Source organism: Capra hircus, chromosome 25 (assembly GCF_001704415.2).
Source record: "Capra hircus breed San Clemente chromosome 25, ASM170441v1, whole genome shotgun sequence".
In the NCBI taxonomy this organism is placed as follows: Eukaryota; Metazoa; Chordata; class Mammalia; order Artiodactyla; family Bovidae; genus Capra; species Capra hircus.
In genome coordinates this window covers 26,809,263-26,923,295 of record NC_030832.1, presented here as the reverse complement: position 1 = coordinate 26,923,295, position 114,033 = coordinate 26,809,263, and the positions used below count along the sequence as shown (strand labels likewise).

At 49.6% G+C, this 114,033-nt stretch overlaps 6 protein-coding genes and 1 long non-coding RNA gene across 9 annotated transcripts; 4 read left to right on the top strand and 3 right to left on the bottom strand.

The window, feature by feature from the left end:
* LOC108633858 (cardiotrophin-2-like) lies at nt 6,753-12,757 on the top strand. The gene is made up of 3 exons (XM_018039989.1): nt 6,753-6,771; nt 9,666-9,802; nt 12,299-12,757. The coding sequence occupies exons 1-3, from the start codon at nt 6,753-6,755 to the stop codon at nt 12,755-12,757; spliced, it is 615 nt and encodes a 204-aa protein (XP_017895478.1).
* Nucleotides 12,840-17,071, bottom strand: LOC108633857 (collagen alpha-2(I) chain-like). Its single transcript, XM_018039988.1, has 5 exons — nt 17,009-17,071; nt 16,255-16,794; nt 15,974-16,107; nt 15,318-15,412; nt 12,840-14,964 (listed from the first exon to the last, which is right to left on the bottom strand). The coding sequence occupies exons 1-5, from the start codon at nt 17,069-17,071 to the stop codon at nt 14,825-14,827; spliced, it is 972 nt and encodes a 323-aa protein (XP_017895477.1). The 3' UTR covers nt 12,840-14,824.
* Nucleotides 18,840-20,018, bottom strand: LOC108633866. Its single transcript, XR_001917211.1, has 2 exons — nt 19,500-20,018; nt 18,840-19,235 (listed from the first exon to the last, which is right to left on the bottom strand). It is a non-coding gene; the product is annotated as an uncharacterized LOC108633866 (long non-coding RNA).
* Nucleotides 28,052-34,223, top strand: LOC102169932 (cardiotrophin-2). The gene is made up of 3 exons (XM_005698017.3): nt 28,052-28,070; nt 30,893-31,029; nt 33,765-34,223. Exons 1-3 carry the CDS (start codon nt 28,052-28,054, stop codon nt 34,221-34,223), a joined length of 615 nt encoding a protein of 204 aa, XP_005698074.2.
* CTF1 (cardiotrophin 1) lies at nt 35,107-39,067 on the bottom strand. 2 transcript variants are annotated; one of them, XM_018041012.1, is made up of 3 exons: nt 38,960-39,067; nt 37,671-37,789; nt 35,107-36,196 (listed from the first exon to the last, which is right to left on the bottom strand). In XM_018041012.1, exons 1-3 carry the CDS (start codon nt 38,982-38,984, stop codon nt 35,732-35,734), a joined length of 609 nt encoding a protein of 202 aa, XP_017896501.1. In that variant the 5' UTR covers nt 38,985-39,067; the 3' UTR covers nt 35,107-35,731. The 2 variants fall into 2 exon arrangements, 1 of the variants encoding a protein (XP_017896501.1); XR_001917277.1 differs by lacking the exon at nt 38,960-39,067 and adding an exon at nt 38,809-38,953 and having other exon boundaries at nt 35,713-36,196.
* On the top strand, nt 41,200-77,105 carry BCL7C (BCL tumor suppressor 7C). Of its 2 annotated transcripts, none has more exons than XM_018040874.1 (6): nt 41,200-41,649; nt 42,192-42,270; nt 42,629-42,737; nt 42,834-42,995; nt 45,092-45,177; nt 72,068-77,105. In XM_018040874.1, exons 1-6 carry the CDS (start codon nt 41,558-41,560, stop codon nt 72,272-72,274), a joined length of 735 nt encoding a protein of 244 aa, XP_017896363.1. In that variant the 5' UTR covers nt 41,200-41,557; the 3' UTR covers nt 72,275-77,105. The 2 variants fall into 2 exon arrangements, with proteins under 2 accessions (XP_017896363.1, XP_017896364.1); XM_018040875.1 differs by lacking the exon at nt 72,068-77,105 and adding an exon at nt 45,930-46,125.
* Nucleotides 103,376-112,264, top strand: ZNF629 (zinc finger protein 629). Its single transcript, XM_018040902.1, has 3 exons — nt 103,376-103,775; nt 106,184-106,291; nt 106,447-112,264. The coding sequence occupies exons 2-3, from the start codon at nt 106,219-106,221 to the stop codon at nt 108,978-108,980; spliced, it is 2,607 nt and encodes an 868-aa protein (XP_017896391.1). The 5' UTR covers nt 103,376-103,775; nt 106,184-106,218; the 3' UTR covers nt 108,981-112,264.

Here is a 114,033-nt window from a genome sequence, read left to right as displayed (position 1 = left end):
CTTTAGGTCAACTTTTTCGCTCTCCTCTTTCACTTTCATCAAGAGGCTTTTTAGCTCCTCTTAATTTTCTGCCATAAGGGTGGTGTCTTCTGCATATCTGAGGTTATTGATATTTCTCCCAGCAATCCTGATTCCAGCTTGTGTTTCCTCCAGTCCAGCATTTCTCATGAGGTACTCTGCATATAAGTTAAATAATCAGGGTGACAATATACAGCCTTGACGTATTCCTTTTTCTATTTGGAACCAGTCTGTTGTTCCATGTCCAGTTCTAACTGTTGCTTCCTGACCTGCATACATTTCTTAAGAGGCAGGTCAGGTGGTCTGATATTCCCATCTCTTTCAGAATTTTCCACAGTTTATTGTGATCCATACAGTCAAAGGCTTTGGCATAGTCAAAATAGCAGAAATAGATATTTTTCTGGAACTCTCTTGCTTTCTCCATGATCCAGCAGATGTTGGCAATTTGATCTCTGGTTCCTCTGCCTTTTCTAAAACCAGCTTGAACGTCAGGGAGTTCACGGTTCACGTATTGCTGAAGCCTGGCTTGGAGAATTTTGAGCATTACTTTACTAGCATCAAGGTATATCGGTGATAAAAAGCTGAGCAAGAATGTGGTCTCAACTGACTACATTTGATCTAGAGAAAGTTTTGGAGCCAAAAGTGTATCACGAAGTTAATTTCACCACTGGCCAAATTCTTCCAGGAGGAGAGGTGCTGGGCAGTTCTCCAGAGGAGGGGGACACAGGGGATGGGTGTGCTGTTGGCAAAAGCATCTGGGTGGGGCACCAACAATGTCCTACAGTCCGCTTTGGCACTGTTCAGATCTACTTTCTTCTACTAAGTTCTCTTCATCCCAGTACAACTTCCGCAGGATTCTGCTTGATCATAATTTCTGGGTAAACTTAGGAAAGGAGGATTAGTTCTAGATACACAACTGATATCTCTCAGCTCTCTCCTCTACATCCACTCATTCTAGCCCAGCCCTTCCCTCCTGCTCCTGGCTTTAGCTAGTGTTTCTGCTGGTCTCTGTACTTTGTCTGGGGGATTGAGCCTGGCCCTCCCTCCTGAAGGGTCTGAGTCCCTAGTTAGCATGCTTTATGAGCCCGTGACAATGGTATGTGCCCACTTACAAATAAAACAGCATAGGGGCTTCCTTGGTGGTCTAGTGGTTAAGAATCTACCTGGCAATGCAGGGGACACCAGTTTGGTTCCTGGTGCAGGAAGATCCCACACGCCTTGGAGCACCTGAGTCCAAGAGCCGCAGCTACGGAGTCCACGTGCAGCCACCACTGAAGCCTGCACACCTAGAGCCTGTGTTCTGCAACAAGAGAAGCCACCGCGGTGAGAAGCCCACAGGCCTCAACAGGAAAACAGCCGCCGCTCTCTGAAACTAGAGAAAGCCTGCACACAGCAGTGAAGACCTAGCACAGCCCAAAATAACAAATAATAATAAATAAATACAATTGTGAAAAAAAAAAATACACCTCAGCATGGGTAGCTGGAGATATTCCTAGGGATCACCTGAATGGTAAGCATATTCCCTCTGTCTCTCATTACATAGCTCTGGTCCTACTTTCTGTTCTGACCATAGTCTGTTACCCTCTGTCCATCCATACTGTTTAGGGGAAGCACACTGATCGAAATCGCCTACCCTAGCCAGACACCATAGTAACCATCTGCGTGAGTTATTTTACAATAAGAAGTCCTAGAATGGAAGATGGAACTAACAAGCCACCACCAACCGGAAGAGTTCAAGAAAGGTCAGAATGAGATGCCATGCATTCTACCACCTCCCAGAATCCTTCTTACTGGCATCCATCTTGGCTGAGCCATGCGAGCACCACCAGGAAGGATGCCTTTGCACTGGCTTTTCTCTTTGCCTGGAAAGGTAGGAGGGAAGATTTGCTCGAAAAGGGCTAATATTGGAGTCAGAGGCTCTGGCTTGAATTCTTGTTTATTTGTTCTGAATGGGTCTCATGATGGAACCTGCTGGATGACAGGGTCATAACTGAGCGTCCTGGTGAACAGACCGAATAGATCTCTTGGTAACACTGTTGCCAGAATCTCGGCTCTCTGTGCACTAATGCCAAACAGAAATATGGAGACAGAGTGATGGAGGAGAAAGAAAGCATGGCTTTAGAGCTCTGCCAGGCACAGTAGGCTAGTGCCCAAGAACTGTGTCCCACCCCCTCCCTGGTGAGTAGGGAAAAGGTACACAGTCAGGCAGGAGTCTGTGATAAGGATCAAGGCAGTAACAGTCTTGTATCTGTTCTCCTGCAGTTTCCGCAGGATGAGGACAAGATGAGGGTGTGTGCAGGGTCCTAGAAGGTCTGTCTCTCATCTTAATAAGCCTCTGCCTCACCTGCTGCTTCTGCTTTGATTAACAGCTGTTCTGCCCTTTGGGCTTCCCTCATAGCTCAGTTGGTAAAGAATCCGCCTGCAATGCAGGAGACCCTATTTCAATCCCGGGTCGGGAAGATCCCCTGGAGAAAGGATAGGATATCCAACCCAGTGTTCGTGGGCTTCCCTGGTGGCTCAGTTGGTAAAGAATCCTCCTGCTATGTGGGAGATCTGGTTTTGATCCCTGGGTTGTGAAGATTCCCTGGAGAAGGGAAAGGCTACCCACTCCAGTATTCTGGCCTGGAGAATTCCATGGACTGTGTATACTCCATGGGGTCGAAAGGAGTCGGACACGACTGACCGACTTTCACTTCCTTACTCTGCCCTTTGGAACTCAGAGAAGGTCGTGGAGGCCAGAGGCCTGCCTACAAGGAATGGTGGACAAAAAGGCCCCTGCACCCTGGAGTCCCACAGGGCCCTGCTTGGCATTAGCATTAGTGTGGCTGGTTGGGATTGGGCTCCAAGCCAGATAGTGGGACACTGAGGCTTTTGCCATTGGTTGGAGGCATTATGGTGGAGGCAAGGAGCTCAAACCAGTCAAACCTAAAGGATATCAGTCCTGCATATTCATTGGAAGGACTGATGCTGAAGCTGAAACTCCAGTACTTTGGCCAACTTATGGGAAGAGCTGACTCAGTGGAAACGACCCTTATGCTGAGAAAGATTGAAGACAGGAGGAGAAGGGGACGATAGAGGATGAGATGGTTGGATGGCATCACCAACTCAATGGACATGAATTTGAGCAAGCTCTGGGAGGTGGTGATGGACAGGGAAGCCTGGTGTGCTGCAGTCCATAGGGTCACAAAGAGTCGGACACAACCGAGTGACTGAGCTGAACTGGAGGCGCTAGGAATCACTGCAGCAACTCTTGAGGGGCTCAGGAGGGGTTCTCATAGCAGAGGTCTCATAGCAGAGGTCCAGGCACTTGGTGGGTGAAGTCAGTGAGACCCTAAGTCGCCAAGACAATTTTTCTGGTCTTCAGATGAGGAAACAAACTCAGCTTCAGAGAGGTTTAAGTAACTTGCCTAAGCTAGTGATGGACAAAGCGAGGATTTTTACCCAGGTTGGAAAGAAAAGTCAGTGCTAGTCGCTCAGTCGAGTCAGACTCTGCGACCCCATGGACTGTAGCGGCCCAGGCTCCACTGTCCATGGAGTTCTCCAGGCAAGAATACTGGGACGGGTTGCCATGCTTTTCTCCAGGGGATCTTCCCCACTCAGGGACTGCTGACTCTTCAATTGCTAGAATTCCCGAGGCATCAGCTTCTGGTTAGACTGAAACAGAGATGGAGATGTGTGGGCTAGGAGGCGGGGCAGGATGAAGCAGCAGACCTTCTGACATCTGCCAAGACAAATGCCTTGGAAAAATGGAAGTGGGCCTGGGATACGGGTGGATTGCTTCCGTTGTGAAGGGCTCGTGACGGTCCAGAGAGCAAGTGAAGTTCCCAGGAGGAGGAGGAGATGGTGGAGTGGGCTCAGGGTGAGCCTGCCCTCTGGGGTGAGGCTCGGCCCTAGGTACGCTGCCCACATGTGAATAGCACAAGAGCGCGGGTCTGGCTCCCTCCTCCCCTCCTGCCCTCCTCTTCTTCCTCCTCTTCCTCCTCAACTACCTGGCCTGGCCCACACCTCAGTGCACCCACTCAATGGGCCTAGTCTAATCCTCTGACATCACAGCCTGCCCAACACAGGCCCTCCCTGGCAGACTTGACAGGCCCCAGGCTCAGAGACCCAATTTAGGATCTCCCACCTCAGAACTTATCTCTTCCCTCAACCTCTTCCCTCCTTCAGCTCACAGCTCAGATTGGGGACACCCTAGAGTCAGTCCCAAACAAGGTGGAGGGGGGGTGCCAGGAGCCTACAATCTGTCCTGGCCTTGCTGTGTGACTCCAGGTAAGTAGCTGCCCCTCTCTGGGCCTCAGTCTCCTTATCTAAATCTCCTCTACCCTCAGTTAATGACATCAACCTGTTTTGGCTTCCTCTCAGCACCTTGTAGCTTTAGGAAATTTTTTTTGTATGAGCTCACATGTTGGTTGTAGGGGACCACTGGACTGTGTGGCCCTTATTATTCACCCCAGTGCCAACTCACAGGAGGGGCTCCATCGACAGCTGCTGACTCAGGGTCTACATGGGTGAATGAATGAACAGATGTAGCTCCTGCCTTATGGTGGGGGCTCTGGATATGACTGTGTGTTCATACGCACGGACGCATGTGCACTCCTGTGTTTGACACTCCCTGGCAGGGTGTGTGGTGTAACACAGTTGGGGGCATGTCCACTGGGGTTTCAGCTCCACAAGGGCAGGGATTTGTGTCTGACTTCTTCCCTGCCCTATCCCACTCTATCTGGAATAGGGACAAGCACATGGCTACAGTCAATACATCCTTGAGTGTAAAAATGTATGAAAGTGAATACACACATCTGGTGTGGGTCCACGTGCCCACCTGTGCATATAGTACAGTATAGTGTTAGTCACTGGGTCATGCCTGACTCTGAGATCTCAGGGACTGTCACCCATCTGGCTCCTCTGTCCTTGGAATGTCCAGGCAAGAATATTGGAGTGGGTAGCCATTCTCTTCTCCAGGGGATTTTCCCCACCCAGGGATCAAACCTGAGTTTCCTACATTGCAGGAAGTTTCTTTAACGTCTGAGCCACCAGGGAAGCCCAAGACAGGTACATGGTGATGCCTAAAGCTCAGCTTCTCTGGACACTGGTGCTGGATCAAACCTCAGGGACAAAGATGGGGCTGAAGTCGAAAAGGAGAACTTTATTGCTTTGCCAGGCAAAGGTGGATACAGCAAGCTTATGCTCTCAAAACCATGTTCCCCCTCGGGAAAATACTGAGAAGTTTTCTAGTAAGAGAGGATGGGATCGGCTCGTGAACATTTTCCTGATGTTTGGTGGTGTCAGGTAGAAATTAACGTATTCAACCTTCAGGTCCAACTGGTCTGGGGTCTACATGTTTGAGGGCAGCATACCACAGCCTGTCCCGCCAGAGGGGGTTTCAGTACCTGCAAAATGCTTCAAAGATGTTGTATGTATCTCATGTTCAGGAATGAGCATCTTGCCCCAAGGCTGCTCTTGGTTTTATTTCTCCCTGGTTTTGCAATCCCTCCCTTCCTTAATTAACAGCTGCCCATATCAAGTCCTGGAGAAGGCAATGGCACTCCACTCCAGGAATCTTGCCTGGAAAATCCCATGGACAGAAGAGCCTGGCAGGCTGCAGTCCATGGGGTAGCGAAGAGTCGGACACAACTGAGCGACTTCCCTTTCACTTTTCACTTTCATGCACTGGAGAAGGAAATGGCAACCCACTCCCGTGTTGTTGCCTGGAGAATCCCATGGACGGGGGAGCCTGGTGGGCTGCCGTCTCTGGGGTCGCACAGAGTCAGACACGACTGAAGTGACTACACAGCAGCAGCAGCATATCAAGTCCGGGAAGATCACAGAGGCTGAATGAAGGCTGCCACCTGCAATATCAAAGAAATGGATGGTGGGTGGGTGCTTCCCTCGTGGCTCAGTGGTAAAGAATCCACCTGCCAATGTGGGAGACACAGGTTCATTTCTTCATCCCAGAAGATCCCACATGCCTCAGAGCAACTAAGTCTGTGAGCCACAACTACTGAGCCCTCACCCTAGAGCCCGTGCTCTAGTGGAACAAGAGAAGGCACCAAAGTGAGAAGCCTGTGCCCTGCAACGAAGAGTAGCCCCACTCGCTGCAACTAGAGAAAAAGCGCACGCAGCCACGAAGATCCAGCATAGACAAAATAAATAAATTCATTTATATTTAAAATAAACTCCTCAAAAAAAAAAAAAAAGAAAGAAAGAAATGAAGGACACAAAGGCCTTGAGACAAGGAGCCCCACAGGGCCCTGCACAGGATCACATGCTCCTGGGTAAGGGTGTGGGTGATTTTGCTTACACACCACCCCGCTGTCTCTTTTCCAAACTTCTCCTGAGCCAGGGCCCAATGCCTGGGTCCCGATGGGGCAGAGCAGGGGCCGCCTCCTCGAGGGAAACTGGATCCCAGGACGTGCAAATTGCCAGGGAGCAGAGCAGCCCCTTTGTCGCCAGGAAAATCCCCTCCCTGCCTGGCTCCCTTTCTCCCAGCAACTTGAGTTCAAAGTCAGATTTGGGGGACTGTAGGGGACTAGGGTGTCACCTCAATGCTCCCTTCCCTAGTTGTCCCCTGCCTCAGGGGCTTCTGCACCTCCCCCCAAAACCTCCAAGGTATGACTTTCCCTCCCTCATGGGTGGCCCGAGGGCTCAGACCCAAGTATAAAGCCACCTGAGGGGCAAGAGGACAGGTGTCTCAGAACCACCGAGAGACTGCAGAGAGGAAGGATCCAGGAGACACCATGGGTTATCATCTTCTGGGTGAGTGAGGGAGACAGGGCGCCAGGGTCCTGAGACCAGGAGGGCGGGGGTACTGCCTGCACCCTCTGGCCCATCTGACTCAGGTACCTGGCTGCTCTTGCATCTGCTGGGAACCTCCACAACCTTACACACAGAAGACTTCATTCATCATTCAAGACATACTTCTGGAGTGCCTATTAGGTGTTAGGTAGGAGAATCCCAGGGACAGAGGAGCCTGTTGGGCTGCCGTCTAAGGGGTCGCACAGAGTGGGACAGGACTGACCCGGCTTACCAGCAGCAGCAGCAGCAGCAGTAGTCTAAGGGGGCTTCGCAGGTGGCACTAGTGATAAGAAACCTGCAATGCAGGAAACAAGAGACCTGGGTTTGATCTGTGAGTTGGAAAGATCCCCTGGAGGAGGGCATGGCAACCCACTCCAGTATTCTTGCCTGGAGAATCTCATGAACAGAGGCTCCTTCTGGGCTACAGTCCACGGGGTAGCCAAGAGTTGGACACAACTGAAGTGACTAAGCATACACTCACAGGAGTCTAAGTACTGGGGTCATTGTTGCTGTTTAGTTGCTAAGTCGTGTCCAACTCTTTTGGGGACCCCATGGACTGTAGCCCTCGAGGGCCCTCTGTCCGTGGTATTTCCCAGACAAGACTACTGGAGTGAGCTGCCATTTCAGTCTCCGGGTGAACTTCCCCATTCAGGGGTCAGACCCACATTTCCCGCATTGGCAGAGGCAGATTCTTTACCACTGAGCTGTCAGGGAAACCCAAGGATTGGGGACACAGCAGTAAAGAAACAGACCAAAAAATGAGATTTCTTTCAGCAGACAGACAGTCCATGTGATCATAAGTAAATTATGCCAGTGTGACTTCCAGGTAGTGCTAATAGTAAAGAATCTGCCTGTCAAAGTAGAAGACAGGAGACATGGGTTCGATCCCTGGGTCGGGAAGAACCCCTGGAGGAGGAAATGGCAACCCACTCCAATATTCTTGCCTGGAAAATTCCATGGACAGAGGAGCCTGGTGGGCTACAGTCCATGGGGTCCCAAAGAGTCAGACTGGACTGAGCACCCACACAGACATCATAGAATTTGCATACAGTGATCCAAGTTTGTTGAATGAATGAATGAACAGGGCTTCCCCTCAGGCCTTCCCTTAAGTTCTGAACTTCTGGGAGTTCAGGAATGTAGACAGGGAAGCTAAGGAAGCCATCCTGGTCTGCTTCTCATCTCCATCACTGCTCGAGACTTAAGTTGTCTTTGCTTTTTTTTTTAAATTTGGCTACACCAGGTTTTAGTTGGGGCAGGTGGGATCTAGTTCCCTGACCAGGCATTGAACCTGAGCGCCCTGCATTGGCAGTGCAGAGTCTTAGGCCTGGGACTGCCAGGGACATCCCCAGAGACCTTTTTGAGTTGAGCCCTGAAGAATCAGAAGGAGAAGCCCTGGGTGGGATTGGAAGGTGGTCCTGGAAGGGCCCAGCAAGGGCAAACTCTGAGTAGCGGATGCTGTGGAAAAGAAGGGCCAGGCCTTGTAGCCCACAGTGAGGACTTTTATAGTCACTGTGTTAGGTGGGAGCCATGGGAAGGTTTGGACAAAGGAGGGATCTAGCTGGACTTGAAGAGCTTCCAGGTGGCAGAGGGAGACCAGGGTGGAAGCAGAGACAGCAGCGGGGAGAGACATAGCTTCTAGATGCATCTTTTACTTATTTATGGCTGTGCTGGGTCTTCACTGCTGTGCTCAAGCTTTCTCTAGTTGCCGTGAGTGGCGGATACTCTCGAGCTGAGGTGCGTGGACTTCTCATTGCAGTAGTTTCTCCTGTTGCAGGCTCTAGGCACACAGCCTTCATTACCTGTGGCTCCTTGACTCTAGGGCACAGGCTCGCTAATTGTGCAAGGGCTTAAAGGTTGTTCTATGGTGTGTGGGATCTTTCCAGACCAGGGGTCCAACATGTCTGTCCTGCATTGGCAGGTGGATTCTTTACTACTGAGCCAGCTGAGAGATCCACATGTTTTCAAACTTTGTATTGAAAATATCACATATGTACAGGGAGATGTGCACAAGTCCTAAGTGTACAGCTCAGTGAGCTCTCACAGAGTCTAGGTACACTTGCCACAAGTGCTCGGATGCAGAAACACAGACCCAGGGAGTTCCTGGTGGTCTGGTGGTTAGGATTCTGGGCTTTCACTGCCCAGGTTCAATCCCTGGTCAGGGAGCTGAGATCCTGCAAGCTTCACGGTGTGAACACAAACAAATACAAAAACCCACAGACCTCGTGGCCATCTTTTAAGGACAGACCCAACAGGATTTAGTGTGGGGTGAACGTAGAGGGAAAGAGACAATGAGGCGTCCAAGAGGACCCCGTGACTTTGACATGAGCACCTGGAAGAATGCACATGCACTTTTCTCAGATGGGGAAGACTAGGGAAGGAGGGGAACAGGGCAGCTAGATGCTTATTAACATCCAAGGGAAAACATCAAGTGGGAAGTTGAATATGTGGGTCTGGAGGTCAGGGGAATATTTTTTTCTTTTTAATACTTATTTATATAAAATTGCATTTTAAAAGAAAAAATAAAAATTTGTCTTCTTTGGCTCTGCTGGTTCTTAGTCATGGCGGCATGCAAATTCTCAGTTGTGGTGTGCGTCTAGTTCCCTGACCAGGGATTGAGCTTGGGGCCTCCTGTGTCGGGAGCTCAGAGTCTTTAGCCACTCGACCATCGGAGAAGTCCCAGGGGAATACACTGGGCTAGAAAGAATCTGCTAATAGGGTATTCTGCCCTGAGTGGCACACACAAGACTATTGTAAGCCACAAGGGCTGAATCCATATGAGGGGCTGTTATGATGAATGCATGAATCGCCAGGGGAGGTCAGGGACTTGGTGCTGACCTCTGATTTCTTCCTGCCAGCCCCCTTCTGCCTGCTGGCCCTGCTGCTGCCCCCTCTCCCTTTGGGAGCCCCCATGTCCACAGCCGAGTCTGTCAATCAAGCCTATAACCTGGCGCTCCACTTGCAGAGGCAGACTTCCACCCTGTTGCAGACTTATGTGAGTGAAGGGGCGTGAGCAGGGGTCGAGGGGAGGCGGCTGTCACCCTCCTGGCCCAGCCCTGGGGAAGGAGGCAGAACAAGGCTGGAAGAAGGCTCCTCCATGGCTCGTGGGCTCCGGGGGCTCTGCCAGCTAGAGACACGCCCACCGGAATGAGGTCACTCATGGCTGGGTGACCTTGGGCAGGTCATTCCTTCTCTCCCTGTCTTAGCTTCCTCATCTGCCAAATGGGATGCTGATCATGCCTTGGCTGACCTCTCAGGACTGTCAGAAGATTCAAAGGAAGCACCTAGGGAAAGTGCTTTACAGGCTCATGAGTCTGTCCATGACCACCTCTGCCCTTGCTTTTGTGAGCCGATGCCATGATGGGAGATTCAGCCTCATTATCTTACTGGCTCCTCAGATAGCTCTAGGAGGCAAAATTATGACCCATTTTTACAAATGAGAGAACTGAGGTGGCTTTTTTAGATTTTTTAAAAACTTTTTTCTATTTTTATTATGGTATTTGTTTTTGGCTGTGCTGGATCTTTGCTATTTAGTTTCAGCTAAATTTAGTTTCGGCTTTGTTATTTAGTTTCTTTAGTTTCAGAGAAGGACATGGCAACCCAGTCCAGTATTCTTGCCTGGAGAATCCCATGGACAGAGGAGCCTGGCGGGCCATGGTCCATGGGGTCGCAGAGAGTTGGACACACCACAAGTGACTCAGCACTGAGCACGTCTCTAGTTTTCCTGAGTGGCGGCTCCTCTCTAGCTGTGGTGTGCAGGTTTCTCATTGCAGCGGCTTCCCTCCTTGCTGAGCGCAGGCTCTCGGGCTCGCAAGGCTTCAGTACTTGGGGCATGTGGGCTCAGCAGTTGCGACTCCCTGGCTCTAGGGCACAGGCTCAGTAGTTGCGGCGCACAGGCTTAGTTGATCTAGGACGTGGCATCTTCCTGGATCAGGAACCCGTGTCTCCGACATTGGCAGGAGGATTCTTGTCCACAGAGCCACCAGGGAAGCCCTCTTTTTGATTTTGGATGTGGGCCATTTTTAAAGTCCTTACTGAGTTTGTTACCATACTGCTTCTGTTTTATCCTTTGGGTTTCGTGGCTGCGAGGCAGGTGACATCTTAGCTCTTCAACCAGGGATTGAACCCACACCCCCTGCATTGCAGGGCAGAGTCTTAACCACTGGACCATGAGCAAAGTCCAGGAATCTGAGGTCTAGAGGGGGAATAATTTACCTGAGGTCCCAAAACTGTCTGGAAATTCAAAGCAGCAGTCTGCTGGCTGGGTCTGACCCACAGATGTTTTGTTTAGGCCATGCGATGCTTGTTCAAATGTTGAACCTGAAAACCTGTCCAAAACAGGCACAGGGGTCCTGTTGGCCTCCAGTCGCGGTGCCGCAGCCGCACCCCATCTGCTGCTTCTCCGGGTGACGGGACCCACCTGGCCCTGGAGGCCCTGGAGCTTGTGACTCTTCCACTGTACCATATCTAGGTCCACGTGAAGTTACCGAACCTAGTTTCTTGTTTCCTTCTGTAAAATCTAGTTTCCTTCTCTGGGGCTGTGCTGGGTCCTCGTGGCTGTCACAGGCTTTCTCTAATTTCGGGAGCGGGGCCTCCTCTGCTTTGCGGTCTTGGGCTTCTCACTGCGGTGCCTTCTACTGTCACGAAGCATGTGCTCTAGGAGTGAGGGCTCAGGAGTTGCGGTCCCCAGGCTTAGTGGCCCCACGGCATGGGGGATCTTTCTGGAGCAGGGATTGAACCCACATCCCCTGCTTTGGCAGGCAGATTCTTAACTACTGAACCACCAAGTCCCTGCCTCTAATTTCTAGTCTCATATCTCTCACCATCCTCTGGGTAGCTTTGAGGACCCTGAGTTTCCCCATTTGTAAAATGGGGGTGTAGGACTAGGTGATCTATCAAGTACAGAATTTATCAGTGTACACTAAAATTCTGTGGGTCTAGGTTTGTGGAGGTGAGAAATTTAATGGAGAAGGCATTAACTCAATAACCTTATAGTTCAATTCAATATTAATAATTATTTACAAGTGAACAAATATTAACCCCTCAAGAATGTGAATAAAAAGGAAATACAGCTTTAACCACATTGTCAATAATATATTTACCTTGCAAATATGGTAGTAAGTAACATCATCATAGTGTTCATGATATTAATATAAAGATGTCATTAGTGAATGATATTAACGCCCTAATCATATGCCAAGTGCCAAGTGCCTCATGTCTATTACATCTTATCATCTTCACCATTACAGTGCCATGTGGTAATTACTGAAGCTGTGATTCAAAGTCGCACAAGTTGTATGTGGAGGAGGCTGAGTTGAAGCCTAAGAGAACTCGGGCTCTGTGCTAGAACCTTTCATCAACTCCCCGAGGCAGGGAATGGCGACTCCCCCTAGGAAGAGGCCAGTCTCATGGAAGGCAGATGTGAATTCAGGGGCACCCTAGGGCAGCGTTTGGGTCCCCTCACTCTCATCTGTCTCTGTCTCTCGTGCAGCTCCAGCACCAAGGCACTCCCTTTAGTGATCCTGACTTCTCACTCCCTGAACTCTCGCTCAGTACCCTGCCTGATACCGAAATGTTCTTCGAGACCTGGCATGGCCTGGAAGATGAGGTACGTCTGAGCCTCATCCAGGAGGCCTTCTGGTCCTTGAGCCAGCACCTCCGGCTTGCGATGCTTGACCAGGATGACCTCAACCATGGCAATTCCATCATGGAGGATCAGCTTTGGGAAGCAAGACTCAAGGCCAAAAGCCTAGCGGGCAACTTGGCCGACATCATGACTGCCCTGGGCGTGACCACACCCCCAGCAAACACCCACCTCAGTAATGTCCCCTTAGGGGACACAGCTTTCCAGAAGAGGTGTCGAGGGTATGTAATAATCCGGGACTTCGGCTTTTGGACAGACCGAGCTGTGACTTTCTTGGGTGAGCTCAAGGACAAATACTCTCAATAGAGGAGGTGGAACTTCCTGTTAGAGCTGCAACCCTTTCCCTTTCACAGCTGATTCTTTCCTGTTTTGTTTTCTCTCACCAGGGAGTCTTTTCTGCCTTGTTGTCTAGCAGGGCTTGTGTACCACGTATCTGGGAACATTTCCTGGGACCAGGCGTCTAGTCCTTATGCCTGGGCCTTCCTGCCCAGATCCTGTGGCCTCCCTTCCAGATCTGGGTGGGACTCCATGGACAGCATCTCATGAATTCCCATTCCAGTGGTACTGGTGGCTCACTTCCTGGGTGGAAAGAAATACCTCTTTGAAGAGGTTTCACTTACAGTCCATGAGGTCACAAAGAGTGGGATTGGACTGAGTGAGGAACACTTTTCACTTTCACTTCCCAGTCTACAGGGGGAGTACAGTTGGTCCCCTTCCTGCAATTTAGAGGAGGTCAAGGGATAGCCTTCTTGTCTCTGTCGACCTCACTTCCTGTATGCAGATATGGACTTTCTGAGCAACGAGGCGTCCCTTTTTTCTGGAGTTCACTTCCTGCTCTAGACTACCTCTCTGAGTGTGGCCACTGCTCCAACTTCCCATCTTACGGTGCTTCACTTCCTATTCAATGGATGTCTGACTCTTGAAAAGCTAAGGACCTGCGTCACATCTGTTTCTTGCTCAGGTCACATCCACTTCGGGATGACAGCTGGCATCCCGGGCCTGGGCTCTCCTGAAAGCTCCTATTTATAGTGTGGCTTTTGCAGATGGCTGGGGGCACCAGGCCATACCCCAAGGATCTTATTCTCCTTAAATGTGTTTCCCTATTGTCAACGACTGTATATACTGGTAAATTCAATGTTCTTGTTAAACATTTTATTTACAAAAAATTGATTTATTCTCATAAATAAAACTCTTCAAAGGGGTGAGATTTTTTTTTTTTTGTCTCCATAAACCTGACTTGAGGAGAAGGGAAGGTGTGGATTAGGGCAGAGGGAGGGGAAGGGGGGAGGGCATCAAAAGGAGAGGCGGCAGGGCCACAAGGGGTGGGGTGGGGGACAGGGAGAGCAGCAGGTAGAGTGACCCTGGGCGAAGGTGGCTGAAATCTGTCTGGAGTAGCCCTTCCACCACAGGGCCAACAGGCGTGTTCCTGGCCAGGACACGACAGACAGAAGGACAGAGGCAAACAGAGTGACAGGTGTCCCTTCCTTGAGATGAGGTGGAGATATGCACAGGCGACAGCGGGCCAAGAGGAAACAGGACACGGGAAGACAGAGATGCTCAGAGAGGCAGACGCAAGCGGTGGAGAAACTCGGGGGAGCAAGGACATGACAGATACGGGAAGTCGTAGAGGGAGACAAGAAGGACCCAGAGAGAAAAAGAGATGGAGAAGCGTCCAAAGAAAACAGAGACGGAAGCAGTCGGAGGTCAGAGAGACGCTGACAGAGATGAGGACAGACGGAGACGGCCGGGAGGGCACTGCGAGCTGGGCCCTCGGCTACTGGGAAAGGCCCACTCTCGGGAGCCCTGGGGAGCACTAAGGATGAGGAAGGCGAGCACAACCCCATGGTTCTTGGATACCTACTGTGTGCTGCGCCTGGCAGCAGGTACGTTCTTATCCATGCTGTATGACCTTTACAACTCAACAAAGGAAACATTTCACGGAGGAGGTACCTTGAGGGTCACAGTGATTTGCTCAAGGCCACACAGTGGGTAAGACTAGCTTCAAATCCAAGACCACTCTCACAGGTGAAAAGGAGGCCGAAGAAGGCAAAGACCCATTCTTGGCTCTAGGGAGGGTGTCCAAGGGGGCCCGAGCTTTCTGTGGGTCTCTGCCTCTGAAAGTTGGGAAAGGCCTGAAGTAGGGTGTGGGAGGAATTCTTCTGTGGACCCTAACATTGGCCCCAGCTTGAAGCTGAGGACAGAAATGGGCCTGGCAGATATGTGAACCAGCCAGTGAACGAACGAGCGAATCTGTGGCAACTTTACATGACCCTTGAAGGAGTCACCCCCAGCCCCCCAGATAGGTGCTGAGGTCAGCTGGGGAAGGGTGCCCCCCTCCCCCCTGCTTCATGCGCCCGGGCCCCCCGAATTTCTTCATGTCTCGGCAGAAGTGGCAGTCCCCGCACTCAGTTCGCAGAGAGGCCCAGCAGCAGCAGCAGGTTCGGCATCGGCGCGCTCCGGCCCCCTGGCGCCCGGCTGCTCAACGACATTGGGGGCGTCAGCAACGCCGAGGGCTGTGGGTGGAGGGTGGCAAGCTCAGGGGGGCCCACGGGGACCCTGGCCGGCGAGACTCCTGGCAGCTTTCCCCCCACTCCTAGGCAGTCAGAGCTTGGCTTCCTACCCAGGGAGACAAGGAACAAGGAGGTGCCCCTCCTGCGGGGGATCAGGGGAACTCCCCTCCCTCTAGGCAAGGCCACCCTCTTCCTGAAGCAGCTCACCTGGCTCCTCCGGGAGCCCTGAGAACTAGCTTCCTGACCTCACTCCTACTCTAACACTTCTTCCATTCTCCCACGCCTGACCCAGGGAGGACCAAGGGAAACAGAGAGGGAAAACGGCCTCTCCACAACATCCCCATAGCAAAGCTCACCGGAAAACCAGGGCTCCTTGTCTGTGGAACAACTGAGACAGGTCCCAACTCTTCCCCTGTTCTCCAAATGTGCTCCATCCCCGGCTCTCCCCAAGCTGAAATAAAACACTCCAAATTTACCTCCCAGATCCCCACAGATTCCTGATTGCCAACTCCAGACCTCTCTTTTTCCTCAGAAGCTACTAACACCCAACTCCTCTCTCTCTAAAAAGCCTAGATTCCCTCCTCAGATTCAATGGGAACCTGCTCAGCCAATCTAACCCCTAAAGATCCCCTGGGCTGCCTAACTTTCCAGCGCTCACAGACCTTCCTTCAGACGCTGCTTCAGAACTCCTCCGTGGCCCCAAATTTCAACTCTGTTCCCCACAGAGCTCCCTCTGCTCCAACACAGCTTCCTTATGGGTCTCTCAGGTCAACCTGGGCAATCTCCCAGATTCCCTGGGATTCTAGAAACCAGCCTGACATCTCCATAGAACTCAAGATGGGTTCATGTGCACCGCTCCCCCCCCCCACCCCACCCCGACTCTCAGCTTCCCAAGCTGCTTTCCATCCCTAAAAGTCTGGAATCCCTTGGGCTCCTCTTCCTAGGCAAACCAGATCCTCTAAGATACCACACAGATTCAGCAGGCCTGGAAACTTCATATCCAGAGTCTTACCCAGCTTTCCAGACCAATCCACGGGGGGAAAGGAACCCTCTAGCGCTCCAGGTGAGGCGCCTTGGAGGGCTGCAACTCCAGGCGGGGATGGGGATCCGCAAGGGGAAGGAAAGCCAGTTGCCTAGGGTTAAGGGCTAACAGGAAAGAGGGCTGCAGATGAGAAGTTGGAGCAAACCGAGGGTGAGGCTGGGGGTGGGCAAGGTAGCGAGAGGCCGGGCTGAGGATGAATTGGACTGGGAACTGCCCAGGTCTGTGGGTGAGGAGGAGCCACATGAACCCACCTCACACGTGTCCTGGGAGCCATCTCTCCCTTCTTGGCAGCTCCCGGCACGTCGGCGGCCATCGGCGGCGAGGGGGCCGGGCGGCGCGGGGCGCGAAACGCTTAGAACGACGGGGTCCACGGTCCCCTGAAGCTGCTCGGCCCCTCTCTCCGGCGGAGGCCGGGACGGCGGCGAGTGGAGATGGGGGGCGCCGGGGGCGAGGCCCTCCCACGGGCTTCGGCGCGGCCCTTCCAGGGGGAGGTCCTGCTCTGGGGAACTCAGTCCCTCAGTTCCCCCAGGCCAACGGGGGCTCCTCGGGCGCAGAGTGCACAGCTCTCGGGCCCCACTCAGTCCAGGGGTCCTAGTCCCAGCTCCCCTCCCCACCACCCTGCCCCGCCTCTCCCCAGCGCCCCCGGCCCTTTGACTGGCCCCTTCCCGATGCCCAATGCCCAGGGGTCCAGGGCCAGGCCTGGGACCCCCACCGTTTCCGGGGTGCAAGCCCCGCCCACAGCCGGTTCCCAGGGAGGGGGGGGTCCCTGTAACCTGCCCCCCTCCCCTGCGCTACTACACCGGGCGAGCAGAGGGGGATATAGGAAGCTGCTGGGCCTCGCCCCCGACCCTGCGCGCGCCCCCGCCCTCTCCCCCTTCCCTCAGCGCGCGACCTTCTGGAGATAAGAGATTTAAATAAAATTTGAATAAATCCCCTCCTCAAGCTGGAGGGTGGACGGAAAGGATGGAAGGGGACAGGAAACGGGTGAGGGGGCAAAAGGCGTGCCTCAGCTCCCCTGGTCCCCGGCCGCGCGCTGCTTCGGCCCGGAGCCCTATCCGCCTCTCTCATCCCTGCTGAGCTCCTTCCTCCTCCCTCCTCTCTTCCCCCTCCCCTCTCCTACTGCCTCTCCCCTCCCCGCCCTCCTCCTCCCCTCCCCGCCCCTCCCTCCGCCTCCTCTCCTCCTCCTCCTCTTTAGTCCCGCCTTCTCCCACAGGAACCCGACACCATGCCCCTGTCTTAGCCCACCACCTCCACTTTTCAGGACTAACAAGCGCAGGGCACGGCGGAAGTAGTACTCCTGCGGACGCTGGGTTTACCTTGGAATCAAACGGATGCTGGGGTCAGTGGGAACTACAAACAAGATGGCGGAGGACGTGCCAAACCGGGAGTGGAGGATGCCGGGATTTATAGTCCGGTTGCCCCAAGGCTCCGGGTTTCAGAGCGTAGAGCCGTGGGAACGATGACTACAAACAGGATGGCGGAAGACGGGCGGACACCTGACTAGCAGTCCATCTTACGAGGTGCGATGGGAATAGTAGTTTCCTAGCCTTCTAGAGAAACCTATATGCAGGTCAGAAAGCAACAGTTAGAACTGGACATGGAACAACAGACTGGTTCCAAACAGGAAAAGGAATACGTCAAGGCTGTATATTGTCACCCTGCTTATTTAACTTCTATGCAGAATACATCATGAGAAACGCTGGACTGGAAGAACCATAAGCTAGAATCAAGATTGCCTGGAGAAATATCAATAACCTCAGATAGGCAGATGACACCACTCTTATGGCAGAAAGTGAAGAGGAACTAACAGGCCTCTTGATGAAAGTGAAAGGGGAGAGTGAAAAAGTCGGCTTAAAGCTCAACATTCAGAAAACAAAGATCATGGCATCCGGTCCCATCACTTCATGGGAAATAGATGGGAAGCAGTGGAAACAGTGTCAGACTTTATTTTTGGGGGCTCCAAAATCACTGTAGATGGTGACTGAGCCATGTAATTAAAAGACGTTTATTCCTTGGAAGAAAACTTATGACCAAGCTAGATAGTATATTCAAAAGCAGAGACATTACTTTGCCAACAAAGGTCCATCTAGTCAAGGCTATGGTTTTTCCAGTGGTCATGTATAGATGTGAGAGTTGGACTGTGAAGAAAGCTGAGCACCAAAGAATTGATGCTTTTGAACTGTGGTGTTGGAGAAGACTCTTGAGAGTCCCTTGGACTGCAAGGAGATCCAACCAGTCCATTCTGAAGGAGATCAGCCCTGGGATTTCTTTGGAAGGAATGATGCTAAAGCTGAAACTCCAGTACTTTGGCCACCTCATGCGAAGAGTTGACACACTGGAAAAGACTCTGATGCTGGGAGGGATTGGGAGCTGGAGGAGAAGGGGACGACAGAGGATGAGATGGCTGGATGGCATCACGGAGTTGATGGACGTGGGTCTGGGTGAACTCCTGGAGTTGGTGATGGACAGGGAGGCCTGGCGTGCCGCGATTCATGGGGTCGCAAAGAGTCGGACACGACTAAGCGACTGAACTGAACTGAACTGAACTGAGCCTTGTAGAGTTCGTTAAGAATGGCAGGGTCAAGAGGCTAAGGAGACTACCATAAAAATGGCAGGCAACCTAGCTTCTCGCGGTCGCCTCACTCAACCACCTTGGCACCTCGCCCGCCAGTAATATCGAAATTCCCCTCCTGTTGGGGCAAAGCTTGACGGGAGTTGCAGTCTTCCCGGCTCCCTTCTCTTTTCTTTGACCAGACAATGGAAGGGGAAAGGGGCGGGGTCTACCAGCAAAGATGGCCGCTGGAGGAAAGGGGAGACAGTGACCCGGGACGTGTAGTTCATTCGCTAAGGCTACTGCTTGTGGAAACAGGAGAAAGGACTACAATAAGATGGCGGCCTAGCACATGCTCTGTGCCAGTGCCTGCTGGGGGACGTAGTCCCTTCCTTAGCTCAACAGAGAAAGAACACGCGGTGCTGAAATGTGCATCTCCAGCAACAGTCCAAAATGAGAGCAGAGGGAAAGGGAGAGGGTCTTTCCTTCTCTCCTCGCCACCCGCTTCTGACCACCTGCCGGGAAATGTAGTCTCGTGCCTTCACTCGCTAGTGGAGGGGAAGAATTTCTGTCGCCGGTGGGGATCAATGCGGATGAGGGAGAAAAGACATCGGAGAGATCCAGGAATCTATAATATGCACCTCCCCATGTGGCCACGACTTCATCTTTCAGGGGAAGGCTCTTAAAGGAAAGCAACAGTAATCAATGTTGTGGCGACAAGGGAGGCGTGGTTCTTGCCCAGCTACTGTCACGCTGTTGGCCCTTGGAAAGCTCCGGCGCCTCACACCTGACTCTTGTTCCCCCAAACCTCAGAGAATCGGTAGCTTCCAAGTCAGGTGAGCTCCAGGGAAAAGGGTCTGGAGTCATACAGAATCCCCACCCCTCCTTGGGAAGTCACCAAACCTCGATTATTCTCCTCTGAAAAATGGGGATAGCGATACCTACCTCGAAGCAGAGTGTTATGACAATGTTCAGGAAAAAGCCCACCTTCAGGGCCTGACACAGGGCACGTGTTGGTAGTTCGTTTCTCGAGGGCCCTTCCAGCCCAGCTGTTTTGGGATCCCAGGTGTCCGTCATGCTGGAAGGAGTTGGCTCCTGTGAGAAGAAAACTGCCAGGCAGCCTACCCCATCTGGAGCCGCACCCCCTCCGCCCCCGCCCCTCATCTGGGTCCTTCGGGGTCCACTACCGATTACTGTTGCTAGGGGGCGCCCATTCTTCTTGACTGTCCATGGCAAGTATACTGGGCTGGGTTGCTGTGCCTTCCTCCAGGGGATCTTCCCGACCCAGGGATCAAATCCACATCTCTTAAGTCTGCTACACTGGGAGGCGGGTTCATTACCACTAGTGGCTCCTTAGGACCTATGGAATGTGTGAGTGGGAATCAGGAATCTATATTTGTAAGAGTAACCCAGGGGATTCTTTTTCCACTGAAATCTAGAATGAGACTCAGTGTGGAGATGTGGCCTTACCTCGGTGCAGGGCCCTGTGGGGCTCCTGGACACAAGGTCTTCGTGTCCTCCCTTTTTTTAAAAAAAATGTTTATTAATTTGGCTGCACTGGGTTGAAGCATGTGGGATCTATTCCCTGACAAGGGATCAAACCCGTGCCCCCTGCTTGGGGGCGGGGGGGGGGGGGTCCCAGCCCCTGGACCATGAGGGAAGTCCCCTCCTCCAATTCTTTAATAATAGGAAACAAGGTTCATTCAGGCTCCATGGGCTTCCCTAAGTTCTAATGGGCAGCTTCAAGCAGTTGTTCATCAGGGAATGCAGGGATGCAAAACCAGGGAGAAGCCAAGAAAATTAAGAGTAGCCTCGGGGTAAGAGCCTGATTTCCCCATCAAGGGATGCACACAATTTCTTTGAGCTCTTTTGCAGATACCAAAACCCCCTCCAGGTGGGAGAATTTGATGGTTAACAATGGCATCCTGCCCACAAGCAAGTAGACACCTGACCAGTTGGACCTGATTTGAGACCATGAACCCCTACTTACCTCGCCACCAACCGATCAGAAGAGTGCTCACTCTATTTATGTATGGCTAATACAATATCATAAAAAATAAAAGAAAAAAAGAAGAATGTTACAAGTTGATCATGCCCTCTCTGAATAATTGCTATAAAACTTTTCACTATCTTCCCCAAATGGGGGACAGATGTTTTTGAGGGTATGAACCCACTGGATCCCCCTTTGCCTGGCAAAGCAATACAGCACTCCATTCCTATTTTACCCAAAACTCTGTCTCTGAGATTTTATTCGGCACTGGTGTACAAAGAAGTTGAGCTTTCGGCATCATCTCTAGCTTTCGGGCATTGTGTAACATCACCTCTTCGAAACCCCATTTTCTCACCTGTATGAGAAGATTCTTATTGTGTTTTTTAAATGGTGAATATTTATTTATGGCTGTGAGATTGTAGTTGCTCCTCGGCATGTGGAATCTTTCTGGACTAGAGATGAACCCAAGTCCCCGCACTGGCAGGTGGATTCTCTTCCACTGCACCACCAGGGAAGTCCCCTCCTCTTTATTTTATTTTTTCTTGTCTATACTAAGTTCTTTAACTTTTTAGATATTAATTCCCGTTGATATATGGTTTTCAAACTTTTCCTTCCTTTCCATAGGCTGTCTTTTCATTTTGTTAATTGGTCCTTCTGCTGTGCAGAAGCTTTTGAGTTTGGTGTAGCCCATCATGGAAATTCTGGATCAAGCGACTGGGAAAATGTTCTCAGAAGAACAAGGTTATCAAGATATGTCGGTGATAAAAAGCTGAGCAAGAATGTGGTCTCAACTGACCACATTTGATCTAGAGAAAGTTCTGGAGCCAAAAGTGTATCACGAAGTTAATTTCATCACTTGCCAAATTCTTCCAGGAGGAGAGGTGCTGGGCAGTTCTCCAGAGGAGGGGGACACGGGGGATGGGTGTGCTGTTGGCAGAAGCATCTGGGTGGGGCACCAACAATGTCCTACAGTCCGCTTTGGCACTATTCAATCCACTTGCTTCCCCTAATAAGTTCTCTTCATCCCAGTACAACTTCCGCAGGATTCTGCTTGATCATAATTTCTGGATAAACTTAGGAAAGGAGGATTAGTTCTAAACACACAACTGATATCTCTCAGCTCTCTCCTCTACATCCACTCATTCTAGCCCAGCCCTTCCCTCCTGCTCCTGGCTTCAGCTAGTGTTTCTGCTGGTCTCTATACTTTGTCTGGGGGATTGAGCCTGGCCCTCCCTCCTGAAGGGTCTGAGTCCCTAGTTAGCATGCTTTATGAGCCCATGACAATGGTACGTGCCCACTTACAAATAAAACAGCATAGGGGCTTCCTTGGTGGTCTAGTGGTTAAGAATCTACCTGGCAATGCAGGAGACACCAGTTCGGTTCCTGATGCAGGAAGATCCCACACGCCTCGGAGCACCTGAGTCCAAGAGCCGCAGCTATGGAGTCCGCGTGCAGCCACCACTGAAGCCTGCACACCCAGAGCCTGTGCTCTGCAACAAGAGAAGCCACCACGGTGAGAACCCCACAGGCCTCAACAGGAAAACAGCCCCCGCTCTCTGAAACCAGAGAAATCCCGCACACAGCAGTGAAGACCTAGCACAGCCCAAAATAACAAATAATAATAAATAAATACAATTGTGAAAAAAAAAAAAATACACCTCAGCATGGGTAGCTGGAGATATTCCTAGGGATCACCTGAATGGTAAGCATATTCCCTCTGTCTCTCATTACATAGCTCTGGTCCTACTTTGTGTTCTGACCATAGTTTGTTACCCTCTGTCCATCCATATTGTAAGGGGAAGCACACTGACTGAAATCGCCTACCTTAGCCAGACCCCATAGTGACCTTTTGCGTGAGTTATTTTACAATGGGAAGTCCTAGAAAAGAAGATGGAACTAACAAGCCACCACCCACTGGAAGAGTTCAGGAAAGGTCAGAAGGAGATGCCATGCATTCTGCCACCTCCCAGAATCCTTCTTACTGGCATCCATCTTGGCTGAGCCATGCAAGCACCACCAGGAAGGATGCTGATTGGCCAAAGAAAATCTGGACACGCATCCCATCCCCATAAAACCCAAGACTGGGAGCCACATGGCAGTTCCGTTCTTCTGGGTTCTCTAACTTCTGCTCTCTGCCTGGGTGCCTCTTCCCAATACAGTCTATCACTTTATCAGCTCGTGTGTCTCCTTGGACAACTCATTCCTGAATGTTACACAAGAGTCCACTCTTGTGTCCTGGAATGAGTCCCCCTTCCTGCAACAGTATGGCATGTCCTTTTGTTGCCTGCTGGTCTATTGGCAGGAGGAGATGCAAGTGACCAGGTGGCAGATGTACCTCAAAATTTAATGGGATTCTGGCTGTGTCCCCTGGTAGAAAGGTCCCTCCTCAATCTAGGAATTAAGAGTCTGTAGACTCACAGGAGCTAAGTTGGGAGACTGTGAGCACAGATTCTCCAAGGAGGTCACTGGGGATAATGCAAAGTGGGGGTATTTTTTTTTTTTTTTTTTTTGGCCTGAGTCTCATGACTTATGGGATCTCAGTTCCCCAAGCAGGGATTGAACCTGGGCCATAGTAACGAAAGCCCAGATTCCGAACTACTAGACGACCAGGAAACTTCCACTTCTCATTTTGAAGTCGACACCCCAGTTTCCCATCTGTGCTCTTCCCCTTCTTCTGGCCCTCTTCATCAAGCCCACGGCTGCTCCAGAAGCAGAGGTGACAGTTAGCTGGATTCCACGGGGTGCCAGGCACCAGACTGGGACTGGGCTAGAACCTAGACATAGAGCGGTGCTGACTCTGTGCCTCCCATTCTCACTGTGGTGTCCAACCACATGTCCTCTGAAGGGGACACCAAAGCAACTGTGGGATGACAGGGACCAGCCCAGACATCAGAGCCTGTCCTGAGCCCAAGGCCTCTACAATTTATTCTGTGTGATCGTGACAAGTCATTGAATGTCATTTGTAAAAGTGGGAATAATAGCTATAAGACCTGCTTCCCAGGGTCATTGCAAGGATTAAATGAGATAATATCTATGTATCAAGTGACTAGTGACATAATAGAGGTTAAAAAATGGGATTCCTTTCCTTCCTCTGCACCTCATCTGTGAAATGTAGTCCCCTGTCAGTTTCCTGAAGAGAACCCAGGGGACAAGAACTGTGGAAAGTCTCACAGGTTGGAAAGCGTCAGGCCCGGAGGCTAGAGACACTGATAATGGTAAAGAGCCCTGACTTTGGAGCCCACTTCTAATCCTGTGTGACCCAGAACTAATCACGTAACCTTGCTGTGCCTCAATTTTCCTCATTTGTGAAATGGGGAAACAGTGCTAGCCACTCCATGGGGTTTTGTAAAGGATATGTTATTATATGGAAAGAGCTTAGAACAGGCCATCAGTCAGTGCTCAATGTTAGTGATGGGACTTCCCTGGCGGTCCAGTAATGAGGACTCCGAGCTTTCACTGCCAAGGACCTGGGTTCAATCCCTGGTCAGAGAATGAAGATTCCGCAAGCCATGTGGCACAGCTGGAAAAGAAAAAAAAGTATTAGAGATGATGATGATGAAGATGGCTGAGCCACAAGACTGTGCCTTCCAAGAAGGCAGGATGCTACTGGGACTGGTTCAGCCCATCCCGCTGCCGCAGCAGTGCTGCAGAGATGCAGTGAATGGAGTAGACGGTGCTGCTCCCTCTGACGGTCCCTGCCTTGGGCCCCCACGCCCTCACTGCTCGGTTGACCCATCACTCTGTCAAGACAAGCCACTGACACAGGCATTCCTGGAGATCAGGTGCAGACCACACTCCAGAGCCCGCCAGTTGGAACCAGTATGTTCCTGCCTTCCTTCACCCATTGCTCAGGCAGGTGTCTCCTTTTTGGGTGGCCCGCTGCTGGGGCTATGGAGAACACCCTGCCTCCTGTCAGGGGGAAAGAGAGACCAAGAGATGGAGAACGACAGTGCATGGTGAGAAGGAAGTGGAGGAGGGGAGGGTGGGGGCTCTGGGAGCCCTGAGGGGCAGAGGAGACAGAGAAAGCTTCCCTGAGAGGTGAAACCCAAGTTGAAGCTTAAAGTATGAGTAGGATTGTCAAGTAAAGGAGGAGCAGGCTCACTCTCTCTGCAGGGAGAGTCACAAGAGAGGGTAGTGCTGAGCAGGCATGCAAAGGACACATGGGTGATGCAGAAGGTAGGGAAAGGCAAGAAATAATGTTCAAGGCTGCACAGTGACTAGGGCACTGAGGCCTTAAAAGCCAGACTACAGAGTTGGGGTTTTGTCTTGAGGGCAGTGGGCAGTCAAGGAAAGGTAAGGGGGTGGTAGGAGGGGGCAAGGTGACCCTTGATCTTTCCTGTCCTGTCATATGTCACCAACAACCCATCTCTTTGCTCTGTCTAGCAGCTTAGTTTGTCCCTGAAACCTGCCAAGGATATTCCCAACCTCAGGGCCTTTGCAGTGGTTTTCTCTTTGCCTGGAGAGGTAGGAGTGAAGATTTGCTTGAATAGGGCTTAACATTGGAGTCAGAGGCTCTGGCTTGAATTCCTGTTTATTTGTTTTGAATGGGCCTCATGATGGAACCTGCTGGATGACATAGGGGCATGATTGAGCATCCTGGTGGACAGACAGAACTGATCTCTTGGGAACACTGTTGCCAAAATCTCAGCTCCAGGGGATCTTCCCCACTCAGGGACTGCTGGCTCTTCAATTGCTAAGATTTCCCAGGCATCAGCTTCCGGTGAGACTGAAAAACAGGTGGAGATGTGTGGGCTAGGAGGCGGGGCAGGATGAGGCGGCAGACCTTCTGACATCTACCACAAATGCGTTGGAAAAACGGAACTGGGCCTGGGATAGGGGTGGATTGCTTCTGTTGCGAAGGGCCCCTGAAGGGTCCAGAGAGCAAGTGAAGTTCCCAGGAGGAGGAGGAGATGGTGGGGTGGGCTCAGGGTGAGCCTGCCCTCTGGGGTGAGGCTCGGCCCTAGGTACCCTGCCCACATGTGAATAGCACAAGATCGCAGGTCTGGCTCCCTCCTCCCCTCCTGCCCTCCTCTTCTTCCTCCTCCTCCTCCTCCACTACCTGGCCTGGCCCACGCCTCAGTGCACCCACTCAATGGGCCTAGTCTAATCCTCTGACATCACAGCCTGCCCAACACAGGCCCTCCCTGGCAGACTTGACAGGCCCCAGGCTCAGAGACCCAATTTAGGATCTCCCACCTCAGAACTTATCTCTTCCCTCAACCTCTTCCCTCCTTCAGCTCACAGCTCAGATTGGGGACACCCTAGAGTCAGTCCCAAGCTGGGGGGGCAGGAGGCTATGATCTGTCCTGGCCTTGCTGTGTGACTCCAGGTAAGTAGCTGCCCCTCTCTGGGCCTCAGTCTCCTTATCTAAATCTCCTCTACCCTCAGTTAATGACATCAACCTGTTTTGGCTTCCTCTCAGCACCTTGTAGCTTTAGGAAATTTTTTTTGTATGAGCTCACATGTTGGTTGTGTGGGACCACTGGACTGTGTGGCCCTTATTATTCACCCCAGTGCCAACTCACAGGAGGGGCTCCATCGACAGCTGCTGACTCAGGGTCTACATGGGTGAATGAATGAACAGATGTAGCTCCTGCCTTATGGTGGGGGCTCTGGATATGACTGTGTGTTCATAAGCACGGACGCATGTGCACTCCTGTGTTTGACACTCCCTGGCAGGGTGTGTGGTGTAACACAGTTGGGGGCATGTCCACTGGGGTGTCAGCTCCACAAGGGCAGGGATTTGTGTCTGACTTCTTCCCTGCCCTATCCCACTCTATCTGGAACAGGGACAAACACATGGCCTGAGTCAATACATCCTTGAGTGTATAAACATATGAAAGTGAATACACATATCTGGTGTGGGTCCACGTGCCCACCTGTGCATATAGTACAGTATAGTGTTAGTCACTGGGTCATGCCTGACTCTGAGATCCCAGGGACTGTCACCCATCAGGCTCCTCTGTCCTTGGAATGTCCAGGCAAGAATACTGGAGTGGGTAGCCATTCTCTTCTCCAGCGGATCATCCCCACCCAGGGATCGAACCTGAGTCTCCTAATTACAGGCAGATTCTTTACCATCTGAGCCACCAGGGAAACCCAAGACATGTACATGGTGATACCTAAAGCTCAACTTCTCTGGACACTGGTGCTGGATCAAACTTCAGGGACAGAGATGGGGCTGAAGTCGAAAAGGAGAGCTTTATTGCTTTGCCAGGCAAAGGGGGATACAGCAGGCTTATGCTCTCAAAACCATGTTCCCCCTCGGAAACATACTGAGAAATTTTATAGTAAAGAGGATGGGATCGGCTCGTGAACATTTTCCTGATGTTTGGTGGTGTCAGATAGAAATTAATGTATTCAGCCTTCAGGTCCAACGGGTCTGGGGTCTACATGTTTGAGGGCAGCATACCACTGGCTTGTCCCGCCAGAGGGGGTTTCAGTACCTGCAAAATGCTTCAAAGATATTGTATGTATCTCATGTTCAGGCATGGGCATCTTGTCCCAAGGCTGCTCTTGATTTTATTTCTCCCTGGTTTTGCGATCCCTCCCTTCGTTAATGAACAGCTGCCCATTGGATTTCAGGGAAGATCACGGAGGCTGAATGAAGGCTGCTACCTGCAATATCAAAGAAATGGATGGTGGGTGGGTGCTTCCCTCGTGGCTCAGTGGTAAAGAATCCACCTGCCAATGTGGGAGACACAGGTTCACTTCTTCATCCCGGAAGACCCCACATGCCTCAGAGCAACTAAGTCTGTGAGCCACAACTACTGAGCCCTAACCCTAGAGCCCGTGCTCTAGAGGAACAAGAGAAGCCACCAAAGTGAGAAGCCTGTGCCCTGCAACGAAGAGTAGCCCCACTCGCTGCAACTAGAGAAAAAGCGCACGCAGCCACGAAGATCCAGAATAGACAAAATAAATAAATTCATTTATATTTAAAATAAATCCCTCAAAAAAAAAAAAAAAGAAAGAAAGAAATGAAGGACACAAAGGCCTTGAGACAAGGAGCCCCACAGGGCCCTGCACAGGATCACATGCTTCCAGGTCTAAGGGTGTGGGTGATGTTGCTTACACACCACCCCCTGTCCCTTTTCCAAACTCCTCCAGAACCAGGGCCCAATGCCTGGGTCCCGATGGGGCGGAGCAGGGGGCCGCCTCCTTGAGGGAAACTGGATCCTAGGACGTGCAGAACGGCAGGGAGCAGGGCGGCCCCTTTGTCCCCAGGATAATCCCCTCCCTGCCTGGCTCCCTTTCTCCCAGCAACCCGAGTTAAAGTCAGATTTGGGGGGCTGTAGGGGACTAGGGTGTTACCTCAATGCCCCCATCTTTAGGTGTCCCCTGCCTCAGGGGCTTCTGCACCTCCCCCCAAAACCCCCAAGGTATGACTTTCCCTCCCTCATGGGTGGCCCGAGGGCTCAGACCCAAGTATATAGCCACCTGAGGGGCAAGAGGACAGGTGTCCAAGAACCACTGAGAGACTGCAGAGAGGAAGGATCCAGGAGAGACCATGGATTATCATCTTCTGGGTGAGTGAGGGAGACAGGGTGCCAGGGTCCTGAGACCAGGAGGGCGGGGGTACTGCCTGCACCCTCTGGCCCGTCTGACTCAGGTACCTGGCTGCTCTTGCATCTGCTGGGAACCTCCAAAGCCTACACACTGAAGACTTCATTCATCATTCATTCATTCAAGACATACCTCTGGAGTGCCTATTAGGTGCTAAGTAGTAGCCTAGGTGGGCTTCACAGGTGGCGCTAGTGATAAGAAACCTGCCTGCAATGCAGGAAACAAGAGACCTGGGTTTGATCTGTGAGTTGGAAAGATCCCCTAGAGGAGGGCATGGCAACCCACTCCAGTATTCTTGCCTGGAGAATCTCATGAACAGAGGCTCCTGCTGGGCTACAGTCCACGGGGTAGCCAAGAGTTGGACACAACTGAAGTGACTAAGCATACACTCACAGAGGCTAAGAACTGGGGTCATTGTCGCTGTTTAGTTGCTAAGTCGTGTCCAACTCTTTGGGGACCTCATGGACTGTAGCCTTCCAGGGCCCTGTATCCCTGGTATTTCCCAGCAAGACTACTGGAGTGGGCTGCCATTTCAGTCTCCGGGTGAACTTCTCCATTCGGGGATCAGACCCACATTACCCACATTGGCAGGCGAATTTTTTACCACTGAGCTGTCAGGGAAACCCAAGCATTGGGGACACAGCAGTAAAGAAACAGACAAAAAATGAGATTTCTTTCAGCAGACAGACAGTCCATGTGATCATAAGTAAATTATCATGCCAGTGTGACTTCCCAGGTAGCGCTAGTGATAAAGAATCTGCCTGTCAGTGTAGAAGACATGAGACATGGGTTCGATCCCCGGGTTGGGAAGAACCCCTGGAGGAGGAAATGGCAACCCACTCCAACATTCTTGCCTGGAAAATTCCATGGACAGAGGAGCCTGGTGGGCTACAGTCCATGGGGTCCCAAAGAGTCAGACTGGACTGAGCACCCACACAGACGTCATAGAATTTGTATACAGTGATCCAAGTTTGTTGAATGAATGAATGAACAGGGCTTCCCCTCAGCCCTCCCCTTAAGTTCTGAACTTCTGGGAGTTCAGGAATGTAGACAGGGAAGCTAAGGAAGCCATCCTGGTCTGCTTCTCATCTCCATCACTGCTTGTGACCTTACGTTTTTTTGTCTTCTTTTTAAATTTGGCTACACCAGGTTTTAGTTGGGGCAGGTGGGATCTAGTTCCCTGACCAGGCATTGAACCTGAGCGCCCTGCATTGGCAGTTCAGAGTCTTAGGCCTGGGACTGCCAGGGACATCCCCAGAGACCTTTTTGAGTTGAGCCCTGAAGAATCAGAAGGAGAAGCCCTGGGTGGGATTGGAAGGTGGTCCTGGCAGGGCCCAGCAAGGGCAAAGTCTGAGTAGCGGATGCTGTGGAAAAGAGGGGCCAGGCCTTGTAGCCCACAGTGAGGACTTTAATAGTCACTGTGTTAGGTGGGAGCCATGGGAAGGTTTGGACAAAGGAGGGATCTAGCTGGACTTGAAGAGCTTCCAGGTGGCAGAGGGAGACCAGGGTGGAAGCAGAGACAGCAGAGGGGAGAGACATAGCTTCCAGATGCATCTTTTACTTATTTATGGCTGTGCTTGTTCTTCGCTGCTGTGCTCAAGCTTTCTCTAGTTGCCGTGAGTGGCGGATACTCTCGAGCTGAGGTGCGTGGACTTCTCATTGCAGTGGTTTCTCCTGTTGCAGGCTCTAGGCACACAGCCTTCAGTAGTTGTGGCTCCCGGAGTCTAGGGCACAGGCTCAGTAGTTGTGCAAGGGCTTAAAGGTTGCTCCATGGTGTGTGGGATCTTTCCAGACCAGGGATCAAACATGTGTCTCCTGCGTTGGCAGGTATATCCTTTATCGCTGACCCAGCAGGGAAATCCACATTTTAAAATTTTGTATTGAAAATATCAGATAGGTACAGGGAGATGTGCACAAGTCCTAAGTGTACAGCTCAGCGAGCTCTCACAGAGTCTAGGTACACTTGTCACGAGTGCCTGGATGCAGAAACACAGACCCAGGGAGTTCCTGGTGGTCTGGTGGTTAGGATTCCGGGCTTTCACTGCCCGGGTTCAATCCCTGGTCAGGGAGCTGAGATCCTGCAAGCTTCAAGGTGTGACAAGAAACAAATACAAAAACCCACAGACCTCATGACCACCTTTTAAGGACAGAGCCAACAGGATTTAGTGTGGGGTGAACGTAGTGGGAGAGAGAGAATGAGGCGTCCAAGAGGACCCCGTGACTTTGATGTGAGCACCTGGAAGAATGCACATGCAGTTTTCTCAGATGGAAATACCAGGGGAGGAGGGGAACAGGGCAGCTAGAGCTCAGCAGTGGATATTTTGACTTGAGATGCTCATTAACCTCCAAGGGAAAACATCAAGTGGGAAATTGAATACATGAGTCTGGAGGTCAGGCGAATGTTTTCTTTCTTTTCAATATTTATTTATATAAAATTGCATTTTAAAAGAAAAAATAAAAATTTGTCTTCTTTGGCTCTGCTGGTTCTTAGTCATGGTGGCATGCAAATTCTCAGTTGTGGTGTGCGTTTAGTTCCCTGACCATGGATTGAACTCGGGGCCTCCTGCTTGGGAGCTCAGAGTCTTTAGCCACTCGACCATCGGAGAAGTCCCAGGGGAATATACTGAGCTAGAAAGAATCTGCTAACAGGGTATTCTGCCCTAGTGGCACATACAAGACTGTTGTAAGCCACAAGGGCTGAATGCATATGAGGGGCTGTTATGAATGAACGAATCGGCAGGGGAGGTCAGGGACTTGGTGCTGACCTCTGATTTCTTCCTGCCAGCCCCCTTCTGCCTGCTGGCCCTGCTGCTGCCCCCTCTCCCTTTGGGAGCCCCCATGTCCACAGCCGAGTCGGTCAAGCAAGCCTATAACCTGGCGCTCCACATGCAAACGCAGACTTCCACCCTGCTACAGACTTACGTGAGTGACGGGGCGTGAGCAGGGGGCGAGGGGAGGCGGCTGTCACCCTCCTGGCCCAGCCCTGGGGAAGGGAGCAGAACAAGGCTGGAAGAAGGCTCCTCCATGGCTCCTGGGCTCCAGGGGCTCTGCCAGCTAGAGGCACGCCCACAGGAATGAGGTCACTCATGGCTGGCTCACCTTGGGCAGGTCATTCCTTCTCTCTCTGTCTTAGCTTCCTCATCTGCCAAATGGGATGCTGATGTCTTGGCTGACCTCTCAGGACTGTCAGAAGATTCAAAGGAAGCACCTAGGGAAAGTATTTTACAGGCTCATGAGTCTGTAATGACCACCTCTGCCCTTGCTTTCGTGAGCCGATGCCATGATGGGAGATTCAGCCTCATTATCTTACTGGCTCCTCAGATAGCTCTAGGAGGCAAAATTATGACCCATCTTTACAGATGAGAGAACTGAGGTGGCTTTTTTAGATTTTTAAAAAACTTTTTTCTATTTTTATTATGGTATTTGTTTTTGGCTGTGCTGGATCTTTGCTATTTAGTTTCGGCTCTTCTCTAGTTTCGGGGAAGGAAATGGCAATCTATTGCAGTACTCTTGTCTAGAAAATCCCAGGGACGATGAGGCTGTTAGGCTACAGTCCATGGGATCTCAAAGAGTCGGACACCACTGAGCGACTTCACTCACTTCACTCACTTCGCTCACTTCGCTCACTTCACAGTTTATCACTGGAGAAGGAAATGGCAACCCACTCCAGTATTCTTGCCTGGAGAATCCCTTGGACAGAGGAGCCTGGCCGGCCATGGTCCATGGGTAGCAGAGAGTCGGACACACCTCAAGTGACTCAGCACTGAGCACTTTTCTAGTTTTCCCGAGTGGCGGCTCCTCTCTAGTTGTGGTGTGCAGGCTTCTCATTGCAGCGGCTTCCCTCCTTGCTGAGCGCAGGCTCTCGGGCTCGCAAGGCTTCAGTATTTGGGGCATGTGGGCTCAGTAGTTGCGACTCCTTGGCTCTAGAGCACAGGCTCAGTAGTTGTGGTGCACGGGCTTAGTTGATCTAGGACGTGGCATCTTCCTGGATCAGGAACCCGTGTCTCCGGCATTGGCAGGAGGATTCTTATCCACAGAGCCACCAGGGAAGCCCACTTTTTGATTTTGGATGTGGGCCGTTTTTAAAGTTCTTACTGAGTTTGTTACCATACTGCTTCTGTTTTATCCTTTGGGTTTCGTGGCTGCGAGGCAGGTGACATCTTAGCTCTTCAACCAGGGATTGAACCCACACCCCCTGCATTGCAGGGCAGAGTCTTAACCACTGGACCACGAGGGGAAGCCCAGAAATCTGAGGTCTAGAGGGGGAATAATTTACCTGAGGTCCCAAAACTGTCTGGAAGTTCAAAGCAGCAGTCTGCTGGCTGGGTCTGACCCACAGATGTTTTGTTTAGGCCATGCGATGCTTGTTCAAATGTTGAACCTGAAAACCTGTCCAAAACAGGCACAGGGGTCCTGCTGGCCTCCAGCCGCAGCCGCACCCCATCTGCTTCTTCTCCGGGTGACGGGACCCACCTGGCCCTGGAGGCCCTGGAGCTTGTGACTCTTCCACTGTACCATATCTAGGTCCACGTGAAGTTACTGAACCTAGTTTCTTGTTTCCTTCTGTAAAATCTAGCTTCCTTCTCTGGGGCTGTGCTGGGTCCTCGTGGCTGTCACAGGCTTTCTCTAATTTCGGGAGCGGGGCCTTCTCTGCTTTGCGGTCTTGGGCTTCTCACTGCGGTGGCTTCTACTGTCACGAAGCATGTGCTCTAGGAGTGAGGGCTCAGGAGTTGCGGTCCCCAGGCTTAGTGGCCCCACGGCATGGGGGATCTTTCTGGAGCAGGGATTGAACCCACATCCCCTGCTTTGGCAGGCAGATTCTCAACTACTGAACCACCAGGGAAGTCCCTGCCTCTAATTTCTAGTCTCATATATGCCACCATCCTCTGGGTAGCTTTGAGGACCCTGAGTTTCCCCATTTGTAAAATGGGGGTGTAGGACTAGGTGATCTATCAAGACTTTATCAGTGTGCACCAAAATTCTGTGGGTCTAGGTTTGTGGAGGTGAGATATTTAATAAATTTAATTTTAAATAAATTAAATAAAAAATAAATAAATTCAATAAGTAATAAATAATAACATTAATAATGATTAATAAATTAAATTAATAGATTTTATTTATTGAGTTAATACTCAGTAATCTTAGAGTTCAATTCAATATTAATGATTGAATATGAATGATTATTTAAAAGTGAACAAATATTAACCCCTCAAGAATGTGAATAAAAAGGAAATACGGCTTTAACCACATTGTCAATAATATATTTACCTTGCAAATATGGTAATAAGTATCATCATCATAGTGTTCATGATATTAATATAAAGACGTCATTAGTGAATGATATTAATGCCCTAATCGTATGCCAAGTGCTAAGTGCTTTATGTCTATTACATTTTATCATCTTCACCATTACAGCACCATGTGGGAATTACTGAAGTTGTGATTCAAAGTCGCACAAGTTGTATGTGGAGGAGGCTGAGCTGAAGCCTAAGAGAACTCGGGCTCTGTGCTAGAACCTTTCATCAACTCCCCGAGGCAGGGAATGGCGACTCCCCCTAGGAAGAGGCCAGTCTCATGGAAGGCAGATGTGAATTCAGGGGCACCCTAGGGCAGCGTTTGGGTCCCCTCACTCTCATCTGTCTCTGTCTCTCGTGCAGCTCCAACACCAAGGCAGTCCCTTTAGTGATCCTGACTTCTCAATGCCCGAACTCTCGCTGAGAACCCTGCCTCCAACCGCCATGCCCTTTGCGATCTGGCATGGCCTGGAAGATGTAGTACGTCTGAGCCTCACCCATGAGGCCTTCTGGTCCTTCAGCCAGCACCTCCTGCTTGCGATCACTGACCAGAGTGACCTGAGCCCTGGCCATTCCATCGTGGAGGATCAGCTTTGGGAAGCAAGACTCAAGGCCAAAGGCCTAGCGGGCAACTTGGCTGGCATCATGACTGCCCTGGGCCTGCCCACTCCCCCATTAAACATACCCCTCGGTACTGTCCCCTTAGGGGACACGGCCTTCCAGAAGAAGTGTCGAGGATATGTAATAATCCGGGACTATGGCTTTTGGACAGACCGAGCTGTGACTTTCTTGGGTGAGCTCAAGGATAAATACTCTCAATAGAGGAGGTGGGACTTCCTCTTAGAGGATGCAACCCTTTCCCTTTCACAGCTGATTCTTTCCTGTTTTGTTTTGTTTTTTTTTCTCACCAGGGATTCTTTTCTTCCTTGCTTCTTGGCTAGAAAGGAGACACATGTTGTCTAGCAGGGCTTGTTTACCACGTATCTGGGAACATTTCCTGGGGACTAGGCCTCTAGTCCTTATGCCTGGGCCTTCCTGCCCAGATCCTGTGGCCTCCCTTCCAGATCTGGGTGGGACTCCATGGACAGCATCTCATGAATTCCCATTCCAGTGGTACTGGTGGCTCACTTTCTGGGTGGAAAGAAATACCTCTTTGAAGAGGCTTCACTTACAGTCCATGGGGTCACAAAGAGGGGGACAAACACTTTTCACTTTCACTTCCCAGTCTACAGGGGGAGTACAGTTGGTCCCCTTCCTGCAATTTAGAGGAGGTCAAGGGACTGCCTTCTTGTCTCTGTCGACCTCACTTCCTGTATGCAGATATGGACTTTCTGAGCAACGAGGCGTCCCTTTCTTCTGGAGTTCACTTCCTGCTCTAGACTACCTCTCTGAGTGTGGCCACTGCTCCAACTTCCCATCTTACGGTGCTTCACTTCCTATTCAATGGATGTCTGACTCTTGAAAAGCTAAGGACCTGCGTCACATCTGTTTCTTGCTCAGGTCACATCCACTTCGGGATGACAGATGGCATCCTGGGCCTGGGCTCTCCTGAAAGCTCCTATTTATAGTGTGGCTTTTGCAGATGGCTGGGGGCACCAGGCCATACCCCAAGGATCTTATTCTCCTTAAATGTGTCTCCCCATTTTCAACGACTGTATATACTAGTAAATTCAATATTATTTTTATTTTTAAACATTTTATTTACAAAAAATTAATTTATTCTCGTAAATAAAACTCTTCAAAGGGGTGAGATTTTTTTTTTTTTTTGTCTCCATAAACCTGACTTGAGGAGAAGGGAAGGTGTGGATTAGGGCAGAGGGAGGGGAAGGGGTAGAGGGCATCAAAGGGAGAGGCGGCAGGGCCACAAGGGGTGGGGTGGGGGACAGGGAGAGCAGCAGGTAGAGTGACCCTGGGCGAAGGTGGCTGAAATCTGTCTGGAGTAGCCCTTCCACCACAGGGCCAACAGGCGTGTTCCTGGCCAGGACACGACAGACAGAAGGACAGAGGCAAACAGAGTGACAGGTGTCCCTTCCTTGAGATGAGGTGGAGATATGCACAGGCGACAGCGGGCCAAGAGGAAACAGGACACGGGAAGACAGAGATGCTCAGAGAGGCAGACGCAAGCGGTGGAGAAACTCGGGGGAGCAAGGACATGACAGATACGGGAAGTCGTAGAGGGAGACAAGAAGGACCCAGAGAGAAAAAGAGATGGAGAAGCGTCCAAAGAAAACAGAGACGGAAGCAGTCGGAGGTCAGAGAGACGCTGACAGAGATGGGGACAGACGGAGACGGCCGGGAGGGCACCGCGAGTTGGGCCGCGCGCCGGGCGCTCAGGCCGGGCCCCCGGGCGCCAGCTGGCCCAGGTCGGCCTCAGTGCGGCTCACCCACTCGAGGTAGAGGCCGCACACACGGAACCCCAGCACTTTGGCCGGGAAGACGCCGGCGGAGGCAGTGGCTGCGGCGACTGCGGCGGCCGCGGGTTCAGGCCGGGGCCCGCGACTCTCGGCCCCCAGCGCGGCCAGCACGGCCTCCACCGCGGCGCCCAGAGCCCGGACCTGGCGCGCCGCGTCCTCCAAACGCCCCAGCAGGCGCAGCGCGAGCGGGTTCAGCTCGCCCTGGAGGCGGCGCACGACGTCCAGCAGCGGCGGCAGCGCGGCCAGCGCCGCGGCGTCCAGCCGCAGTCGCTCGGGCACTGGCAGGCCAGCGTGGCCCGGGGCCGGGTCGCTCAGATCGGCCACCGGCAGCCGCGGGGGCGAGAAGCCGGGCAGCCCGAAGGGGTCTCCCTGGTGCTGCACCTGCGGAGACGAGGCAGTCAGGGCGGCTCCTCGGCTGCGAACTCAGCCCTCCACCGCTCTCCTGGGGCCTCAGTGTCCCCATTCTCACAAGTGACACACTGCCAACAGGACGGCTGTGTTTGAGAGAATAGAAAAGAACAAAAACCACCGTGGACTTTACACAGGGGCCTCTGTTTTCTCATCTACTCCATAGAGATTATAAACGTATCCACTTCTTAAGGTAGTTTTATGCGTGCTAAGAGGCTTAAGGCAGGTCCTGACCCATTGGAAGGGCACACACACAAAATGCTGTCTTACAGACCCAGGTTCAAATCCTGTTCTCCACCACTCACTAGCTGTGCAGTCGGGTGCAAAACCCTTTCCTTCTCTAAGCCTCAATGGTCTCTTCTATAAGACGAGGGACAGTTCTGTGTCCTTCCTTCCTACCAGGGACCTCTTGAGAATCACAGAAGATAGTGCAGGGGCCAAGGCCGTTTGACTCCCTTCCCCATCTTCCCCCACCTCTCTACCTGCTTAACACATAGCCAGGGACTCCATGAGTAACTGTCATGAGAATGAACAAATGAAAAGATAAAGGTGATCTGTAATTTGTAAAGATGCTATAACAATACTATTTATCCTTTGCTAACATGTTGCTTCTGGTTCAGGCACTGTGTCTCCTGCTTAAAACACACTATTCCTAATCTTCCCAATAATGGATGTATTGACAATGGTGATGATTTCATAAATGAGGATACTCAGGCTGACCTGTCCCAGATCTAGGAAGGGGCAGAAGCTGGAAGCTGAACCAAGGTTGGTAGGACTACAAACCTAGTTTTATTACCCTACTATTGCTGTCATAATTATTAAGTTATTATTTCTAATGTTATCATCACTGCCCAAGGTCACCAGTTGGCAGGCTTGTAGTCTGTATGATTCAAAACTACAGGCTCCCTCCACTATACTAGAGTAATCTGGGGAACCACCTTGTTTCCTTGGTCAAGGTTCTCCGGTCAACCAAAGGTGTTGGCAAAACCCCCTCCTCTGTAAAAGTGCCCTCTTGGGACGGCATTCCTCTGCTCTAGATTGAAATGGCCCGTCTGCATGACACAGATAGGAGTTCATAGTTCCTCTTATTCAACTGCCTCCTTTGACACCTGGGGAGATCCAGGCTTACAGAGGTGATATGCCAAGAACACACAGAGCCTAGAACCTAGGTTTTCTGACTCCCAGGCCAAACTCCCCTTCACTCTCTTAGGTTGCCTCTGTCTTAAAGCACCAAGGAGGGACCCTCTAAGGAGGGGCATTTGAGGCACAGAGAAAGTCCTCCTCCAATTTGCTGGATGATGACCAATGGCCAGTTACTGACCCCTCTTGGGAGCCCCAATTTCTGCAGTTGTGAAGAGAGGTTGAGAAAATGAATGGTCAAAGACCCCTTAATCTATACTTCCCCATTTCCCAGGCCCCTGGTACCCGCACCCCCAATCCCACTCACATATTCCTGGAGAAGCTGCTCAGCATATTTGGTGAGGAGGCGGGCAAGGCTGTGTGTCTGTTGGATCTTGGCCTCCAAGTGGGGAAGGGGTGAGGCTGAGGAGTCAGCCTGGGGGTCCTCTGGTGGGAAAAGCAGGGGAGGAATGAGAGCACCCCAACCCCTTGCTTCTTGACTACTTCTTCCAGGCTCACTCTTCCTGAACCCAGAGGCTCCACTCTAAATTCTCCAATTTTTAAGCCAGACAGGCTCTGTCCCATTCCAACTGAGGGAGAATAGGGCACCAGACATTTGCCAAACGGTTGTTCCACCTGAAATGCATTCCCTGTCCCCAAACCATTGTTGAAATCCTATTAAAGCCAAATTCACATACAGCTTCATTAGTGTAGCCTCCAGATACACTCCTTTAAATTAACTTCTTCTTTCTACTGAGGGCCATTAGTTCATACTTCCAAGGTGGTTCTTTTGCTGGCTCCTTTATCTAGGAGAATCTGCCTCAGCCTGGGAGCCCTTGGAGGACAGGGCTCACATGTCTCTGTACCTCAGTGATTGTTGGTGGAATTCAGCATCATCAAAGCACAGAACTTCAAATTGAACAAGCCTTTAAGCCCATTTTACAGATTAGGAGACTGATGTCCCATTCCTTCCCAGACGGCCCTACAGTGCAAGACCGTGGGCGGGTCACTGGGCCCCATCAGTGAATCAGTAACCCGCCTTAACCATCACAAGTTAGAGGTTGGTGCTCCGGGAGGAAGACTACATTTCCCGAGACGCTTAGCGCGCATGCACAGGGCATACTGGGGGATGTAGTCCTGGCCCGGCAACTTCCGCCCCGCCCCCAGCCAGAGTTTGCCCCGCGGGTCCCTATCCTTAACAGCCTCAACTTTCGCCTCTTGTTGTCATTCACCTACCCCTGTTGCCTAAAGACTTCCTCCCCTAACTTTACCCCTCTGGCTCCCAGTTCTGATTCTTTTCCGATACTCAGGATCCCGGCGTCCTGCTCCAGCCACGACCCCAGTCCTCCCCCAGCGTGTACTCGAACCGGTGATCTATCTCCTGAGCCCAAGTCTCTGAAGGCACAGCCCCAAGCCTGCTCTAAACTCTGGCCCTTGCCCCTTCCCACAGCTCACCCACAACTCACCCGCTCGTTACCTGACACCGCTGCCCTGTTCTCCCCCGTTCAGGCCGCTCCCTTCCCCGACTTAGGGGTGGCGGTGACCCGGACCCCAGCTTCCAGCCCTTCTGCCCCTGCTCCCCGCGGGCGCTCGGCATCCGACCCTTCAGCCCCTTACCCAGACTGCCCTCCCTCCGGCTCATGCTGGCCCCTGGCTGATCCTGGTTGCCTCCACGCCCCCCTTACGAAGGGGGGAGAAGGGGGAAAAGGGTAGGGGCGTGGCCCGGGCCTAGCCAATCAGGGCTCAGACCCCAACAATCTACCCCCTCCACACACACCCCCCACCCCACCCCCGCCGTCCCAGGCCGGATTCCTTGGCCCTTAGCTCACCTCTCTGCTTACTCGGCCTAGTCGCGAAGGGGACCTGAGGAGGGCAGCAGGTTGTCTGAAGAGTGGACTCGGGACCTCAGGCTTGGGGTGCCCGAGCCTTGGAGGCAGTCCTGAGGTCCGATGGGAGGAGAAGGCTCAGGCTCCGATCTGCGGCCCGGGCTGCTTTTCGGAGAAAGCTTGTTGGATGGGGGAGGGGAGGGAGAGGGTAGGAGAGGGCGCAGCTGGCAGGACAGGAATGTGCTGGCCCTTCCTCTTGTCTGGGGGAGGGGAAAGGCGGGTGCTTGAGAGGCCAAGGTAGGGGCCCTCAGGCTTAGACCACACCTGCCAGTATATACACTCCTGGCCTGTTTCAGATGCCTTCTGCCCTTGCTTTCACAGTCACACCTACTAGGGGACCACTCATCGCACCTGACCAGACCCAGTAAGAGAACTTCTGACACACCCGCATCTCCTGAAGAGTTCTCAAACAGAAACAAGCTTAAAAAGACGGGTACAGGGAGTCATACCCAAAGGTCAACCCACTAACCTGATGCAGAAAAATGCTGTACGGTCTTTATGCATTTACTTATCCCCACACGTGGTTCCCAAGAACGCATTCTGTCCTGGGCTCTGGCACCCAGAAATGATGATCCATTCTTGGTCTCTGGGCCCCTAAGGAGCTCACAGTCTGATGGGGCAACCATAGACAACAGCATGTAGGGTTTGTGAATGAAGAAATTGGGAAGGAGACCTGTGAGTGTGGGAGTATATTGCCATGAAGAGACAATTGCCAGAATAAAGGAAGAAAGGGATGAACTGGCAGAGGGCACAGCAGGTGAGGCCATTGTACTTATTAACAGAGACTGTTATTGGGTATTTACTGTGTGCAAGCCATTGTTCTAAGAGTTATACACATATTAACTCATTCCTTGTAGTTGAGGAAATAGAGATGTGACTTGTCCAAGGTCACTGGACAAGCAGAGGTAGAATTTTACCCCAGCAGTTTGGCTCCAGAAATGTTGACATAACCACCTTCCTATACCTTAATCCCTCTGAATATAGTCACTGGAAAACACACAGACACAGTAGCCACACCCTTGAAATACACACACATAGCCACACAAATTTAGCATGTCTGCTGATAAACACAGCTTCAAACAAAATCAACCAAGACATACTCTATTTTAAGTAAACTTTTCATTCAAGTAGGGAAAAGTGAACACCATCATAAGCGTACAGCTCAACGAATTTTCCAAGAGTAAACATGCCCTGGGAATCAGCACCAGATTAAGAAACAGAGCATGACCCGTTCCCAGAACCCTCCTCTTAGCCCCTCCCAGTCCCATGGGTGACCGCCCTCCTGATTTCTCACACCATTAATTGATGTTGTCGGTTCTGAACTTCATGTAAATGAAATCATACAATGTGTACTTCTGTATCCTACTCCTTTCATGAGACTTGTCTCCGTTGTTGGGGGTAGCAGGACCTCAGCCTTCTTGCTGGGTCCTTCATGGTGTAAACAGGCTACAGTTCACTTTCCGCTCCCCTGTCGATGGGCTGTTTCCAGTCTGAGGCTATCACAGAGATATGAACATTCCAGGACAGGCCCCTTGGTGCTCATACCCACGCATTTCTGTCGGCTGTTAACGACCTAGGAGTGGAACTGTTGGATCATAGTTTCGCTGAATAACCGCCAGCTTTTCGAAGTAGTATCTCTACCAATTTACACTCCTCCAGAAATATGAGGGATCTAGTTGCTCTGCTTCCTCGCCTCCACTTGGTAGGTTTCGTCGTTTTCATTTTAGCCGTTTTGGTGGGGGAAGAATCAGTTATATGCAGTGTCAGGCACGTAATTGGCACTCAGACTGTTGAATGAATGGATGAAGGGGTAGTAGAACAGTGTAGAACCTGATAGCCTGGCGAGAGAGACACACACCCACACCCACAGCGTCCCAGGGACGTCCCCACGCGCAGCGGTCTCACACGGGACATTGACCCTCTCTCGCCCCCTGGCGCCCACGTGGCTTGAACGCACGGCCGCAGCCCCGCCGCGCGCGTCCAGTCGCCCAGCTGCCCCCAACCTGCCTCTCGGCGGCGGGCAGGGGGCGCTGCGCGTCCGGGTGCCCCGAGGGGGCGGGCCCGGTTGGGGCGGGGCCGGCCGACTTCCAGGCCTGGGCTCTGGCCGCCCGCGCCGCCCGGCCGCTCCGGGGACGGGCCGGGGCGGGGCGCGGCGGCAGGAAGCGGGGCGGGGACTCGCGGAGGCGTTGGGGGAGCGAGGGAGGGCGCGACCAACTCCCGGAGGGACGACGGGCCGAGAGAGCGGCGCCCCGGCCTGGCGCCGAGCCTGAGCCCGCCGGACGGGAGGCGGCCCAGCCGCGGGCTCGGCCTGGGCCCCAGCCCCGCCAGCATGGCCGGCCGGACCGTGCGGGCCGAGACCCGGAGCCGGGCCAAGGATGACATCAAGAAGGTGATGGCGACCATCGAGAAGGTCCGGAGATGGTGAGCGCTGCCCCGGGGCCAGGGACGGGACCCGATGGGCCACTCCTCCCCCAATTAAGTCTGCCCGCGCTTCGCCAGCTGTGCCGCCCAGCTGCGCGCCGGAGCTGCGGGGCTCTGTCTTCCTTCTGGCTACACCCTGGGGTCTACAAAGCGTGTTCCCCAGTCCTGCCCTCCCGAAGCTGGAGCCCCCGTTTACGCCCCGCCCCCTGAAGCTTTGACACTCCTCCCGCGAGTGTGCTGGGGATCTTCATTGCTAAGGTCCCCAGCCGGCCTCAGAGTCCGAGCTCTCCATGTGTATACCCCAGGGGTCTGCAGAGCCGCGACCCCAAGTCACACTCTCTCTAGAAGCAACTCCCCCCAGCCCCCGCCAATCTGTGCCCTCGGGTCTGCAGGTTTTCTCCCTCTAACTATGTCCTCTTAGCAAAAGTGCCCCTTCCCTCAGGGCATCACCCCCACATCTCGGGGTATCCCCAGATGTGTCCCACTCCCGGGGTGGCCCTCCCCTCAGGCCTCTCTGACCCAATCCCCCCACTATCCCATAGGGAGAAGCGCTGGGTGACTGTGGGCGACACTTCCCTTCGTATCTTCAAGTGGGTGCCAGTGGTGGACCCCCAGGAGGAGGTGAGCAAGTCCCCCCCCTCCCCCCACCCCCGTCCCAGGCCCTTCTTCTGTGTAACCTCGGGCAAGCCCCTCCCCACCCTGGTCTCCACCTCCATTCTCCACTCAGAGCTCAAGTGCGGGAGCACAGACAGATGTTAACAATTAATAGCAACTCCGCCTCTTCCCCTCCCCCCCCACCAGACCTCGGTCCCCCGCCGCCCCCACCTCCCGGGTTCAAGACCTAAACCAGCGTGCACAACCAGTCACCTCATGCAGGGCCTTCCGCTTCTCTCTGCCTCAGTTTCTTTATTTGCACAGTGGAGGCTTGGCAAGTGCTAACCAGAAAGCTGCCTCTGACCCTTAGCTCTCTAACCCCCAGGAGCGCCGGAGGGCAGGTGGAGGGGCAGAGAGATCCCGAGGCCGGGAGCGGAGGGGCAGAGGCGCCAGTCCCCGAGGGGGAGGCCCTCTCATCCTGCTGGATCTCAATGGTAGGTAGGGATGCTGGGATGTGGGGGGGGGCTGTGGGCATTAAGGGAAGGGACTGGGGCCTCAGGCCCAACCCTTTTGGCTTTTTTCCCCCACAGATGAGAACAGTAACCAGAGTTTCCATTCGGAAGGCTCCCTGCAGAAGGGCACGGAGCCCAGCCCTGGGGGCACCCCCCAGCCCAGCCGCCCTGTGTCACCTGCTGGACCACCGGAAGGGGTCCCAGAGGATGCTCAGCCCCCACAGCTGGGCCAGGAGAGAGGTAGGACCAGGCGCCTCGCAGGAGCCCTCTCCACTCCAAAGTGGAAGCCACCAGCTTGCCCCTCTGCCAGTTCTTCCTCCTAAGTTGCCTCCCTGAGTTCTGTGGAAAGTCCCTGCCCTTCCTCTAGGGACTGTCTCTCTCCTTCTCTGGCTTCTTAGCTTCTGTGGACAGCTTATCACTGTCTGAGATTTTCGTGTAGATTTAGCTTCGTACTAGTTAAATAGCTTTCTTTCCCCCTCATGTCAGCTTCCTGACTGTTGGGCCCACGTTGACCTTGTTCACTGGTATTATCCTCAGAACACCATGGAACACATAGTAGGTGCTCGATAAGTATTTGCTGGGCCTTCCCTGGTGGCTCAGTCCATTGGGTCTCAAAAGAGTCAGACATGACTAGGTGACTAAACAACAGCCAGATAGCTCAGCTGGTGAAGACTCCGCCTCCAATGCAGGAGACCTTGGTTCGATTCCTGGGTCGGGAAGATCCCCTGGAGAGGAAATGACAACCTGCTCCAGTATCCTTGCCAGGATAATCTCCTGGACAGACCGGTGGGCTGCAGTCCATGGGATCCCAAAGGGTTGGACATGACTGAACATCCATGCACGATAAAACAATTGTGATACTCATAAGAGTGATTAATAATAAGTGATAATATAACTGCTAATATTTACTGAGCTAAGCACTTTCCATGTTTTATCTCATTTAATCTTCACTACACCCTATGAGGGTTATGATCTCTATTTATAGATGAGAAACCAAAACTCATACAGGTTAAGTAAATTACCTAAGCACACACAGCCAGTGAGCTAGGATCTTGGGCATGAGTCCTCCTCGTGTGTCTTCCCCTAGAGTCAGTCCCCTGTCTGGTCAGATTCACTTCCCCGGTGTGTTTGCCTTCCCCTGCCTCCCCAGCTCTGTCATCTCTCCCACCCACACCTGGCTCCAGCCTCCGGGATCTTCCCTCCTCCAGTTGTACCCCCACTGAGCACAAGTTTGACAAGGTTCTTTTCCTGCTGCAAAGCCTTCAGTGACGCCCTATGACCTTTGACTCCTCAACCTGGCACTCTGGGCCCTTCATGAACTGTCCCCTACTGACCTCATTGTTCCCATCCAAGAACACCCTGATTTGGGCCTATGTTCCATGTCTAGATCATTCCACACACTTTTGTACCTTTACTAATATAAAAACAATAATTCGCATTTATCGAGCACTTACTCTGTGCCAGGCCCCGTGCTAATGGCTTTTCCTGTCTCATTTAATCCTTACAACAGTCTCGTGTGGTGATTACTACGCATGTGATGTAGTCATTCAGTTGTATCTAACTCTTTGCGACCCTTTAGACTTTAGCCTACCAGGCTCCTCTGTCCATGGGGATTTTCCAGGCAAGAATACTGGAATGGGTGGCCATGTCCTCCTCCAGGGGATCTTCCCCACCCAGGAATTGAATCAGCATCTCCTGTGCCTCCTGCTTTACAAGCAGATTCTTTACCCACTAAGCCAGCAGGGAGCCCAGTCATTACTATAATCATCCCCATTTTACAGACAGGAAAACAGGCTTAGAGAAATAAAGTTACTTGCCCAAGGTGAGAATTTGAACCCAGGTAGTCCAGGCTTCCCAGATGGCTCAGTGGTAAAGAACCCACCTGCCAATGCAGGAGACATAAAGAGACACGGGTTTGATCCCTGAGTCAGGAAGATCCCTGGAAGGGGGCATGGCAGCCCACTCCAGTATTCTTGCCTGGGAATCCCGTAGACAGAAGAACCTGGTGGGCTACAGTCCATACGGTCGCACTAAGTCAGACATGAGTGAAGTGACTTAGCACCCACGCACGAAGTCCAACACCCAGATCTGTGCTTGCCGAGCTTCTGTTGCCTCTGCCTGAAATGTACTCCAGCGGCGCATATGTCTACCTGATCAAATCTACTCACCCGTCAAGATCCCACCTACGTGTCCTTCCTGTGTTTTCTTTCTGAGTTGCAGCCAGGGATCTGGCTCCCCACTCAGTGCTCCCACAGCCCACAGGCTTATGTGACTCGTGGGTTTCCCTCCTAGTCTCTGCAGTGGCTCAGGGAACGTCTGTTAATTTCCTGTTTCAGATCCTGGAGGCGTACCTGCGGGCAGCACGGATGAACCCCCCATGCTGACCAAGGAGGAGCCTGTTCCAGAATTGTTGGAGGCTGAGGTGAGAGTGGCCACCTGGACTCCCAGGTCTTGGAGGAAATGGGGAGCTGTGGGGTCGCTAAAAGCTTGAGGGCTGCACTCTTGAGGTCAAGGTGGGAAATGTAGGCCTTGGATACAGCTAAGGCTGGGTTCTTGGGACTGAAAAGAAAAGGGTGTTTTAGAAACAAAATCCTGCAGGCTGGATGGGGGCTGACTTGAGACCATTAAAAACCTGAAAAGCTCATGGTGCACCTTCAAGTTTTTTTTTTTAATCCTAAGTATGTAACTTAGCTTTAAAAAGTCTCCCACAAACTTCTGACTTTTCCTACAAGGACTACCGTGTGATACGTTTTCCAGAATTATCAGCTTCTTTCCCCCAGTGTTGTTGTTTCCGGCGCCTTACTCAGTCTGCTTCCCAGGTGGCGCTAGCGGTAAGGAACCCGCCTGCCAGTGCAGGAGACATAAGAGATGTGGGTTCGATCCCTGAGTCGGGAAGATCCCCTGGAGGAGGGCCTGGCAACCCACTCCAGCATTCCTGCCTGGAGAACCCCATGGACAGAGGAGCCTGGTGGGCTATAGTCCATAGGGTCGCACAGAGTCGGACACAACTGAAGCGACTTAGCATACACACACTTTGCATCCTAGGGCCCCAGCCCTGGGCTAGACTCCCGAGTCGGGGAAGGGAGTGGAGTAGAGGCTTTGGAGAAGGCAGGGCTAGGAGCCTGCACTCCTGGGTTGGGGTGGAGCTCACGCCTGTCCACCCTTCCTCTCCAGGCCCCTGAAGCTTACCCCGTCTTTGAGCCCGTGCCATCTGTCCCCGAGGCAGCCCAGGGTGATCCCGAGGACTCGGAGGGCGCCCCCCCACTCAAGCGCATCTACCCAAATGCCCCTGACCCCTGAGAAGCCGGCCTGCCTGTCCTGTCGCCCCCGGGGCCCCTTTGGCTTTTTACAAATAAAGACCCTTTTGTAATTTTGTGTCATGTCGTTTCCCCGTCAGGGCTGGGGAGGGTCTTTGTAGACAGTTTTGTCTCACGCTCCAATTCTCAGAGGGGGTCACTGAGGCTCTAAGAGGATCTACCTATAGCTATACCCTGAGTCAGACATGGAAGGGGGGTTTGAGCCAGGATCCTGCCTCCCCCACCCTCTCTCCACTCTGTCTTGTCCCCCTTACCTTTGACCCTGCCTTTGGCTGTCCTGCTCTTGGGAATCCCCAGGACCCCTTTTCTTCCTGCTCAGTCCTGCCCAGGCCCAGCAATTACCAAAGCTCTGGGCTGCTAGGCGTGTGAGTCTCATTCACACACAGGAACATGGAGGCCTAGCGGGATTTGGGGGCCTGTGATGACCCAACCTGTTCCCTGCCCCGAGGAAGCTACCGTCTGGTGCCTCCCTGCCTCTGGTCAGCCATTCCTCCAGTGGACCCCTGCCCACACTCCTAGTGGAATCTTCCTTGTCCTCATCTCAATCGCCACCTCTTCCAGGAAGCCTTCCCTGACTGCAGGCTTAGTGAGTTTCTCCCACCTTTTGGGCCCCCACACCACCACCCTGTGTTTCTCTCCCTTTGTCTCAGTATTGATCAGGATGTTGGGGGATGGTGGATTTGTGCATCTGTCTCATCCACTAGGCTGTGGGCCACTGAGAGCAGAACTTGGTCCCAGCCATGCCTAGCAGCACACTCGGCATAGAACAATCATAGTAACTATTTGATGAATGAATGAATGAGCTGAGGCTCTCCAGGAAGGCTTCTCTGAGGAGGTGGCAGGTGAGCTGGACTCTGAGCCATGCACCTCAGCATGGTAGATCTGAAGTCAGAAGTCCTGGCTCTGTTACTCACTAGCCCTGTGGCTCTATGCTGGGCTCCTTTCCCTCTCTGAGCTGTAGTTTGTTCATCTGACCAATGGGGACAATAGCTAGGCCTCATCTGCTGCAATGATTTGTGGGAACCTTCAAATAACATAAGAAACCTTCACTCTATGCCTACCAGAGAGTCAGAGTCAGAGTCCTGTTTTTAACAAAGGAAGAGACTGAGGTTCAGAGAAGACCACACTGAAACTTTAAAGAACTTTTTAAAAAATTTAGGGGTATTTCCTGATAGCAGCTGCAGTAGTAATACTGTTTGAGCCGGGCTGGCCAGGGGAACCAGGTGTGCAGTGATGTGGTATATTTATTTTTTGTTGTCGCCTAACAAATTATCACAATTTTTGTGGCTTAAAACAACACAGATTTATTACCTTAGCATTCTGGAGGACAGATTTCCAAAATTACTCTCAGTGGATTAAAATAAGTCTCAGCAGGGGCTCGTTCCTTCCAGGGCCTATAGGGGAGAGCGTGTGTGTTTGCCTTTCCTGGCTTCTGCGGTCCACCTGCAAGTTTTGTGGCCCTTGCCTCCATCTTCAACTCCATCAGCAAGAGTAGCATCCTCCAAACTCCCTTTCTCTCTCTGCTTCCATTGTTACCTTTTCTTCTCTGATTCTCCTGCCTCCCTCTATTAAAGACTCTGGTGATTACTTTGAACCTACCGGATAATCAAGGATAATCTTACTATCTCAAGATTCTTAATCACATCAGCAGAATCTTATTTGCCATGTAAAGTAACATCATCACAGATTCCAGAGATAGGGCATGGACATCTTTGGAGGGCCATGATTCAGCCCAGCACAAGTGGTACTAATCTCAACCATTTTCGGGGTGTGTGGGTCATCTCATGTATCACCCCATGGGGTAATGAGAGTGCTCTGTAAAGTACTTTGTATGGATTAGTACAGTATTAAGGCTCAGAATTCAGGCTCTGGGTTTGAATCTCAGCATTCCCATTCGTTCTCTCTGTGACCTTGAGCAAGCGACTTAACCTCTCTGTGCCTCAGTTGTTTATCTGTACAATGGAGATAATAGTAATATCAGCCTGGTGAGATGATTGTGAGGATTAAATGAAGGGATACATACAGAGAGTTCTTGGCTTGGTACATAGTAAGTGCTCAATAAATGGCTTTTGTTTTCCTTATTAGCCCATTTTATAGATGAGGATGTTCAGCAGTAGGGGTAGAGGGCAGAGACTCACTTGCCAGTGAGACTGGGAAAGAAGTTATTTCCAAGTAGCCTTTGAAAGGCTTAAGTTTGAGTCTCCCCCATTCCCATCCCTCTCCTGGCCCAAGGCCTCAGGCTCTGGGCATCTGTCCCTCGGCCCAAGCCTGCCCGCACCCTTTCTGTAGTCTACTCTGTAACTACTCCGTAACTTTGAAAGCCACCTCTTCCATAGCCACACCCATGACCAGCCCCTTGCCATGCCCTCCCTGCCCCCTCCCCACGTCCACACTCTTTGGAAATTCTTCACCCTTGGCTCTTGGGCCCTAGCCTCCAGTGCCCCACCATTCTTTTCCTCTTTGTCATTCTCTCCTTTTCCTAACCCCTAAAATATCCCTCATGAACATTTTCTGACCTAGCTCTTTTCGTCATGAAGACTCTCCTTGCTGGGTCCCACCTATTCCTTGAATTAAGGTCCCAAGTCTCTGTCTTCAAGTTGTGCCCCCACGTGCCTCAGGGCCACGTACCTTCAAGGCATCTCCCCTGGGATGCCCCGCAGGTCCTCAGCCTCATCCTCCTCCCAACCTGTTCCCAGCATGCCCCCCTGGGATTCCCCAGAAATGGCCCACAATCCCAGGAGTTGGCTAAGGTGGGAACACCCAGAAGTCAGAGTCAACATTTGATGAGGCGCTCTGTCTCATGAAGTCCCTGTTCTAAATAATCTTCCCACCTTCTGGCCCTTTCTTTGGGGTCCTGGTGTTTTGCTGGTGCTTCTCAGTGAGTTTCTCTGCTTTGCTTTTGCCCATCACCCATCCATTGTCTACCCAGCTGCTAATTATAACAACATATATTTATTGTGCACTTACTGTTTGCCTGGTACTATTCTAGGCCCTGGGCATACAGCATAGACTTAATAGAAAATAAATCTTTGCCTTCATGGACCTTATCTTCAGTAAATTAGATCTTATGTAGGAAATTATAAGTACTTTAGAAAAAATAGAGTAAGGGAGGTGGGGAAAGAGGAGACTGCAATTGTGAAATCAGAAATTCAAGGGAAGCCCTTTGGAGGAGATATTTGATGAAAAGTTTGAAGGAAGTTAAGGGGAGAGCTTTGCGCTTACCTGAGTGAAGAACATTCCGGAAAGAGGGAATAGCCAGTGCAAAGGCCCTGAGGGGGCACATGGCTGGAAATGATATCAGTGCCTCTGGAGTGCAGGGATGGGAGGAGAGAAGGGTAGGAAGTGAGGTTGGGTCAGGTAGGGCCACAGAGGCAAGTCAGGCACATAACATGTCATTCAAACTTTGAGGATAAAAGGAGATGTATTGAGTCTTGAGGTCTCAGCCTCATCCTCCTCCCAACCTGTTCCCAGCATGCCCCCCTGGGATTCCCCAGAAATGGCCCACAATCCCAGCCTCGTCTTCCTTTGGCTCGATACATGCTGGGAACAGGTTGGGAGGAAGATGAGGCTGAGGACCTGCGGGGCATCCCAGGGGAGATGTATTGAGCCAAAGGAGATGTATTGAGCCAAAAAGTTTGCGTTTTTCCATAATGTTAAGGATTATGAATCTTACCCAAATGAATTTTTTGGCCAACCCAGTATTAACAGTTATACCCAGATAACAGATGAATCCTGGGATAATTAGAGTGTAAGGTGTAAGGTCATCCTTCTTGGAGGCCATTGTGAGGACCTGGCTTTCATTGTCGGTGAGATGAAAAACCATTGAGGTGTGAGCAGAGCAGTAACATGATCAGATTTAGAGGATTTTTTTTCCTCAATATTTTAGTATATAGAGTTTGTAACACTAATAACACCTACCACCCAGATGCTCTAACATTTTACTGTGTTTGCTGGACCACATATCCTTATCCACCCATCCATCCGTCTTTCTTATTTTCTTTATACATTTCAAAATAAGCGGCACAAAATGGTATACTTCCCTCTCAACACTTCGCCATATATGTCATTAGAGTCCAGTGTTGACCAGAGTCCAGGTTTTTCTTTTCCTTTGAGGCAAACCATCCATATAGCAAAATGCACAGGTGTTAACTGTCTTTCAACAAATATATAATCTGCATAATGCAAGCCCTTATCAACAACATCACTGTCTCCCCCTGGAAAGTTTCCTGTTGGCCCTTCCTTGTCCCCAGCTCCCTAGAGGCAGCGCTGTTCTAATTTTGCTTTTGGTTAGGTTAACCTGTTCTTGAACTTCACATGCATGGGATTTTATAGTAGGCGCTCCTTGGTGCCTGTTTCCTTTCATTCAGCATAATGTTTTTGAGAGTCGTCCACACTGTTGCTTGGATCGGTGGTTTGTTCCTTCCTATTGCTGGGTTATAGGCTGTACACTTAGCTTTGACCGGGAGTGCTCTGCCAGGTAGAGGGCAGATGGTTCCAAGTCCTCTCGCTGTTTCTAGCTCCCTGTACAAGTATGTCAAGGCTGGCGCTCAGAGCCCTGGATAAGGGCATCACAGAGAGATGGATAGCCTTTTCTCAGGGCCCTTTCTAGAATATCTGGGGGCATCGGTCCCCAGACAGAACTATATCAGAGATAGAATCTAGGGTGACCAAGCATTGCAGTTAGCCCAGGACTTTCCCCTATGTTAGCCCTTCAAGTGCCATTCCCAGGAATCCCTCAGTCCTTGGCAAGCTGGGATGGTTGGTCACCCTAGCAGGATCCCACCACTGCCCCTTGAGCCCCAGGCCCTTTCTCACTACACACTACACGTCCTTCCTTCTAAGGACTGATTTTCTTTATACTCCAAACCATTCTGCTGCTCTCTAGCTCTAAAACTTCACATGGCTCCCCATGGCTTTGTCTGGCAACCCAAAGGATATCCTCAGCCTACAGCAGTGGTTGTTGGAACCACCTGGGAACTTTTGATGCCTAGCTTCTAGCCCCAGACGTATAGGGCATGACTTGGGCATCGGCTCCACAGGTGATGCTGATATCCTGCAAAGTTTGGGAACCAGTGGCCTGTGGCTAGGACTTCCTTGCCTTACATGGTATTGAACGTGTTGCCAGCACTTAAAATCAAGTGATTTCACATAAAAATCTGGACTCCTGGCCTCCTTTGACAAAGCAGATGCTCCGAGACTTAGAGTCTGCTAACAAGGATGGTCATCACCCAGGGGAACAGAGGGCTGGCTGCCCATGGAGGCAGAGCATGTGTTCTTCACTCTCTGCAGTCCCCATCAACCCCCTACGCCTTCCTCTGCTTGTTCGTGTTCATTTCCATGGCCAGCAGGCCAGTCTGAACTCTCCAGCCTGGTCCTTGCTCACCTCCTCAGCCTCTTCGTTTCTTCTTCCAGGGTGCTTACCTCATTCCTGACCTGCTACATGGGCCTTGTGGTGCTCTTTCCCACCTACCTTTGCCCATGCAGTTCTCCCATCATACTCCATATCGTGGCAGACCAGGCCCTGCTCAATTTGGCCCTGGCCCACTTCTCTTGCTTGGGCTTCCCTGGTGGCTCAGCTGGTAAAGAATCCACCTGCAGTGTGAAAGACCTGGGTTTGATCCCTGGATTGGGAAGATCCCCTGGAGAAGGAACGGCTACCTACTCCAGTGTTCTGGCCTGGAGAACTCCATGGACTCTATGGTCCATGGGGTCCCAAAGAGTTGGACACAACTGAGCGACTTGCACTCACTCACCTCTCTCACCCCTCTGCCTGAGCTCTCTACCATTTGACCCAGGAACACACAGAAGCTGACCAAGCTAGTTCCCATCTTAGCCCTTGCTCTTCTCTCTGCTAGAGAAACCCTTCTCTTCCTCCTCTTCTCTTTCTTCCTGGCCAATGCCTGCCTATCTTTCAGGCCTTGGCTTAGCACTCACCTCCTTCAGGGAGGTTCTTTGATCCTCAGACTAGGTCAGGTTCTGGGTTAGTCACCATACTTCCTCTTTCACTTGACATCTCACTTCCTGTGCTAAAGTAAGGCCACGTTGTTCATTTCTGTTGCAGGGCCTTCTGTAGTGATTGGTAAGTAGTAGGCATTTGTTAGTGGTCAGTGCACGAAAGACCATCTCCCTTTCTCCATTGGCAAATCCTACTCCTTTTCCTGTTACATTTCTACTATAGCATTCAACTCTGTTCTCTTGGAGACCCATAACTTTACTGAGATCAAATGATCCATTGAGTTTTAGCTCAGGTCCTTCTCACAGTGGACTCAGAGGGTCCCAAACCCATCCTGTGGTTGTTTGCCCAGTTTCAGAATGCGTATCTGGAATTGGCATACTCAGCAACAGGTGGACTCTCCAAGTCAGTTGAAGGCAGGGCTGTAACTGGTTGGTGACCAGGTCCCTGCACAGGGCAAATGCAAGGGCAGAGCACAATAACTTACTCTGTTCTCTTATATTTGTCTGTTGGCAATGACTTTTCTGCCTGTGCCCTCCTTTGTTGTGCCAGTCAGCTCTGGGATGCAGCTGTGGTGATGTGAAGGGTTCAGGACACAGCATAGGAATGGAGGTATTCCAGATTCAGGTGACTGTACTATGTGATCTTGGGCAAGTCATTTCCCTATCTAGACCTTAGTTGTCTCATCTGAAACATGGAGCCAATATTATCTTTTCCATATACAGTAAGTCCCCTACATGAGAACCTTCAAGTTGCGAACTTTCCATGATGCAAACGTGTTCGTATGTCCAGTCACGTAAGTTAGTTCACGTGTCTGGTGTACACTGTCACGCACACCTTCTACAAGTGGTTGTGCTTTTGTGTATTGTACTGTACGGTACTATATAGAGTACAGTAGAACAGTATCTTTATTCCAAGCCCAGGATACCCAGAAGCAAGTGTAAAAGCAGCAGCAGTGTAGCTGCTAAGAAGCACCAAGTGGTAACGATGGAAACAAAAGTGAAAATAATTGAGTGGAGCGAAGTGAAAAGATTAAAACGTGAATCATTCAACCATCAGCAGGATTCTAAAGAACAAGGACAAGGTCATGGAACGTGTGAAGTGAAGTCTGCTGTGCCGATGATGTCAACAATAATGTCGAAGCATGGAAAATTGATGGAGGAGATGGAGAAACTTCTCAGAGTGTGGATGCAGGATCAGCATCAGTGTCGAATCCTGCTCAGCTCAATGCTGATTCAAGAGAAAGCTACAAAGCCTTTATGAAGGCTTGAAGAAGAAACAGGGCGAAGAAGCAGAGGGCGCATCTTCAATGCCAGCCATGGTTCAAGGCTACAGCCAGCCTTCACGACGGAGAAGTGGTGAGGTCACGAGTGCAGATATGGTAGCTGCCTGGGAACTTCCTGAAACCCTTGGAGGAATTATTGTACTGTACTGTACTAATGAAGACCTGATGGAATTGAAGGCCCAGAGGAAGGACGAAGAGAGACAAGAGGAAGAAGAAATAACAGAAGAACTGAAGCGATTCACGATGCTGGAAATGACAAGATGATTTTATTTGAGGAGGCAGTTTTAGTTTTTGAGGCATAGGGCCTGAACGTAGAATGGTACATGAATGTTGTTCAGGATACTATCCAGCACTACTCGGTCATCTATCATGAGCGAAAAAGAGCTTCTACCCAATCCATCACTGGATTATTTTTTTTTTCAAGAGGGTAGACAGAGTTGAATCCAGCAAGGAACCAGAACCTGTGCCATCAACGTCAGGCGTGAGTGAAATTGCAGCTTGCTCTCCGTCTCCTATTGCTGACGATCCTTCAGTTCCACCATCTCCCACATCCTCTCCCTCCTTCAATCAATAACTCTTTCTGCCTGTTCACTGGATGCCAGCCCCTGGATGCCAGCTGCTGTACTGTACTTTTCAAGGTACCGTACTCTAAGATTAAAAATGTTTTGTTTATTTTTTGTATTTGTTTTTTATGTATTATGTGTGTGAAAAGTATAAAAAAAACCCTGTTACAGTACAGTACAGTACTACTGTAGCTGATTGAGTTAGTTGGGTTCCTAGGCTAACTTTGTTGGACTTAGGAACAAATTGGAGTTATGAATGAGCTCGCCTAAGGATCTGGTTGGTATGTAGGGGACTTACTATATATATACCAGGAGCAGAGTGAACCAAGTACAGATCATGTACCCTGAGAAGCTATATAGAAACCAAATTTTTGTAAAGTGAATAATATTTCGAACCTTTAAGTTTTAAAATCACTGGTAGGATTGCAAGCATTCTAGGAAATTTAGGAAATGCAGTGCCAAAGAAAAGAAAGTAAAAGTCCGTTGTATCGATAATAACCTCAGTTGAGGTTTTACTGTATCTATTTTAAGATATGGTGAGGGAACTGGAGCGAGGCGGTTGGAATCAATGAAGATAGCCCTAAATGGGGCACCGGGGGTCTGGTTCAACTGCCGGGTGACTTCAGTCGCCTTGTCTGTAGAATTGGATCCACAGGCCGTACTCCCCTCACTGCCTTTGGTGAAGCTTCCTGGAAACAAAGGAGGGCAGCACGCCTTCCAAACGGCCGACAGCCAGGAAAGCGCGCCGCGGCGTCGCAAGGGTGAAGGGCACAGAGCGCAGAGCCCGGCATCCTAGAGAGGCCGCGGGCGGACTTCCGGCGCCGGCGTTCTGGGCGCGGTTTCTCCCTGGGTTGTGAGTAACTAGCGGAGGTATGTGTGAGCGGTGCTCTGTCTGACCTGCGGCCGATCAGGGTCACCGAGGCCAAGCCGTGCCGACGTGTCCCCTTCCTCCGAGTTCCTGACCAGCATTTTCTGGGGGCAGCATGTGAGGCACTCTGGGCCTTTAGTCTCCATGGCTGTAATGCCGGCATGAGGATCCCGGGACAAGCCGATCACAGTCGGGTTTTTTCTTAATTACCTACCCCAGGGAAACTACTATATCCCCATTATCCTCAGTCCAGCTCAGGAGCATGTTCTCATTTTACAAGTAAGAAAAGTGAGGTTCAGGGCGATTTTCTCCACAATCATGATGCACGACGGTGGCGGAGTAGGGAGGATATAAACCAAGTTTTTGCGACTTGAATGGCAGATCTGTTTGGGGAAATATTAACTAATATTGAGTGCTTACAACTAGAATCTTTTCATAAAGGGGCAAAAGCTTACCACAGGGAGATGATGGGGGGTGGTACTCATAGACCTGGCTAAGTTGTACTCACAGATCTGTCTGAGTTAAGTAATAGTGAGTTATAATAGTGGTCCTGGTTCGGTATCTTTGCATCCTTTACCTCAAGGAGAAAAAATAAATAAAATTTAGCAGCTTTCTTTCTTAAAAAAAAAAATACACACACACACACACACACTTATTTATTTATTTATTTATTTATTTATTTGGCTGCTCCAGGTCTTAATTGTGGCACTTGGGATCTTAGGTCTTTTTTGCCACACGCAGGACCGTTAATTGTGGCATGTGGGATCTAGTTCCCTGACCAGGGATCAAACTCCAGCCCCCTGCATTGAGAGTGTGGAGTCTTAACCACTGGACCGCCAGGGAAGTCCCACAGCATATACCATACAATCTGCCCACCTAAAATAGACAATTCAATGGTTCTTTACGTATGTTCAGAGTTGTGCAGTTCTCACCACAGTCAGCTTTAGAACATTTTTCATCACCCTCAAACCATACCCATCAGCAATCATCCCATTCTCCTCCAGCCCTAGACTATCGCTAATCTATTATATGTTCTGTCTGTATAGATTTGCCTATTCTGGACATTTCATATACAGCCATATAAGGCCTCTTATGACTGGGGTAATCCCCTATCTTAAAAGTCCAGACCTTGAGCTCAGAGCTTTAGCCTATAACCATAGCCAGTGAGAATTAAATACCATCATTTTGACATTGTTGTATTTATTTTTTACCACCTTAGGGTAAGTTCCTGTTTGTGGTAGTGTCCTTGAATAAATGTGTTTTCATTTTGAAAGTTATCTTTAAATGACAAGATTAAACAAATAGAAATGGTGTGTGAATGTCTGAAGGTTGGCAAGATGGGAAGTGAATGAGGTTTGGAAAACACTAGATTGTCTGATTTGAGGCTTTCTAGGATGTAGTTGGAAAACCACCCTATTATTCCATTTCACTCTCCTAACAATTTCTCAGAAGAAGTGCATCATTTTACTGATGAAGAAACAGGTATAGCAAAGTTAACTATGGTAACTTATCCAAGGTCGCATAACTAGTGACAGAACCTAGATTTAACCCAAGGTCTAATTCCAACAACCACTTTTTAATCAAGTTTGAAAGTAAAACTGGGGGTGAGAAATGGGCTAGCAGACTTGATAGAGGACCCTAGCCACTAGACCAAAGTATGTGGGGACCAGGCTGGTTAAGTTGTTCTGAGTACACCTTTAGAGTACGTGTGTACTCAGTCGTGTCTGACTCTTTGGGGCTGCATGGATGGTAGCCCACCAGGCTCCTTTGTCCATGGAGTTTTCCAGGCAAGAATAGTGCAATGGGTTGCCATTTCCTACTTGAGGGGATCTTCCCAACCCAGGGAGTGAACCCACATCTCTTGCATCTCCTGCATTGGCAGGCAGATTCTTTACCACTGCACCAGCTGGGAAGCCCCTTCAAACAAATAATCAATTATTAAAACACACACACACACACACATACACACACACACTGTAATCTGTGACTCTAAGCAGAAATTCCATCTGAGGCAATGGGATTTTCTTCCTCTCTCAAGGGCACACAAGAATCCAAGAGGTGTTGCCTGGATAACTAGAGATGTGACGTGTGTGTTTTGTTGCCAGAGAGAGTCTTAATTCCATGGTGGGAGAAATTCCAGTTAAGGAATTCAAGACCTTGTACTAGAGAAGTGTCCTCCTAATTCACATGGCAGCTACATCTGCAGTTTCTTCTAAGTAAAGTCACTTCTGAGCAGATGCCATGACACCCCACTTTCCTCTCAAATCCCCGATAGGCCCAGGAGTTAGCATCTGAACCCAACTTTCCATAGCAGTGCAGGAGACATGGGTTCGATCCCTGGTTGTGGGAACTAAGATCCTGCAAACCATGTGGCACAGCCAATATAATAACAAAAACTTTAAAAAAAAAGAGAAGCTGAACCAAAAAAGTTCAAAAGGAAAAACTAGGGAATGAAATATTCATAGAGGGCTTTGAAAAGCTCTGACACATTCCTGGGTATCCCTAGAAGGTCACAAGCACATGTAGAAAAGACCTAAGAAGACCCTAAACTCACCTGTAGCTGACCTTAATGCTCTGTGCAAGCAGGAAGTGGAAGTTAAAGCAGTGTTGCACACATATACACAGTCCCTCAGATAAGACTAGGAAATTTACTAGTTGAAGGCATTAGTTGTCCAATCATTAGCTGACCACTAAGCAAGTTAATTGAGCACGGACTTTAGTGGCCATGCACAAAGAATACAGTCTTTACAGAATTAACCTAGGAAAGTTCATAAATAGCAGCAAGAACAACAACAAAGCCTGAGGAGGGGTAGAATCTGACTTTTGGAGTTGCCACATTATAATATTTAAGATGTCACTGTTGGGAACTCTCTGACAATCCAGTGGTTAGGACTCCATGCTTTCACTGCTGAGGGCCTGGGTTCAATCTCTGGTTGAAAAGTTAAAATCCCACATGCCACATAGTGCAGCCAAAAAAAGAGATGTCATTTTCACCAACAACAAAATAATTATGAGACACATACATATCAAATAGAAATAGAAGTTCTGGAGCTTAACAATACAAAAATACAACTGAAATGAAGGATTCAGTTAACAGGGCTCTGTAGCAGATTTGACTTGGCAGAAGAATCAATACAACTGAAGACAGGTCAATTGAGGTTACTCAGTCTGAGGAACAGAAAGAAAAAAAGAATGAAAAAAAAAAAGAAAAGTGTCCCCAGAGACCTGTGGGATATCATCAGGTGTACTAATATACACATAATGAGAGTCCTAGAAGGAAAGACGAGAACTGTGTAGAAAGAGTATTTGAAGAAATAATTTTCCCAAAATTGATTTTTTTAAAAATTACACAGCCACAAAGCTCAAAGTAGGATAAACTGACAGAGACTCACATCTAGACACATCATAATCAAACTGTCAAAAGGCAGAGTACTAAAAGCAGCAAGAGAAAAAGGAAATCATCATATACAAGGAATCTTCCATAAGATTAACAGCTAACTTCCTATCAGAAACTATGGAGGCTGGAAAACAGTGAGATAACATATGCAAAGTGCTGAAAGAGTAAAACTGTCAACCAAGAAATCTATACCCAGCAAAACAATCCTTCAAAAAAAAAAAAAAAAAAAGGCGAAATTAAGACATTCCCAGATCAACAAAAATGGAGAGAATTTGTTCCTAGCAGAGTTACCCTACAAGAAATAGAGAGGCAATCCTTTAGGCTGAAATGAAAGGACTAGACAGTAACACAAATCCACATGAGAAAATAAAGAATATCAGTAAAGGAAACTATGTAAGTAAATGAAAAAGACAGTATAAATACAGTTTGTTTATAATTAAATATGTTTTAAAGACAACTGCAAAATGCAATAATTGTAAAGTGGGGTTTATGGGCTTATAATAAATCAAGACGTAATCTGTTGGCAATAATAGCACAAAGTAGGCGTGAGAGAAGGGAGCTATATAGGAGCAACTTTTTACATACTAGTGAAATTAAGTTGGCATTAACACGAACTAGATTGCTTTAAGTAGAGATGTTAATTGTAATCCCCAAGGAAACCACTGAAAAAGTAACTCAAAAGAATAGGCTAAAAGAAATAAGGGAATTAAAATGGAATACTAGAAAATATTTAACACAAAAAGAAAGCAGTAGTGGAAAAACAAGAACAAAAAGTGAAAGGCATATAGATAACAAATAGCAAAATGACAGATGTCAATCCTATCTATTAGCAATTACATTAAGTGTAAATAAACACTGCAGTCAAAAGATAGAGATTTGGCAGATTTAAAAAAATCTTAATTTAAAAAACCCAACATGATCCAACTATATGACATCTTTCTAATCAATGACATAAATAGGTTGAAACTAAAAAGAAAAAGATATACAAGAGTAACTATAAGAGATGTGGAGTGGCTATGCTAATTACTAGACAAAACAGAATTCAAAACAAAACTTGTTACTAGAGACAAAAGATATTTTATGATAATAAAAAGGTTGACCTATCTAGAAGACATAATAATTATAAATATATAGGCGCCTAAAAACAGAACCCCAAAATACCTGAAACGAAAACTGACAAAACTGAGGGAAGAAATAGGCAATTCAGTAATAATTGTTGAAGACTTTAATACTTTTGACAATGGATAAAATAACTAGACAGAAGATCAGAAAGGAAACAAATCCGACAGTAGTGGAGTAGGTTTCCTATCTATTTCATTCTGAGAAACTATGGTCAAGTACCATTGCCAAAGACGTCTGCTAGCCAAGAAATCAGATTGCCTGGTGGTCCCTGCTGCCCTTTACAATTGATGTGTCTACCTTGTCTGGATCCCCTCATGTGTGTTTTAGTTGCTCAATCGTGTCTGACTCTTTGCAGCCCTGTGGACTGTAGCCCAACAGGCTCCTCTATCCATGGAATTCTCCAGGCAAGAATACTGGAGTGGGTAGCCATTCCCTTCTGCAAGGGATCTTTCTGACTCAGGAATCAAACCCAGGTTTTCTGTATTGCCAGCAGATTCTTTATGGTCTGAGCCACCAGGAAAGCCCAGATCCCATCATACCCACTGATATTAGGGAGCCCCTGCTCAAATAGTGATATCCTCTATAAGCATGGAGGTGCTCCCTTCAATGTTTTAGCAAAGAAATTGTCTTCTGGGTCCTCTCACCGAATACAGTCGACAGATTGCACATGATAAATCTAATCTATCACACTAAGCCTTTAGATTCTCTCTTTTATGTGATACCAGGAACACTGTAGCATCTTGACCTCACTAAGTGTAGACTGCTATTAGGTCCAAAATTCAGTTAGCTAACCAAGTGATTTCTTAGTGCCAACTTCTTAGCACATTAAATCTGGGATCTTTAGTAAATATATCCATAAATGAATGTGGCTCTAGCTAGAGTTATAATCTACCCTCATTGCTCTAACACCCTTAAAACCCATTCTCATGCACTTCTTAGGTTTCTGTCAACATATTCAGTTCAGTTCAGTTCAGTCGCTCAGTCGCGTCTGACTCTTTGCGACCCCATGAATTGCAGCATGCCAGGCCTCCCTGTCCATCACCAACTCCCAGAGTTCACTCAAACTCACGTCCATCGAGTCGGTGATGCCATTCAGCCATCTCATCATCTGTCGTCCCCTTCTCCTCCTGCCCCCAATCCCTCCCAGCATCAGGGTCTTTTCCAATGAGTCAACTCTTCACGTGAGGTGGCCAAAGTACTAGAGTTTCAGCTTTAGCATCATTCCTTCCAAAGAACACCCAGGACTGATCTCCTTTAGAATGGATTGGTTGGACCTCCTTGCAGTCCAAGGGACTCTCAAGAGTCTTCTCCAACACCACAGTTCAAAAGCATCAATTCTTCAGTGCTCAGCTTTCTTCACAGTCCAACTCTCACATCCATACCTGACCACTGGAAAAACCATAGCCTTGACTAGACGGACCTTTGTTGGCAAAGTAATGTCTCTGCTTTTGAATATGCTGTCTAGGTTGGTCATAACTTTCCTTTCAAGGAGTAAGCGTCTTTTAATTTCATGGCTGCAATCACCATCTGCAGTGATTTTGGAGCCCCCCAAAAATAAGTCTGACACTGTTTCCACTGTTTCCCCATCTATTTCCCATGAAGTGATGGGACCAGATGCCATGATCTTCGTTTTCTGAATGTTGAGCTTTAAGCCAACTTTTTCACTCTCCTCTTTCACTTCCATCAAGAGGTATTTTAGTTCCTCTTCACTTTCTGCCACATATTAGCAATGTATTACAATTCTTCCAATGTGTAAGACGTTCCTTCCTAGATCATAATGTGTACCTGTTCCCCTGGAATATGTTGATATTTGACTCTAGTTAAAGGCTTAAAACTCAACATTCAAAAAACAAAGATCATGGCATCTGGTCCCATCAATTCATGACAAATGGATGGGGAAACAATGAGAGACTTTATTTTGGGGGGCTCCCAAATCACTGCAGATGGTGACTGCAGCCATGGAAGTAAAAGATGCTTGCTCCATCAAGAAAAGCTATGACCAACCCAGACAGCAGAAACATTACTTTGCCAACAAAGGTCCATCTAATCAAAGCTATGGTTTTTCCAGTAGTCATGTGTGGATGTGAAAGTTGAACTATAAAGAAAGCTGAGCGCTGAAGAACTGATGCTTTTGAACTGTGGTGTTGGAGAAGACTCTTAAGAGTCCCTTGGACTGCAAGGAGATCAAACTAGTCAATCCTTCAGGAAATCAGTCCTGAATATTCATTGGAAGGACTGATGCTGAAGCTGAAACTCCAATACTTTGGCCACCAGATGCAAAGAACTTACTCCTTGGGAAAGACCCTGATGCTGGGAAAGGTTGAAGGCAGGAAAAGGGGATGATAGAGGATGAAATGGTTGGATGGCATCACTGACTCGATGGACATGAGTTTGAGCAAGCTTTGGGAGTTGGTGATGGATGGAGAAGCCTGGCGTGCTGCAGTCCATGAGGTTGCAACGAGTCGGACATGACTGAACGACTGAGCTGAACTGAAAGACTTATAGGCAGCAGGGGAGATGAATTTTGAGTGGAATGAGCACCCCTTTTCAAGGCATTTGCCCCAGGTAAACTTATCACAGGGTTTTCAAACAGAGAAAAGTTAGTTTCATTAGACACAGGAGAGCAAGCTACTTCCAATGGCAAAAGAGACTCAGAATGACTTGGGAGTTCAATATTGTCTCCTTTGTCTGATTCTAACCAGATGCGCCCTTCCAAATTTCTGCACCCTATTCTTTCCTGATTGATGCCCTAGATTTCCCATAACAAATTTGTCAAGACAGTGAATTCAATTGTCATTTTCTCTCTCTAATCACTCAAGTGCGCTGCAAAGAATGCATCCTACCACACAGTCTAGAGTTATTACTACTGCTATAGGAGCCAGGAGAAGCAGCCAGTTGGACTCCCAAGGCATACGCTCTAGTTGGCACCCCATCACAATCAGCCACAGGTGATAGTTTGATTAACTGTGATGCAACTGCATAGTGTGGTTTATTAGCATCCCATTTCCCATTGACTAGAGCTCAGCACTCAAGGTTGTGACCGTATCACTGCAAAATCCCATCTCTGTGGGTCTTTCTCCTAGAACCACTCCCAGAACCAATTATTGTATCAGTCAGGGTCCAACCAGGAGACAGAAGCTACCATGGGAAAGTTTAACATAAAGAACTATTGATAGGAATAATAGGGAAATGGCTAACGAGGGCTAAAGAGAATTCTCAAAAATACAGAATTAGATATTAAGATCAGCTACTATCCTTAGGACTGATGTAGAGAGCCCAAGAAAGATCCCTTTTCCACCAGGCTGAGATCAGACTTCATTTGAAAGGACCTGGCGGACAAACTGCCTTACCTATGTGACTTCCTAGAAATCGGCCCTCTGGGGTGTCAGGTAAAGCTGCTAATCATGGAGCATCGCTAGAACCAAGATGGCAGGAGGTGTTCTCTACAGGAGCTGGGTGCTGGAGAGATTTATCAGTACAGGGATCAGCACAGGAGAAAGTCATGCCACTGCGGAGTCACAGGGTAGAAAATATACACTCAGTGAGAGCCAGGTGCTAGAGAAAGCGGCACTGATAAAGGAATCAAGCACTGTCAACATCAGAGAAAGGGAGCTTGGTAAAAACACAATGCTGGAGAAAATCAGACTGCTCCCGTCGTCAAGTGTTGGAAAAAGTATGCTCTGCAGATCAGTGTGAGAGAAAGCTGTGTGAGGGTCAGGACTGGTGGTGTACAAAAGGAGTCCCAGTGCTGAGTCCAGTCACTGCAAAGGCAGCGTGTGGTCTGGGGTCAGTGGTGTCTGCATGGAGTAGAGAGGTAAGGCAATGTGTTTGCAAGTTGGGAGCTGTGAGCTCATCAAAGGACTCGTCACTGTCACCTCTAAGGCAGGGAACCACTGGATGTGCCCACATACATGTGCCCGTGCAAAACTGTGCAACAGGAGCGAGAAAAAAGCCTCAACAGTACCAGAACCAAGAACATCTTCCTCTTTCAATGTCCCTCCAGCGCCCTCTACTGACAAAGCTTTACATCGTGTTCACTGCAAGGAGAAACGTGTACATAGTCCAGTCCAGTATCTCAGAGCAAATACTAAAGCGTGAATTTGGAGCTGAGAGGCAGTAACTTGAAAACTGGCATAGTGGCAGAATCCCCACATAGTCTTTCTGAACCACAGACTGGGGACCAATATAGCAAGACAGGCTAAGTGAAAGTCCCACTTGCTACAAAGACAACAAATCAGTAAAAACACCACATCCCTGGGAGAAGTGCAGAAATTCATGCCAAAGAACTGAAAGAAGCAGGGGTAGTGAGACATCACATACCCATTTAACCTGCCAGTCTGGCCTGTTCAGAAGTCAGATGGAGAATAACTGTGGACCAGCATGAACTGAATCGGGTAATGATTCCAATTGCATCTGCTGTCCCAGATTTAGTACCTTTCCCCTGGTATTTGGTAATTGACTAGCGGCTTGGCTTTTTCTCCAGACCAACTTGCAAGGTCCACCAGAGCAGTTTCCTCTGTAGCTGGCAATGCCACTGTATATCTTCAGGATGCTCCAGGGATCTGTCAATTCTGATCTGCTGTAATATAGTCTACAAAGATCTCAGTCATCTTAACATCCCACGGACCACCACACTGGTCCACTATATTGAGAACGTTATTGGATTTGATGAACAGCAAGTAACAAGTACCTTAATTGTCCTAATAGACATATGCAGACTAGAAGGTGGGAGATAAATGCTCTCTAAAGACTCAGGGGGTACTTCCCTGGTGGTTCAGTGGTTGAGAATCCACCTGCTAATGCAGGGGACATGAGTTCAAGCCCTGGTCCGGGAAAATTCGACATGCTCCAGGGCAACTAAGCCCCTGCACCACAACCAGTGAAGCCCATGGTCTGGAGTCCATGCTCTGCAACAAGAGAAACCCCTCCAATGAGGAGCCCTCGCACCACAGCTAGAGAGTAGCCCCCGCTCGTCACAACTAGAGGAAGTCCACATGTAGTAACGAAGACCCAGCACAGCCAAAGGAAAAAAAAAAAGATTCAGGGGACTGTCACTCCAGTGAAGTTTCTGGAGATTCAATGGCCTAGAGTATGTAAAGATATCTCCTCCAAGGTGAAAGACCAGTTGCTCCTCATACAACCTACTCTCCCTCAAAGAGGAACAGTGCTTGGTAGGCATGTATGGATTTTGGAGGCAATGTAGCTCGTTAGTAAAGGCCCCTGGGAGATGCCAGTTTTGAGTAGAGAGCAGGGCAAGAGAAGGTTCCATAATACTTTCAAGGTGCCCTGTCTCTGTACCAATGATCCAGCAAAGCCAGTGACATTCCAGCAGGCACCAGGAGCAGAATCAAAGCACAGACTCACAGGATTTTCGATAAGTGTAGGCTCTTTCATATAGACAACTGTTCTTTTCAGAAACAGTCTCTGAGGAGTTCTTTGGTGGTCCAGTGGTTGAGAATCAATCAGCCTTGCTACGAAGGGACGCAGGTTCAATCCCTGGTCAAGGTAACTAAGATCCCATATGCAGCAGAGCTACTGAGCCCATGCACTCAAGAGTCCATTGCACAGCACCTGATGCAGCCAAATAAATATCTTAAAAAATCTGTAGCTTAAGGGACTTCCAGGTGGTCCAGTGGCTAAGACTCCAAGCTCCCAATGCAGGGGACCTGGGTTCGATCCCTGGTCAGGGAACTAGATCTAAGACCCAGCGCAAATAAATAAATATTTTTTAAAAATCTATAGCTTAAAAAAGAAACAGTCTCTGGCTTGCTCTTGGGACGTGGTAGGAACTGAACACGTAGCCAGCAGATATCGGGTGACCAAGCAACCTGAGATACTCATCATGAAAGGGTGTTGTCTGACCAACCCAGCTGTGAGGTTGGGTGTACACAGCAGCAATCTGTCATCACCTGAGATACGAGACCAACCTTGGAAAGGTCCAGAAGCTACAAGCCATTTACAGGAGCAGGTGGTTTCTTGACCTTCTCTCCCTTCATCCCTGGCTGTGCCTCTCTAGGGTGTCCCGTTTACACCCAGCTGACTGACGAAGAAAAGACTCAAGCCTGTTTACAGGTGACTCTGGCTGATAGGCTGTTATGAGCTGTCAGTGGACAGCCACAGCTCCCCCCACCAGCTGGGTGAACCTGAAGGACGCTGGTGAAGAAAAATCCTCACCGTGGACAGAGCTTTGAGCTGTGTCTTTGGCTCTTCACTATGTCTGGTGGGTGAAATGACCAGAAGTATGGACCTGTATTAATTGATGGATGGTTGGTAAGGTTTGGCTGGCTGGTCAGGAACTTGAGAGGAACAGAATTGGAAGATGGGTGACAAGAAATCTGAGTCCTTATAGCCCTTCTATTTTTGCACCGGTTCTTATTTGCAGCATGTGGGTGCTTTGTTGCAGCATGGGGAATCTAGTTCCCTGACCAGGGATTGAACCTGGGCCCCCTTCGTTGGGAGCATGAGTCTTAACCATTGGACCACCAGGGAAGTCCATTATGGCCCCTCTTTTAACAATCTTCCTCAATCAGTTGTACTTCAGTTGGAGTCATTTCATTCAGGGGTCCAGCTTTGTCTTCTCTCCTCTGGTTTCTTAGTCCTCATTGGGTTGTTAGCTTTTCTTTAGCTGTTCATGAGTTTATTTCCTCTGACCACTCAGAACAGCATTTTAGCTTCTCTCAAACAGCTGCTGCTGCTAAGTCACTTCAGTCATGTCCGAGTCTGTGCAACCCCAGAGACGGCAGCCCACCAGGCTCCCCCGTCCCTGGGATTCTGCAGGCAAGAACACTGGAGTGGGTTGCCATTTCCTTCTCCAGTGCATGAAAGTGAAAAGTGAAAGTGAAGTTGCTCAGTCGTGTCCGACTCTTCGGGACCCCATGGACTGCAGCCCACCAGGCTCCTCTGTCCATGGGATTCTCCAGGCAAGAGTACTGGAGTGGGGTGCTGTTGCCTTCTCCACTCTCAGAGGCAAGGAGCATAAGAGAGCAATGTTCCCCTGAGCAGGCCAGGGTGTTAGTTTGCTTGGGCTGCCATAACAAAGTGACCACAGACTGGTGACTGAAACCACAGAAATTTGTTTTCTCACAGCTTTATTTATTTATTGGTGATGCAGCAAGGCACGTGGGATCTTAGTTCCCCAACCAGGCATCAAACCCATGCCCCCTGCAGTGGAAGCAGGGAGTCTTAAAACCACTGGACCACCCGGGAAGTCGCTCCATCTCCTCTTCTCTTAAGGATACCAGTCAGGTTGGATTAGGGCCCTCCTTCATGACCTTATTTTAACTTCATTACCTCTTAAAAGACTCTATCTCCCAACAGAGTCACATTCTGAAGTAGCAGGTGTTGGGATTTCAGCACATGAATTTGAGGGGGGTGCACAGTTCAGCCCTTAGGAACCAGTACTGAACACATTTGAAGACCCTTATCCTGCTGCTAAGACATAAAGAAGAGGAAACCTCACTGACAGGGCTCCTCGAGTGACGGCAGCCATCTTCTCCAGTCAGTCTGCCTCCACAGATCCCTTCCAGGTCCTCAGAGGTGAGCAGACTAGAGAGGCTCTTCCGGGGCTCTATGTCAGGGGGGAAAGAGGGAGCCCCCATGACGCCCCTCTTCCTGAGTTCTAGGCCATGTTACTAAACCCCAGAATTCATGATGTATCCATCCACCGTCACTGGTAGGATGGGACCATGACAGGCCTCCCCTTGTAAAACCTGGTTTATAGAGGAGTAAAGCAGAACTCCCAAGTGGAAAAACATCAAGAAACTGGAATATAGATACATTTCTCTTTCCTAAAGTGAAAGTGGCTCAGTCATGTCTGACTCTTGGCAACCCCATGGACTCAGGCCAGAATACTGGAGTGGGTAGCCTCTTCCTTCTCCAGGCGATCTTCCCAACCCAGGGATCAAACCCAGGTCTCCCACGTTGCAGGCGGATTCCTTACCAGCTGAGCCACAAGGGAAGCTCTTTCCTAAGGAAGGCGGGAAAGAGGGAGTCCTTGAAAGGATTCCCACCTCTTTAGTCAGGCTTTTTTAAAAGATTTTGTTTGTTTATGTGGAGCATTTTTTAAGTCTTCATTGAATTTATTACAGTACTACTTCTGGCTTATGTTTTGGTTTCTTGGCCTCCAGGCTTGTGGGATCTTAGCTTCCCCACTAGGGACTGAACTGCACCCCCTGCGTTGGAAGGCAAAGTCTTAACCACTAGACCACCAGGGAGGTCCCTCTGGCCAGGTTCTTTCATGAAACCAAGTATATTCATTTCCCCTTGCTCCGTAACAAATGAGCCCAAACTTAGAGTTTAAAGTGAGACTTATTTATTATCTCCCATTTTTGTTGATCAGAGACTGTGGGCTTGGCTGGGTTCTTAGCTTAGGGTTTCATAAAGTGAAAGTAGCTCAGTGTCCGACTCTTTGCGACCCCATGGACTATCCAGTCCATGGGATTCTCCAGGCCAGAATACTGGAGTGGGTAGCCTTTACCCTTCTCCAGGGGATCTTCCCAACCCAGGGATCGAACCAAGGTCTCCTGGATTGCAGGCAGATTCTTTACCAACTGAACTATCAGGGAAGTCTAGGGCCTCATAAGGCCCAAGTCAAGTTGCTGACTGAGGTGGGCTGTTACCTAGAAGCTGTGGGGACAAATCCACTTCCATGTGAGTTCCATTTGTTGGCAAATTCAGTTCCTTACAGTGTAGGATGTCTCCATGCTGGCTCTCGGGGTGGAGGGTGGGTGTCAACTCTTTCAGAGGCCACCACAGGGAATTCCTTGGCGGTCCAGTGGTTAGGACTCTGCGCTTCCATTGTATGGGGCCTAGGTTGGATCCTTGGGCAGGGAACTAAGATCCCACAGGGACAAAAAAAAGGCCATTGCATTCCTCATCACACGGGTCTCTTCCTCAGCAAGCCAGCAAGGGCTCCAGTCCTCCTCATGCTTCACACTCTGACTTCCTCTTCTGCCACCTGCTGGAGAAACCTCTCTTAAACAGCTACCTGATTGGTTGATAATCTCCATATCTTAACCTCAGCTGACTTGGATCTTTAATTACACCTCCAAAAATCCCTTCACAGCAGTACCTAGATTACCATTTGATTGAAGAACCAAGAGACAGGAATTTTAGAGGGTTATCTTTAGAATTCTGCCTACCAGACAGGAATCCCCGTCTTGGCCTTGAGAGAAAGCCGTCCCCCTCTGCCAGAGGCTTCTTAGATCCTTGTTGTTGTTTGTCGCTAAGTAGAGAACTGAACTGAACTGAACTGAGTGTCTGACTCTGTGTGGAGTAGCCCACTAGGCTCCTCTGTTCAGGGGATTCTCCGGGCAAGAATACTGGAGTGGATTACCATTTCCTTCTCCAGGGGATCTTCGTGACCTAGAGATTCAACCCACCTGAGCCACCTGGGAAGCCCTCTTAGATCCTAGCCTGGCACCAAAGATAAGAAAATGTGGGCCATGTGCTCCTCTGGATAGACCAGTCAGCTCCTCAGCTGGTTCATAAATTCTTAGCAACTTGGTGTGAATTAGGAAAAGGTGCCCTTTCCTTATACAGATCTCTGTTCACCACAATGTGAGTGGCACTCCCCAAGAGTGATACAGTACACGTGTACTGCTATGAGCGTGGCCCTAATCCCAGTGGGATCAGATACACTGCACTCCCCAACCACCTGCCCACACTAGCTGTTGTCTATACACACATTTTTTCCCCCAGAACACTTCTGACATTCATTGTGTGTGTTTTTTTTAATTTTTGGCTGCACTGGGTCTTTGTTGTTGTTGGGGGCTTTCTCTAGTTGCAGTGCATGGGCTTCTCATTGCAGTAGTTTCTCTTGTTGCAGAACACAGGCTCTAGGGCACACAGGCTCAGTGGTTGTGGCACACGGGCTTAGCTGCTCTGCAGCAGGTGGGATCTTCCTGGACCAGAGATCAAACCTGTGTCCCCTGCATCTGCAGGCAGATTCCCAACCACCAGGGAAGTTCCACTGGCTTATTTTTATCTGTTGATGATTTGGGGGAAATAAAAAATAAAATGGTCATCAGTTGACCCGAATAGGGTGATGAATTAGTACTCAGAAAAAAAAAAAATTTTATCCACTGGTTGGATCTAAACTGTTTGGTCATATCTAAGTAAATAGCCAAGAACTTCCAAGGAACAAACCCTGAAGTCAGCAATATTAAGGTAAAAACAGAAGCCACCATTACTCAGAGCCCACATCTATATACATATAGATAGATATAGATTGGATATATAAATACAACATGTATGCACCCATATATACACATAACCTCATTTAACCTTCACAGGAACCCTATCAATTAGGCATGACATTATTCTCCCCACCAGACAGACAAGAAAACTGAGGCCTGGTTACTTGCCCAAGGTTAAGGATGAAAAGAAGCTGAGTCAGAACTCAGATCTATGCCATCTGATTGATGCAAAGCCCATGCTCCTAACCACTTAGTGGAAATTAGCTGAGTGTCTATGCCCTGAATCGAGGCCTTTGCTCTCTGCGTCTTGCATCAAAGCCAGGGATACCCTCTGGTGAGCCCAGTGGCCCAGTCTGGGATGGGGAAGAGGCCAGGGGGAATGTCTTAGTTGTATTCATAGGAAGGGTTTCCCAGGTGGCTCAGTGGTAAAAAAAAATTCCTGCTGCTAATGCAGGAGATGTGGGTTCAATTCCCTGGGTCAAGAAGATTCCCTGAAGAAGGAAATGGCAACCCATTCCAGTATTCTTGCCTGGAGAATCCCATGGACAGAGGAGCATGGCAGGCTACTGTCCACGGGGTGGAGAAGAGTCAGACACAACTGAAGCAACTTAGCATGCACACACATATGTATTCATGGGGATGACCTGCAGGGAAAAGGGTGGTAGTGAGTAGTTTGTGGCTACAAGAGAGAGATGGCCAGTGGGACTTGGAAGGAGGAAAGATGGTGGCTTTGTCTTGTTCACCAGGATACCTCCCATGCCTGACACCTTGTTGGCCCACAGTTAGTGTCTGCTGAATGGCTGAATAGCCACCTGTGACAGCAGGCCTGTGATAGTTCCTCGCTGTGTTCTGTCTCTCTGGCGTCTGCTCCTGCTACCAACCTCTTCCCTTTCCAATAAGTTAGCATCTGAACTGGATCTGAAAGCGTCCTAGATTGCAGGCCCTGTGGCAAGTGTTTTATCTACATTTTCTCCTTTAAAGTGACGCAAGAACCAGGAAGTTCCCTGGTGGCCTAGTAGTTAGGATTCCAGGCTTTCACTGGTGTGGCCCGGGGTTCAATCCCTGGGTGGGGAACTAGCTGTGTGATGAGATTACTTCATATTTCAGGAGGCTTCTGGGCTGGCAGAAATATCTACTACTTTAATGCTCAATTTATTAGACTCCATTAAACAAAAAAAGGGAAAAACTGAAAGTCATTTTTTTATGAGGGATTTAGGCTTTGATTATAAATTTAACCAGTTAAATTACCTTAAGTAATTTCAACTGCAAATACAAATTCAGTAGTCAAAAGATTCTTTTGATTACTTCATATGCTTTAAGGATACACAAATACAATAACAACAGAATTTATTAAAACCCATCATCAGGACTTCCCTGGTGGTCCAGCGGTTAGGAATCTGTCAGCCAATGCAGGGGTCATGGGTTTGATCTCTGGTCCAGAAGGACCCCCACATGGCACTTGCCTAAAAAGTCCACCATCAAATCGGGTTATAAAAGGGCTAAGACTATGGATTTAACTTTGTCTTATCCTTATTCTGACACCTTCTTGAGGTTCCAGTTTTATACCTTTCTAGAGTTTCAGTAATTCTATCAGTTATTATTTTTACACCTTCTTGGAGTTTGGGTAATCCTACTCGATCCAAAAGAAAAAGGCAACTGTCTCAGAATCAGCTAAGGCTACAAGTTCCGGTCAGACATAGGACCAGGATACACTGTTCCAAAGAGGCAAACCTGAGCTGACCATTCATTGCCCCCAGCACCTGTTCACCATAAAGATTTTCCTGTTTCTTATGGAGCTTCTAGGGCTTCCCTGGTGGCTCAGACAGTAAAGAATCCACCTGCAGTATAGGAGACCCAGGTTCCATCCCTGGGCCAGAAGATCCCTGGAGAAGGGAATGGCAATCCATTCCAGTATTCTTGCCTGGAAAATCCCATAGACAGAGGAGCCTGTCCATGGGGTCCTGAAGAGTCAGATATGACTGAGCGATTAAGCATGCAACCATGTACAGGGAGCTTTTCAGTCCCTCCTTTCCTCCATCCCTCTCTCCTTCCCTCCCTTTCTATCTTCTTCTTTCCTCTCTCTTTGTTTTGTATGCTTTTAAAAAAAACTTTTCATATGGAGATTTTTTTTTTCCCTTTTGGAGATATGTATAGAATCTTACTTTCCTGACCAGGACTCGAACCCAGGCCCTTGGCAGTGAAATTGCAGAGTGCTAACCACTGGACAAACAGGGAATTGCCCTTTACAGGTTTATATTGATCTTTCCAGTTTAACGAAGGAGTTCTAGGCCCTGCCTTCCTGAAGGCCTGTGGCTCCCAAGATACTTCCCATACTATTATCCCCACCTGATTGCTGAACAAACTGAGGCTTTGTAAAAAGTTATGTAACTTGCCTAAAATCACACTGCAAATAAGTGTAGAGCTGCCCGGTTCTATCCGATTTTATAAACAGTTCCCACAGGACCCGGCCTCACCCTCTGCCCGCTGTCAGAAATGGGTCGTTTACAGACTGTCCAGCAAGTTGCCCGATTTAGGGCTCCCAAGGGAAGGTCTTCCTAGTCTCGGGTGGGCTGCGGAGAAAACACAACAGATTCTTCTTTCCTCCCTGCAGGATTCGGGAGTGAGGGTGACCAGGAGAGCCCTTCACGAGAAAGGCCTGAAAACAGAGCCTCTCAGGCGGCTTCTTCCCAGGAGAGGCCTCCGGACAAACGCCCGGCCCAGTTCCGCGGGGCCGCCGCCGCCGGAGCCCAGAGCTCCCGGGGGAGGAAGCAAGGCCCCGAGGGCACCCCGGACGATCCCCCAAGGGAAGGGGAGGTGAGCCGGCTCCCCAGGCAAGGCGAGGCCCCGAGGCTTCCCTTGGCCGCCCCAAGATCCAGCCACCCACCCGCTCCCCCCCGAGGGCGCAGAGAGCTTCCCAGCTCCACGGCCACCGTGGGATCATCGGGGGCACGCGACCCCAGCCTGCCCCGAACCTAAGGTCACAGCACCCGTCTGGCTCGCCACCGCCACCGACACCCGCACAGAGCAGGATCAACGGCCCCCCAAGTGCGGGAAAAGCTCTGGGCACAATCTGACCCCGTTGAGCGCCTGAGGACGCATCGCAGCCAGAGTGCGGGCGGGGCGCCGGGCCTCCACCCGGGAAAGGGCAGCCCGGGACGCGCCCCCTCTGCCCCGAGGCGGCGCGCGGAGACCCTGCACCACATGCCCTCCCCACTCCCTCCCTCCGGCCTCCCCGGAGGCCAAGCTAGCGGGTGGGTTCATCCCTCACCTGACGACCGACCTGCAGCAAGACCTCCCCGAGGGGCCAGCCTCCCCGCAGGCCCCTGTGGGTACGAAGAAACCGACCTGGGCGGCCGGGGAGCGCCCAGCGCTTCTGGCACAGCCCCAGCGGACCGGAAAATCCCCACCTGGAGAAGGCCTAGGGCCTTTGAGCGGCTCACTCGCTGCACTGCTGGGCCTGTCCTAGGAAATGTCGACGTCTCCGGTTGATTGAGGGCTTACCCCGTGCCAGGCCTTGCGATTTTTGAGAATGATCTCATTCAATCCTCACCATATCCCTGGGCCATTGCTGTTCTCATTACATTTTACAGAAGGAGAAACTAAGTCTCAGAGAGGTTAAGGCGTCAGCTTAAAGTCACACAGCCAGAATGTGGCGGAACCAGCATTCAGACCCAGGTCTGCCTGCCTGACCCCACAGCCCTACGGAGGGCTCTGCTGCTTCTGCTGGCACATGAGTGAGGGGTGCCGGTTTGACGGGACATGTGCTTGTGAAGCATCCATTTTTCTCCTGGTGATTATATAAAACACTTTTTATTCTAAAGTGAGCAGATACTCACCGGAATGCAAGTGAACATTTGCACCAGCGATTGAGATGCAACTTGTGACATCATAGGAATTTTATGCCAAGTCCAGTGCTTCAAGCTCAGCCCCTGGCTACCTGAGGTGCCCTCTTCTCAGACCTCTGCCTTCAGAGGGATGGTGACCAGGGACGCTCTGCCCCTGGACCAGCTCCTGGATAGAACCTTCATGGAGGCCAAGGAAGATGGCCTTTCCCCAGTTTTTCATCCCATTGAGTTGCTTAAGGACATTCATCCAGTTTCTCTGCCCTAAAGTTTCCAAATTTCTGACAGATATCAATCTAGGATTGGGGATTGGAAACCTGGAAATCTTAGGAACTCCTGAAATCATATCATTCTGTGTATTTCCTAACTTTCTATATCTTTTTTTAATAAATAAGAAATACACTTTTAGTAGCAGTTCCAAAGAATTATAGACTATAGCAAATGTTCAAAACCAGGAAAGTACCAGAAAACATTACTGGGTAGGGTTAGGATAACAAAATGTTTTAAGCCTTCAACAAGATCAACTGCACTACACAGAATCATGTGTTGAAATTGCTGATTTAAAGACTTGTGTCTAAAAGTTTTTCTCAGCACATCATTCATAGGATTTGTATAGGATATAGAATACATTTAAACACATTAAATATTTACTTTAATTTGTGAGAATGTCTCACTGATAAGAGTAGATGGGGGCCATGAATACCTTTTTTGGTTTGTTTGCTTTTAGTGACTTGTGGGATCCTAGTTCCCTTGCCAAGGATCAAACCCAGACCCACGGCAATGAATGCATAGAGTCCTAACTACTGGGCCGTCAGGGAATTCCCACAAATATGTTTTAATATGGCAACAACTACCCAAAAAAAACGTCATTAGACTGTGACCCATTCTCTCCTGTGTACTCCCATCCTGAGTTCCAGAAATGTCTACCTTAACCTTGGACTCTGTCAGAGTTACCTTCTCGTGCTTTCTGCTTGACATCAGTGGAGTTCTTCAAACCGGGAATGCCTCGATGTTTATTGTTAAGCATTTGTTCTCACGTGATTGGGAAGGACTTCTGCATCAAAATAACTCTTCTAAGCTGAGCGGGACTGGCAAGGCAGATCTGCTGCAGAAATAATTATCTCATATACAGTAAAGTCCACTCATGAAGCTTCACCCTTTCAGGAGCCTTAGGACCAGAAAAGCCAGTTATGGCTTCCAGCTCTGCCAGTTCCTGGCTGTGAGACCTTGGACAAGTCAGTTTACCTCTCTGAGCTTTGATCTAATGGATAGAACGATACCTGGAAGATAATGCACTTGCCTTGTGAGGCAGTACTGAAGATGGAGGGTTAACAATGTGGCTTTGGAGTCAGACAGGCTGAGGTTTGAATACGTTATTTACTACCTCTTTGATCCGGGGCAAGGTCTAACCACTCTGAGCCTCATTTTTTCTCTTCTGTAAAATGGCAAAAAAAAAAAAAAAAAAAAACCTGATGGAGCCCATTTCATAGGATTTTGGTGAATTTCAATGAGATCATCTATGAAAACACTTCACACAGAGCATGGTACGCTGTGAATGCTTGATGCGTGTGGACCGGTGTAGTTATTATCTGCTGTATCTACCTCACAGGGCAGTTGTGAGGATGAAAGGGAGGTTACGGTGTGGAAGTCCTTCCTAAGCTGTGAAATGGTCATCCACTTGCCTTTCCTTCAGAGCTGAGATGACCAGAAGCTACTGGCAGACCTCAGTGGTTTCTCCCAGGAAGGAGCCTGAGAACCTACCTGTACCCACAGAAGGTAGCTGTGTTGAGGTGGCAATATCACCATGGTTACCTGAAAAAGGTTTAGTTGCAATCAGGTAGGCAAACTCCAGCGTCATCTGATAGGGACTTGGAGGGAAAGACAGTCTTCAGAAGGAGGCTTTGGAAGGAGGACAGTATATAAGCCTCCCCACCTTGGGTTTGTTTAATAGGGATCAAATCAAGAGATGGGGACATGTAATAGAAAGTGGTGAGTGGGCTATTTGACCATTGTCTGAAGCCCTGTTATTGGCTGAACTTAAGAAACAGTCCTGTTAGCCAGAACAACCCACCCTGCTCCTGCTGTGTCTGTACTTTCATTCATTCCTAGACGGCAGACCAAACATGGATCAAAGGGCTCTCCAAAGATGATCTTGGGAAATTCTGAGAGCAGCCCCATAAAGTAAATACTAGCATGAGTCCTGTTCTGCAGCTGAGGGCCTGGAGTCTGGGAAAGTTAAGTCTGTCGCCCAAAGTTACACAGCCGTTGTGGAGTCAGGATTCAGACAGTCCGAACCCCTAGCCTTCGCCAGGCTTCCTCAGCTCACCAGGTGCCAGATGCTGAGCTTGAACATGAAGAAGGAAACATAGATGTGTGGGATTCAGTGCCTCAAGGGGCCTCCTCTCGCCTTCTGTGACAACTCTCACAATATTATGCCTATTTTTCTGGACACTGTTTCTTTGCTTCCAGAGATGGTTTCCTCTGCTTAGCCCTTAAGTCCAGGTTCTCTGGGCCCCATCCTTGGACTCTTTTTCTTTTGTACAGAACTGTGAGAGATCTTAAAGTCCACAGCTTCAACTGCTGATCATATCTTCTATTTTTTTTTTTTTTTAATTCTTTGGCTGTGCCATGTGGCTTATGGGATCTTAGTTCCCTGACCAGGGATCAAACCCGGGCCCTCAGCAGTGAAAGCACAGAGTCCTAACCACCGGACCACCAGGGAATTCTTCATCTCCTTCTAATCTAGACTGCCCCTTTGAGCACCAGCGCAATGTAGCCAACTGCCTCCTTGATAACCTCTCTGATGCTCCAGGCTCCTAACTGAATTCATCCTCTCCCCCTTACCCTGTCGTTCCTCCTGAGTCCTCCTTCCTTCTTACCATGGCCTCCTAGTTTCAAACACTGTTGTGGGGGTGAAGAACCCCAGAAGCCTTCCCAGACAAAGCCTCTTGAGTCAGTTCTTGGGGCTAGAGAGAGACTGTGAGGTGTGTTTTCTGAGAGCTGCCGATGGTTTGAGGGTGAACTTAGAGGGTGGATGGCATCACTTAATCAACTGTCTGCTAGTGCCTGGCAGTCGGCAGGGTCTAGTAACGGAAGTGGAGGATACATTCATGAATGAAACAGACAGGATCCCTAGCTTCAGGGAACTTTCAGGCCATAGAGAAGATGGACCTCACGCAGTCCTCCCCAAATACAGACTCTTACAAACTGTGACAATTATCATGAAGAAATTTTAAGTGTGCTATGAAAGAACCTGGTAACTCTATACTGGGTTGGAGGGTGGGGAGCTCAAAGGTCATTTTGAGAAAGGGACAGTTACTGTATTCCTGAGAATTGAGTTGAGGGAACAATTCCATTTAGAAGTTAACAGTAGGGTGCTGCACACAGGCCCAGAGGTGGGCAAGAATTTGGTGCATTGGGAAAACGGAAAGCAACTCTCGTCTATGGAGCTGAGTGTGCTGGGACATGTGGCTGACGCAAGACTGGCCTGGCTGACTGGGGACGGTGGCAGGTGCCTTGTGGGCCATGCAAGGAGGCTGGATTTCTTGGTTTAACTTTTTATTTGGAAATAATTTTGAAGTTACAGAAAAGTACGAAGAGCATCTATATGTCCTTTACTCCAAACTTCTGTTAAAATTGCTTGTTCTCTCTCTATATATAGTATATACATGGGACTTTTATTCGGAACTATTTGAGAATCAGTTGCACACATCTTGTTCCTTTACCGTGGTGGTTGTTATTGTTCAGTCACTAAGTCTCCTCCGACTTTTGTGACCCCATGGACTGTAGCCCACCAGGCTTCTCTGTCCATGGGATTTCCCAGGCAAGAATACTGGAGTGGGTTGCTATTTCCTTCTCCAGGGGATCTTCCTAACCCAGGGATGGAACCCAAGTTTCCTGCATTGCAGGTGGATTCTTTACCTCTGAGCCACCAGGAAAGCCCTCCTTTACCCTTAAATACTTAGTGTTTCCTGCCTCTGTGCAGTAAAGTTATCTGTTTCACTAAATTTCACATTGATGCAATATGGTATCTCATTTACCATCCACTTTGTCGATTGTCTCAATAATGTCCTTGATGTAGTATTTTCCCCTGTAGTCCAGAATCCAGGTTAGAAACGGTGTATTGTATTAAATTGTCATTTCTCTTTAGTCTCCTTTAATCTGGAATGGTAGTCTTGGTCTTTATCTTTAAAAATTCTTTTTTAATTAATTTATTTTTAATTGAAGGATAATTGCTTTACAATATTTTGTGTGTTTCTGCCCTACAGCAACATGAAGCAGCCATAGGTATACATATGTCCCCTCCCTCTTGACTCTCCCTCCCACCTCTAAGCCTTGTCTTTTATGACATTGACATGGTGGAAAAATGCAGTCTTCCCCTTTAATAGAATGTTCCTCATTTGAGCGTTGTCTACTGTTTCTTCATGATCATACATGGGTTAAGAATTCCTGGCTGGAAGACTGCATAAATGTTGTTGTTTCCTTCTCAGTGTGACAACAAGAGGCATACAATGTCTGTCTGCTCCTCCTTAGTGATTTTAATGTTGTCCTATTTCTCCAATCTCTAGTTAAAAAAATTTCCCTTGTAACTGATAAGCCGTCAGGGAGATACATGACTACCATACTATTGTTTTAGTTGCTAAGTCGTGTCCAATTCTTGTGACCCCATAGACCAGGCTCCTCTGTCCATGGGATTTCCCAGGCAAGAATACTGGAATGAGTTGCCATTCTCCAGGGGATCTTCCTGACCCAGGTCATGTCTCCTTCACTGGCAGGCAGATTCCTTACCACTGAGCCACTTGGGAAGCCTACATGACTACCATGCTGATGTCCTATTCCCTAGATTATTAACTAGATGAGATTGACTATCTCTTTCTGATTCTTACCTGAATCAGGTCAATCTTTATCACGATGGTTACAAAATGGTAGCATCAACTCCAGGACACCTTCCACTTGACATTCCTCTGCCTATGTATTTAATATTTATTATCAGTAAGGACTTTAAGATTTCTCTTCTTTTCCAATAATCTTATAGTTATGAGCCTTACTTATCTTGGTGCTCAGATTGCCCCAGATTTGGCCAGTGGGAGCCCCTTAAAACTAGAAGCCTGGTTGTTATCCCCACTGCACTGGAGTAGCATACTTCTGTTTACACAGATGACCACCTTTGAGTGTGTGACTGTGTGTTGTAGGGGCTCAGACATAGGGAGACCCTGTGGGGAAGCTCTTGTGTGATCCAGGAGGGAGATATGGCTTAGACTGGGGCGGTGACATACTGGATGGATGAAAAGAATAGATGGATGTTTGAGAAACTTCATTGGTAGAATCCACAGGACTTAGGGGGGCGGGGGTGGGGTGAATGAGTGAGCCGTCAGAGAAAGAGGAGTCAGGAGTGACCGAAGCAGCTGAGTGGATGGTGGAGTTTACTGTTGCAGGGAAGACAAGCTGCGTAAGGGGATCAGGTGGGAAGGGTGTTTTAGACAGTCGAGCTTGAGATGTGTTTGACATCTAAGTGAGGATGTCAGTAGACAGTGACTTATACTGTTCTGGAGCTGACATGAGCAGTCCAGACCAGAAGAAAATCTGTCACTGCTACAGCTGGATGATTTCTGAATCCATGGTCCTGGATGAAATGCTGCGAGAGGAAAACGTGGAGGAGAGAAAGGGACCAGACCGGGAAATCCTGAGGGAGTTTGCTGTTTGGGGGCCTGGAGGGATGCACAGCCAAAGATGGCAGTGGACGGCTCCTTGGGGTCAGATCCCATGGAGGCTGGAATGTCAGGCCATATCCTGAAGGTTCCTGGGAAGCATTGAAGGGTTCCAAGTAGGGAATTGAGTGACAGGGAACGATCCGAGCTTTAGAAAGTTTGTTCCGAGAGCCAAGTGGGAATGAGTTAGAGGGTCGTGACTGTAGCTAACTCTGTGGTTCTTTATAAAGCAAATTGGCTTCTCTTTTGCCCCTGGAGCTCACTCAGATGGAGACCTGTGCCTGAAGGCCCTCTCCTTGCCCATCTGGGCACAAACAAGATGATCTAAACATCTGCCCAGCTGCTCTGAGCAACCCCTGGGTAATGTGCTGGCAAACTCCCATCTCCTTGCCTCGTTTTGGCTGGAGAATTTTTCTTGCTGGGGGGGTGAGGGTGGGGGTGAACCTTTTGAGCCAGGCGCAGTGTAAAATGTGCAGGGCATGGTCCCCGAGGTTTGTGGGAGTCTGCTTTGAGTTTAGTATGGTCTCTGTCACCTAGGCAAGCTGCCCATTTAAACCAGTGTGTTGTCCCCTCCCCACCCCCGCACATGCAGAGCAAGGTGGGTTGCGCCAGGAGGAACATCTTAGTGCATCCTCTTCTTACCAGGGGTGGTGCTGTGTGGAGGACCTGCAGTTCTGCCTAGATGGTGTCGGCTGCCCATTTGGATGGAGACACAGACAACCAAAGGGGGACATTTCAAGAGACCAGAGGGAGGGGCAGGTGCCCTGGAAGCCCAGAAAACGCAAGACTGTTTCTGGTTGGAGAAGTCAGGAAAGGTCCCCCCGGGGAAGATGGTATTTGAATCGGGCCTTGAGGATAGAGGATTATGCAGTGAAAAAGAGGAAATAAGAAAAACAAAATCAAAGCCCCACATCCTCATGTTTTATTGACAATGTCAGTACAGTCATTTATTGGTTGCCTAACTAGCTCAGCAGGCAGATCCTCCTTTGTTAGTTCTCTGACCATGGGAATAATTCATTCCAGGCCTCATGATATAGGCTTGGGGCCTGTGACAGGGCAGTGCGGGGAGCAGAAGCAGCTTGGGACCAAATGCAACTTGGGAATCTGTGCTTGAGCCCCCCTGCTCATGCTTCCATTCAGCCAAGGACCCACCACATCCCAGGCCCTGAGGATGTGACGATGAGGAGGACATGCTCCTGTTCTGAAGATCTCACATCTGCTAGAAAGGGGGTCTCAGGTGGAGAGACTTTATTGTAGGGCACGTGTAGGTGCCACGAGAGGCACAACACTAGGAGCTGCGGTGCTGACACGGAGAAGGGACTGAAGGGAGCTGAGGCCTTGGGAGTGGATGAGCATGTCAGGCGGAGAGAGAAGAGGGATGTTCAAGGGCACAGGTCAGAGAACCAAGTTCACATGGAGCACCAAGGTGCTTCCCTGTCCACAGGCCAGAAGGTACATCTCTTCTCCTCTTAGGCTTCTGGGAATTCTTTTTTTTCTGTTTTCTATTTTAAATATTTCCCATTTGGGGAGTAGGAGAGTATTTTATACTCTTTCCAGAGATCTCAACTTGCATGCTTAATTCATTCTTTTTTTCTCTTTTTTTGACACTAAAAGCATTGAATGCTATTAATTTCACCTCTACAGGTAGATTTGACTGTATCCTTTTATTATGATTATCATTATCCCAAAATAGTTTGCTTTTTATCCTTGATTTACTTCTTGTCCTAAGGGTAATTTGAGATGTTATTTATGGTTTTCAGTTTCTGAGTGGTGTGTTTTATATTACTGTTAGTTGTACTGCATTTTGATCCGAGACTGACTTCTAGAGTTTCTACTTTTCAAAATTTACCAAAATATTCTCTGTAGTTTAATATTTATTGCAGTTTGTCACTGTCCATGAAACTTGAAATGAAGGTACACTATTTGTTTTCAAGGTCAAAATTTCATATGTTCCTATCTTTTTATGTCCTTATTTATTTTTTGATTATTTGTTCAGAAAACGTGTTAGAATATTTCCAATAAAATCGTTTTTCATGTTTCTTCTTGTATTACTAAATATTTTATTGAATGGATCTTTGTTGTTATTTAACACAGAGGAAATTAAGCCCCTTCACTGTGAAATACACCTTTTATTTTTTATTTAATTTTTAATCAAAGTATAGTTTATTTACTATGTTGTATAACTATACCTCTTAAAAACTTATCTGTTTATTTTTGGCTGCTCTGAGTCTTCATTGCTGCACGCAGGCTTTCTCTAGTTGCAGTGAGCAGGGGCTATCTCTAGTTGTGGTCTGTTGGCTTCTCATCTTGGCGGCTTCTCTTGTGGACCAGAGGCTCTAGGGCTCACGGGCTTCAGTTGCAATGTGTGGGCTTAGTTGCTCCTCTGCATGGGGGATCAGGGATGGAGCCCGTGTCCTCTGCCTTGGCAGGCAGATTCTTAACCACGTGACCACCAGGGTAGTCTGAAACTATGGCTTTCAGAGAGTGATGTTAAGCGCTCACATTCTGGAATCCAGACAACCTGGATTCACACCCCAACCAACATCTCTCAGCTTAGATTCCAAACCCACAAAATGGAGCTAATAATGGTATCTTCAAGTTCAGGTTTTTTAAGCAAAAGCTGCCTGTTCTCTTTGGTTGGCCCTTCAGTAAAGAAAAGAAAAGAAAAAAGGTATTTCCCTGTCCCTTGTATAGTTGTTGGCTTAAATGAGTCGATGAATAGAAAGTATTTCGAATGCCGCTTAGAAAAAGGTAAGTGCTCAATAAAGCCAGAAGTCAGTGTTATAATCATTGTTATGTTGCCTGGCTGACCATTCCTGGCATTGGAGGCCTTTCTTGTGGAGAAAAGGTCTCTAAGAACCTCTTTCTTTTTCTCTGTCCAGTAAACATTTGGTAAACAGGATGCTTCTTCATGCAGAACTTTAGAAGACATTGTGGGGAATTCCTTGGTGGCCCAGTGGTTAGGGCTCCCATCACTTGATGGCCAAATTCCAACCTGAGGGAAGGAAATAGTTGTTCCACAAGACAAGCTCTTTACTAGAGAGTAGATACCCATCCCTCCTCTGTCTTATGAGCCCCAGTCTTTCCTTGCTGGACTGACTGGTAGCCACCACTCCTTCCCCTGCCCTTCACCATAATCAAGATTTGGTGGAGTAGACTGCCTTGGTGGTTTAGAGCGAAAAGATTTCCCAAGTGATCCTAATATGACCTTATCGTTCATTAGAGAATCACTGGGGTGAGAGGAAGGTTTTTCCCCCCATAGGACATTCTTTAAATATATATATTTTATTGAAGTATAGTTGACTTACAATGTTTCAGGTGCACAGCATGGTGATTTAGTTATACAAATATATATATATATATATTAAATTATTTTCCATCATAGGTTATGAGAGGAAGCTTTTTTGACCCTTGACTTAGTTAAGGAATTTTGTTATGTGCTTTGGTCACACCTGTTTCTCTGACTGAAAAACCCCATCTGTAAATACTGATTTTTCCAAGACCCCAAGTCTATTCCACCCCAGGCTTTTTCTATGTAAACTGATGGCAAGTCCTCCTTCAGTCATTCAATCCAAAATCCTTAGAGTGATTCTTAATTCCTGTCTTTATCTCATATTCCATTTCTAGTCTTTAGGGAAATCATTTGGGCTCTACCTTCAAAATACATCCAGAATCTGACCACTAGTCACCTCTTGTGCCACCACTACCCTGGTCCAGACCAAACTGTCATCATCTCCTTCACACGAACATTCATTATTGCAGTTACCTTCTAGCAGATCTCCTTGCTTCCATTCTTGCCCCTTCAATTGGTTACCAATACTGAAGCCAAAATTGTTTTGTTTTTTTAAGTTTTTTTGGCTTCTCGGCTTAAAAGGGATCTTAGGAATCTTATTTTCCCAACCAGGTATTGAACACTTGCCCTCAGCAGTGAAAGCTCAGGACCCTAACCACTGGACCACCAGGGAATTCCCCAGAAGGGTTATTTTAAATATAAGCCATGTGATGGTACTCTTCTGCTAGAAACCCAGAAGTGGCTCCCTATTTCAAAACAAAAGCCAAGCACACAAGACCCGGTAAGATCTGCACTCCTTTGCCCCTCAATCTTTCCCCCCCACTCTCCTGCCACTCACACACTCCAGCAACACTCTTTCCCTGGCTGTTTTTCAGTAACACCAGTCAGATGTTCCCTCTTGCCTTGGGTGCTCTCCCAGATAACCCACTGGCTAACCTTCTTGCTTCCTTCAGTTCATTGTTCAGATCTCACTTTGGCACCGGTGTCCAAACTGGCCACATACTTAACGATGTAATCTGCTTCCTCTTTTTTAAAATATAATTTTATTTATTTAAGTTTGGCTGTGCTGGGTCTTTGTTGCTGCCAGGGCTTTTCTCTAGTTGGTGTGTGAGCTTCTCACTGCGGTGGCTTATCTAGTTGCAAAGTACGGGCTCTAGGGCGCAAGGGCTTCAGTAGTTGCTGAGTTACTGAGCCACCAGGGAAGCCCCAACCTGCTCCCTCTTAACTTGCTCTACTTTCCCCTCACATTACCTTGTCGTTATCTTCGTTAGCATACAAGCTCCAAGAAGGCAGGAAACTGATTTGTTCATTTAGACCAGTGTCTGGCACCCGGCAGGTGCTCAATAAATGTTAAATTTAAACATTAAATCCCTATATTCCTCGCAATACAACCAAGAAGTATAACTAACAATACGGGGTGGCTGTTGGACTCCCACTACCTTCTTCTACACCTAGGAGAGAAGCTACCCGAACTGGAAACATCGAATTTTCAGCTATCCAAAGCTCATTCTCTCCTGGCTCAAAAGTGTATGTCCCTAGCTCACCTTTTCCAAATTGGGCGAGGTCCCGGAGCCTTGCCCCAGGGTCACGCCAGAGATTGTACTTGACTCTTCCAATTAGCCAATCAAAATCGCCGTCCTTTTTCTTCTTTTGCCCCTTAAAGGACTTCGTTTTCCGATTGGTTGTTCCAAGAGGGGCGGGACGAAGCGGATTTGGCCGGTGGGCGCCAAGCTAAGGCGGTTGCCTAGGTCACCACCCCGCATTCCAGCAGTTGAGAGGAAAATGGGCGGGGTGGGGGCGGACCTCCCGCCTCTACTTACGGTGGGGCCTGGGATTGGTTCGCAGCTGTCGGGCCACGCCCCCAAACCAACCATGCCGCACCCCAAGCTGGGGTTACGCGGGGACCTAGAAGACGCCTGCCTGGGAAGGGGACCTCAAAGGCCAGGACACCTAATCCTCCCCCGGAGTAATCGCCCGGGCCTGACGCAGGAAGAGGTGCCTCTGCTGGCAGAACCACTACGATCACATTCATTCATGCTACAGTGCAAGCCCGGAGGTCTGGATCCAGATCCAGTAAATTTCGAGAAAACTGCCCGGGGCTGCACCTCTTCTAAACCCCTGTTAAAAGAGCGGTGGACTCTAGGTGATCAACGAGCCTGCCTCGATTGATAGGCCCTATTCTCCATAGAAGTCCCTGGGCTTCGACTTCCTCTAATGTAAATGAATAGGCATCGGAAAGCTACAGAACTGGGCCCCGCTCTAGCATTCACTAGTTATATCCTATTTCTAGGCCTGTTTCTGTATACTGAAGTGAAGGGATTAAACTAGATGTTCTCTAAGGTCCCATTTAGTGCTCCTTACTAGCTGTGAAACAGCCCAAGTAGCACGTGTAAAGTTCTTCATAAAGGTTTGACCTAGTATATAAATTTTAAGCAAGTTACATTGCTATCTTCTCATCCTCCTTACACTCTGTACCTAGAAATTCCAGGAATGTAGGAAAAGTCTATGATGGCACCTAAAAAGAAAATAGGGACTGTCAACAGATACCAAAAAGGCTGATTGCCTGCCACTCAGGAGATGATGCTGGAGAAAAGGGTGAAATAATCTTTAACCCCCTCATTTTACAGAAGAGAGAACTTGAGAGTAGCTGAGTCAGGCTGCTAATAGGAGGAACCAGGTTTCCTGACTTGACTCCGTGATTGGTCTCTTTATATGTTATAGTATTGGCAAAGGGAAGGCATAACTGTGCAAAACCAGGTAAAGAAATTGTTCACAGAAATAAAAGCAGACAATTTAATTTGTAGCATTCCTCACTTTCATTTACTTAGGTTTTCTCTCTTCCTGACATTTGAGGTGACTTTAAAAAAAAAAGAGAGAGAAATAGAGCAATAAAAAAAATAAAACAGGGCTTCTCTGGTGGCTCAATGGTAAAGAGTCTGGTTGCCAATACAGGAGACACAGGTTTGATCCCTGATCCTGAAAGATCCCACATGCCGAGGAGCAACTAAGTCCATGTGTCACAACTACTGAGCCTGTGCTATGGGGGCCAGTAACCCAACCGTTGAGCCCACGTGCTACAACTACTGAAGCCTGTGGACCCTAGAGCCTTTGCTCTTCAACAAGAGAAGTCGCTATAATGAGAAGCCCTTGCACCAAACAACGAAAAGTAGCCCCCGCTCACTGCAACTAGAGAAGAGCCAGCGCAGCAACAAAGATTCAGCACAAAATTAAATAAATAAAATTAAAAAAATAAAACATATGCAAGTTATTTCTCTCTTCTGCTTTTCCTTTCTGTCACCTTTGTCTCCTCAAAAGAGCTTCTCAACTTCTAATGTTCCAAACCCACCTTTGTAAGACTCTTCAGTGGTCACCCACCCACCTTCCAATAAATAAAAAGGTGGAAAAAAAAAAAGCCAACTAAATAAAACCAAAACCAAAGTGGGCCATTTACACAAAATGTCCAGACAAGGCAAACCTAGAGACAGAAAGTACATGAGTGAGTGCCTAGAGTGGAGGGGGTCGGGGTGGGCGTGAAAGGGCAGGGCGGGAGATTTAGCGGGGCCTCAAGAAGTGACTCCTGATAGATATGAAGTTGATTTGAGGAGTGATGAAAATGTCCTAAACTTAAGGTGATGGTTGCTCAACTTTGTGTTTGGACTAAAAATCACAGAACAGTCCACTTTCAGTAAGTGAAGTATATAGTATGTGAATTCTATCTCAATTCAGCTGTCAGAAGAGACATACCAAGAAAAAAAAAAAAACAACAACAAACCAACATGTGCCTTTGCTTCTTCTCTAGGTTCTGTGTGTTTCACCCACTCGCTCTGAGGGGATCTGGGCCACTGTCCCAGGCCATCTGCCCTGCAGATGTTTCCTGAATCTCCAAGCGTGTCACCTCCAGGGTTGCCCGCCTCCTGCCCCCACCTCCCTTCACGCTCTGCGTGGCTCCCTATCACGGAAGGAAGCAGGCTAGTTCCCCTGACCACTTGCTCACCCACTGCCTCTATCACCTCATTCCATGGCCACTGTGGGTGGAGTTGGCCAGGCAAGGGAAGGACAGACAAGGCGGAACAGAGGTGAATCTTGCAGGAGATTGGAGAAGTGAGAAATGAGCTACAGCAAAATCAGAAAGAACAAGGGAAGGTTGAGAAGGAAAAGAATCAACTTTGGGACTTCCCTGGTGGTCCACTGGCTAAGACTCCACACTCCCAATGCAGGGGCCCTGGGTTCAATCCCTAGTCAGGGAATTAAATCCCACATGCCACAACTAAGACCCAGCACAGTCAAATAAATAAATAAATAAATAAATATATATATATATATTTTAAAAAGAATCAACTTCACCCCTCCTGAAAGTTGCTTTTCTCCCCTCCTGAAATGCTTGAAGAATTAGCAAATAGCACCTGAGTCCATTTCCTCAGTCTAAATTGTCTTCTTTCTGGAGTTTTTGTAGGGAGCAAAAGACAGGCAGTTTTACACATCTGCTTCCTGTCCATTTTTTACATAAAAGCTCATCTTCTCGGAGAAATACCCCTGGCCTCTCTCTACAAAACAGCAACATGTTCCCTGATGAGGACACTTCCTAGTTTCCCTTCCCTACTTTCTTATTTTATTTCTTTATGTCTTCCTTAGACTTTAACTTCTGTGAGGGCAGGTTTGATTTTAATTAAAAAATTTTCTTTGGTTGCACTGTGCAGCATGTGGGATCCTAGTTCCCCGACCGGGAATGGAACCCATGCCCCCTGCAGTGAAGTGTGGAGTCCTAACCACTAGGGATGTGGTTAGTGACCTAGTGGGTCTCTAACCACTAGGGACTCCTAGGGATGTCCCTGGTGTTCTTTTTCATCTGTTCAAGTCCCTGGGTTCCTCAATTAAAAACTGTTAAAATACACATAAGATAAAATTTACCATTTTAACTATACTGAAGTGTAAAGTTCTGTGGTATTAAATAAAGCCTCAGATGTTTGGAAGGAGCACAGTGCTAAGCTCAGAAGCCCTGGAATCAGCCCACATGGACTTAGCTCCTGGCTCAGCCTGTTACCGGGTGGCTTCAGGCGAGTTAAACAGGCATTAGAACCTCTGCCATCTCTCTGTAAAGAGGAGATACAGTATTGATGCCATGACCCTAGTGGGGCTGGAAGGCCATAGGTGTGAAGCGAGAGGCAGGGCTTGACTCATGGGGAGGTACGGTACATGTGAACCATTGTTAATTCTAGAGCTTGGAATTCAGAATCAGAATCAGGTTGGGTTTCACGCACAAGGTCACGTGGATACAGCTCCATTAGACATGTAACTTTGGCTGAATTTCGAGCAAAGCCTCCTGGTCCAGGGGTCTGTGACGCACTCCTGTCCTGACTGAGTAAGCTTCTGTTCCCTCTTCTCTGGGGCTGCCTCTCCATTCTTCCGCAGCACTAGGACATGGGGAGCAGGGGATGCTGCTTCCAGTCTTGGGACTGGGCTGAAATTTGATACTTATTTTCTGTCTGGAGCACCTCCTTATGGCACTTACTTCCTTAACCATAACCACGTGTCTGCTGTGTGCCAGGAATAGTAATGGTTGCTAGGGCAGTGAAGATAGATCCCATTTGGATCCCATGCTCAAAGATCTTACCGTTCAACCAGGGGAATAAGACATGTATGACTGGGCCATCTACTAGCTGATAATTACTTATTGGGACTTCCCTGATGGCTCAGCAGGTAAAGAATCCACCTGCAATGCAGGAGACGCTGGAGACTCAGGTTTGATCCCTAGGTTGGGACAATCCCCTGGAGGAAGAAGTAGCAACCCCCTCCAGTATTCTCACCTGGAGAATCCCATGGACAGAGGAGCCTGGCGGGCTACAGTCCATGGGGTCACAGAGAGTCGGACATGACTAAACACAAGCACAGTTATTTATTGACCACCTAACATGTGTGAGATGTTGATTCAGGAGCAGCCATAGAAGTCTCCAGGGGAGCAGAAACAGTGGTAGCTTAGTCATGCTCATCTAACTTGGTGCCCAGCCTCCAGAAATACTGATGAGATGGATGCAGGTGGTTGGATGTTTGGTTGTTGGGGAAGGTTTCATGGAATAGGACTAGCTGTAGACACTGCTAAACAGAATCTACTCACTGGAGGAGATACTGCAAAGATATGGTTCATCTGAGAGGCTGTGAGGCAAAATAGCTGGATATGAGTGTTTCTGTGGGGCAAGTGGAAAATTCAAATGGAAATGGAGTCCAAGAAAGAAAAGGAAAAGTGTGAAGGAGGCTGGGCACATACTTCCTGTTGTCTTTATTATTTTTTGGCTGTACCATGTGGCACATAGGACCATAGTTCCCCCACCAGAGACTGAACCCATGCCCCCCGTATTGGAGCAGGGAGTCTTAACCACCAGACCACCAGGGAAGTCCCTCTCTGTGTTCTTTGCACACATCTCTGGGTTTACTTTTGATTTGAGTCCTTTTGATAGAGACCTGGGCTTCCTTGGTAGCTCAGCTGGTAAAGAATCTGGCTGCAATGCTGGAGACCTGGGTTCGATCCCTGGGTTGGGAAGATCCCCTGGAGAAGAAAACAGCTACCTACTCCAGTATTCTTGCTGGGACAATTCCATGGACAGAGGAGCCTGGCAGGCTACAGTCCATGGGGGTCGCAAAGAATCAGTGGCTTTAGGTGCTATACAGTGGAAGTGACAAACAGATTCAAGGGATTAGATCTGATAGACAGAAAGCCTGATGAACTATGGATGGAGGTCCGGAGGTCCGTGACATTGTACATGGGGCGGTGATCAAGACCATCCCCAAGAAAAAGAAATGCAAAAAGCCAAAATGGTTTTCTGAGGAGGCCTTACAAAGAGCTGAGAAAAGAAGAGAAGCTAAAGGGAAAAGAGAAAAGGAAAGATATACCCATTTGAATGCAAGCTCCAAAGAATAGCAAGGAGAGAGAAGAAAGCCTTCCTCAGCGATCAGTGCAAAGAAATAGAGGGAAACAATAGAATAGAGGGAAAGACGAGAGATCTCTTCAAGAAAATTAGAGATACCAAGGGAACATTTCATGCAAAGATGGGCACAATAAAGGACAGAAATGGTATGGACCTAACAGAAGCAGACGATACTAAGAGGTGGCTAGAATACACAGAACTGTACAAAAGATTTTCATGACCCAGATAACCACAATGGTGATCACTCAACTAGAGCCAGACATCCTGGACTGTGAAGTCAAGTGAGCCTTAGGAAGCATCACTATGAACAAAGCTAGTGGAGGTGATGGAATTCCAATTGGGCTATTTCAAATCCTAATAGATGATGTTGTGAAAGTGCTGCACTCGTATGCCAGTAAATTTGGAAAATTCAGCAGTGGCCACAAGACTGGACAAGGTCAGTTTTCATTCCAATCCCAAAGAAAGGCAATGCCAAAAAATGTTCAAACTACCACACAATTGCACTCATTTCACATGCTAGCAAAATAATGCTCAAAATTCTACAAGCCAGACTTCAAGAGTATGTGAACTGTGAAATTCCAGACGTTGAAGCTGGATTTAGAAAAGGCAGAGGAACCAGAGATCACATTGCCAACATCCCTTGGATCATAAAAAAAAGCAAGACAGTTCCAGAAAAATGTCTATTTCTGCTTTATTGACTATGCCAAAGCCTTTGACTTTGTATATCACAGCAAACTGGAACATTCTTGAGATGGAAATACCAGACTACTTACCTGCCTCCTGAGAAATCTGTATGCAGGTCAGGAAGCATCATTTAGAAGTGGACATGGAACAACAGACTGGTTCCAAATCGGGAAAGAAGTACATCAAGGCTGTATACTGTCACCCTGCTTATTTAACTTCTATGCAGAGTACATCATGTGAGATGCCGGACTGGATGAAGCACAAGCTGGAATCAAGATTGCCGGGAGAAATATCAATAACCTCAGATATGCAGGTGACACCACCCTTATGGCAGAAAGTGAAGAACTAAAGAGCCTCTTGATTAAAGTGAAAGAGGAGAGTGAAAAAGTTGGCTTAAAACTCAACATTCAGAAAACAAAGATCATGGCATCTGGTCCCATCACTTCATGGCAAATAGATGAGGAAACAGTGGAAACAGTTTATTTTCTTGGGCTCCAAAATCACTGCAGATGGTGACTGCAGCCATGAAATTAAGACACTTGCTCCTTGGAAGAAGAATTATGACCAATCTAGACAGCATATTAAAAAGCAGTCAAAGCTATGGTTTTTCCAGTAGTCATGTATGGGTCTGAGAGTTGGACTATAAAGAAAGCTGAGCGCCGAAGAATTGATGCTTTTGAACTGTGGTGTTGGAGAAGACTCTTGAGAGTCCCTTGGACTGCAAGGAGATCCAACCAGTCCATCCCAAAGGAAATCAGTCCGGAATAGTCATTGGAAGGACAGATGCTGAAGCTGAAACTCCAATACTTTGGCCATCTGATGCGAAGAACTGACTCCTTGGAAAAGATCCTGATGCTGGGAATGATTAAAAGTGGGAGGAGAAGGAGACAACAGAGGATGAGATGGTTGGATGGCCTCACCGACTCGACAGACATGAGTCTGGGCAAGCTCCCGGAGTTGGTGATGGACAGAGAGGTATGGCATGCTGCAGTCCATGGGGTTGCAGAGTCGGACAGAACTGAGCAACTGAACTGAACTGACAGAGTCCCAAGGAGCCAAAAACCTGCATCTCCATTCTAGGAAAAACATCAATGTGAGGACAACAGCTGATCCTCTGGCCGAGACAGAGAGGACTTGGAGTGGATGGGACTAGAGTAAACAGGGAACAGAGCCCTACCTAAAAGGGGGCAGGCACTGCTCGGTTCAAACCAGATGCTGGAGGCAAGAACCTGGGCCGGCTGTTTCCAGCTCTACTGATGGATCATAAGCTGGAAATCTGTGTGTGTGTGCTTAATGAAGTCTCCCAATGTTAAAGTAAATATCAATTCGAATTTTGAAAAGAAACTCTGCTACTCAGAATTCTACTTAGGGAACCAAGAGAAATCAGGTCGAACAGAGGGGCTGAAGCCAAGTTTCAACTGGCCTTGAATGCCATGCTTACAGAGATCTGAGTCCATAGACAGCTTTAGTTTAATACATTAAAAAAATATGTATTAAAAGTTGGTAAGATGATGAGGGAAGCAGAGTGGTGTGGCAGGAGAAAAGATAACTGGGTTTCCAACTTGACTTAGAATGACCCAGCCATATCGCAAATAGAAAGGACAAAGGGGCTGGTTTCAGACCTGCTTGGTTCAGAGAAGGTAGCCGGATGCTAACCCATCGCCCCAGCTGACCGGGTCCGGAGCCCGCGCGCCTGAGAAGCGCGTTTCTGCCTCCGCTCCTGATCCCGAGCGTCTGGAACAAGCCCGTTTATAAACTGACTTTATACACAGTCGCCTACAAGATGGGGTCGATACCACAGGCTTCTCGGGGCAGCTGTAGAGTTAAGGAGGAGGGGGACGGGCCAGCACTAGGGAGCAGGGAGGAACGAGCGAGCGCTTTCTTACCCGGGGCTCTGGAAGGTTCGAGGTCTCGGGGAGGGGCCGGCGGGGGACCGGGAGGCTGGCGCTTCCAGGAAAAACGGCCCCCCGCCTCGCGCCTCCCCGTGACAGCCTGCGACCGGGGAGATCAGGAGCTTCCCGGGGCGGCCAAATTCACCGGCGTCTCCCCCCGCACGCCGGGGGGACCTCTGTTCTGGAGAGGCAGGCTTTCGCCACCCCAATTCAGAGTCCCCCCTTTCTAGACCCCGGGGGTCAGGGATGCCTTTCGGGGAGCCCTACCCCTCTGCCCGCCCAGGGCTCATCCGCCCCACCGTGGGGCTCCGGGCGAGGTGGGGCAGAGCGCCGCAACCGGTAGCCAGCGCGCCGGATTCCCGATTCCCAATCCCCCGCACCGCCGGAAGCAAAGTTTCCTCCCGCCCCCAACGCGGCCTCTCTAGGAGCCCGGGGTGCAGGCGTCTCAGTGGGAATAACCCCTTCGACCCCGGCAGAAAGCTGCAACTGGAGGAATTAGTTTCCTTCCTCCCTGAAAGGGCCAAGTTGTCTAGTGTTCACTCTGGGGGACGTTTTGATGATTCTGGTGCCCAGATCAGAGGGAGGAGCAGAGCCCAACTGCCTGGGTTTCTAAACCAGCTCGGCTGTTATTCCTCTTCTCTGAGCCTTGGCTTTCTTTGCAAACATAACCAAGCTAGCTCAAAGGCTTTCTGTATGGATTCAATGAATTAACATATGCAAGCCCTTAAGTGCGCTTGACACATAATAAGTGCTCAATAAATGCTTGTGTTTGTACTGCTACCTTTTGTTGTGGCGGTGGTTTTGGTAGTGTGGCTTGTGGAATCTTAGTTCTCCGACCCAGTATTGAACTGGCGCGGAGTTCTAACTCTGGAGCACCGGCCGATTCCTTACTGCTTCCTTTTTTAAAATATCTGTTGGTAAAAAAAAAAAAAAAAAAAATCCGTTGGTAGAAGGTCAGTCCTGCGACAGGAACATCAGGAACACCATAGAGAGGATAGTAAGAGGCTGCTGTTGATTATGGACCTTCTTGGTTCCTTGTAGACCTGATCTCAGTGGCTATAGGACACTTTTGTGAGGGGAGTATTCCTCCCATTTTATGGGTAACTGAGTGTATGTAGGTCAGAGGCTGATTTGAACTCAAAGCCCTCAAAGCCCCAGGTCACGTGCCTCTTCTCCTCACACTGCCTCTCTGAGTTTGAAAGCTTTTTCTGGAAATTCCAAGCTAAAAGCATGGAAACCATTAAAACTAAAACCATGTGTGTGATGTCACAGACATGAATGTCTAGAGAGTCCAGGGCTGAGGAGGCTGTGCAAAAGCACCTAATTTCTCCCCAGGATGGACACCATTCTCACCTGAAGAAAAGGCTTTTGTGACCTTAAAAAGAAGCAAGTTTTAAAAAGCAGCAGCAGGAAGCTGCAGACATCCAAAGAGGAAAGGCATTGAGTATACATTTTAAGGATAAATTAAAACCATGCTTTTACTTTCAAAAACTATTACCATCCAGCCCAACCTTTCACCCGCCCTGTGGAAACCTCAGGGGCCAGTCTGATTGGCCATTCCTTCCTGCTCAGGGTCCCTCTGGGCAGTTTTCACTGGGCTCTAGCGCTTAGTCCGACTAAAGGTTCTTGGAGAGTGTGAAAGCCTGGAGGAAGTGGGCAGCTGTCCTTTCATTCCCTAGGGATGTAGCAACTAGACAGACGTGCAGGAGAGCAGCCCAGGAGAGGGTGGGTCGGGAAGCTGTGAGTGAAAGGGGTGAGGGGTGATGGGAGATGAAGATCCAGAGTTGGCAGGAGCCATCTTTCTTCCCCTCTCTTACCATGTCCTTAGCCACGCTGCTCCCTTTGCCTGGCTGAAGGTTTGAGAGGGCTGGACATCAGCGTCCATCTTGTCATTTCTGTGAGAAAGTGCTGGGCTTTGCCAGGATCACTCTACGAGTCAGTGATTTAGTCAGGACTGTTCAGTTAGGACAGGATATGAATTCTCACTTCATGTACCCCAGGCAGGAAGAGGAGTGTGAGGCCACACTGGTTCAAAGACCACACACACTTTCTCCCGTGAGGAAACCAAACAGGATGCTTGCTAAGTTGCTTCATTCGTGTCCGATTCTTTGTGACCCTGTGGACTGTAGCCCACCAGGCTCCTCTGTCCATGGAATTCTCCAGGCAAGAATACTGGAGTGGGTTGCCGTTTCCTTTTCCAGGGGATCTTCCCCACCCAGAGATTGAACCCAGGTCTCTTGCATTGTGGGTGGATTCTTTACCACTGAGCCACCAGGGAAGCCCCATTATATGTTTAGGCCATAATTTATTTAATCAGCTCCCCTATTGGTGGACATTTAGGGTTTTTTGTTGTTGTTTTGTTTAGTTGTTTTTATTTGGCTTCATTGGGTCTTAATTGTGGCACGTAGGATCTTTTGTTGTAGCTGGCTCACTGGCTTCATTGCTCTGCAGCATGTGGGATCTTAGTTCCCTGGCCAGGGATCGAACCTGAGTGCCCTGTACTGCAAGGTGGATTCTTAACCACTGGATCAACCAGGAAGTCCTGGACATGTAAATTATATACAATCTTTTGCTATAGAAACAACATTTCAATGTCTATGATTATGCCTACATTTTTGCGTGCTGCATGTGTCTCCAAGTACGATCTAGAAATGGAACTGGTGGGTTAAAGGGTGTGGGTGTTTTGAATTTTGATCAGTTTAGCCAATTTCTCCTTCCTTCTAGGAGGCACTGAGATGGATCTTCTTACTAATCATGTTTGAGATGGCTTCTCACAAATCATATAATCAAACTATTTATATTTGACGATTTCTTAGGTTAAGATTTCTTACTATTTCATGGTTGTTTTTATTTGCATTATGAAATTTGTTTTATAACCAACAGTGGCAAGGGAAAATGGAAATGTGACATTGGAGGTGTGAGATTTTAAGAAAGCATTCTGCTGCTTTGAACTAAGTCACATCTTCTGATCCCACTTGAACAAGGCAAACGAGAAAATTTGCCAGTGAGCTCTAAGCCACCTGATTCCTTGGAGAAGGAGGTACAAAAGATAGACGAATGAAATCACAATTTTCAAAAATGGGAAAAGATGTTAATAATACAAACCAAAGTCCAGCAGTCTTGATGTTTAACTCAGCTGGAATTCTCAATCAGACCATCCAGTGGATGACTTGTGAGTACAATGGCATGGTGTAGGGAAGAGGAAAGACATTGAATCCCATCAGGCTGCAATAATCACAGCTCTTACCTAACCAGGTGACCTTGGGCAGCTACTTCATATATTTCTGAACTTCTACCTCTTCGGCATAAAATAGGGGCAACCATAGCCACCTGCCAGAACAATGGCAAAAACTAAAATAACTCATGGAAATACTTGGCGCCGACTCTTGGGAGTTCCCTGGCAGTCCAGTGGTTAGGACTTGGAGCTTGCACTGCTGTCAGTGGGTTCAGTCCCTGGTCAGGGAGATAGGATCCTGCAAGCCATGGCCAAAAAAAAAAAAAAGCATGTTAATATGGAAGGAAAGAGGTCAAACCTGAGCCCTAGACATCTGAGAAAAGAGGAAGAAGGCTGGACAGATAAGCTGGAGATTGAGTAGCTGGAAGCCAGAACAACTTGATTGCCCCTGTAAAAGGCAGTCTTTTTCCAAATCTAGTGATCAGATCTCAAGTGTGAAAAATCAGACAAACAAACCTCCAAGAGACTTCCCTGATGGTGCGATTGTTAAGAATCTGCGTTGCAATGCAGGGGGTGAAGGTTCGATACCTGGCTGGGGAACTAGGTTCCACATGCCACGGGACAACTAAGTCTGTGCACCATAGCTACTACAGGAAAGATCCAGTTTGCAGCAACTAAGACCCGATGCACCCAAATAAATAACTACTAAAAAAAAAACAAAAAAACAACCCTTCAAATACTGGTTTTGTTTCAAGCCATCTTCTTATCAGCTAGGATTTCTTTTTTTTTTTTTTTCCTTTTGGCCAAGCTGCATGGCATGCAGGATCCCAATTCCCCCTCCAGGGATTGAACCCAAGCCCCCCTGCAGTGGAAGCGCAGAGTCTTAACCACTGGACTGCCAGGGAAGCCCTATATGCTAGGTATTTCTAGGGCCACCATTTCATTTTTTGTGTATGGCCCCTGGAGCTGACAAGGAAGAGATATTATCTACCAACCCCAAAGAGCCAAAAGGCACATGTTGTAGCTAATCCCCTTATTGAGATTGTTTATGACTGGGATGTATAATCTGTAACGGTGTCTTTAAAACTGGTTGAATTTACAATAGCCATGCTGCGTATCCTGCCCCACTGGGGCTTTGTTTGCCATCTGTCTCTGTGTTGGACTGGATCCAGAATTAGCGGATGGGGTGAGGGTAATATGACCCTTGGCATCATAAAACGTCACCTTGGTGAGCACTCACAGGAGAACTTTCTCCCAAACCTTATATGAATTTTAAAATTATTTTTGGATGTAGTGGGTCTTCATTGCTGAACGCAGACTTTCTCTCTGGTTGCAGCAAGCAGGGGCTACTCTTCATTGTGCTGCGAGGGCTTCGCGTTGCGGTGGCCTCTCTTGTTGTGGAACACAAGCTTTAGGTACCCTGGCTTTAGTCGTTGCAGCATGCAGGCTCAGCAGTTGCAGCTCGCAGGCTTTATAGCACACGCTCCATAGTTGTGGCCCATGGACTTAGTTGCCCCGTGGCGTGTGGGATCTTCCTGGAGGAGAGATCAAACCTTTGTCCCCTGCCCTGACAGGTGGATTCCTATCCACTGTGCCACCAGGGAAGTCCTCATATGAATTTTGTAACCAATATTTGCTGGGGCCTCTAGAAAGCTCAGCAAATCTATAACCCACTTTTAAAAAACATTTTTATTGGAGTAGAGTTGATGTACTAAAACCCATTTTGAGCAATTATACAAACAAAGCTTTATACGTATGTATTGTACACCAAGCCTGGATTCATGTTATCATTCCTCCACTTAATTTCCGTTTGCCATTTTATTTTTTATCTTGATCGTGATACTCTGCTACCACAGCTACAATTGGTAATGATGGCCAGCATTTTAATGGCTGGGAGCCTTACTAGATGCCAGGCACCTGTTGTAATACTTTAAGTCCTTTTTTGAAACCAAGCAAGGTACAAATAAAGAAACAAACACAACTGCCAGATTCCCTTATCTCCCTTATGGTTTGTTGTGATCCACACAGTTAAAGGCTTTAGCATAGTCAATGAAGCAGAAGTAGATGTTTTTCTAGAATGCCCTTGATTTCTCTATGATCCAGCATATGTTGGCAATTTGATCTCTGGTTTTTCTGTCTCTTAGAAACCTAACTTGTACATCTGGCAGTTCTCGGTTCATGTACTGCCAAAGTCTAGCTTGAAGGATTTTGTGTATAAGCTTGCTAGCGTGTGAAATGAGTGCAACTGTATGGTAGTCTGAACATTCTTTGGCATTGCCCTTCTTTGGAATTGGAATGAAAACTGATCTTTTCCCAAGCTGTGGCCGCTGCAGAGTTTTCCAAATTTGCCGACATATTGAGTGCAGCACTTTAACGGTATCATCTTTTAGGATTTTTAAGAGCTCAGCTGGAATTCTGTCACCTCCTTGGACTGCAAGGAGATCAAACCAGTCAATCCTAAAAGAAATCAGTCCTGAATATTCATTGGAAGGACTGTTGCTGAAGCTGAAGCTCTAACACTTTGGCGACCTTATGTGAAGAGCTGATTCACTGGAAAAGACCCTGCTGCTGGGAAAGACTGAAGGCAAAAGGAGAAGGGACGGAAGAGGATAAGATTGGTAGATAGCATCATTGACTCAACGGACATGAGTCTGAGCCAACTCTGGGAGACAGTGGAGGACAGAGCATCCTGGGATGCTGCTGTCCATGGGGTCGAAAAGAGTTGGACTCAACTTAGTGACTGAACAATAACAACAACTCTTATGGTATCAACTTAAAAAAGATGTTGTTTTAATATCTGAGGCCATAAATCTTAGAGAAAGGCTACATATCTGTTTTCACAGTTCTCCCACATGAAGCGGTATTTGGAAATAAACAAACCTACAGGGCAAAACAAGGATCTCTCAGCAGTCCAAAAGCATCAGTTAGGGACTTTCACTTACCTGGTGGTCCAGTGGTTAGGACTCCATATTTCCACTGCAGAGTTCCTGCGTTCAATCTCTGGTCAGGGAAATAAGATCTTACATGCCATGTAACATGGCAAAAAAAAAAAAAAGAGGGCATCAGTCAAGTGATAATAACTTTACAAAACTCAACCCTTAAGGTTCCCATAGGACAGTGGTGATCATTAGGAGCCCACAAAGAACCATAGAACCAGACAACACTCACGTCACTTACCCAGTGAATACAAGAATAGGATTGACAATGACACAGTGCTCATTCATTCTGAACCCTGGTCTAAGAGGTGTCATGCATGGTCTTAGCAATATCTTTCCAGATATGACTCCTCAGACAAGAAAAACAAAAGCAAGAATAACGCAATAGGACTACTAAAGAGTTTCTGCACAACAAAGGAGACCATTGATACAAAAGACAACCTACATGGTTCAGTGATTAAGAATCTGCCTTCCAATGTGGGGGTTGTGGGTTTTATCCCTAGTGGGTGGCGCTAGTGGTAAAGAACCCGCCCACCAGTGCACAAGACTTAAGAGAAACGGGTTTGATCCCTGGATCAGGAAGATCCTCTGGAGAAGGAAATGGCAACCCACTCCAGTATTCTTGCCTGGAGAATCCCATGGACAGAGGAGTTTGGAGCGCTACGGTCCATAGCATCACAAAGAGTCGGACACAACTAATGTGACCACACGCACACAGGGAACTAAGATCCCACGTGTTGCAGAGAAACAAAGCCTGCATGCAGCACTCCAGAGCCTGTGTGCCACAACTAGAGAGCCCACACCAGTCAATTTAAACAACGGGCAGAAGAGCTGAACAGATATTTTCCCAAAGAAGCCGTACAGATGGTCAACAGGCACATGAAAAGCTGTTAACATCACTGATTATTAACAGAAAGCAAATCAATGCAACAGTGAGCTATCACCTCATGCCTGTTTGTGGCTGTTATCAAAAAGGCAAGAAATAATATAGTTGGGATTTTGGACTAGAAAAGTAGTATAGCCATACTAAAAAAATATGTGAAAATCAAATCATACACCTGAAAATCACACAGTATTGTAAGTCAACTGTACTTTAGTTAACAAATTAACTCACTCGTTTTTTACCTGCCCCTAGCTCAACCATTTTTGCCTATTGTTATATTTCCTCCTTCTGTTTTTCTAAGCTTTAAAAACATAGTTGTCAGTTTTTGCTTCTTCATTGTCTTCACAGTCATATAGTTTAAAAATGGTTTTATTTATTTATTTTTTGTTGCTCTGGGTCTTTGTGGCTGTGCGTGGGCTTTCCCTACTTGGCAACAAGTGGGGGCTATTCTTCCCTGAGGTGCACAGGCTTCTCACTGTGGCGGCTTCTCTTGTTGTGGAGCACAGGCTCCAAGCACACGGGCTTCAGTAGTTGTAGCAGGCAGGCTCAGGAGTTGTGGCGCACGGGCTTAGTTGCTCTCTGCATGTGGAATCTTCCCAGACCAGGAATTGAACCTGTGTCCCCTACATTGGCAGGCGGATTCCTATCCACTGCACCACGCGGGAAGTAGTTCACAGCCACACTTTTAATAGCTGTATGTAAAATTCCTTCCATACGTACCACCTATACCATATTGTGCTGAGTTATTTTTCCTGTGGTTGAATATTTACATTGCCTCAATTTTGTGCTCTTACACGTAAAACTTTAATGAACATCTCTGAGAATACATGTCACCCAATTTTTGTTGTTGTTGTTCGGCCGCATGACTTTGGGGATTTTTGTTCCCCAGCCAGGGCTTGATGGGGAAATAGGTCCTTGCTCTCAAAACTTCTCATGAGTGCTTCTCCTCAGTCTCCCATTGCCTCCCTTTCCTAAGTAATAACTGCTTGAATCTGCCCACTGGAACCGAGGGAAGGTCATGGAGGCTGAATGAAAGCTGTTTGCTGTAATCAAAGAAGTGGGAGACACAGAAAGGCTTGGTGCTCAGGAGCCCCACAGGGCCCTGCACGCCTCTAGCATGCATATCTTGGGGGTGGAAGGGCCCATCCTATTCGAGTGGCAGCGTCTGGCAGCCTTTCTGCCTGTGGCTAGAAAGGTGTCCTCACGGCAAAGTGCCTGGGGTGGTGAGGTGAGTGGCCTCCTCTGGCTTCACCTTCCCAGCCCTTGCCTCCTGCCTTGAGAGCATCCCTATCCACAAAGCAGGGAACTGGAGTGTCTAGTCCTGGCTCCACATCCTCCCAGATGACCCAGGACATGATTTCCAGATTCCTGGCTCTCCTGCCCACCAGGCTGAAGGCTGGGCACTCTGACAAGGAAGACTGAGGCAGACCTGGCTAGAGTGGTCAGCTCTGAATTCTTGCATCACCTCAGATAACCCTCCCATCCCTTGGAAAACAAGGCTCATCCTCTTTCCAAAGAAGAGGTAGCTAAATCTCTAAGAGGCAAAGTGAGTTGCCCAAGACCCCACTGGCAGTGAAGATGGAGCAGGGTTTGGACCAGGATCCACCTCCAGGGAATCACAGGGCGGCAGCAGTGATAATGCAGGAGACACAAGAGACCCGGGTTCAGCCCCTGAGTCGGGAAGATCCTCTGGAGCAGGAAATGGCAACCCACTCCAATATCTTTGTCTGGAAAATTCCATGGACAGAGGAGCCTGGCAGGGTGCAGTCCATGGGGTTGCAAAGAGTTGGACATGACTGAACACAGACACACACCTAACCACCTTCAGGACCTTACTGCTCTCAGCGTAACCTGGGCCTCGGGGCACAAGGCCGTGTATTAACGGGCCGCACGGGAGGCTGGTGAGCTGCGGCCAAGAAGAACATGGCAGTGGGCTGTCCATGAAAGGCAAGGAGTCAGTCCTCATCCTTCCAGAAATTTCCCTGGCAGGAGGGTCTCCTTCATGGCTACTGTGCCAGCTGACTATAGGCAACAGAACAGCACACCCCCGCCTTCAGAGCACCCTTTGCCTCCCTAGAAGTGGGACAGGGAACCACCCAGGGTGCCCCGCCCTTCCCAATTCCTCTCTCCAGCTTCTGGAGCTAATGGAGGAGAGAATGGTGGGGTTGAGAGGTTTACCCTGTGGTTCCAGACACACGCACACACACACAGACACACACACACATACACAGAGCCAACCTGAGTCCTGGTTAAGAGCCATGATGTTTCTGAAGTCAGTATGCCTGGGTTTAAATCCATCTCATTCCTAGAAAGTTGTGTCCCAGTGACTCACTCTATCCTCAAATAATAATAATAATGATTTCATGAGTTGTTGTGAAGGTTTGTGGAATTACTACATGTAAACACTTGGGACAGTGCCTGGCATCATCAATGGAACCATGTCAGCAGATATCATCCTCCTATTTATTATTCTGAACCTGGTGAACCTAGAGCAAGGGGTACAGAATTAATAGCTACTATTATGTGAGTGCTGGAGCAACAATGAAAGATGATTAATATATTGAAACTACCTTTCAGTCTCACAGTTGGGGACACAATGGAGTGACAAGGACTATGACAAACTGAAAAGTCAGTGTCCTACTAAAGAAGGACCCGACCATCCAGCCAGCTGTCACCGTGTGAAAATTCGGGTGATGTTGCCACATCTTTGGATTTTCCAAAATTCGAATTTTTATATGAAATGTACCAATTTGGGGGTAATCATTTAAAAGTGTATTTATTTTTGGTTGCACTGGGTCTTCATTGCTGTGTGGGCTCCTGTCTAGCTGCAGTGTGTGGGTTTCTCATTACAGCGGCTTCTGCTGTTGTGGTGCACAGGCTCGGGTGCAGGCACTTTAGTAGCTACAGCACATGGGTTTAGCAGTTGCGGCCCCCAGGCTCTAGAGCACAGGCTTAGTAGTTATAGCACATGAGCTTAGTTGCTCTACAGCGTGTGGGATCTTCCCAGATCAGTGTCTTGCATTGTAAGGCAGATTCTTTACCACTGAGCCACCAGGGAAGTCCTGAAATGTACCAATTTTTTTAAAGGTAGCAATTTATTCAGTTAAAAAAAGAGAGAGAGAAAAACCTTGTAGGTCAAATTCACCTCTTTCTGTGAGCCTCTAGGGTACAGCTTTCCTGTTCACCACTGCCCCAGGGCCCAGTCAGACTTTTGTAGCCCTGGGAGGGCTGGAGAGAGCCTTGGAGGTCAGATCTGCCCACCAGCCTTTTTGATTCCATGTGGGCCTCCCTCTCACACGTCCCTCAGAGAGAGGGGGCGAGAGTGGGGACGTCTGTGAATGAATGTGACTGTGCCCTGGCGGATCTGCCCACCTCTGCCCCATCTGTCCAGCTTGGGGATTGATCCAGAAACAGACGGAAGAGGCAGGAGGATGACTTCACTTTGTGCACTGGGCACCTACTACCTGCCAGTTACTGCTCTAGATGGCAGTGATGACAAGAGGCCAGGCTCCTGCCTGGATGGAGCTGATCTTAACCCCCATGCGTGCAGGAGAGGCCGATAGTGTTGGGGTGAAACATGCTGCGAGAAACACAGGGGAAGGGGGCTCAGGAGGAGCAAAGACACTGAGGTGACAGCGAGGTATCAAAGGTGTTGGAAGCCAAGGATAAGATGGAGATATGGCTGCTAGAGGAGGTGGAAGATGACAGTGCTGATAAGGAACAGAGGCAAGCCCAGCGGGGCCTCCTGTCCTGCTGGCCACACTCTCTAAACGGCAGACGTAGGCCCAGAGAAGCTGCATCCACTATAGCAATTTCTGACAGTTTGTTCCTCCTCTTTCTCCAGCTCACTCACATCTCGAACAGACAGAACTCACGTTCTCCTGTAATTCCTTTGTGTTTAACACACACACACACACTCAAACCTTCTGAGTTCTTAAGGGTAGGGAGCCCAGCTTTTGTTCAGCTCTGAGGTCTCCCCACCTTTCTGTTCCCCACAGTGCCCAGAGGTAATAGGCTTCCATATACAAATGTGTTAAATTGAAATAGTGGCATGGCCTCACATCTCACACCTTAGTTTCCTGTCCTGTAAAATGGGGATGATCGTGGATTGGAGTGAGGAGGAAAAGAGATCAAGGCTATAAACATTGGGAGCCCACATAAACTGGCCTTGGGAGGCCACCTGGGTTTTTCTCTTGCTCTGAGCTGGGTGCCTCAGGAGCTACTGGGAAAGGCTGTGGCCCTCCTCCCTCCCGCCACAACCAGGCCTCAGTTCCCTCCTGTAAGGAGAGCTAATTGGGGCCAAGGGGGTGGGCACACACTTGCCAGGGAGGCACAGGTTGCCACAAATCCCTCCTGGCTGTGCTGGTCCCCTCAGCCCAAATGCTTGCTGCTGTGACTTATTTCAACTAAGCCGTTTTTTTTGGTCTGTAGATGTTCCATCTCCAAGTGTGGCCGGCCAGCCCCTGCTCCCAACCCACAACCCAGGCATCCAAGCCCCTTTTGTGGGTCTGAGTCCCAACAAAGGCAGGCCCCAGGGGACCAGCAGCCACCAAATCAGAGCTCGGGCTTTCTGGGAGCGGCAGGCGGAGCCCCTGCGAGATGCAGGGTGGCCAGAAATCCGGAGCCCCTCACTGGCATCTCGGTTCCCCCGAGAACCAGCTCCCACTGGAGACGGAGAGAGGGGTGCCGTCTCCAAACCTCCCGGCTTCCCCGTCCTCCTTTTTTTCCCAGGCTGTGGGAGGCAAAGGGTTAAATCCCATAGAGCTGATGCTCTGACTCCAGGCTAGAGGGGCCCGGGAAGCTGGGGTCACTTCCTGCTCCGTCCCAGTCACCCTGAACTGGTCCCCGGGTCCTCAGCTTGGGATCACCCCTTGAGAAGGACCCTAGAGTCCTCGGCATCTAGCCCGCCCCCCGAGGCAGGGCATTCAAGGGGTTAAGTCCCCTGGGGCTGGATCCTGCCTTCCGGCCTTTCCCAGACCCCAGAGCCGTGAGTGGGGGACGCCTGGGTTCCCGGGGGGGTGGCCTGGAGGGCCCGGGACGGCCGCTGGGGAACAATGGGGCGCGGGAGGCCGAGGACCCGGGCCCGGGCGTGAGCCCCCTCCCCCGCCCCCCGGCCGCCCGGGGTAGGGGTGGGGGCCGGGCAGGGGCCGCGAGGGCCGAGGATTCTGGGAAGAGCGCGAGGGTCTGGCTGTGGGGGAGGGGAGGGCGTGAGCATTCTGGGAAGAGGGAATTCGGCCGGCGGGCCGGGGGCTGGGGCGCCGCGGGGGAGCCGGGAATCCTGGGTGCCCCCGGGGGTGGAGGGGAGGGGAGGATGCCGGGCTCAGGGTTGGAGAAAGGAAGGAGGGTCGCGGGGACCGGCTGGAGCCGGAGTCCAGGGTCTGGGCCGGTGCGGGCGTGGGGGGAACCCGGGCCAGGGTGGCTGCATTCCCGCAGCTGCCTCCATGTCAGGGTCACCCTGGGCCGCTCTCCACACCTCTCTGGGAGGCAGCCTCCTCCTCTTCTGCCCTCCCTCTCCCTTCGCAGTGGGGCTGGCCTGAGGCCGAGGCCCGTGCAGGCCCGAGCACCTCTCACCTTCCTCGGTTTCCCCACTTTCCTGCTCCATGTCGGCCTTGTCATTAACCCTTTCCCTTCTACCCCGGACCGCTGAGTTTGAATTTCTCCAGAGACATCAAGGTACATGAGTGCTCACCTGTCCTCAGCAAACACAGCAGGCCTCTTCAAAATAGGCAGGCAGCCCCCAGCTTGGCAGAGGTCCCGGCTGCCACCTCCCCACAGACGCTTACGGATGGGGGTGGGGGATTCTCAGAGCCTAAGAAGCGGCAGGGATGAAGAAATTCATTTACTTCCTAAAAGCTAACTCCTGTCTCTCCTGGGTTCAGCTAGCTCCTGCTTCACTTTGGTTACCACCCCACAGCCTCCTCTGGGGTCTTTGCACATGACCACCCAAAGCCCAGGCCCCCACAGGGTCTCTCTTAAGGGTCTAAACTTTGTGGGGAGTTCTCGCACTTAGCTCCTGAGGCCCTGGGTTCCTTCATCCCGGAATCTTATCACCGTTTTGGGAGTGACAGATGCCTGTGTTTCACTCTGAGCTCCTGTTCCTCTGCTGCCATCCTCTCCAAAGCACTGGACCAAAGAGGTTCTGTAGGAGCAAGGGGCATCTCATTCATTCATCCAGAATTTACCGAACACCTAGTACGTGTTAGGGATGGAGTACAGCAGCAACAAAAGAGAAAATGGATTAGAAGAAGGGATGCCAGGATGGAACCATAGTGGAAGGCTTCAGCCGGGAGTGTTCTGTTTCTTGTTCAGAGCTCCGGGTTGTCAGGATCCAACCCCTTCTTTCATAGCCAGGGAAACCTTCTGGTCCCAGGAATTTCTCCAGCCCTTTCCCATGGCCAGCAGGCTCTGACTGAGCTGTCTTTCCCCATCTGCCCACGTTGGTGAGTTTCATATGACTTTCAAGGTCATCTCCCTCTCTTAGAGGCCAGGACATGCCAGACACAGAATCTTGCATTTCTGGTCTTAGCTCTGCCACTTCCCATCCTGTGACCTTGAAGAAATCTCACTGGGCATTGGTTTCCTAACCAGGAAGATGGACAACCTGATTCCTGGGTCTCCTCACAGGACTTGGGGGTGAGGTGGTGAGGATTGTAGGGCAGGCACTGCGTCTGCTGGTACATGCCAGGTGGTCTGCATGCGTTCATCCTGTCTCTCTTTTCCTTTCCACTTCCCTCTCAAAGTAGTTTCTGCAGAAGCCCCTGACGGCTTTAAACTGCCCCTTCTCCCTACCTCTAGCCAAGCTTCCTCTTTCTTTCTGTGCTTAGATAACGGGAAAGTGCTTCAGTCTTTTGGAATGCCCTGTCTGCTGTCCCCTCAGGGAAATCAGGGTGGTTATTACTTTTTTTTTTTTTTAACTCTTTAAGTGTTCCAGCTAGTCTTGGTTCTCTGTGGGGCTCGTAAGCAAAGTTTATTGGTCCCAATTAGCAGCCCCATTAAGGAGGAAAATTAGAGTCTTAATGAGCTTCCTCTGATTAACAAAATAACAGGTTTCCCAGCCTCTGGGCATCCGAGGGGTGGGGTGAGCGCCTCCTTTTCCGTGGGCATCAGATGCTTCTCCAGCCCCCAGTCTGGGTTCAAAGGGTTATGACTGACAAGCTTTTAATTACACTCTTAAATTCACCTGCTTGCTTAGTGGTGATCTTAAGCTCTGGAGCAGAAGGCAGGCCTGCAGGGGGAGGGGGTTGCGGTGAGAACCGAGGCGCAGAAAAATGGGGAGGTAGGAGACTACAGTTCACATCAGGAGGAATAAGGGCTGGGGATGGGGCAGATAGGGGAGTGGGGGTGGGGGAGTCAAAGCAGGCCGGAGCTCAGCTCCCTGCCCAACCCCACCCCCAGGGTCCCTGGAGCACTGCACAGCCCTGAGTTCCGGGATGGAACCTGAGACGGCGCTCTGGGGCCCAGATCTGCAGGATCCTGGACAGAGCCCGGACGATGCTCACCCAGGTGAGGGACGCAAGAAGGGACAGCGGTCCTGAGGAGAGAGGGGCCCCATTCAGGGAGGGGCGCAGGCTCTGGGAAAAACCCGGGGAGGAGGGAAGTGAGGCCTGCCCCGGGTTCTGAAAGGAGATGGGGGCTGGAGACTCCCTTTCTCTCTGTAGGTGCAGAGAGTGGGAACGAAGAGGAGAACGCTCAGCAGGAAAGTTCTGGGGAGGAGGTCATCTTGGGAGATCCAGATCAGAGCCCAGAATTCAAGGACCCATCAGAGATGCCCCTGGAGACACCCTCCCAGGATGCCTCCGGCCCCCAGGATGCCCCGGCCCCGCTGGGTCATTCCAGCCCCTCGGACCACCAGACCCCTCTGGACACCCCTACTCCCGAGGTAGTCCCGACCCCGTCAGACTGGACCAAGGCCTGTGAGGCCAGTTGGCAGTGGGGGACTCTGACCACCTGGAATAGCCCCCCGGTGGTCCCAGCCAATGAGCCCAGCCTGCGGGAGCTGGTGCAAGGCCGCCCGGCCGGCGCCGAGAAGCCCTACATTTGCAACGAGTGCGGCAAGAGCTTCAGCCAGTGGTCCAAGCTGCTGCGGCACCAGCGCATCCACACGGGCGAGCGGCCCAACACCTGCTCCGAGTGCGGGAAGAGCTTCACGCAGAGCTCGCACCTGGTGCAGCACCAGCGCACACACACAGGCGAGAAGCCCTACAAGTGCCCCGACTGCGGCAAGTGCTTCAGCTGGAGCTCCAACCTGGTGCAGCACCAGCGCACGCACACGGGCGAGAAGCCCTACAAGTGCACTGAGTGCGAGAAGGCCTTCACCCAGAGCACCAACCTCATCAAGCACCAGCGCTCGCACACGGGCGAGAAGCCCTACAAGTGCGGCGAGTGCCGGCGGGCCTTCTACCGCAGCTCGGACCTCATCCAGCACCAGGCCACCCACACGGGCGAGAAGCCCTACAAGTGCCCCGAGTGCGGCAAGCGCTTCGGCCAGAACCACAACCTCCTCAAGCACCAGAAGATCCACGCCGGGGAGAAGCCCTACCGCTGCACCGAGTGCGGCAAGAGCTTCATCCAGAGCTCGGAGCTCACCCAGCACCAGCGCACGCACACGGGCGAGAAGCCCTACGAATGCCTGGAGTGCGGCAAGAGCTTCGGCCACAGCTCCACGCTCATCAAGCACCAGCGGACTCATCTGCGCGAGGACCCTTTCAAGTGCCCGGTGTGTGGCAAGACCTTCACACTGAGCGCCACGCTGCTGCGGCACCAGCGCACGCACACGGGCGAGCGGCCCTACAAGTGCCCTGAGTGCGGCAAGAGCTTCAGCGTCAGCTCCAACCTCATCAACCACCAGCGCATCCACCGCGGCGAGCGGCCCTACATCTGTGCCGACTGCGGCAAGAGCTTCATCATGAGCTCCACCCTCATCCGCCACCAGCGCATCCACACGGGTGAGAAGCCCTACAAGTGCTCCGACTGCGGCAAGAGCTTCATCCGCAGCTCGCACCTGATCCAGCACCGGCGCACGCACACGGGCGAGAAGCCCTACAAGTGCCCCGAGTGCGGCAAGAGCTTCAGCCAGAGCTCCAACCTCATCACGCACGTGCGCACGCACATGGATGAGAACCTCTTTGTGTGCTCCGACTGCGGGAAGGCCTTCTTGGAGGCGCACGAGCTGGAGCAGCATCGGGTGATCCACGAGAGGGGCAAGACCCCGGCCCGAAGAGCTCAGGGCGACGGCCTCCTGGGGCTCGGGGACCCTGCCCTGCTGACCCCACCCCCTGGAGCCAAACCCCACAAGTGTCTGGTCTGCGGGAAGGGGTTCAACGACGAGGGCATCTTCATGCAGCATCAGAGGATCCATATTGGCGAAAACCCCTACAAAAATTCGGACGGCCTCCCCGCCCACCCTGCTCCCAAGCCGCCTCAGTTCCGGTCCCCCAGGCTCCCTTTTGGAGGGAATTCCTTTCCCGGTGCTGCGGAGGGCAGAGCCGACCCGCCCGGACAACCCTTTAAAATGCCCGACGGGCAGGAGAGTTTCAGCCACAGGCTGGGGCTGCCCTCCTCCAAGTCCTACATCTGTTCGCACTGTGGCGAGAGCTTTCTGGATCGCTCGGTGCTCCTCCAGCATCAGGTCACCCACGGCAACGAAAAGCCCTTTCTCTTTCCCGATTATCGGATTGGCCTCGGGGAAGGGGCGGGCCCCAGTCCCTTCCTCAGTGGAAAGCCCTTTAAATGCCCCGAATGCAAAAAAAGCTTTGCCCTCAGCTCAGAGCTGCTGCTGCACCAGAAAGTCCATGCCGGCGGGAAAGCCCAGAAGAGTCCAGAGCTGGGGAAGAGCTCCTCCGTCCTCTTGGAGCACCTCAGGAGCCCCCTGGGGGCCAGACCCTACAGCTGCTCAGATTGTGGGGCCTCCTTCCTCGATCGCCTGGCTCTCATTCGGCACCAGGAGACCCATACCCGAGAAAAGTCCCCCATACCCGAGGACCCCCTCCCAGAGCCAGCCACCCTGTCCACAAGCCAGGAAGGTGAGGGAGAGGCCCCTGCACCCACAGAGAGCAGCAGCCATGAGGAAGGGGGAAGCCCCAAAACCAGCTTGGAAGAAAAGCCCTATTTGTGCCCCGAGTGTGGAGATGGCTTCACAGAAGTCTCAGCCCTCCTCCTCCATAGGAGCTGCCACCCCGGGGTCACCCTGTGAACAGGGTCTGGAGACCAGAGGCCTCTCTCTCCTGAGAGGAACACTGGGTCTCCCCAAAAGTTATGTGGGGAAAGGAGGAAAACCCTATCAGATTGTAGAGAAGAAGAGGATAAAGAATTGTGGGTAAAAGTAGTGCTTTTACATCAGTGATGAATAACCCTTTAAAATTGTTGGTGGGAACCACTTATAAGGCAGTAGAGAAAAACTGTTGGGTTAGAAACCCTATAAATATGTAGGAAAAAAAAAAAAGCCCTTTAAGTCTGTAGCAGAAAAACCCTATAAACCATAGTGGATAAAAGCCCTATTAATTGTAGGAAGAGGTCCCAATATGTCTCTAGACAACCCTATAAAACTGTATCGAAAACCTAGTGAAACTATAGGGTCGGGGAAGCACAGGGAATCTGACAATGGCGTCGACTTGGGAGGAGTGACCCTTAGAAGGTGTAGAAGGACCTCCCATGAACTCACTCCACAGCGTTCTCTCCCCCAAGAGTATGGGAGGGAGCCCGTCTGCCAGAGCCGTGGACGATGACACCGAGGAAAATGCTGGTCTGGGGGAGGAGCGTGGGAATGAGGAGGAACCTTCTGATTCCCCAGAGGAGAAATGACCCAGGAACTAGGAAGAGAAGGTCCAGTTCAAGGCACTGGGGGTTCCATGGGGGACGAGGGAAGTCTTAGATGATTATGTGTGAGAGAGGAAGAGGCCCATGGAACTCCTGATCAGAAAGAACCCCCAAAATGGGAAGAAAAAAACATGTCCAGCCTGTTTAAAGGCCAAAGTTTGGGGAGCATAAAAGTTTTAAGTGTAAGACTAGGAAACCACCACAAAAATTAGGAGGGAAGAGCAGGGTAATTTGTTAGAGTGCTTTGAGGAAAGCGAACCAAGGTGGAGAAGCTGTCGAGATGGAACCGAACAAACCCCAGGCTGCCAGTCCTCCCTGTTTCAGAAGCTTGTCAAACTGCAAGTACAAGCAGATCCTAGCTCAGGCCACCAGAGTTCCCCACATCCCCGAGCCAGGCAGGACTCCCCTCCCCAGCTGGGGAACATCTTCACTGCGAGGCCTCCAGGGATGGAGGGTCCCTCCTGCCGCATTCTCAGGTCTCACTGTCGGGAGGCTTCTCCTGCAATCTAACTGCCATCAGTCCTGAGGCTGTGGCAGCCCGTTTCCTTACATTCTGTCCTCAGAGAGGGAGAAGCCTTGCTAGTCGTCCTCCAAAGAATAAATCCCTTCAGAGACACGAGGTCTGTGTGTGGTCAAATTCTGGCCAGACTTCTCTTAAGAGCACCACCTTTGATTCTCTGGCAACAAGGGACAGCAGAATGGCCAGAATCGAGAGCCTGGATTAGCCAGCAACCTGATTTTTAACCTCATTCTCTCATCTGAGCTGTTAGCAAGGCTGCGAGAGGACGAGCCAGCAAGAGGACACGTAGTGATGGGTGTCCAGATGCCCCACAGGCTGGACCATGGATCCCTGAAGAGTACGCAGAGGCCTGACCACCTTCCTCACCTGGGTACCTGGAGCCTTCTGAGGTTGCAGCAGCCCAGCCCAATTGTGGTCTTGGAAAGAAGACAAGAGTCTACCCACTTGGCTCCTCTCCTTCTTAGCCAGAAACCTTCAGAGAGAGACAGAATGATGAGAAACACACTCCCTGGCCAGGCACGTCTCCTGTCCTCACACACCACGAACAGTGACATACTTTCATTAACCCTGCCAAACCTGCTCCCGTGATGGGGAATGAGACTGTTGTCCTCTGAAACGGTTGAAGAGCCAAAACTCTTGAAACATCCATAACAAGAACCCCACCCCCTAACCCCAGAGACCCTTAAAGGAGGACAGGACTCCCTGTCCAGAGCTGGGTCCAGAGGAAGTGCACACTGACACCACGTTGGCCCCAGTAATGCGCTGTGGTACAAGTAGAACTGAGATGCCAGGTGGGGAGTCACGTCCCTGGAGAGGGTGACCCGGCTTCCTACAAACCTGTGGAAGGAACCTCTGATTCCATTACCTAAAAGTTCAAAAGGTGAAAGTCCTTCACCCTTCGTCTGTCCTGTTCCCAAAGGGATGACCCTCAAATTCAAAGACTCAAATCTAGAATACTGTAGGAGGAAAAGCCTAGGCCTGCTGGGGAGAAGGAAAAGGCAGGTCTTGGGGGAGTATGAGGAGACCTGAAATACCTGCATAAAGCCCCACCCACCCAAGTGCCAGGTCAGAAAGCGCCACCAGGAGGGGAGAAGGAGCCTGCCTGCCTCTACTGACAGCATGGACCAAGGAGGCATCCCTCAGGCTGAGGAAGAGGAGACCATTCTCCAAGCAGGTTTTTTTTTTCCTCTAAGATGGCAGCAGAAAGAAAAATCAGTTGTAGAGACAAACCCCTTGTAAAACTAGAAGCAGATCTTCTTGGAAATAGGCCTGAGGAATCAGTCTCCAGAAGGGTCTGGGAGAGCAGCTTTTGGGGCTCAGGGCCAGTCCAGGGGGAAGATGGGTGGTCAAGGCTGACCGAGGACCTTCCGAGGCCTCGGGTGTAGCATACATAGTAGGATGCTCGCATGTCATAGGGTGAGGGCCAGGGGTCTTGGCTGTGGTACCGAATGGATGATGTGGACACAATTAGTTGGGGTCTGGGGTTTCATAGCAAGAAAGGGGGCAGAGTCAGAGACCTTTGGGGTGTGACCTGTTCTCTGTTGCCCACCTCCCCAAACTCCTTTAGCCAGCTGCTTTCCTCCCAGAGCGAGCTACATCTTGGGAGGAACTAAGCAGGGAGCAGGCTGGGTGGGGGAGGCGGCAGTGTTGAGTCCTTCTGACTAGGTCAGGCCAAGGCCCAGGGGATCGTGGCACTTTCCTACCTGAAGTGAGTCAGGAAGGCGGAGTGTAGCCAAACCCTCCTGTCCAACTCCACGCAAGCCTGACTCTTTAGATAGGCCCTCATGGAGGAGCGCAGCACAGGGTCACAGCGTCATTGGTGAAAGCAGAAGGGAGAGTAGAAACTGATTGAACTTAGGGTGAAACTTGAAACTGCTATGGATATGGAGGTCAGAAGGGAGCCCGGGAGAACTTGCCGTGAATCCTGAATGGTGGGGAAGCTCGAAACCATCAACCAAGAGGTGGGGTTCCATCACACCTGCCCCTCAGGTGAGCAGCCCCGACTCTTTTGCCCCCACTCATCTGACTTGTCCCCTTGGAGTGAAGAAAGGCCCCACTTTTGAGTATTGTGTGTCAATAGCAGTGTTGTGTCAGCGGTGGTCATGTTGATTAGTTGAAGAGAATAAAGGGAATAAGATTTCCCAGGTGTTTTCTATCTTCTCTTTCAAGCTCAGAGCAAGCTGAGAGAGCCCGTTCTCTGCCAGGGCAGGGTCCACATGTAACTCAAAAGCTCAGCTCAGCCCTGTTCCCAGAGGCCGGAAATCTCCATCTGGTGCTTGCTGGTGGGAGCCTGAGGGTTTACAGCTTTAAAATCTATCCTCTTGGGAGACGGGGTGAGAAATGTGCTGAGAAGGTGGCAGAGCCAAGCAGCACAACATGCCGACTTCTGGGTGGCAGCCTGGTGACTTGCACTGGGCTGGTTCAGGGCCAGCTGTGCTGCCCTAGGGAGCCCTCTCTGGCCACGACGCCCACACCCTCTGCAGACTGCCACGAGGCACAGCGCCCAAGATCTAGTTCCAGAAGCTGGCAGCCGCCTCCCCTGGTTCTCCTGGGTCCTGGACTGGGTCCAGCCCTTCCTCTGGACCAGAGCCTCCTAGACCCTGAAGAGAAGTGGGTGGAGACCTAGCTCGTCATCTAACTCTCAGGATGTAGCCCGTGAGCCCCCAACGTGTGGAGAGGCTGAGGCTAACAGAAGGCTGCCATTTACCTAAGATCTACTGCAAGGTGGTAAAGGAAACCAGAATGACCAGGAGCAAGCTCTGGGTACAACCAAGCCTCTCCTCCCCCACCCTGGGCCTGCCCGGGCCTGGCCTGGGCTCCACACTGTCTGGGTCAGGCGAGGATGCACCGCCAAATCCTCCTTGCAGGCTTGCCTCAGCACTATCTATCTCCTGGGCCTAGACCTTGCCCTGGCCCAAGTGACTGCTTGAGGCAGCTCTAACCCAGTGCCTGCCTCTGCCCCAGTCTGCTGGGGGCCTCCTGCCCTAGCCAGGAAGCTGTCTCCACACCTTCCCTTTGTCCCTCTAACCCCGACTCCCAAGGCAGGCTCAATTGTCTCTCCTTTCCCTTCTCCATCTGGAAAGCAAGGGATGGGGAAGGGAGAGAGAAGAGGGAATTGCATTTCATGAAGAAGCGAGTAATGAAGGCTATTCTATATTTCCTGGAGACACTCAGGTCCATCAGTACAGGAGTCCTCTGTAAAATGAGGGGACTCCACAGGAAGAAGACACTGGAGCCCACTGATTCCTTTTTTTTTTTTTTAGTTTAATGGGGTGCACTGGGTCTTAATTGCAGGGGGTAAACTCTTGGTTGTGGCATGTGGGATCTAGTTCCCTGACCAGGGATCGAACCTGAGCCCCCTGTCTTGGGAGTGCAGCGTCTTAGCCACTGGACCACCAGGCAAGTTCCCCATTGGTTCTTACTTAGCAGAAGAGGTTGGATCCAGGCATAGTACCTGCCACAGCAGCGGGGCAGGAAACTGGCTAGAGGCAGTGACCTGAAGGATGAGGGCGGCAGGAACAGGAAATAGTGTCGGGGTCAGGGGTGGGGTGGGAGATAGAGAATGCAGAACAGGTGTCAGCTTAAGAGCATAGTGGGTGGGAACTGAGAAAAGGCAAAAGAGCAGAGGCTGGACTGTGGAGTACCTTGTTGGAGTAACGGGGATGACACCATTGGGGGAAAGGGGAATTAAGGAGTGACATGATCTTAGCTCCATCCTCCAACCCTGGCCATAAATGGTGGCAATTTGGTAAATGATATAGCAGACTGTAGCACCAGAGAGCCCAAGGGAAGTGCTGTTTTTTTTTTAAATCAAATTTCAGAGCTTTTCTTTTTTTAGATGTAAACATTTAATGTGTGCGTGTCACTCAGTCCCATCTAACTCTTTGCAACCCCGTGGACTGTAGGCTCA

What these genes read in the sequence shown, in the direction of transcription:
- LOC108633858 (XM_018039989.1), top strand. An exon ending in CCACCCTGTTGCAGACTTAT is followed by an intron (nt 9,803 to 12,298) that starts GTGAGTGAAGGG and finishes TCTCTCGTGCAG; the next exon opens with CTCCAGCACCAAGGCACTCC.
- LOC108633857 (XM_018039988.1), bottom strand. Translation starts at nt 17,071, where the DNA reads ATGAGAGAGGCGGATAGGGCTCCGGGCCGAAGCAGCGCGCGGCCGGGG. An exon ending in GCTCCCAGGACACGTGTGAG is followed by an intron (nt 16,108 to 16,254) that starts GTGGGTTCATGT and finishes CTTTCCTGTTAG; the next exon opens with CCCTTAACCCTAGGCAACTG. An exon ending in GGATTGGTCTGGAAAGCTGG is followed by an intron (nt 15,413 to 15,973) that starts GTAAGACTCTGG and finishes GTTTTATTTCAG; the next exon opens with CTTGGGGAGAGCCGGGGATG.
- LOC102169932 (XM_005698017.3), top strand. An exon ending in CCACCCTGCTACAGACTTAC is followed by an intron (nt 31,030 to 33,764) that starts GTGAGTGACGGG and finishes TCTCTCGTGCAG; the next exon opens with CTCCAACACCAAGGCAGTCC.
- CTF1 (XM_018041012.1), bottom strand. Translation starts at nt 38,984, where the DNA reads ATGAGCCGGAGGGAGGGCAGTCTGG. An exon ending in CCGGAGGGAGGGCAGTCTGG is followed by an intron (nt 37,790 to 38,959) that starts GTAAGGGGCTGA and finishes TTTTCCCACCAG; the next exon opens with AGGACCCCCAGGCTGACTCC. An exon ending in AGCAGCTTCTCCAGGAATAT is followed by an intron (nt 36,197 to 37,670) that starts GTGAGTGGGATT and finishes TCGTCTCCGCAG; the next exon opens with GTGCAGCACCAGGGAGACCC.
- BCL7C (XM_018040874.1), top strand. Translation starts at nt 41,558, where the DNA reads ATGGCCGGCCGGACCGTGCGGGCCGAGACCCGGAGCCGGGCCAAGGAT. An exon ending in TGGTGGACCCCCAGGAGGAG is followed by an intron (nt 42,271 to 42,628) that starts GTGAGCAAGTCC and finishes TCTAACCCCCAG; the next exon opens with GAGCGCCGGAGGGCAGGTGG. An exon ending in CATCCTGCTGGATCTCAATG is followed by an intron (nt 42,738 to 42,833) that starts GTAGGTAGGGAT and finishes TTTCCCCCACAG; the next exon opens with ATGAGAACAGTAACCAGAGT.
- ZNF629 (XM_018040902.1), top strand. Translation starts at nt 106,219, where the DNA reads ATGGAACCTGAGACGGCGCTCTGGGGCCCAGATCTGCAGGATCCTGGA. An exon ending in CCCGGACGATGCTCACCCAG is followed by an intron (nt 106,292 to 106,446) that starts GTGAGGGACGCA and finishes TTCTCTCTGTAG; the next exon opens with GTGCAGAGAGTGGGAACGAA.